Genomic DNA, 104,798 nt, shown 5'->3' with positions numbered 1-104,798 from the left:
CTGGAGTCTCTTTCCATGAACTCCTCGTGCATCCCAGCAGGTGCAGCTGGACCATGGGATGTGCAGAGCTGCCTCTGTCCCAGCGCCACCGAGTTCTTGTGTGTTTACTCAGCTCAAGCACTGGATGGTGCTCGTGGCACTTCCATGCTGCAAAAGCGCTTTCCAAACCCTCCCACTTCTCACGAGAGCTGTAAAAATCCCCCGGGGTCACATACAGTTGCAGGTCTAAGCCTCTAAATCCCAAGAAGAGCATGTTTTGACTACACAGACTGTGGCTGAGGTTGCAGTGGAAGAGGCTCAGCTAGGTAAGGACAAATGCCAAATGAAATGTCACTGCCTATCACACACAAATCCACCGAGTAGTGGCTTGCACATTCGGCCTCAAATATTTTATTTGCTAATTGGTTCCTTATCAGTGTTCCCCATAGCAACAAGGAGATGTAAGTGGCATCAAGTGGGCTGAGTGACATTATGTCTGCATGTAAATGTGACTGGGATTGTGCATGGAGGGGATGATCTGAGGGAGGTTAACAACATAATGTGAAAGCTCCTGTGGTCTCAGAGGAGAAAGGAGCTTCTTAATGCTGCCTGTGTGAGGTAGGGAAGCTTTCTCAGCAGCAAGCCTTTTTGAGAGAATCAGACAGATTCTACAGAAAATGAGTTTGTTTGATCTTTTTGCCTACTAAGAAGTATTGATTTTACACCAGATGTTTGGCTTCAGTTATTTTTTATAAGAAGGTCAGAAGATTTTTGGTATTCTTAAAGGTGTCATGAATAAGCAAAGGAAATAAAATTTATAGGAAAAAAAAAAAGCTAAAGGGAGACAGGAGATAAATGTTCAAGTTTTTTTCCTTTCTTTTGCTGATTTTTGTGCATCCCCAGGCAAATCAGGCTGTCTCTTTGAAGTTGCTCAGCCTTGTATATTGGTGATAATTCCTTCTCTTCCAGCTCTTCTAAAAGGCTCTTTCTTCAATGGAAGGTGCCATAAAAGTACAAAATATTTTGTGTGTCTGCATCTAAGGAACATAGATCTACAAAAGGCACTTTAGCAAAATAAAGCAAATAGAGAGAATGCTGTAACATTTAGGAGAAGTCAAGGAAAAAGGGAATAAAAGGACTCATAAGGATGGGGTGGCATTGATAAGAAACATCTGGGCTAGCTGGATGTATCCACTGACCTAAGATGTGGGATTCAAACCTGTATTGATAAATATTTGGATTGGACCACCTCTGGCTATACAGACATCAGCACAGCCCAGAAAAGGCTCAGGAATCACTGAAGAATCCCACCTGGAGGAAGGCCTTGAATTACTTTCCAACAATCCTACCTGGATTAAGCATTTCAGAGGGGGGTTTGTTCATCTGAAGGACTTGCACAGATTCAATGATGCCCTGAAAGCCTGTGGCAATTCTTCAGCTGCCTAGTCCACTCTTCACACAAAATGCTCCATCTTCTTGGGTAATCTCCTTTTAAATATCTCCAAAGACAGTCCTGAAAGGGACACACTGAGGGTTAACAGCACTTGGATGAATAAAACACTCCAAACTGAGCACTGCTGTTGAAGCCTTAACATAGAAATCTTTTGGCTACACCATTTAATACGACACACACGGGACAATGAATTTTACAGTACTTGCAACACTCCCTCCTTCTCTTGGCAAGTGGGCATTGCAAACCATTAGAATTTATGGGATAACTGAGCTGCTTGTGCCTCAGAGGAAGAAAATGGGATAAATGGCCCAGTGCTGCAGATCTGCCATGACTCATCCCATCGAGTTAACAAACTAGCCACCTCAAGATTTGGAAATTGAGTGCAGGAGATGCTACTGCTCAGAGAACTGCTACTACAGGCAATACTTGAGTGTAAAACAGCCTCAAGAACCAGGAAACCTGTTGTTATTTTAGCTGTTATTTTGTTGTTATTTTCCTTTTTTTAAAAAGGAAAGTGTAATCTCATGCACAGAGTGAAAAACAAGAGAGTTCTCTCTGGGATGCCACTGCCCTCACTGTCTCCAGGTGCAGGACCACGTTGGGTGTGCTCATGAAGGTCTGAGAGATGTGTGGTGACTTCTTGGAACCCTGGCCACTGAGAATTTCAGACTTTCTGTGCTGACAGGCACTGACCCTCAAGAGAACACTGTGTTTGACCTGAGGCCAAAATTGAATGATAAAACTGGGATTATAGGTGTGTAGTTCAAATAGAAGTGTGCAATATCACATGGTAGAAAACTTAAAGTTTAAGGTTTTAAAATATAGTAATATATATAAACAAGATAGACATTTTAAAACAGAAGCTAGTCCTTCTTCTTCACCTTCTTCTTCATAAGTTTAAATAGTATTATATCATTAGATTTTAAAATCCACATTAAAAACCACAAGTAATTAGCTATTAAGTTAAAAATAAAAATAATTTAAGTATAGTTTCTTAATTAAACTGTTTATCCTTAAAAAACATTGTAAAAAAAGAAATAAGACTCCATTTTTAGTTTATTAAAATAAAATACTATGAAACTCCCAATTTATAAAACTATAATATAAATAAAATAATCAACATCTAAATCCAAAAAAAAAATACCATCTCACACATTTAATCCCAACTCTAACAAAAAAAAATAGAACTCCACAGTGACTGACATGGTGCCTTTCTCCTCTCTTGTGGCATCCTACTGCAATAACAGAGCTGCCAGGAGGGAGCCTTTGTCCAAGTGTGCCCACAGCAGAGATGCAAGCAGAGATGCTGGTGTTGCAGTGTGTGCAGGTAACTCTGTAATGCAGATTTGGTGAGTCTGAATGGGCTATGGCATATTTTTAGATCCTCCCAGGAAGGAGTGTGTAAGCACAAAGCAGAGCTGTGCCTCCCTGCAATGGCAATTCTCTTGTACTGCTGAGCAAGGGTACCCAAAAGGCTGTGCTCATAATGTGCCCTTTGTTACTCACACAGACTGAATTTCTGATTTCTTGGTTAATTTGCAGTAAGAAAAATTGTTTAGTTTCATGGTATATCACAACATTCAATGAGCTTGTCCCTTGGGAACACCAAGAGCTTTCAGATCTTAATATAGACATCTTTCAAATGAGATCATTAACGAGTATATATCTGGATTGAGAGCCAATGCAAGCACTTCGATTTTTTGCCTGCCAAATTTTCATTTTTGGCTCCATTTTCTTCCCATATATTCAAAGAACTGCACCACATGGAATCCTTTAAACAATAGATGGGATAACATAATTTTTCAATTGCTCTTGCAAAGGTTTTTAACCACATAAACTATTCCTGGGTTCGCTAAGAAGTTACCATTGCAAATAATGTAATTGTTCCAGACTAAATTCCTTGCATTCCAGAAGAACTTTTGAAGCAAAGAGCATGACTGATTTGGGATTTTTAACCAGCCTCTTTATGGTAATACTTAGATGAATGTAAATTTTCTCCAAAAGCTTTGCTTTAAAAATAAAGGACCAAAGCCCAGAAACACTCCTAGCTGCAGAACCAATACTTAATGCTAATGACCCATTGATCTCAATAGAGAGAAAATAAACATTTAAAAATTAGGAAACTGCACACTTTATTTTAAACAATAAAAAAAGGTGAGAAGAACAGTAGACAAAATCTGGTGAAACTAGTGCAAGCTATAAATTCTGGTTTTTCTCTCCTCTTTTGCAAGCAGAACAAGCCTGATACTTGCCTTTGGAATGAAGTCAAGGCTCACTGTCCTGCTCCACCAAATTTCTCCTTAAAGATGTGACTTCTGCTTCCTGGGCTTCACCTGGAATTTAAAACACACTTTTTTTTTCTGGTAACATGTTTACTCTTATCACTTGAAACATTCTTGTTGCATTCCTCCAAAGGTGATGTCATTGCATGGTTTGGCCAGTGGAGAGTGTTACCCAACTCTCCTCCAGGTAGAGTAGGTGGGGGAGATGAAATCTTCTCCTTGCTGAAGCAGAGGGCCCCAGTTCTGCAATTCTCATCCCCTGTGGGTGCACTGGAGTTCAGCCTTAGCAACACACAAAGCCCCTTCCCAAATCCACCTCGTTACTGAGCTTTCTTGGATTGATTGAATCAAGCAGTGGGTGGTTTAGGAGGTGAACTGCTCTGGGAGCAGGGCCTGTGATTCACTGCAGACCCCCACCACACAGGGCACTATGGAATCCAACTACTCTGTGGCCAGTAAAGCAGCAGACATGGGGAGCAGCACTTCAGAGAGCCTTTTGGATCTCCATTCTGATTCTGTGCTACAGGCCAGCTTCCCACACACCAGCCTGTTTCCACTGGATTCACACCAGATGCAGACTTGGCCTTGCAACTCCAGAAATTCAGTTATCTTTTTAAAGACTCTGGGCTTTGTAGAATTGGCTTAGCTGTTGTATGAAACAATAGTATCTTGTATCAGTCAAAACAAAATGAATTAGCCCTGTATTTATTAGCCAAACTTCCTGTGAATACAAAGCTTCTGGGATCATACTCTTCCCCAGTGTGATCCCAGCCCTGCCCCTTTACCCATCCCCAAGGAGGGGCTGGCTGGAGCTGCAGGGACTCCCCCAGAGCTGTGCCCTTTGTACAAGTACAATGTATGTAACTGGGTCTTGTCCTGACATGGAGCACAGCTAGGGTAACTCAACCAGCCTCAGGAGCTGGGACTAGTGTCACAGATAAGGACAGTGATAATTACCTTCTCCAAAGCCTCGTGAAAATAGATGCCTCAGTTGAGGTTAAAGTGCCCCAAGTAAAGGAAAAAGAATAAAGGCAAAGACACAGAAAGAGAAAAATCTTTCCACATGATCAAAAAATAAGCAGGGAAAGTTTCATTTGGAACTTGAGTACCCATAAGCACAGAAGTCAATCAACCATAAGACCTACTAGAAAAACAGATGTAATCAGATTTAATAAGATTCAATCTTTATCCACTTATTTGTTTTATTTTCCTCAAGGAAAATGAAGACATTTCTTGTCTCCTGGATATGTTATGTGAATTACTTCACTGTTCTCTTTGCAACCAAACAACCCCAGCCCCCCTCAGCTTCCTCCTGCTCTCCAGCAACCACTGTGTGTTCACACTCACTGCTTACCCCTGGATGTTACTGTTCAAACAAAACCTGCAAACTTCTTTTTTTTTCAGTGAGCCTGCAGGATTACATTTCAGGCAGAGTGCAAAGTGACAGCTACTCCTCCACCTGTACTGACACAGCATACACTCTCCAGGAAGATGCATCTTCCATTCGTATGTGTCTGCTGCATGTGGTGCTGATGCTCAAAATGCCCATGTTAGGCTTTTAGGCCAAATAAATTTGATAAAAAATCATGGGATTTTAGGAGCATTATTTCTGGAGAAGCTAATTCCAGAAACAGTCTCTGCTCACCTGTGTCACTGATGCCTTAGCACTGCACTTATCTAATATTCACACCACCAGGACTGGAATTCAGGACTTCTGGTCTCTGCTGGTTCTCTGCTGCAAGACCTTTTCCTCTGACTGAAAACTGCTGCTAAACCTCCTTTAGTTCTTTTAAGATTTAGCTGAGTCATGCTGGGAAATCCTTTGAGATCAAGGCTATAAGAACTACAAGTGAGTAGAATTAAATGGGACATTTTGGGAGGCACAGAGGAAGTTACTCAATTGTTTCAGGTTAGAATACATTCTATTAGATACTACATAAACCTTCACCTCTGTCAAGCCCAATTACTATCCAGAAAAGAAAGATTAAGTAAGAACCACACCTATAAAGCTAGTACAGCTCTAAATTGAAGAACAAGAAAGGAAAATAAAAGTACAAACCCCTTGAGAGTTCTTATATATTTCAAACTACATATAAAACCCATTCAGAATGTAAGCTCAGGAGTTCAGACAGAGACTTGGAAATGTTGCAATTCCAATAGTCAATATCCTGTCATCCAGTCTATGGAAGTGATGAAAGTGAAGTTATACTAATCCCTTAATAAACACTTGTAGGTACAGCAGATATCAAGCTTGTTATTATCTTACTTGCTTTTTGCAGCAGGAGTGGTGCTGCACTGAGTTTGATCCCTGAACGACCAGAATGTGTCAGAGTTTTGCCTCAACATGAACAAGATGAAATTATTTGCTAATGTGGGTGCTCTGAGGTGCCCATATGAACACACACCAGGCTGGTTTCAAGAGCTCAGTTCCTACACTCAAGACTAGATTTTCAGGGAGGTTCATGCACTGAATTCTTGTAACATCCAGCTACTTATAAAAAAGCCTAAGAAAGAGCTAAGAAATTTGTAAATGTACCTCAAGTGATAGAAACTTCATCCTTTGATCACTTGCCACTAAGTCAGCAGTTCTGTGAGCAGCTGACATTTCTGGGTTCTCCACATTTCTATGAAGAAAGCCCTAGATGTCTCAATCTGGGAACAATGAAAAGTTAAGTCTTTAGTTTAAGCCTGCTTTATACAATAGCAAAGACTGAGAAAATTTACCTCAACTGATCAAAAAGGGCAAAATGGAATAATTTTCAAAGACTGCCTATCTCAGGTTTGCATTTTGCTTAAATGAGCAAAAATTTAAAGGGAAATGCAGAATCTTATGCCTTGCCATACCATGTATTATGGCAGCAAGGCTTGAAAGACAGTGGCAACAAGTGAGATTCAGCTTAAAAGTGACTTATTTTAGGGTATGCAAGCCATAAGAAAAGTGAGTTATAACAGATCCTGCCCTTGAAAGGAACTGTTGGTGTAATTTCTATTCCAACTCTGCATTCTACATGTGATTTTACATGTGCTCAAATGATGTACATCTACAATTTTATTGCTGCAACCTGGAGTTTGGACATGTTCTCCTAGTTAGATGGAAGGACTAAAACCCACCAAAGGACTAAACCTCCATCAACAAAGCCCAACCATGGGTGCTGAGAAAGGGACCCCTTGGCAGGACAGGTTCCTTCCACTGCCCAGCCAGGTCACAGCTGCATTACTGGTGTGACAACAAATGTGACAACTAAAAATAGGCCAGGGACTAATACACTGATTTCCATGCCAAGTGTGTAATTTACTAATAAAACTTCCTGATTGTTTGCAGACAAATCATGACATTTGAGGGTCATTTGTCCATGAGGGTTTATGAATCTTGGGTGCTTCCATCCCCTTCAGGGTGAGTCATCACCTCAGAGATGTGGCACTCAGTGCCAGGCCGGGGTGACAGGCTGGGGATCAGTCTCAGGTTGGACTCGATGACCTCAAAGGTCTTTTCCAACCTCAGTGATTCTGTGATTAAAGGGCAGGATTTGTTGGTGTTGTTTCCTCAATAATAAACATTAGTTATGCTTCCGGGCTGTAGGCCCGGCGATTTCTCCCTTGCCCGGGGCTGAGGGGCCAGGCCGGGCAGGGACCCGGGAGAAGCCACTGCCCCCCTCACCCTGACCCCAGTCCCTGCTCCAAGCTCTTTTCCCCGGTCCCCATTATCTGTCTCTGTCCCTTTACTCCATTCCTGGTCCCTGGTCCTGGTATTTGGCCTCTGTTCCCCATTCCGGTGCCTGCTCCTTGTCCCTGTGTCCCGTCTCTGGTTCCCGGTCTTCGTCTCAGTCCCTGTCCCTGGTTCGGGTTCCTTCTCCCTATCTCTACCCCCAGTCCCTGTCTCCGTTCCCAGTACTGGTCTCCATTTTCAGTCCCATTCCCAGTCCCGGTCCTCGGTCCTGATCCCATCCCCGATCCCGATCCCGATCCCGGTCCCATCCCTATCCCCCGGTCCCCGTCCCTCGGTTCCCGTCCCTCGGTCCCTCCCCGCTCGGCGGCCACAGCCGGTCCCGTGTCTCCCCGTGGGCGCCTGCGCGGGGCTCCTCCTCCTGCTGCTTCTCCTCCTCCTGCCCGTCCTCCCCTCCCGCCGCCGCCGGCCGCTGTCAGGATGAGGCGGAGGAGGCGGCGGCCCGGCCCGGCCGCTCCCGTCTCTCTGCCCGTGGCGTAGCGGTCTCCGCCCGGAGGAGGCCGCGGCGGTGCCGCCCGCCGAGCCATGGCCCAGCCGGGCCCCAGCGCCCAGACCGAAGGTACCGCGGGGGCGGCGGCGCGGCCTGCGCAGCACCGGGCTCGCCTGGGAGCCGCGCCGGCCGCGGGGCGAGGGCGGCGGCCTGGGCGCGATCGGCCGGGCAGGGTCCGGGGGCCCGCACGGAGCAGGGACCCACCGGGAGGGAGCGGGGAGCGGCCCGCGGAGCTCGGCTGGGAAGGCCTCGGGAGGGGGCGGGAGGCAGCGCAAGTGGATTTTTAGGCTGGAAATGTGGAGCAAGGGCGGCTCCCGGCGCGGGGATAACGCTGGGAGGACGCGCTGCTGCTGGGGAAGGGGAGCCCAGCCGGGATGGGACGAGGCCTCCACACCCTGGCAGGGGAAGGGTGGCGGTGTATCCAGGTAGACATTGATCCTCCGGGTGGGACGCCGTCATTGCTTTGGCCACGGCGGGGGTGAGACAGAGTAGAAATTCTGGGGATGTTTGGCTGTGTTCGAAAAGGCACTCGGAAGGTGCAGGTCGGGATGTGCGGTGTGTTTCTTTCCTGGAAAAGACAAAGAAAATAACAGATCTTCTCTCAAGGTGGTATGTACCTGTGCAGAAGGAAGCTGAGCTTTCCCTGAAGGTTCCTGCTGTGGAAAGGTTATTTCTTTCTGGTTTGAGAGGAATTGTGAAGGTTTTTTACCTTGGAAGAGGTTGCAGATCTGCGTGCATATAAAAAAAGTTGTAGGTAATGCTAAGCTTGGAGGGTGAGGTTGAGGGGACAGTGTTTACTGTATGGGATGTATGGAAGGGGTGAGAAAGCCAGGAATTTAAGTAGAGGCTGGTCATAATGTTGTTATAGAACTGGAGAGATGTGCAGAATCCTGCAGGATTGGTGCTCACCCAGCCATTGGACTAGGCCAGGGCTCTCCTCTTCTAGAGAACACTTGAGTTTCCTTGGGGAAGCACTCTGTTAGAAAAGGGCAATGATGTATTCTTAATTATGCATGTCTAGGGAATTGCGTGGGCCTTTTTTTTTTTTTCTTTTTTGTGGAGTTACACCAGAAAGTGCTTATCCTTAGGGATTTCAGCCTGCCTTTTGAGAATTTTAGTGATGAAGGTGCTTAGATTGTGGGGTTTTCCCTGCATTAAGATCAGTCATTGCTGATCCTTTGAGGGCACTGAGGGCAAGGTGAGTTTCCCTGCTGTCATGTTTATAAGGTCAGCATAGGTAGGGGTTGTTCTCCTGTACTTTGTGGTGAATAACCATTGTTTATTGTTCTTCTAAGGCCTGCAGAACAACTTCCAGCAGATTTTCTTCTTGGCTTTCGCAGACTGGCTCACTGCAGGTGTGCAGGGGAGCTGTTCAGTGTACAAAAGTTTGATGCCTCTTGACCAGAAAGGTAGTTGTAGGTTTGTAATGTATTAGAAGATCCACGTTGGATGTATTTGTGTTGTTGCTATTAAAAAGGTGCAGGTAAATTGAGTGGTTTGGTAGGTGAAGCCTGTCTTACAGGAGGTATGGATTGCTGTCCCTTTCCTGCTCCCTAGCTGTGGGGAGATGAGGATGCTGTAGAGAAGGGGAATGGCTGGAAAGTTGAGTGGGTTCTGAAAGTGTTTGCTGTGTCCTACACTAAAGAACTGGAGCTCCTAAAATGGCTCCTCTCCCCATCCTCCTCTGGCAGCCAAAAGACCAGTTTGGGTTTTTTATCCACTTTGTTGTTCTCATCTGTGTTGGTTTTGTTTGTAAGTAATTTACCAAAAGTGTGCCTTGAAAGTGTTCTATTTTAACGTGGAAAAAAATGAAGAAATTCATTATTTCATGTCTTTAGTTGTGTGCACTGGATTTATTGCTTACAGGAGTAGCATAACCTCCAATTTAAGATTTCATATGACAAAATAGAACTGGATTAGTATGTTCCCCTGAGGAAAAATAATGGCTTTTTATAATTACTTGTATTGATTATAAATAACTTATGCATTCTTTACTCATGCAAGACACATCAGCTATGATTTGTTTTGTGGAAAGCAAGTATAAAACTACTACTTTTTCTGCTGTGGTAGAAATAGCATACAGAACAACATGAGAGGAATTAATGTAGAAATTGTCTTCTATTCTAAGGCCTGAACTGAAATGAAAATGGGCCCAAGAATAGGGGCAGGAATAGTGCAGAGAAATAGGAAAAGAATGGGTGTTGTGTCCTACCCTGGTTTGTACTTTGGATTAGTGGAGACATTAATAACCCTCTAATCCACTGTGTGGGGTAACAGAGTTTCTATATGATAAGAATCACAGGGAGGCTGAGGACAGCCCTTGGCTGCTGCTGGAGCTTTGTGCTCTGTGCTGGGAGCTCATGGTCTTGGTGTGTGCTGCCTGCTGATCCTGGTCTAGGGGCTTCTTTTGGAGAGATTTTAATTTATGTGTGTTGTCTAGATTGCTTTACCACAGCTGTAATGTCTTATTTTTCAAAATATTTTTACTTTGAATATAATATTCAAAATTCAAACCTCCCAGGCTCCCTGGGTTTAGTTTGGATCTGGGTGCTTGCCATCTCTGAATGTAAGGTTGCCAAACAAAATGTGTTGGCATAGCTTTTCCCTATCAGAATTCTCAGGATTTAATTCTCCTTCTCATTTCTGGAAAACACTTCAATGAAGGAACTGCAGTAACATAAAACATTATTTCTTCAATACTAAAGTTAATTAGAATGATAGGCCAATTATTAAACTCTTCTTACTGCTCTAAGCTGAAACCATTAGTGCAGTCAGACTGATAATTAGCATATCCATTGATATTGTTCAGTGATAAACTGTTAATGGCACAGTCTATCAAATATTTTAATAAGAACTTGCTGGCAGAAGGAATTGATCCAGTATTGGAGTAACTTGGGCCAGTGAAAAGTGTCAGTCTGTCAGTGGTGGGAGGCAGTGCCAGCTCTCAGTGGAGGGAGCTGCTCAGCTGTAGATGGAAGATGGGAGGATGTTGCCATATTGATTTTGGTGCCACCAGCAGTCTGTGATCCCCTTTGTGTCCCTGTGTCAATAATCCAGGATCCCAACAAGAGCTGGGACTTGCTGTACACACCCCAGGGCCAAACATTGCTGGTGGAGAGGACAGGGATGTCACACAGAAAATTAACTAACAAAACCTCAGGTGCTTTTATTATATTTCCAGTTATTTTCCTTGTAAGTATATGACTTTTCAACAAAATTGAAGGATCTAAAAATGCTATTACTCATCTCCAAGCTAGGTGTGGTTCATAGGGGACTGGCCATGAGTGCTGATGTTCAGCTCTGCCTTGTTGATGCAACTGTCAAATGTCAAACTCTTGTCTCTTGGGGAGTAACTTCAAAATTGTTGGTACTTTCCAAGAGGCAGAAAATTTCTTCCCTCACTTTCATTTTGCTTGGTCCTTGCTTTATTATTATTCAATAATTACTGATATTATTACTATCTTTTTAGTATATTATTACTAATATACTAAAAATGCATTTTAATTAAAACACATTCACGGGAGTTTTTTTTAGGCTGTGTGTTTTTCTGTCATTTCAGTGGACAAATCTGGAATTTGGTTTCAGAAACAAAACAGACACCTTGAATGTACATGTTACTGAGGAAGTTTTGATCTGTTCAGCAGGTCAGTTTGCTATGAAATGGGAATATCCACATTCAGGGTGTCTGTTTTCCTGTCAAAGTCAAATTGCAAATCTCCTAATTTTGCAAAATACCCTGATGATGTTCTTTATCATTACCTGTTGATCTGCCAGAAGGCTCAATGAATATGCTTTAACCTATGGACTGACTCTCTCTTGCATTTTGGACACTGGCAGATGTAATTTCTTTGCCCGTTTTTATTACATCTTGGCCACTTCACCATTGTCATGGAGAAGATGGAATCAGTAATGTGTTTTCTTCCCTTCCTGGCCTGGTGCCTCTGGATGCTTAACTGCTTTCCCATAGCCCTTGGTGGGTGGAGTGGAGTCCCACTGTGAAACTAGTTTGTATGCACTCCCTTGAAAGTGATTGAAGAAGGAATTTTGTTTTAAAACTTTCAAGAAGCTAAACCAAACAATTTCTGTCAGTGTGGGAGTGGACCAAATCCCATAGGCTTCATTATGGGTGATGGTTGACTGGCAGACTTGCTGGGCTTTCACTCCAGGCATTTTATTAAAAAGTGCTTCTCAGATGTGAAGTTTTCTATCCTAAATTTAGGTACTTTAACTACACTCTTTTCTTTAAAAATACCAAATATGCAGTTAAAAAAAAAAAAAGAAAAAGCCTGAATTTGAGATTATGGTTTTACTCTGAAGTCTTTCAAGGTAAGAACTGGTAACATTGATAAGCAGCACTTACTAACAGGGCTGCTCTGAAAGCCACTGTGTGTGTGTATTTCAGAGGAACATCTTCTACATCAAAGGTCTGGTACTTCTCAGTGGTTCAGCCTTTACTTACAGAGTTGATTTTAGTGTCTGATTTAGTAGTGGCTGCATTAATGGCACTACCCTCCACATGTTATTCTATAAATAGGGTAAGCATTGTGTCATTTTAGTCATAGTATAGTCAGTTAGGCATGATGATGAATTATCTCTGGAAAAATTTAAATCATTTGATATTTTGGTGTAAACTGGCATAGGAAGAACAAGTGAGCAGTATCCCTTGGTTAATATTTCTGTGCTATTCAGAAGGAGGAGGGGATTTTTTACCTGGAAAGTACCTGAGAAAACTTCTGAGTTGTCTTGTCACTCTATAAGCAGTGCCTGTAGTACCCTGAGAGTGCAGAACTGCAGCATGGCCACTGATATAATGAGGAATTATGTGCATTTATTTTTTTCCCCATTCATGTCTCCTTCTGTCAGCCACAACTCCCTTTGGCGTTCAGCTGACTTGTGGTGGTGCTTCCCTCCTTCCTGTTCCTACCCTACACTTCTCTTCCCAGGCCTGGCTCCCTCAGTGCCATGAAGAATAAAAGCTCTTGAATCACCTTTAATGTCTGTTTCCATCTCCTCTGGCAGTTCCTGCTCCACACAGCCAGGCAGCAGAAACGTGGCCTTGCTTGCTCTTTGCTCTCAGGTTTTTGCTCCCTCCCTGCTCAAACAGCCAGTCAGTATTTGGCAGTGTCCTGGGCAGCTGCTGCTCTTCAGCAGCTCCTCTGGTTTCCTCCTTCCCAGACACCACCTCAGCTTCTTTAATATTGCTCTCCTTGCCTTTTGCAACCTCTGGTTTGGGGCTTTCCCCTGGTCCTTGCCCTGTTTTGGCTGCTCCAGGCCTTGCTCTGCTCTGTGGGATCACACCCATCCCTCTAATCTTCCTCTTCTGGAGAAACTCATATGACTCTACAAACTTCCTCAGTGAAAAATGGCTTTTCCAAGCAATATGGCTCCCTAGCTGTGCTGAATCTTAGCTTTTTTACTCTTTTTAAAAGATATTTTTCTTTATTTAACAGCTCTTCAGGTTCTGTCACTCATTGTGCTTTATTCTTGTTATACAGAGCTACTTATCTGCTTTTCAGCCCTGACTTATACATGTTCGGGTTCTGAGTGGTTTTTCAGAACAGATTATACAATTTTGAGGCAGTGAACTTCAGTTACCTAATCACAAGGTTGGCTGACATCTAATTCTTTAATACCTTGGTGTCTATAAACTGCAGTAAGTGCCTCACAGATTGCAAAAAATTCATTGTTGGAAGTTAACTTATGCCTCTTGGAAACAGAAGCAGAAAATAGAAGTGTTCCATCTTTTGGCTATCAGAGCAGTTCTGAAAGTTGGTATCAGTTGAGAGGAGGACAGGAAACAGCAGAGCTGTGATCTGCTCCTTTGGTTCTGTGTGCAGTTAAGGGCCCTGTCATGTGTGTCTGGCTGGGTTAGGGACTGAAAAATAACCAGAATCCTGGAGTAAAAACAAATAAAAATAAAAGGCAGTCTGATTTTTAGTTACTTAATAAGCCAGAAGCACTTAATAAGCCTTACTGTGGTGAGTCACACTGAGAAGAAATTTAAATTTGGGTGGGATTTTATTAATATTTATCTTGTTGTATTTTGTGGTTTTTGAAAGTGTTTTTTTTGGTAAAGCTGTGGAGCAAAAATGCAATAGCAGAAGTTATACATGGCAAAGTGAATTGGAATCAATAACTGGAAGGCAGTGGTAGCATTAACTGTGTATTCCAGAGGGAATAGCCTGGAGGTGAGAGGGAAGGATTACCTGGGGATCAAACCAAACCAGCATTGTCGATTATAATGGTGTTCCCATGCCTTTAAGCCATTGACCTGAATAGACTGTGTGGTTTGTATTGTATCTTCTGCCAATACACGTTTTTAGCTTACAGATAATTGCAACAAGATTTGCAACGCTGTTTAAATGGCAACAAAGGAGAGGAATATGCACAACAAAAGGAGAAACACCTCTTTCACCGTTTTTGTTGGGTGTTTCCTGTGTAACTGTTTATCCCCCACACCCTGCCTTGGTAGGGTAACTTTGTATGTGCATGGCTGGTCACCACTAAAATACTGCACAACAGAAATGGTTTATTTTCATCTATCCTGCATCAGTGCTATGCAAAACAAGGAGGCAGCACCATGGTTGGTTGCTTTAAAAAATAACAAAGCAGTAACTTGCAAACAGTAAGGCAGATAAAACCACAGGGTATAATACAATCCTTACATCTGGGTGTTCAGTGCCGTTGCCTTAATCTACACAGGAAGAAACACAGAGGAGTGCTAGAAGTTATTGCTCAAGCAGTAAGTATTTTAACCATCTACAATAAATTTTCAGGTCAGTATCCTTTAACAAAATTGTCTTTCCTAAGGCTTACAGGAGTTCATATTAACCTCCCATTGACTTCAGATGCAAGAATTGGAACATTCATCTTACATTAACAGTAACCTGTGCCAAAATCCCTCTGATACATTTTATTTGTGGTGTTACTTGGTTTATTTTGGTGAAATACAAAGCATAAATTTGGCTGTGTTAATTCAGATCATCTGACAGGCTGGCATCTTTATGTCATATACTGCATCTTTTAAATTTTCTTTTAAAGATTAGTTTCAAGTAAGGTTTTCTTAATTGCCAGCCTGCAATGTCTGTTTGTATCTTCTCCCATGTGAAATTAATGGGAAAGCAATTAGGCAAACTCTGGGTTCTGTGCTTGAGTGACATTTCTAGCTGTGAAGATATTAGAGCTGTCTGTCTGGTCTTCACAGCTTCTGTTGGAGTCTTAGATGAAACTGGAGATAAAGATGTTAAATCTCCAACTGGTGCTTTAACTCCTGATGTTACAGAGTTAAATTTGTTGCAGGCACTGAGGATTACATTTAGCTGAGGATCCCTCAGGAGGGGCTGTAATGGCCTGTTACAATGTCTAATCTAACTTTTATTTGCTTTCAAGTAAGAGTAAATGTGAGCCTATCTAATTGTGGGATAGGAATGTTTTCTGATGTATTTTTATCTTCAGCTCTAGGTTTTGTACCAGTCTAAGCACTTCTGTACTGGAAACTGCAGTGCAGTGCAACTCTTTCAGCTGCATTTGTTCAAAACCTGAGTGTGTACAAACACTGGTGGGAAACCTGAGCTTTGGAATTTGCTTTCTAATACCAATTAAGTTTGTCAGCTTCCCCTGGAGAGTCTGAATAGAAATCAGGGTTTGAAAAAGGTCATTTATCACTTACAAATATCAGTCATCAAGTCTTTAAAAAGTAAGTTCTGCTGCATGACTACACCAATCTCAGTAGCCACAAGGGAGAGTGGAGGACAGAAGGAAGGCCAGACTATTTCTTTTGGCAGACAGCAGGCACTTAGGTTAAACTGATAATCAGGCTGTACCCATGGGCTGTGGTTTCATGTTGCAGCTAAGCCAGTCTAGAAGGTTGCTGCTGCTGAAAGAAGTGTTCCTGCTCTTTTCTTCCTGCTCCCACAGTGGTGTTTCCCTCATTTCCTTTGTGCCAGCTCTGCACATTGGACCCATCCCTGAGCCCAGTTCAGCTCAGTCACCCAGCTGAGAACTACTCACTGCTGCATTAATTAGTTTAATTTAGTGAAAGACCTGATAAGCCTTAGAGCTGGCATAAAGGAAGGGTGTAGACCACACAGGAATAATATGAGAGTCCAAGGGTATCGTTCTGACGTTTTTTTTCACGCTTTACTCTGATCTGTGTGTTCATTGCCACGTGTGTGTCAGGTCTGCTGTGTGCTCAGCTGAGTGCTAGGCGTGGTCTGGTTTGAGACTCCCTCCCCTCCCACCCTCCAGCCTTTTCCTGGATCCCTTCTGATGCTGTCACTGCTGTCAAAAGCTCCCATAGCATGGTAGGGGTAAAAGGCACATGTGCTCCCAGTGAGGTGGGAGTGCTGAGTTACCCTGTCAGATGACCACCAGTACAGAAATTGATTTGAAATCATTGCAACTGCAGGCTTAGTCAAGCCTTCCCCATTCTGTATTGCTTAGGCCCCTGGAATATTTTAAATTATTTTAAAATTTCACGCTGGAGGAGGATTTTCTTCCTTTTTACTGTTCAGGAATTAATGTAGTTGACAAGTGGTAGCAAAAAATATGAATATATAGAATCTCAGCAGTATTTTCTGTCAAGAAATGAATTCTAGAGGCTTGGGGGAGTACTAGTCTGTTGTTCTCAGGGAACCTATTAAATTGCTGTAGAAACCTTGCTCCAAATAATAGGATCTGTATCCTGTTCCTTATCAAATAAAGATGTTAATTGTCTTTTCTTCTTATTATTTGTTATACTATATTTATCATCACAATGTCTCCATACATATATCTAGCAACAGTATTTTCCAGGCCATTTATTAAGATTTATATCCTTTAAGTGGCTACTCTACAGCACTGTTTTTTCATGCCTAGAACCTGCTGTTCTGGCAACTAAAATTTTAAGATTACTATTCCTTGAAAATAAGTTTTTACCCATTCTCTTTCCCAGTTTATCCTCTGTATACCAATTTGAGTGGCCAGATCATGTATCAAGGGATAGGGAACCACAGTGGGAAAGAAATCAGGTGTTAACTCCCTTTTGTGCTGCTTGTTCACATCCATAACTCTTGAGTTGTGTGTATGAGTTGCTGCTATCTCTGAAGTTTTTCTGGTACCTGTGGTAGCTCTGCATGTGGAAGTGAGTTTCCATGCTCTTGTGATTATTTCAGCTTTTGAAAATGTCCATAAAGATGCCAATTTCCTTTAAATGGCAGTGTCCTCATACCTGTAGCAATGGTAAATTACAAAATTACATTGCCTATATAAATTTCACAAGCATTGGCTTCTTTCTGGTTTCTTCCACATCATCTTCTTTCCTGAGCTATATTTCACTTTTCTTACCTTTCATTTGAATTTTTAAGTGTGTTAGGTGATCATTAATTTGTTCTTTCTGCTCAGAAGCTGGGCAGCAGAGTACCTGGGGTGGTCTGCAGCCTGAATGCTCTCAAAGCTGCACCTCAGTCTTGGCCCCATGACAAACAGCAAGACAGCACAAGATCTCAGTCTAGTGGTGTCTGGGGGAATTTTGGAATTAATGTAATGGTTTTCTTTTAATATATTAACTTACTTCATCAAAGAGAACAATGCAGTAGGGTTGTTTTGTGTTGTTTTGTTGGTTGTTTTTTTCCTGAGAGTTGAGTCATACTTTATTCCCATTTTTCTGCCTGAAGAGGACAGCCTTTAATAAATCTGAAGGCGAAGTGATAAACATATAATAAGGTGTCACAGGGATTTTTTTCCTCCCACTGCAAATGAGTCAGCAATTAAATTATCTTGAAAGAAAATCAGTCTGTTGTCTGGGTTTAGCAAATGTTTACATTTTAAGAGAACAGTTATATTAGTGGTGCTCAGAGTGCAAATTGTGTAGGGGGTCTCCTAAAAAATGAAATACATATCAGAATCTCCCCCTAAATGGCTCTCAATCTGAAATATTTTTATTTCACCAGGTTTAGTAAAGCAGACAATATCCTCAACTTAAATTTTCTTTTACTGGGAAGACACACTGCAAACCTCACTGTCAAGTGGAATTGCCACGTGTAATCCAGTTCAGGATATTCTGGTTATATCATACAAATGATGAGACGTGGTAGTGTGGAAAAACTTGGCAGAAATATTCCTGTGTAAATACGAAGGCTCATTCATATTTTCAGTCTTGCTTTGGTCAGGAAGATTTATGTGACTTGACATTTTTGGGGACTTGTTTTCAAATGCTGTGGAAGGGAATGGGTGGCTGTGCTGGAGGTCTGGTCCAGGCTGGAGGAGAACACCCTCTGTTGGTGTTTATTTTGCAGGTAATGAGGAGGGACAGGCTGGTGAAATGAAAGGGGCAGGGACACGTGTGAAGCGTTTGACAGCTGCATTGTCTGAGCTCAGATGTGTGAAATTCTCACAGAGCTTTGCTGTGCCTGCAGGGTGTGGAGATCTGCCTAGGCTGGCCCAGGGTGGCAGCGGTGGCAGCCAGCTGGGAACCCTCTTGGAGAAATGTGCCCAATTCTTGGGGACTTCACCTTGCCCAGTCCTGTGCTGCCATCACCCTGCTCTTGTTTGCTCAAAGCAGTGACTGGTCTGAGTAAATGCCCACAGCCTGTAGAGTAAATAACCCTCTTTGTAAATCCAAGGAGACACTGAGCAGTTTTCGTTTGGGTTTTTTGTTTGTTTTGTTCTGTTTTTCCAAATTGATCCTCCTGAAAAGAGCAGATATAAAAAAGAAAAATTGTTAAAGCAAGGGGAACAAGATGCAAGCACTTAGGGAACAGGGAAAATGCTGGTGATTGTGATGGGATTGGTAACTCTGTTCTCTCCATTTTGTGTCGCTGTAGATGAATTCAAAGTTCACCAGACTGTAGATTGCTGTTGACTTTTGAAATACTCTGATATGCATTCAAGCTTAGCAACACTGTGTTTCTGAGGAGATTCACTGGTGGTAGCAGCAGGATAGAGCCAAAATCCTTTCCATAGGATTCCATTAATGGTGTTGTCTGGTTGACTTTTCCAACTCTGTGATTCATCCACTGCTGCCCTATTTAAATTATTCAAAGAATTGATAAAGCACAGAGTGTGGTTGATTTTCTTGGGGAAAAAATGCTAACCAATAGTGTTTTCCTGAAATTTCTTGAGAAATTGTTCTCCTCACCAAAACATCAGTGGCAGAGATGAAAGAGAGTGAAAACTAATGATGGTAAAACTTCTTGTGCATTAAGTTGGGACTACTGTGGAGAAGACTGTGCACAGAACTGAGAGTTCTGATGGCAGCCTAGTTAAAAGGAGAGAAGCAGCTACTATGGTGAGCAGGGATGTACAAAAAGCCAGCCTATAATGATGGAGGTAGGGGACTGTCCTTGGAAAGAAATAATGCTTTTGGCAAATGAAAACAAACTGTTGGAAAAAAATTCAAGCTCACTTTTGTCAGCATGGACATCCATGTTTAAGTGCATTCCCATGATACTTGATGTGGGTGAGCAGTGTTCCATTGCAGTCCAATGTAAATAATGGTTAACTAAGCATAAATTTAAAACTGGACTTAAGTTAACCCGGGGTCAGAATGACTAAGTGTATAGAAGAGCATTACTTGTCACATGAAGTGGGTTTGCCAAACTGGAAGTCAGTTGTGATTTTCCTTTACTGGGTGGAATGGAGTGTTATGAGATGGAGATCTGCACCCCAGGAAGCAGCTGCCTGCTTTTGTGTCCAGGAAAGAAGATGAAGGAGGCAGTAACAAAGCAAGGAAGTAGTTAACACATTGTGAGTGCTGTGAAAAGGGAGAAAAAATGGGAAGTGGAAGTGGAAAAAAAATGGGGAAGGAGAAACTGTGTGTTGGCCTTCTTTTCCTTGTAGTTGTGCATAAAGATGTTTACTGTGCTGTTACACAGTAGGGGAAAATCACTTAGTTGTTACTGCATATGGCTGTTTATCCCTGCTGGTTTAGTTAAGCCATTTAAAGGACCTTTGTTTTCTCTCCCTTTTGCTTGTTCTCTTCTTGTGGCTGCCTCGTCCCTGGAAGTGTCCAAGGCCAGGTTGGACAGGGCTTGGAGCAACCTCATCTAATGGAAGGTGACCCTGCACACACAAGGGGTTTGTGTTGAGATGATCTTTAAGGTCTCTTTCAGCCCAAACCATTCTGTGATTCTTGACTGTATTATAAAACAGTCTTCACATTTATTCAAACATCTAAATTTCTTCAGATTTTAATACTTTAATTTAGTTATGGCTTTTCATTTTCTTTCTAAAATCCTTAATGTAGGATGTCACACAGTGTTTAGCATAAAAAAGAATAGGCATTACTGAGATTACAGGCTATAGTGGAAAGATGTTTGTCATCAGCTTCAATTAAAAATAACATTACTTTCAAACTTTAATAATATATTGCAAACTTCTACTTGATGTTAATACAGTATTTATTATATGTTTAGATGTTGGTAACGTGCAGTGGTTGGCTGAATATTTTTCATCCTGCACTTGCTGATTTACTGTAATAAATACAAAGCTTCTGTAACAGATATAATGCAGCAAGGCTCTGATCTGCATGGTGATACCTCCATTTGTCAGCAACACCAAGTTTTTATGGATTTGGCCTTAAATTGGTACTGGATTGTTTGCCTGTGAATGTTTAGTCAATAGAGAACAAATTGTGGATGTCAAATAACCTTCAGCTGCACAATCAGCCAGAAATGGCTGGATGAATGCAGCAGTGTCTGAAAGCTGCACTGCCCGAAATGGGGAACTGCCTGAGCTCCTTCTGCAGAGCAGCTCAGTGCTGGGGGCAGGTGCTGTGCCAGGGCAGAACCCCCTGCTTTTCCTTTTGCTGGGGCTGAATTCTGGGTCCTGTGCCAGGGCACGGCTGTGGGGCAGAACCCCCTGCTTTTCCTTTCTGGGGTTGAGTTCCAGGTCTTGTGCAAGGACACAGCTGTGGGGCAGAACCCCCAGCTTTTCTTTTTCTGGGGCTGAATTCCAGGTGCAGTGCCAGGGCAGGGCTGTAGGGCAGAACCCCATGCTTTTCCTCTTTCTGGGGTTGAGTTCCAGGTCCTGTTGCAGGGCAGAACCCTCCCTGCTCTTCGTCTTTCTGAGGCTGAGTTCCAGGTGCTGTTCCAGGGCACAGCTGTGGGGCAGAACCCCCTGCTTTTCCCTTTCTGGGGTTGAGTTCCAGGCCCTGTGCCAGGGCAGAGCTGTGGGGCAGAATTCTCTGCTTTTCCTCTTTTTAGGGTTGAATTCCAGGTGCTGTGCCAGGGCACAGCTGTGGGGCAGAACCCTCCCTGCTCTTCCTTTTTCTGAGGCTGAGTTCCAGGTGCTGTGCCAGGGCAGGGCTGTGGGGCAGAACCCCCTGCTTTTCCCTTTCTGGGGTTGAGTTCCAGGTCCTGTGCAAGGACACAGCTGTGGGGCAGAACCCCCTGCTTTTCTTTTTCTGGGGCTGAATTCCAGGTGCTGTTCCAGGGCAGGGCTTGGGCAGAACTCCAGCTTTTCCCTTTGAGGCTGAGTTCCAGGTGTGGGCAGAACTCCCTGCTTTTCCCTTTCTGGCGTGGAGTTCCAGATCCTGTGCCAGGGCGGGGCTGGGGGGGCAGAATTCTCTGCTTTTCCTCTTTTTACAGTTGAGTTCCAGGTGCTGTTCCAGGGCACAGCTGTGGGGCAGAACCCTCCCTGCTCTTCCTTTTTCTGATGCTGAATTCCAGGTGCAGGGCAGTGGGGCAGAACCCCCTGCTTTTCCCCTTTCTGGGGCTGAGTTCTCCTCACCACACACAGTTTAACACTCTGACAGGGGAGCTGTGACTGTCGGAGGCGTTTGGTGCCACTCTGAAAAAGAAGGTGGCAAGTGAGAAGTCAGGGGTCATTCTCTGCCCTCAAATAAAACAAGGAAAGTGTGTGACCAGTGAGCTTGAGCCATTTGGCCTGGTAAATAAAATGCTTGATGCTTGCAAATGCAAGTTTGAGAAAAGCAAGTAATTATTTTCTTCCTGGTTATTTTTTCCCCTCCAGTTTGATCTGCTGCTGTTGGATATCTGTGTGTAAGGGCAAATATTTCTTGGAAAAAAAGCAACCCCATTTCATAAGTCAGGAATTGCTTCTGTTTAACATGCTTATTCAAAAACCATAATCTGTTCCTTTGCTTCTGAGTGCCTCATGCAAACAGCTGGGGTTTATTGGGGGTTTATGTGGTTTAAATTGGGGTTTATTGTAAGAGTGGGGGGGTTGGTTTTCTTTTTTCATCAAATCCTGTTTGAGTAAAATAAAGAAAAGCTTTTAGCAGTCTGTGTGAACAGTCTGGTGGCAGGCTTAGATTATAAGTTTATGAAGTAGCATAATTGTGGCTCCAGAATGATGTCATGATAGATGAAAATTGGTGCTTATAGAAAATAGTAGAAAGTTATAGTAGAAACTCATACTCATAGAAATAAGTATTTTTCATACTTCTGTCTCAAGCAATGATAACAGCAAAAGAATGGTAGAAAATGACAGAAAATATGTATTTTTTTTGTATCCAAAAAGTTGATTGTACATATAGGTTTTTTTCTGCTCTGTTTTCATATATCAGCTCTGTTGGACTGAACTCTTGATGTCATATTTGACTCTTTAAATATCAAGCAGAAAGCTTTATGGCATTAATTTTATAAATAGACCTAGTACTCAAAAATAGTCTTATTGATAATCAGCTTTGTCTGTCTTAGTGCTGGAATGATCGCTACATGTTTGTGTAACTGGAAACTGTCATATATAAAATTCAACTCTTTTTGGAGCAATCTGTGGAACAGCATATAAATAACTAGTCAATAAGAAATGTGTGTTTTTCCTGTGTTTTCCTAGAATTGAAATTTTGCTGTGCAGTGGGTTAAGAGAAAGCTGTAGCTTTTTTCACTGGAGTTTCTCTTCCTGTATTGCAGCAGTTTGATGGTTCTCCTGTAAATTGATGAGTCTGCTCTGAAATGGATTTTGCTGCCCTTCTTTTGAGTTCTTCTCCCTGGTTAAGGCACCTGATGACGTTCACTGTGCTTTGCTGTAATGTCAGTGCTCCACAGGAGATGGGGATCCCTGTGTCTGACCTGGAGTGTCTCTGCAAAATCTGTGTTGCCAGCTAGGAATAAAGCTACTGATTTAATTGGCATCTATAACTCTGTCATCTGTAGTCTGTGAAAAACCACTAATAATCTGGGAAAAAACCACTATTTAAAATTGTTGGCCAGAAGAATTTCTTGTTAATATTTTAATTTAAAATTTTCCCAGTGCTATTCCCAAAGTTAAGAAATCGATAGGATTTTGGGGGGTTTCTTTAGACTTTTTGTTTATTTCTTGATGACTTAGGGCCCTAAATAGGGAATTGTGTCTTGTGTGAGGAGATGCAGAGCATTCTGTGCCTGCCGTGTGTCCCCGCTCCGGGTGCAGCGGGCGGGGCTCCAGCAGCACTGCCCAGCTCGGCCGTGTTTGCTCTGCCCCATCCCTGGTTAAACATTGATCCCTGCCCTGCCTGCAAATGGATGCCTTGCTTTGGGGCTGCCTTTAAGTTGATAGCAACTTACAATTTTCTTTTTCAGCTCTGTTATAAGCCTGGGGTGAGTTGGACCTAAATTCAAAGTGAAAATGAAGTGATAAATGACAAATTGGAAATGTATGGATGAGCCCATTTGCTGCCATTGACTCCAGTGCGTGTCCAGGTGGACTCTGATCTGTGCCATGGAGCCCGAGGGTACCTGTGCCTGGCAGACTGGGCTTGGGATCACACTTGTGTTTTGGGAAGTGTCTGTATGGCTTTTGTACAAATTGTACCTCTGAAGAAGAAAATAATTTCTTTGTAAACCTAATCACTTAAAAGAAAGGTGGTAGTTTATAGGGTGTCTCAGAAAATAAACTTTATTTCACTTCTAATGCAGGTGCATTTGAGGTGGTTGATGCTGACCTATAAAGCCTATTGTCCTCAAGTTTGTGCCTTGTCTCCCTGTAGTGGGGATGTGCTGAGGTCTGTCCTGAGCTGTATATGTAGCACAGGTGGTAAAACCACTTTAAACTTAGTAGAGAATCAAAAGAACAATGTTACTGCACAGTTGCAGTGATGGATGACCTGCAGTTGGGATCTTAAACTGCTTGTTATTTTGAATGCCTGCAGCTGGCCCTGACAGCTGCCAGAGCTCACTTGTGGAGGGGGTTGATTATTTAGTTATTTATTTATTACATTTTAGACATAACTGCCAGGCTGCAGAGAGGGGGGAATACTGTAAAAATGTAAATATTTAAATTTCATTTCCTTCTTGGTGACTCTACCCTCCCTCTTTCTGTTTGGGCAGGAAGATTTCAAAAGGATGAGTCTGTTCCCCAGCTGAAAGCACTTGAACATTCTGCTCTTGGGGTGTCCTCTTGCCCTTCCAACCTCAGCAGAAGCAACTCACACCTTCAGAAGAAGTACAGCTTGGTTGCTTTGCACTTTCTGATGGGAGCAGCAGCACAGCTGCTGCTGTCTCTCTGCTGAAGGAAGATGGAAAGGGAATTAAGTAAACAAGGAATGCTCGAGTCATCTTTGAGGGCAGGAGAGTTGAGTCTACAGTAGATTTAACTTTCAGGATTACTAACTGTAGAATGAAACAGTTTATTTGTGTGGTCTTCAAAAGAGTGTGTGCGTGGATGATGTCCAGCTTCCTCCTTGTTCAGTTGGATGTGTGTGAGGCTGCAGGGTGGTACCTGTGGGTGCAGGGCTGCCTGCTGGCCCTGGCACACAGCTCCCTGAGGCTCTGGTGCCTGCAGGAGTTTCCCTTGAGGAGCTGAAGCTGAGCTCAAGCCCAGCTCCTTGGGGCCAGCCCAGCTCGTGGTGGGTGTGGAGCAGGAGGTGCCCCAGTGGCTGCAGGCTCTGCACTGGACTGTGGGGAGTGGAAGCACAAGCAAACCCTTTCCCTTTGCAAGACTTCAGCAAGAGATCAAAGGCAACCCTTTAACCTTGGGAAGCGTTTTTCCTACCCAGACCTGGTTCCATGTGTGCTGTTTCATCCCTGGTTTTGATCCAGACACTCTCTGAACTCACTTAAAGCTTTGCTCTCAGTGTCTTTGCTGCTGAAAGATTCCTTTCATTTTCTGGAGAACACTCCTGTGCAGTTGGCTTTGAACTATCCACATAAGGATCTATCACATAAGGAACTAACCCTCCTCTCTGCTGGCCAGAAAAAACTATGTGTTTGTATTTAAAGTGATAAAAAAACCTCAAAATTAGGATTTTTTTAAAAAAGCTACATTTAAATTTTGTCAGTTCTACATCTGCATTTCTCTTCTATTCAGTACAGAGCTGAAGAGATTAGGTGCTGTATTTTGTAACACCATAAGCTCTTATAACCAGCAATCAGTAAAACATACCTGTGCTCTCAGAAGCTCCTTTTGTTTGTGTCTGCTCTTACTCTACGTCATCTGGTACCAAAAATAACTGACCCCATCTCAGTGGCATTGCCCAGCCAGTGTTTTACCACTGCAAGCTGTGGAGCTGACTCCAGCTGTTTGGGAGCATAAATGTTTGATGCTGAAGTTGTGTAGCCTTTGGAATGTTTTCACTACTTGAACGTGGTGGGAAGTGTTGGATGGGATACACAAACACCTCTGCTGGATCAATATTTTGTGTATCTAGTCTGTGCTATATAGAGGCTGTAACTGAAGTGATTCACTTTGCACAGCAGAGTTGGAACATGCCCACAAAATGCTTTTGCAGAACACACAGAGACTCATAGAGAAGAACATTTTTTTTCCCCAGTGCATTGCAGCAGGGAGATGTATTTTGTTCTGATTCATCAGTCTTTTCTTTCTATTTCATATTTGAATTCTGAGGTGTGCAAGTTGAAACTGCCACCTAGAGCAGAACTTGAGTTTGATATTGCACATGTACATAGGTTGGTGGTTGTAGGGGGTCTTTATAGCATCATAAAATGGTATAATACGGGGTTTTTTTCAATAATAAGCATGTTATAACAATGTTTGTAGGCTTCCTACTCTTCCTTCTTTTGTTGTACCACCAGATGAAAGGCTGATGTGGTAAATTATGGAAAACAAAGTGATGTATGTGCCCCCTTGAGGATTTTTACCTGCTGGAAATGAGGAGAGTTTGATCTTATAATCAATTTATTCTCTGTAGGTTGTGGTCATTTTCTGGAAAACTTCTCCAGATGTAATCTGGTTCATCTTTTGGTTAACATGCAGAACTGGATTGATGATGGCACCTAATTTTTAGCTCACAGGGTTTCTTTCCTGTGCTTTGCCCTTTCATAGCTGTTAGCTGAGCTGCTGTCTCTTTGCTTTCTTGGACCTCAGCCTGAGCACTTGGTGCTTTATTGCTCAGCCCTCACACACTTCCCAGGGGAAAAAAACCATCACCAGAATTATTTCTATTTCTTCCTTCATTGTATATACCAAATTGTGGCTTTCTTTGGAAGATTGTTTTCTGCAGAACTCCCTGCCACATTCCCTCTACTTCCCTAGAGATGTTTAATTAGAATTTGGTGTTACAGTTTAAAGAAAACCTACCTTCCTTTGTTCCTTACAGGACTGGCTAGTTTTCCTCATTATCATGGAGCAGAGCTAATGAATAAAGATATTTTAAAAAGTTAGCCCCAAACTTCAGCCTTGCAGAATGGGATGTCTGGGTAACTGTTAGTGACGTACCTTATCTTCTGCTTTATTTTTAGATGCTCTTCTACAACGGGTAGCAGAATTGGAAAAGGTCAATGCAGAATTTCTGCGCACAAAGCAGCAACTTGAGCAAGAATTTAATCAAAAGAGAGCAAAATTTAAGGAGTTATACCTGGCTAAGGAAGGTAAGTTCTTAGTTCTCTGAATTATTCTAAAATTTATTGAACTTCATCTTCAAATAATCCCTGTATGAAGCATAGTCTTTTAGACAGTTATAATAAGAATGTAAGAGATTCAATAGATGACTACTGAGCATTCTAGAATGAACTTTGGAATTAAATTTAAAGATTTGCCTCATGGAAAGGAGCAAAAGCAACTTGATGTCCATGCAGAAATACCACTAGTGAGTTTTAATACTGATTTCCTGAATTCAGGGTGTGCTCTCTGAGCAGGAGCTGATCTGCTAAATGGGAAGACATAGCCTGGATGCTGTGCTGTTTCTATTCTGTGGCCTTTTTTTTATGTAGCATTTATTTGTCTTAAATTTCCATCTGAGGTAGGCTGTAAGCAGGCAAACACTATAAAAGTTTTAATAACAGCCAAAGGCATCTATTTCAATAACAAAATTGATAGGAAAATTTAAATCATATGAGCTCAAATATCTGATGAAGGATCAGAGAGTAGAGATAGCTGTTCTGAGAGCCAGATTGATTTATCTAATTCTGATGATTTTCCTGTCTTTAACATATGAAAGCAGAGCCAAAACATAATGCATTAGGACTGCAGCTGCTGTATAAGCTTATGAGAGCAGAAATACAACAGGCATAATGAAGATTGGATCATACAGCAAGCCTATTTACTTGTGTTTCTAAGGCTGGATGAAAGGAAGTTTAAGATACAAGACACTACTGATGAGATCAGCAATAATTCTCCCATTTTGGTACAGTCAAAAAATACAAAATAAATTGTGATAGGGGAAGAAAAAACACCCCAACTTTCACAGCTACTGAAGTGAAAGGACACCAGAGGAGAATATACAAGCAATTACTTTTCTTTTTTTACCTCCCACCCCAAAGTTCTCCCCCTCCCTGTCTCTAAGACCCTCTCCTAAATGTTCATTGGGGCTGTTGGGACCCATCTTTAATACTGTCATTTGAAAACTAAGAATATTAATGCCACAAAGTCTTGGTTTTTTTACACAAGGATTAATGTCCTTTTAAGTATTTGATTAGCTCTGGGTTCTATATTCTCTGTCAGGATGAGAGCACCAGGATTGATTCAGCTTTTTGGCCCTGAGGGAATTACATGGATATAGCTTGGTGTTGGTTGTGTGCTGGCCAGATGTTTCTGCTAAAAGGGATTGCCATTGAAGCAGGCTATGTGGGCATAAAATACATATTTTATGTTAGTGCTTTTGGAATTAATTATGTAATATATGTCTTCCAGAGCTATTTCAGATTAGCTGAGAACTCAGGAGAATAATATGAAGTTAGTTTAATTTCTGTTTATATTTGCAACAATTAGAGAAATAGTGGCTGTACCATTGAATGTATCCCTTTTTTTTGTAGAAGCTCAGTTTTACCAAAGTCTTTGGTAAAGAGCAAATTAGGCAGTGTATTTTTCTTTTCTCCAAAATGGTCACAGAGCGTTTCTGTTCAAGAAATAGGAAGTGTTCCATCCAAACTGAGAACCAAGTTGTTCCCAGAAATGGGGGGAAAACTGTTTTCCAGTCTGTTCATGCCTTTTCCAGATTCATTACCAGAGTGAGTTAAATAGTAAGAACTGATGAAAAGCACAGTATATTGATCCTAGTTATATCCAGTGTCTGCTTTGTGTCTGCATCCATAAGATGCTTTAATAAAAGGCAAGGGCAAGCAAAGTCAAGAAAAAGCATTCCCTGAAGAGACCTGCCAACATTTGTTCAGTCATTACAGGTAGATGTTTTAATACCAGCGCTCCCTTCGCTCCCTTCTGCTCTTTGCCATAGCAACAGGGGCTACCCTTCAGGTTGAACTCATGAATGCAGCTAAATGTGTGCAATGCTCCTTTCAGAGGACCTGAAAAGGCAGAATGCAGTGCTGCAGGCAGCCCAGGATGACCTGGGCCAGCTGCGCACGCAGCTGATGGAGGCCCACGCTGAGATGGAGAACATCAAGGCCATCGCCACCGTGTCAGAGACCACCAAGCAGGAGGCCATCGATGAGGTCAAGAGGCAGTGGCAAGAAGAAGTGGCTTCCCTCCAGGCCATCATGAAAGGTAACAGCCAGGCAAGCTGTGCTGAGATCAGCCACCCTGATTTTATAAGGATTTGTGCCTGCTCTTCCTCAGAGTATGGGTAATTGGTATGGCTTGGGAAAGCTGCAGAAGGGCTGGATGAAGTGCAGTTCTCAGGGTTGTGAAAAGGAGCTTGATGGGTTTTTTATTGTCAGCTTGAGGACAGAATTTAGAATTCATGGCCATGGGAACCTCATGTATATGCAAAGCTTTTTTGTGGGACTATGAATGTGATACTTCATCCTTCCACAAAGATAAGTATGATGCCTGTAATTTGACAAGTCTGCAAACAGCTTTAAGCTGCCAGCATGATTCTCTTTTTTCCTTCTGTGTGAACACAGTTCTGCTCTCACACAGTCAAGTGTCCCTCCAGTACTCACATGGGCCTTCCCCCAGGGTGTTGACTGCACATGCTGCTCTCTCAGTCCTGGGTGGTTTTTTTTTAATAGTTCTCATCTATTCCTTGTTATATTTGCACATTGCACAGCTGTTGACATTTCTGAGACAAAGGAAATGAACACAAGGATATGAACTGGGAACAGACTATTGCCACAAATGTGTTTTCTTAAAGGTTCACAGACAGGATCACACTACCCTGAGCCTAGAGCCTGTCAGCTGTGGGCAGTTTTTCCATCACCTCATTGTGCTTTTCACCCAGAACAGACAAACCTTCATGTATATTGAGTACACAAATGTCTGTTTATTTATGATCTACACAGATATATGAGCCTAGATGAGGGCTCAGCTGTGCCAGCTGCTGTCCCTGTGTAAACAGGCAGCTCCTGAGCTGAGATGGGTGGTGTGAATCCTGGGGAAATGGAAACTATGAGAAGTTTGAGTTTCTTTGCATTTTGGAGTACCTTTTTAAGGCTCTAGTAATTTGTTTCAATGATGTACTTGTGTGCTGCTAAACAGGATATTAGTCATGTACATTACCTTGAAATTAGGAATTGCACAGTTTTGGGGGATTGTTTCTCTCTGCTCTGTTGATAGTACTAATTGAAATTTAGTTTCAGTTCTTTTACTTATGTATTTGGGTTTTGGGGCAGGAGTCTGAGGGAAGGCAGAGTTGTCCTAGTTTTGATTAATTATAGTAAATCATTGAGTGGTTGGAGATGGACTTCCTAAAGCCCTGTTCTTTAACTTACATTGAAAAGAAGTTTTGAAAATGCTGTTTTCTAGAGACTGTCCGTGACTATGAGCTGCAGTATCACCACAGGATGGAGCAGGAGCGAGCTCAGTGGAGCCAGTACCGCGAGAACATGGAGCGGGAAATTGCAGAGCTCAGGAGGAGACTGTCAGAGGGCCAGGAGGAGGAAAACCTGGAAAATGAAATGAAAAAGGTACATTGGAAAGGAGCTCCTCAGTTTCTGTTTGAGGATAGGCCCCTGGGGTCAGGCAGGGGTTCATTGCTGTGGCTGCTGTAATTCCTCAGCAGTTCACAGAGCCTGGTGCTGCCAGCCTTTGTTCATGGAAGTCATCATGACCTAATCCATTTAAAGCCTTAAAAGCTTTGTTCCTAATTATGTGCATTCAGTGAGAGAATTGCACCTGAGAAGATGGTAAAGTTTAGCCTTCAGCTTGTAAAAACAGGCAGCCTTGTCAAGGCACTTGTCATGATGTCAAATGAGCTCAAGTAAAACCACCTTTAGATTTTTCTGGGTTGGCTGCAGTTTTATAAAGTTTTCTTTACTCTTCTTTACTTTTGCTTCTTTTTCCAGCTCTTAAAAACTTAAAGTGCCCATTAAAATCTCAGAATTTCTAAGCTGTCTTTCCTCTTTCTCTAAAGTAAGCCATGTTTGTGCATCACAGTTCTGCTGCCTCCCTATGAAGTACAGAACCTTGCTGTCACAAAACAACAGGCTCTAGGTGGTGAAAAATAATTGCTCTGGAGTATGGACAGATATTGTTGTAGTTATTCAAAGATCTGACACTAAGAAAAGTTCATAGATGAAGTAGATTGAAGTGCCTTGTCTTGAGTTTGAATTTTCTTTTTATTTTTTGTTGAGGTTGAAAATTTAATGTGTTTCAGACAGGAAGGAAATTGAACCTGTCATGATAGATCAGTGCTTTATAAAAATCTTTGTGTATCTTATTATAATAACTTGAATTTTCATGAATTTCTCATCTCAGCAGGCTTACCTTAGTCTTCAAGGTGTTCTAACACAAATTTAAAGTAGTGACTGAAATTCAATAAAGTAGGTTAACACCTGGTAATCTGCCACATCACTGCCTGTCCCTGTTCCTGCTTGCTGTCTGCAGAAGAAATGCAGTATGGAATACCACAAACATTCCACCTGAGAAACATTTTAGCGATTTTTACAGTGTTGTAGCAAGCAATCAGTGTTAGTGTTGCAAAAAGGAATTCTTTTTCTGAGACTTAGGAAGAGGTTGCTGACTATTGCTAGTTGTAGTTGCATTATTGCTGTGGGACTTTTCTTCATGGAGCCCTGATTTCAAAGGTAAAAGTCAGGATAAAGCCTGTTCTAATCCCACTGCCATTGTAAGACATTTACTGTTTTTAAGAAAAGGTTTTAGTCTTAAGGACAAAAAGACTTTGGTTGAAACTGAATGGAGGTTCAAAACTGGATCAGTGAGTCTTGTAGAAACAACCCAGAAGATGCAGAGTTCACAATGTAAACGTTCTGGCACTGCACTCCCAACTACCTGCCAATAAGCACTTCCAGAGAACAATCTCTTTCAACTGATTCATATTTTTAATCTGAAATTACTGATTGTGTAAGTTGAAATTGCAAGCTGCTGACATGACAGCACAGCTCACCTAAACTCAGTGGCTTCAGCAGAGAAGTTCAGCTTAGCAGATAAATAGCATTTTCAACTATAGTTCTTTAAAAGGGAATTAAATATCCCTAAAGGAAAAGGTGATCAGTTCATTAATCTAGGTGATCAGTTTATTAATCTCTGGTAATAGGAGTTTGGAAAGCTTTCTAGCCTGTAAATCAGAGGAACATGTACCTTATGTAATAGGAGGGGGAGGGGGAAATCTGGTTTTCAGAGTGCAGCTTGAAATAATTGCTTAAACTGCTTTGCATGAGGTTTTAATCTTCTTTGTTATTATTAAACCTGTGAGGTTTTTCCTCAAGGAGACTAAGAATTAGATCAAAATTAGGAAGAGGACATTCAATTTTACCTAAAAACAAACAAGCAAATCCCAAGCCCATAAAAAGGTTTGCTTGGGCAGCAAAATAATGAATATTCATGTGTCAGCAGCCAGTGTGAAAAGAGGAACTTTCTTGATCATTTGGGATGTGTTATTTGAAGACTTGTGATCAATTCCTCATGCAAAATGGCATTTGCAGCCAGCAATGCTTATACTCCATCTTTATGTGTTCTTTTGTCAGAAAGAGCTTGTCTGGTGGAACACATGCTCTTGTTTGCTTCTCCATGTAAATACATTTCAGGCTGCAAATTGCTAATTTCTGTGGAGAATTTGTCTGTTCTGTGATTTTGTATCATAAACCAATGATTTCTAAGAAATCATTTTCTAAGAAAACCTTGCAACTTTGTCTTCCTAATCTCCTTTTCCAACTCAAAAAAGGTGGATACCTTGACCTAATGATTAATCACCTAGTGATTAATCTTTCAGAAAACTTGGCAGTGATTTATAAAAATCTGTTTTCCTGTTGAGTTGTAGTACCAGATAGGTCTGGGTTTTTTTGTTTTCATAGCAGCTAAAAGCAATCTAGCACAGCAGCTTGTACTTCCCTGCTGGGGAATGACTGAGCTGCCTCTGGACATGGGGATGAGTTGTGCCCAAACTTTGGCCACTGGCAAAATATGACTTGGGTTTTTTTTGTTTTGTTTTTAAGTCAGACCTCATTTTCTGTTCAGGAAAGGATCTGTTTTGCTCTTGGAGCTGTGATGAATATAAATATTCTTCTTAGCACAGTTGTGTCAAACTCTGAGTAGCAGAAGTCTGCAGAGCAGGTATTTTGTGTACAGAGAGAGCAGCAAAGTACAAAGCTCCTGTTAGGAATTGTGCTTATTAGTCAGGAGAGGGGAAATTGGAAGGGAAGAGTAATCAGATTTCTGTGACAGAGTTGGCCATAAAATCTGATATACAGTAAGCTATTTTTGTTGGTAATGGTGAAGAACAGTGGGATAAATTTAGAGAAGTTTTAAATGGTTTAGTCTCGCTTTAAAAAAAAATTCTTCAAATTGTGTCTGTGTGTTTTCCACTTGTCTCATTTTTAAGGAACAAGCTCAGGTATGATGTTACCTGGGATTTCTCCAGTCAGATGTTTGTTCCTCTGAAAATGCCTTGGACTCATTTTTAGCATTATCTCTCCATGGAGTCATTTTCCTGCTGTGGTCTGCAGGTCCCTCAGTGTGTTCTGCAGCCCCTGTGCTGGGGGAAGCAGGTTTGGCTGGGGCAGAAGTGGTTTGGGTGCTTGGTTTTTGGTTAAGGAATGAGTAAAGATGAGCTGATCACATGTAAAACTGTGGCAGTTGACAGCCAAGTTAAGTTTAATAAAAAGTCAAAAGGAAATAAATATTTTAAGGATCACACCTCTGTAAGAGTCTGAATAACACCTCTTAGCACAGGAAATTTGGTGCTGTGGCACCTCTTGCCACACGTGACAGTATCTTTAAGTGGCATTTTTCAACACAACAGATATTCTCCTTTTAATAAAAGGTTGAGTGGAGCTTTAACCTCGATTTTGGAGTCTCAGTAATTCTGCTTTATGTCCAGAGCAGACCCAGGGCCCAGCACTGCTTTTGATAGCAGAGAGAGGCTGTTGGAGTGTTTAGCTCAAGATCACACTGACCTTTAATAGGGATCCTTACAATATGTTGCAACCACAGTGTCAAACTGCAGCTCTGTTTACCAAGCAGTTAAAGCTGGAGTAATTTTTCTGTATGTGAAATGTGATACAGTTTTGTCTTTCCAGTTGTTCACAGTCTGGTTTTGCTTTCAGAGAACTTTGACTGTTTCTCTGAACTGCTTGGTTCCTACACAGGCACATTTGTTGCTCTGTATTCTGTGGTGAGCCATGTGAAACCAGGCTGGCAGTGAAATATTGCTGCAGTTATCCTGAATAATTAGAAAAGAATGTTCAATTCATTCTATGAAATGAATAGAACTGATATGATAAATGAAATATAAAGCAATGCCTGAAGTGGAACTCCTGCTCCCATTTGTTTGAAAAATGTGACTGTTGAGTTGCTGGCTGCAAGCACCAGGGTCTGGGTGTGTATGACAGTCACATGTCCCTGGTATTGAATTCACTGCCAAGTGACATCCCTTGCTTTCCTCACAGCTTTTATTGGTACTTCAGCAGTGACAAATGTAGCAGAAATAAATTAAATGTAAAGACATTTAATTTAGTGTTGTCTTCACAATTTTCTGTAAAGCTTAAAAATTGCAGTGCTTATATAATTGACAGGTATTGCAATAACATTTTATTTTGTCTATTAATTTTTAGTTAGAAAGCTTCAGTAATTAAAAATATTTTCTATTTCTCTTCCTGAAAGTTTTTCTCAGAGTACAGTTGTCAATAAGCTCACCAGAAATTGAAAGTCAAATGAGTAACCTCTAAAATCTGCATTCTGGTCTAGTTTCAAAACCAGACATGAGTGTTATCATCTACTATTATCATTTACTGTCTGTCTTTGCTGATGAGGTTATGAAAGGTGCCATCTTTTGAAACTCCAGCTTTGGGGCACAGTTCCCTGCCCTCCCTCCCCTGCTGAGTTCTTCCAGTAGAAGACAGAGAACAGCTGAGCTTTCTGAGCCTCTTGCACAAAGCCAGCCCAAATTAGAATGCTGGAATTCTCTGTGCCTTGGAGAGTTTCACTGCAGCGAGTATTTGAGTGTTCTGCTGGCTCCTGGGGAGGCTGTGGGAGCTGCTCCTTTCACTTGGAAAGTCTGCAGTGCATCCCTGAAGGAAAGGCAGAGCATTTAAGAAATGGGGATGTCAGGGCCACACATTAATGTGCAGTTCTGGTTTTGAACCCTGAATGCTATGTCTCATCTTAATTCTTGCTATTTTTACCTGGTTTTCCCTTTTTTCCCCCTTTCCTTGAAATAATCCTCTAATTCTGCTGCTCTTTGATCTTCTCAGAGCTGCTTTTTGAAAGAAATCATGGGATAAATTGTCTATATATAGTTTGAAATATTCAGTACAGTAACACCAAAACCTGATGCTCCATCAGTAGTAATGTAAAGTCAAACTAAAAGAGAACTGAGCTACACTGGGCATTACTGTGCAGTTCCATTTACTTTTAGCTTTTTGAGTAAGCAACTGCATGATCAGTACCTCATCATGCACTTCTTTTGGGTTTTTTCATATGTGCTATGTGGCAGCAGGTTGTGGGACAGTTTGGCCTTCAATAAAGGAAAAGTGCACATTGTTTTAAATGTGTGATCCATACATTTTCTCCCAGGCATCAAGAGTGATAGATTTGCTAACATTCTCTTTTAAAACAGATACTTGTGGCTTAACCCATACATAGATTTAAAATTTAGTTGCCTTCTATGAATGGAGTAATATCACACTTATTGTCACAGAGATGGCTGCTGAACTAAATAAATAGCAGTAAGATGAGCACTGAAAGTGGAAGTTTAGTCAGCTTTTTTTGTTGATGTAGAGATTTTCTCCAAATGTCTCCAGTAATGGGAACTGTTGTGAAATTCTGATGATGCATTATAATTTATTGTCTGAACTTCAGGCTCAGGAAGATGCCGAGAAGCTGCGCTCAGTTGTGATGCCCATGGAGAAGGAGATTGCAGCCCTAAAGGAGAAACTGGCAGAAGCTGAAGAAAAAATAAAAGCAGCATCAGAGGTGAGGTGGAGCTCTAACTGGATCCTGATTTATATCTTGCAGCATGCTAGCTTGATGCAGACAAGTCAAATTTTATAAGAGAGGAAAAGGTGTATTGGGAAACTCTTCATGCCCTTCTTGTCTCTTGGAGCTCAAATATCATATTTGGCCTAAATATATTTTTGCATCTTTTTGTTTTGAGAGTTGCACTATGTGTGTGTGATCTGGGTTTAGAAAAAATTGCACAGCTCCAGGTCTACTAATAATAGAAAAAGCTCTAGAAAAATATCTGCTTTGCTCTTCTCCCAGCCACCTGGCCTCTGGGTTATTGGCACACTTGGAGCCACGGAGTCAGACTTTGCCATTTGAAAGGCTTAAAGGGCAGCAGATGGAAGGTTTGGTGTCCTAGGGCAGGAAAGCTGTCCCCACCATCCGTGGCAGGCACAGCCCAAGGCTGTCCTGAGCCCTGCCTTGGCGTCAGTGTGTCCCATATGAACAGCAGCTCTCTGCAGCCACTTAGGAATTGCCTGAGGGCTTTGGTTTTCTCTGAGATAAAACCTCCTGTGATTTCTGACTCAGCAAACTGTAAAACTGAATAGTGCCATAAAGAAATCTTTCAATTTGTTCCTTGTTCCAAGATGGAATCCATTTCTCCAGGCATCAAGTCTGACAGATATTTATGTAGCTCTGTCTTAGAAGGTTCTGACTGGAGATTCTGCAGGACATTTTGTTAGCTCTCATATTAAAAAAAAAAAACAAAAAAAACAAAACACCAAAACAAAAAACACACAAGAAGAAAAAAGTCCAAATATATTTCTTCAGTATTTCTTGATATAGTTGCTTTTTGTTGATAGATTTTCCTTCCTTTTTGCATCAGTCGTTCATGAGTTGGAAAGTTTCTTTTCTTGTCTGTCCCCAAGTTTCTCTCCTCTTAAGCTTACTTCAAGCTTGCCTCTTTAATTTTTTTCTGATATCATGACTGCTCTGTTTTGAATTAATGAGTTCTTAGCTTATCAGCATTTATCAGTTATTTAGATCCTGGCTATCACCACTGATTACTTCACTGTCTGCTTTCCTGAGATATTTCCCTTTTCACCATCTGTGCTCAGTGCTGCTGTTGTGATCCAGCTGCTATAACTGTGATACACTGATAGGTTTGACTTAGAATTTTAATGAGTAACTCATTCACAAGTAAATAAATACAAGCCCTGCTTACAGACTGGTAGTTGAATATTTGGGATTTCTGCAAATAAACTGGTCCTTCAGCACCTGTACATTACCTGATCAGGCAGCACTATGACTTCTAACAAGAAGGAAATGTCTGAGAGTGTTCCCCCAATGAGCTGGTTATTTTTTATTCAGGTTAAAGAACTGAACCATTATTTAGAAGCTGAGAAGTCGTGTAGGACAGACTTGGAGATGTATGTGGCTGTTCTCAACACACAAAAATCAGTCCTGCAAGAAGATGCAGAGAAGCTGAGGAAGGAGCTGCATGAAGGTACCCACCTAACAACAGTCCTTTGACTCCCTCCACTGAGGATGCAAAACCCAGTGGAGCTGGGAATTCTTTTATCATTTCTTACTTGAACTTGATGAAAAGAAATTGGGAGATGGAAGCAGGACTTTTAAATGTGAAAGGCCATAAAATGTTTGTAGAAGAATCGAATGTGGAATTCCCTTATGTCAGAAAAACAGCAGTCGTTCATTCCCTCAAGGCTTTTTGTTGAATATCTGTTAAGATTTTAAAGCATTGCAAGCTTCATTCTTGCTGAAGTGATTTTAGGTGTGTATTGTATTTGTGCATAATTATGAGCATTATTTCCATAATGTATAGACCTGGCTCCCTGAGGTGTGGCAGTGCTGAGTGTGGAAATGTCCCTGTAGGTCACCACAGCCCAGGGTCTGCAGAGGAGTGGAAACCAGGACCTGCTGCTGAAGTAAATAGGGATGTAGAAGACAATTTTCTGAACCTAGCACTAAAAAACCCCAAAACTGTTAGAATTCATGAATGAAGTTGAGGCTTTAGTCTTCTCACTGGGAAATCTTGAACTGTCAGTAATATATCCCTAATCACAAGCAAAGTTTGGAAATTAAGAAAATGGTGTTTGAAATAAGACATTATTAACCTAAATAGTTGTTGAACAAAGCCTGACTGTTCTTAATTAGACCAATAATTACTTTTATTCCTGAAAATGCTTCTCTTTGGAAAAGATATTTAAACACTTGTGGTTCAGAAGAATTTTTTCTCTGCTTGCATAGTTTGCCATCTGCTAGAGCAAGAGAGGCAGCAGCACAACCAGCTGAAACACACGTGGCAGAAAGCCAATGACCAGTTCCTGGAGTCCCAGAGGCTGCTGATGAGGGACATGCAGAGGATGGAAATTGTGCTCACCTCAGAGCAGCTCCGGCAGGTGGAGGAGCTGAAAAAAAAGGATCAGGTTACCTGCTGCTTTCCTCTTCTTGCTTTTATTTTTGTTTTTTAATACTGTGGGTTTGCTGTGGTGTAACAGGCATGGAAATCACATGTTGGGTGTAAGTGTGGTAATAGCTCAAAAAATGAGAACTGGCAGTTTGAACTGAAATCTCCCCTTGAGTGACAGCTGACAGTTAGAACAGACCCCATTTGGACAAGTATTTTAATAGTGGTGTATATAGGAACTCTAATGTTGGCAATAGTTAAATGAAAATGTAAAAATATCCAGAAATTACTCTTGGAGGAAGAAATAGTCATCTGTGATGCAAAATGTCTGGGTTAAGGATGTCAGCAAGTTTCACTTCTTTCTAGGTTTTTTCAGCCTTCCAGTACATATTCTAAGCATAAATTAGGACTTTCATTTTAAATTAACTTACACAAGTGATTGTACATATTTATGACTTAGTGATTTATTAGGGTTTTTCTTGATTCCTTATATTCCATCATTTAGTGATCAAGGCACTTCCTGTTTCACTTTTTTTTTAATGTTCATGCTTGTGTAATGGCTGCTAATGGGTCTTTTGGGGGTGTAGATATGTTATGTATTTATAGTCTATACAATAGCCAGTGTAACAGCTAGTTTTGTTAATTGCTAATCTTTATAATTAGAATTTTAAACTAAGTAATATGCTTTTTGAATAAAATCATTCTAGGACATGAATCAGCCACCAAACGTGCAAAGTTCTCACTTCAGTCAGTTTGGATGCCTTGTGAAATGAACACTGTATTTATTAACTAAATGAATATTTATGTGAAAACCACTGGGTTTTAACCAAAATAATCCTTTTCAGTGTCTTCTTTGTAGCTTAGTTTATCATGAAAGCTGATGTCATGACTATTATGGTGAAATTGAATCCCATTTTCTGTGTATGCTCTGTTGACCACTGATTTTTAGGAAGAAGATGATCAGCAAAGGCTTAGCAAGAGAAAGGAAGAGAAGCAAAAAGATTCAGATGATGAAACAAAGGCTTCATGTTCTCTGGCCCCTGAAGAAACCCTTACCCAGCTCTCTAATGAAGAGGTAAAACAATTGAATCTTTTACTTGTGCTTGGGCATTCCTCAGGGTGTTCACTGCAAATACAAATGCAAAGTTACAGCCCTCTATTCTCTGTAGCTTCTAATCATATTAAGCAGTAAAAATCCACAGAGTTGCAGTTGAATGTATAAATCCTAATTAAGATTGGAAGACAATAGTGCACCATCCTGAGAGGTGCCATTAAAAATGGTAATTTACATTTTGCATTCTGGAGGTTAACTGCTGGTAGGTCCTCCTGGGATTTCTAAGCACGTTCTAACACACCTAAATGTTCAGGATTAAGCCAATTATATTTGAACATTCAACAAGAGTGTTGTAGCTACTTTGCTAATCAAATTGTTGAATTCTGTACTTAGCCTTTCTTAGGGTCCATTTTGGTTTTGTGAGTCAAATGAAGGAAAAATTAATAAAAGCCCACAAATATTTTGTGCAATAGGAGCTTATTTAACCTTCAAGAGACTTGAGTGAGCCAGTGTGTTGCCTGGTTTTTTACCACTTTTGAAGGGAAAAAGGTATATACTTTAATATATGTATTCTGAAGTATTTTTTTTATTTTTATCAAGGATTTATAACAGTTCAGAATGCAGAAAGACATTCAGAATCATGAGATCTAAATGTAGCTGAGATCTAGTTCTACCCTTTAGCCTATATTCACTTTCTGTTTCAAATACCCTTTGTATCTTCCATGTCCAGACATGCAAATGAGGCACACTGGTGAGGAACAAAAAATGTATATGCTGATGTTTTCTTTAATCTCAGTTCATAGCATATTCTTTAGTCCATCGTTCCCAACACTTATTTGCTTCTAAGATTTATACATCCTGGAAAATTTATATTTTGAGGAGCATAATTTTCAGAGTGATTTGGGTTTGTATATGTGTTTGGTTTTGTTATTTATGACCTTTTTAGCTGTTCAGAATGTGTTTTATATGTTGTAATCAGTCATTCATCAGTTCTTACAACTTGTTGTAATTTGTTATAGCTTCTAAGCTCCTCTCTCTTGGGCAGTTTGCAATACAAACAGATGATTTGTTAATATTGTTTTGGTTATCACAGAACAGCTGTAGCCTGAAAATGCATTTTTATGTAAGTCTGTATTCCCTTGACTTTTTTATTATGAACTTGTATATATACATGCAAATAGAACTATTCTACCTAAAAATGATTAAAACAAGGTATTTACAACAGTAATAAAACAGTAGTACATTATATATACATTCTATATTATATATATATATTATAGGTTACAAGCACTTATATGAAGTGCCAGCAGCCTGCTGGTCTCTGGACCTATTTCAGAAATGATAATTTTTCTCAAGAGCCTGGTTCCAGTGTTACTTCCTTATGTGTCTAATGGCAAAGCAGAAGTGCATAATATTTTGGAAGGTATTTTGAAAGCAGTCATGTGCTTTTTAAATAAAGCATTACTGCTCTCTTTTCAGTGCTACAAAAAACAAAAATAGATTGAGAGGCTCCATGTGCCTGATACACATCACAGGACAATTTGTGTGGCTTTTGGTGCTGGCATTCCCCAGGATACCTTTGGGTCTAAGCCCAGCCTTTTCCCTTTTCTTTTTTTTAATGTACAAATAACATTGTGAAGAAAATATTTTGGTATTTTGTTAGACACACAAAGCAAAAGAGAAAAATAGAAGACCAACATATACTTGTCGGTATAGAGTAGATTTTAAGTATATTTTTCTCTGTTTATTTTTCTGTTAATCCAAACTGTTTTGTTTTATGAAAAACTTCTGAATTTCCTTTTGGAAGTGGAGTATTTGCCTTCTGTTGTGTAGACTATGGTTATAGAGGAAATGTTGCAAGTACATCTTGTCTCAAATATTGGAAGATGGAAGGTGACTGTGTCCTTGCTTGTCTGGCAGGAAGGTAGTCTTACAGAAGCACTCTGTTAAAAGAAGACTTTTTAAACTTGTTTTATTTGTTTTTGAATTTTAACTGGTTCATTTCAGTTCTCTGTCCCTTCTTCTGTGACCTTAAACTTAAAAAGCAAATGTTCTTGCCAAAGAAATTTAATCTTGCCTTTGCCATGCCTTGTTATTGGTGTCCAGCATTGCTCCTGTACCACTAAAATGGAGTAAATATTTGTTTTATTCCTTGATTTTCAATTCCAGGTGCATGTGAACAGCACCCATGGCTCAGTCCATTCCCTGGATGCAGACTTGCTTCTTTCCTCTGGCGAATCCTTCAATAAACCAGACACTGATATGTTTAAAGATGGACTTAGGAGAGCACAGTCAACAGACAGTCTGGGCACATCTGGATCCTTACAGTCCAAAGCTTTAGGGTACAACAACAAAGCAAAATCTGCTGGGAACCTGGATGAGTCAGATTTTGGACCACTTGTTGGAGCAGATTCAGTGTCTGAGAACTTTGATACGGCTTCCCTCGGATCCCTGCAAATGCCCAGCGGGTTCATGTTGACCAAAGATCAGGAAAAAGCAATCAAAGCAATGACACCAGAGCAAGAAGAGACTGCTTCCCTGCTCTCCAGTGTCACCCAGGGCGTGGAGAGTGCTTATGTGTCCCCCAGCGGGTACCGCCTGGTCAGCGAGACAGAGTGGAACCTGCTGCAGAAGGAGGTGAGTCCCCCTGCCCTGCTCCTCCTCCTCCTCCTCCTGGGCTCTGCCAGAGCCAGCTGGGGAAGGAACAGCTCACATCCAGGGCAGATGTTCACTCTCCCCTCTTGGAATGCTTCTGTGGGTGAAACACATCCAGTATAAGGTGGATGAGCTGCCCCTGGGACAGACAGCTTTACTAAACACAAGGTGCTTTGGATTTTGAGGAGGTGACTGTGGAACTCAGTATTGCCTGAGAGGGGGGAAAAAGGTGGGAGAACTTCAGGAGAAAATGTGAAGTTGAGGAAAGGGCATTATAGTGGGGCTGGGGCTGAGTAGAAGGCAGACAGGAGCAGAAGCAGCAGAGCTGGGGGTGCTGCTCTGTGTGCTGGGGGGTTTGCTGAGGGCTGTGCACTTTGGAAATGAGCAGCCAAACTATACCCAAGTGGAGTATGTATAGTTTGGCTGCTCATATATGTATATATATACTATATATATATGTACACTATAGTATATAGTGTATGTATATATACATATATGCATATACATATATATATATATATACATACATACATACGCATACACTATACACAGAGTACCCCAGAGAGGCTCCAGGAAATTGTTGGGGACTTGCATCATCACAAACCCATTTCTGAGAGCAGCAAGCAGCAGATTAGACTGACCCCTGGCCCAGTTGCTCTGTGGATGACCAAGGAAATTGTTGCTTCTGGGTGTTCTGCCTGTCAGTTTTTCAGCAGCTTTATATGATGCCAGTTCAAAGCTTGTATTTGGTTTTTTGCTGAAAAGTGGAGTATTTGGGGTTTCGTGTGGTTTTTTTTTCAGAGGAAGAGAGGCCAAAGAGCAACACTTTATGGAGGTGAAAAGGTGGGGGGAGATAATAATCCATACTGGGTCAAAAGGGAGACAAGATGGGAATAAAAAAAAAAATGTAGTGAAGGAGAAAAGGCCAGATGAAGGACAGATGAAATGAAGAACTACTGATTTTTTTTTTCTCAATTTGTTGAAATTTAACTTAGGAGGTCTCTCCAAAACTGTTGTAAAGTTGCTTTGTTTTTGTTGTTGTTTTCCTACTGATTTGCCATATCTGGAGAAATTACAGCATCCTGAGCTCAGAGCTGAGTTAGATCCTTACTCTTGAGTGTTCCCTTGGCCTGTTGACATTTTGGTGACACTTCAGCCCTGTCTCAGCATCCAGAACAGAAATGCAGCTTCCCACATGTTCTGGAGGCAGGAGCACACACTGGGGTGTAAATGCCTCTTGCTGTGGGTTGGACATGGAGCAGCAAACACAAACACAGATTCAGCTCCAACTTGACCTGCAGTGGAACTTTGATAAAACTTCCATTTATCCCTTTGTCCAAAACCACTGCAGTTCCAGCAGGACAGCAGGTTTACTCTTGCTTTCCCTGCTGCCCTCCCCAACAACTATTTTCTCCTCTCCTGTTTGGTTTCTGTCAGAAGAGCACAGCAGTGACTTGATGAACTCTTTGTGTTTTGGCTTTTTGTGCTAATGGTGGGACCCATGGCAGGAAAAGCTGAAATCTCCCAGCTGATTTGAGTTATCCTTCACTTGTAGAGCAACTCAATCCTGCCTTTACATGATTCTGCCACTCTTTTGTCTGCAATGCTTTGTGGCCACACCACACCTGAGTGTGTGGAGCATCCCTGCACTCCCTGGGGACTCCCCTGGCTCAGGGCAGGTGCTGACTCTGTGTCCTGCAGGTGCAGAATGCAGGGAACAAGCTGGGCAGGCGCTGTGACATGTGCTCCAATTATGAGAAGCAGTTGCAAGGGATCCAGATCCAGGAGGCTGAGACCAGAGACCAGGTGGGAATTCTCTCATTGCTTTAGCCAGGCTTTTGCAGCTTTTTGAACTACTAAGGGTTCTGTTTTATTCATTGGTTTTAATTGACCAATATCAACATACTGGATAACCTGACATAACTTGATTTGTTATTTATGTGTGGTCAAGTACATGAATTTCTTAGGGATTCACCTTGAAGAACCCTTTATTTGATGCTGTAAGGCCATGCACTAGTGTTCTATAAAAAGTATTATGCCCATGCTGAAGTCAGTATCTTTAATAATTTATATTTTAAAATGCTTGTCATGCATTAAATTCTATTATCTTTGATACTGTAAGATCTGTTAACAGAAAAGGACCTCATCCTAGCAGCATAAAATGACTTTCAAGTCTTGGAGGATATTTGTTTCCTGCCATATACCAAAGAACAATTTTCAGATGGGTGTGGAGGGCATGAGTCACATTGTGCTTTGAAATAAGTGATTGAAGTCATTACATGGCCATGGTCCAGGGCAGTTTGATGTCCCATGTTTCCTTAAGGAGATAATCTCTGCTGGAGCAAAAAAAATCCTGAGTTTCATAGGATTTTTTGATTTTTGAGGGATTTTATGTTGTTGGTTTGAGGAGTGAAAGGGTTCAGGAAATAAATTCTCCCCAAGAGAATAAAAAATGAATTAATTTTGTTGTGACAACACAGGTGAAAAAGCTGCAGGTGATGCTGAGGCAAGCTAATGACCAGCTGGAAAAGACAATGAAAGATAAACAGGAACTGGAGGATTACATGAAACAAAGTGCTGAAGACTCCTCTAATCAGGTACAAGGATTTGTAATTGAGGTCCAGGAATGATGAAATGTTCTTCAAAAGTGTGTAACAAGAACTTGTGGTTTTTTATATATGGATGGGCTATTGGCTGTACAGGCAACGTAAATGAGAATTTCTAGGGTTAGTTACGCTCCACCTGAGTCTGCCACAGTTTCTAGAGAAATCTATTGTGTCTCTAATATTGTGTTACCCAATTTTGGCTTAAAAATATAATCTCTAATCATGAACTCCATTACTGAGTGGCAGTAGGAGTTTGAGTAATGTTTGAGTTTTGGAGTGACCTGTGTCTGAAATGACCCAAACATGCAAACAGAGCCCTGTGCCCTGGGCACAGCTTTGTGGCTGGAGGAGTTTTTCTGTTCCACCAGCTGCTCTTATCAACATTTGACACCAGTTAATGGGCTTGTGCTGAAGAATGCAGTAATGAGGAGCTGAGCAGGCACTGAACTCCTTTAAAATAATAGCCCACTGGAAGGATTTTTCAGTCTGAGATGTGTATCTAATTCTTCTGGAACAACGAGGCCAAATATAATGGGTGGTAGTCATAGTTAAAAATAAAAAGGAAAAAAATAAATCATCTTTGGCCTATTAAAGCTTCCAATAGTAGATACATACTGTGTACCAGACACTGAATTTACTTCACTTGGGCTGGAACTTTGTCTCTTCCATCCTACCCAGTATTTTTTCTTACTGAAGAAACAAACATTAGACAAAGTCCAGCTTAGACAGCAGAAATATGTTTATATGTTCTTCTGGCTGTACCAGGGTGATGTTAATTAAGTAATGATTAATCTTACATGTGTTGTGGAATGACTTGTAAAGTTTCTGAAAGTGCTTACAGAGAAAGGTACAAAAATTCAAAAAATGCTGAAAACTTAGAAAAAAGCTCTTCGGTTTCCCTTCAGTGTCTCTGATGGCTTACATGTAAATTTTATTAGAATTAACTGTTGATTCAGAGTTTGGTAAGTAGAATATAATATTTGTTGGTGCAGAAACACAGCATCTGTCCTTGCTGCCTGGAGCTGCTTTCCTGCTTGACTGAGTGAAGAATTAACATAAACTTCAGTGGCTTAGTTTGAAATTTCAAAGTACCTATTAGTAATGATAACAGGCAAGAGAAATTATTTCTTTTTCAGAATCTGTTCCATGCTTTGTATCTTACATGTCTGTCTGTGTTTTCTTTCTTTAAGATCTCCTTGCTCATGGCCAAGTGTCAGAAGTCAGAGAATTTCCTCAGTGAGCTGCAGCAGGCATTTCTGCAAGCCAAGAGAAGTGTCCAGGAGCAAATGGTAAGACAGGTTAACTCCAGAGATGATGAGCAGCCCTGTTTGTCTGACCCTGGGAGCTCAGTGTGTCTGGAGAAGGCTTTGTGTGCCCAGCCAGGCTTGAGCATCTGCACTTGCAGAGGGCCAGGCCCTGCGAGCTGTGATGGCAGTGCTGGGGCTGGATCAGTTTGTGTCACTCTGTGCTGCTGTTCCTGTGTTGTCAGGAACACGACTCTGTCTGTGTTCCTGCACATTCAGGAGCAGGCAGATCACTGCCCAGTTCTTTCCCAATTCATGGTCCAATTCCATGTCTCTGCTATCTCAACTTCACCTCAAATCTGAAGACAGAAGATTTTCTCAAGGCTCTTTTTTAGGATTCATCACAAGTACCATCATTAGTGAATATTTTCTCAGGTTTAAAGATGAATGATCAGTGTTGTTGCAGGTCAGACTTAAAATAGCAGCCCTAACACCCAGGGAGAGATATGTATGGAAGCTTAATTTTTTAAAACTATTTTTGGGCATCTTGTTGGAATTAAGCCAGAGAATTGGAAGAGGACCTCATGGTTTAGAACTAAGTTTGACTTCCTTAGAGCAATTAATTCCTTTCTATAACAGAATCAAGTTTCTTCTTTTTTCCTCCCTGGCATAGCATTTGTGGGGGACTGAGAGAATTCATCCTCATGAACCCCAGTATTGCATTTTTGGGGTCAGTGATTGTGTGCAGCACATCAGGGCATTGCTGCCAGAGATGCTCTGCATGAGAACACATCTGGTGGATGTGCAGGAAATTCAGAAAATGTGTTGATCTGAGTCTGCTTCTCCTGCTATTGCTCAAGTCCCTGGTTCCCCACTTCCATTCCTCTTGAAAAACTCCCCTGGATTTTTTTTTCCTTTGTAATGCCAGCAAAGCCATGTCCTCTTCATCCCTTTCCTTTCCATGGGATCAGCTGTTCTGGTGCTCTCCTGGGAGGACAGTGGGAGGCAGACACCCACCATGGAAAGTTCCAGGGTGAATATTTCAGGTTTTTGGATAACTTGCTCCTGAAAGCACCTGTGGTTCCCCACCTTCCTTCCCCTCCATGAGCACAGCCAGCAAATGGATAAACCCAGGAGGAAAGTGGGACACTGAACACAGCTGGATTTTATTTATCACTGCCTTCCTCCTCTCTGCCTGGACCCCTAAAGTTGGCCTTGCCAGGCAAGAGGGAGCTGCTGGTGTTGATCCACAGCATCATTTTGTTTCTCTTCTTTACAAAAAATATCAATTCACCAGACTGCTGAAAATAGGGATAGTAAATGGTGCAGAAGAGATCTAAGCATGACCCTGAGTGTGAATTTCTGCTTTTCTTTGCATTGTAGGCTGTCCTGACACAGTCAAGGGAGCAGGTTTCAGAAGAGTTGGTGAGACTGCAAAAAGATAATGAAAGTCTTCAAGGAAAACACAGCTTGCATGTGTCCTTACAGCAGGCTGAAGATTTCATTCTACCAGAAGCAACAGAGGTAAAATATTTTTAAATCATTAACACCAACAATGCTTGTGACTTGACCTCACTGGAGTATTATTCTTTATCAAAAAGCTGTCTCAAACAGCACAAAGAACAGGAATTAGGGTTTTAACCCTGGAAGCCTGTGATGGACAAAGCCACCCAGTGGTCCCCCTGTGCCATGGCTGCTTCAGGGTGTGGATGGATTGTAAAACCAGTTTACTGGTGGTCAGGAGGGGTGTGGGTTTGGCCCAGTTCAGCCAGTTCAAGCTGCATTTTCCAACTGGGCACACAGGTGTTCAGTCAGCAGAGCCCCACTGTATTGATTCAGTAACTCAGGTGAAGTCAGTCACTTCTGTCCAACTAAAACCAGTGATAATCCAAAGCCTTGAATAATGATAAGCCTTATCATCCCTTCCATGGCCACTCCTTTATTTTAAATCTAAAATATTTGGTGGTGCTGAAGGACAGGGGGAGCATCATAAACCCATGGGGATGTTTGCCATGTTTCCATTGGCTGTGGCCATGCTGACTGTGGCTGTAATTCCTTGCTGGGAGCAGGGAGGGATGTCAGGACAGACCCTGGGGCAGCAGAGCTTTGTTGGGGTGTCAGGACAGACCCTGGGGCAGCAGAGCTTTGTCCTTGTGCTGACAGCCCAGAGCTGGGTGATGCCAAATGCCATCTCTGCTAATCCTGATGCAGGAGCTCCGGGAGCTGATCCTCAAGTACAGGCAGGACATCATCAGTGTGAGGACAGCAGCAGATCACCTCGAGGAGAAGCTGAAGGCAGAGATCCTCTTCTTGAAGGAACAGATCCAAGCTGAACAATATTTGAAAGAAAATATAGAAGAAACTCTACAGCTGGAAATAGAGAATTGCAAAGAGGAAATAGGTGAGCAGAGGTGAAATGGTCTCAGAATGGGAATATAGGGAATTATTAACATGCACAAAGACTTGATTTTGTAGTAAAATTATCTGAATTCTGTGTGTAGACTTACCTGAATTCTAAATACTGTGCACTTTTGAAAGCAGAGACACCAAAGCTGTGCAGCTGAAAAGTACAATTATTTGTTTGCTTTTGAGGTACCTTTGATGTAACATGAGCTTAATTCTGCTTTAAATATTAACAGAAGTAAACAGGGTATGAACAATTTCCTGTGTTCTTGCATTTAAGATTTAATATTCTTGTTTTTCAGCTTCCATTTCCAGTTTAAAAGCTGAATTGGAAAGAATAAAAGCAGAAAAGGAACAGGTAAGAAGCTCTTTCACTGTGGAATTTTTGAGTTTGATACTGTGGGGTTTTTTAGTAAAGGGATTTTTTCCTCTCTTCTGTATTGATGCCAGTGTAGGAATAGGACACACTCACAGTTCTGTTCCTTAAAAGGTGTTTTATTAATCTGTAACATAAATACTGGATTAACTAATTCCTAATTACTACTAGACTACCTAACACTGACCTACATGTCAAGTTTGGGTATTTCTCTCCAGCTCCAAAAGTAAATAAATGGAGAGAAAGTGGTGTTATTCAGGTGTTTTCTCTGCCCCTAGAAGAGATTATTTAGGTGTGTTTCTGAGTCCCCTAAGTACTGAAAGATACTTAGACTTCCTTATGGAGGGACTGTGGGAGATGGAAATGTTATGAAGTTTAGTTAATTTTTTTATATTATTATTATGCAGTTGGAAAGTTCTTCACAGGAAAACCTGCAGCAGCTGGAGAGTCTGCAGGAGGCAAAGAATGCTCTAGAAGAACAGCTGAAGAAGGAGACTGCAGCAAAGGTAGCTATGATGTCTGGATGTGAAGTGTATCTGCATCTTTTGTGATGAGCAGCTGTGTCAGAGAATGTGGCACTACCTAAGAATGAAAAAAAGAAGCTTTTGAATGTTGGTAAGAAACTGGCAGGGCAATAATGTCCTCTGGATGTGGTTAAATCCTCACCCCTGTTTTCAGTGGGATTTGTAAAGTGGTGGCTCTGAATTGCTGCTGACCTGACCATCCCAAGGGAAGGCTCAGGAACATTCCAGCCTGTGCAGTGTCCTGATAACCAAACCTTGGCTTGGATGCTTTGATGCTTTTGAAGAAATGTTTGGGAGTTTTTTTGTAGTTGCTGTAAGAAGGGTCTCTACTTCAGCACTCAGATGGAATAAATGTGATCTGAGCACTCTCTCTCTGCCCTCTCTTGTTGTGGTTTTGGTTTTTTATGCCCTTTCCCCCAACACTTCTCTGACTACAGCTCAGGACAGCAAGACAGTTACATTGCCAGCAGCAATTACTGCCCTTACCATGAACTTATGCACTAAAACTCAGAACTCTGCCTTTGTATTTTGAGATCCCTGCTCATGGTGCTGTTAAGGGACTTGGGGATTTTTCATGCCTTGACCAGTCTATTAGCACCTGTTAATGGGTATCAGCCCCTGATTTTGCACTTTGGAAAACTGAGGTGGGGAAAGACTGGTTTGGTTTGTTGCCCTGTGAATGCTGTGCTGCTTTCCTCTGGTATCACACTTTAATCAGTTTATACAAGCTGCTGATTTTTATTCAGTTCAAGCATAAGAATCTTTTCCTCCTCAGGCCAACCTTGAGCAGCTGGTGTTTGAAGAGAAGAACAAAGCCCAGAGGTTGCAGACTGAATTGGATGTCAGTGAGCAAGTGCAGAGAGACTTTGTAAAGCTTTCCCAGACACTTCAGGTAAGAGTCCAATCAATGTGGAAGGGCTAATTTAGTTTCATTATTTCTCCAGAGCTGAGCAAAATAAGAAATAGCAGTTGTAAATTTTCTTATGTTGGTATTTATGATCTATTTTAGAATTTGTTAGTGTAATAAACTGCTCAGGTATTCCCACTATGATATTATTATTAAAACTATTGGGATTCCATCCTGATTACATGGTTCTAGCTAATTTTCAGTTATTGTACTAAAAGAAACTGTGCAGGGCCAGAGATGATGGCTCTTCCAGACCTGTGTTTTTCCTTGTCCATCTCCTGATGCTTCCAATGTGATATTTTCATAGCAAATCATTCAGATGCAAATATTTAAGGACAAAGTAAGGAGCTGGTACTGCTTGGTCTGAATATATGAAATGGTTCTTAGTGTCACAGTTATTGCTTTCTATTTATACATTCTAAAAGTCTGGTTCTTGCAATTGCCTCTGTTGTTATCCTTGTATTTCCTCCACCAAGTGAACCTGTGGTTGATGTGAGGGGAGGAGTTTGGTCAGGGGTGTCCCTGAGGCTGACCCAGGTTTGCCAGGCTGTTCTGCTGCAGTTTGTGTGCAGGGGGACTCTCAGTGTCCTGGGGAAGCCAGGCTGGACTGGGCTCACCCTCAGAGTCTGTGTTCCCAGAGCTTGTGCCCCCTTTATGTTCCAGCTTTGCTCACAGAGGAGCTGCTGAATTTCAGCCCCGTCTCCTTGCAGTCCTTGGCCAGGCCCTCAGTGACATCCAGCAGAATTCAAACTGCACATTTTCTGAGCCAGGCATTCAGGTTTACTTGGAAAATTAACACCAGAATGTGGGAGATTTGTTTACTAGACACAGTTTAGCTGGATGGACAATGGAGATCTGTCCTCTCTGGCTCTGTGTCTGGAGGAGTTGGGAGGACAAAGGAGACTATTGAGTTGTCCTGCTTAGGGAAATTGCTTCTTGTTTGTCTTCATCCTCAGTTTTTGGGTTTTAAAGTCCTGCAGGCACTGTTTTATGCAGTTCTTAGAGCAAACAACCACTACTTTGAAGATGTGTGGTGGGCTCTTCCACAGCTTGCAGGTAGTTCAGTAAACCTTGAGCTCAGTTAGAACTGTAGCTCTGTGTTTTGTGTTTTCTTTCTGCCCTAAACAGAAAGTTTGTGGCTTGTGCCATGTGCACTGTACAGTGTGAGATCACCATCAGAGGAGGATTGTGGTTTCTTGGCAGGGTTATTCCCTTCTCTGGCCTTGTCAGTGAGAGCCTGGGCAGGTACCCCTTGTGTGAGGGGTCCACTGGCCAAATTAGTTATCAGCAATTCAAAGGAAGGGTTAAAAAGCAATTAAATGCTAGTTGGGGATTTATAACTGAAACCCAGATCCTACTGCAAGGATGGTGGAAGTCTGAGTGTGAGAAAGAAATCAGTTGTGCTCTTTGCATTGGTTCCAGCACAGTTCTGCTGGGCCCTTTTTCAGCAGACAGGACACAGCTTAAACTGGATTATCAGCAGAGCAAGGGGTGAGCCTGGAAATGGGATCTTTGCTCCAAGAGCATTTTGGCTGTGACCTTGAGAGCCTCTGAGGCACGTGTGGGGCTGCTCCTGGGAAGGTTCACTTTGCACATCTCCAGTTTTCCAGTACAGTGTCAGTGACTGCACATGAGACAAAACACAGAGTGCTGACGATGCCTGGAACCCCCAGAAAGTGGGGGATTATTGTAAAATCACAACTGCCTTATGTCTTCTTCCTATTCTTAGGCCCAAATTAAGCTTGTGCTCCTTCAGCCCCTGGTGATGTTGGGTCCCTTGGGGGCTCCATTTGGGCCTGGGTGTGAGCTCTTCCACTGGGCCAGACTCTGACCTCTTCCCCCTTTGGGCCTGGGTGTCAGCTCTTCCTTTGGGCCTGGTTCTGAGCTCTTCCCCTTGCTCTGGGCTCTTCCCCCCTTGGGCCTGGGTGTGAGCTCTTCCCCCTTCTAGGCCTGGCCCTGAGTTTTGCCCCCTTTGGACCTGGTTCTGGGCTCTTTCCCTTTGGGCCTGAGTGTGAGCTCTTCCCCCCTTTAGGCTTGGGTTGTGAGCTCTTCCTTTAGGCCTGGGTCTGGGTTCTCCCCCTTTAGGCCTGGCTCTGAGTCCCTTTAGCCTGGCTCTGGGCTCTTCCCCTTGCTCTGAGCTCTTCCCCATTTGGGTCTGGGTGTGAGCTCTTCCCTCCTTTGGCCCTGGGTGTGAGCTTTGGGCTCTTCCCCCTTTGAGCCTGGCTCTGCTTTCTTCCCCCCTTTGGGCCTGGCTCTGAGCTCTTCTCCCTTTGGGCCTGGGTGTGAGCTCTCCCCCTTTAGGCCTGGCTCTGGGCTCTCCCCCCGCTTTGGGCCTGGATGTGAGCTTTGGGCTCTTCTCCACTTTGAACCTGGCTCTGCTTTCTTCTCCACTTTGTGCCTGGTTCTGAGCCCCTTTGTGCCTGGTTCTGAGCCCCTTTAGTCCTGGCTCTGGGCTCTCCCCCTTTAGGCCTGGCCCTGAGCTCTTCCCCCGCTTTGGGCCTGGGTGTGAGCTTTGGGCTCTTCCCCCTTTGAACCTGGCTCTGCTTTCTTCTCCACTTTGTGCCTGGCTCTGAGCCCCTTTGTGCCTGGCTCTGAGCCCCTTTAGGCCTGGCCCTGGACCCCTTTAGGCCTGGCTCTGCCCCTTAGTGCCTGGCTCTGGCTGTGCCCCTGCTGACTGCATTCCCGTGTTGTTCCTGCAGGTGCAGCTGGAGAGGATCCGGCAGGCAGATTCCCTGGAGAGGATCCGTGCAATCCTGAACGACACAAAACTGACGGACATTAATCAGCTCCCTGAAACATGACAGACACCCTGCTGGGCTCCAAGGCTGTGGCTGAGGTTTTTAACTCATCTTTATAGCAACATTAATTATTATTTAACTCTAACCGAGAGAGCAGAAGACAACAGAGGGGAGCAATGACTTAAGTTTTGTTTCTAGAGGGGAGAAAGGTTTCGTACTGGGCAGGAAGAGAGCACAAGGGTGACTTGTAGTGTAGGAAGGAGAATTTCTAATGGAAACACTAATGAGTGCAGTGTTTCGTGTTCCACTGAGTGGGATCAGTCCTTACATTCTGAAAAACTTCCCTCTTTCAGCCGACTTCGTAACCTAATCTAGAGTTTTGGAACATAAACCCCTGTCTTTCCCTCTGTTCTTTCCCCCACTACTGTGATCAAAGTAGCTGCTGGAAACTATTGTCCCTCCAAAACGTTGAAGAGCAAAGTGGTTGAAGTTTTTCTGTTTGAATAGTCAGTAACAGTATTCAGCTAGCAGAGAGAATGAGGTGTAGAGTATGCTGTATGAATATTTTATATTAAAATATGACTTTATTAGCAGGACACTGGATATTGATCTTATTTCATAACTCAGTACTTTTTTTTTAAAAAACCATTGGCTCTGTGAAGAATTTGAATGCTGCTGAAATGTGGATATGAGTGAGCTGTGTATCTCCTGAACAGATAAATGCTAATCCAAAAGAAAAAGAACACTGTACTGAGAATTTAACTCCTTGCCATTTTTCTGTTGAATTCAGATACAGAAAGAAAAGCACAAGAAATGCACTGTTTTGTAATCTCTTTTCACAAATGTAATTTAGAATATGGAGCTACAACCGGTTGTTTCTCATCTCCTAAAGCTGAGCAGTGCCTGGAATCCCTTCTCTGTGGAAAAAAAAAAAAAAAAAAAAAAACCAAAAACCAAGCAAACAAAAAACCCAAACAGAAAAAAGCTGGTAAGAGTCATGTGCATGTCTGAGCATTGGCCTGAGGTGGGGCAGGTGTGCTCTGCTCTGGGCTGGCACAAGGTGTGAAGGCAGGAGCTCTCTGGGATGGTGCCCAGGGCAGTGCCAGCACCCAGGGCAGCACTGCCAGGCCCTCCTGGGCAGGGCACAGAGCTGCAGGAGCTGCAGGATTGTGCTGCTGGAGGGGCAGTGCAGCTCTGTGCTGTCCTGCGCTGCTGTCCCCTGCTTCTGCTCCCAGACTGTTCAATTACACTCAGTAATGTGGCAGCAGAGGCAGGAAATTCTTGTGATCACTCACTTGCCAGGTTTGGGTTTCTTGTTCTATAAATGTCCAGAGGTAACATGAGCATTCCTCCTCCTCCTCCTCCTCTCCTCCTGCACTGCTGGAGTTCCATGCATGCAGCTGGACACATTCCTGAGCTGTTGCAGGTGTTGGTGATCCTGGTGGTACAAACCCAATTCTTGAACTTTGCAACTCAGTTAAAAGGAGGCTGAAGGAGCAGATCCTGCTGTCCAAAACTTCTTAGTTTTTCCTCCATTCCTTGATGTTTTTTCTTCATATACTTGGCCAGAGATCTGCTTTTCTTCATCACCTTCAAAAGTGACAGAAAATGCTCCAAACTGCAATGCACATGACTATGTACTTTAAGTGCTTAAATCCTATTTTTAGCAGTGCAAATCCTGCTACTGACATCAAGTCAGAACCAGTGGTTTTGAAGAGGAATGCCTTAAAAACAGCCAAAAAAGCATCATACAAGCTCAATTCCTTGCCACTCATTACAAAAATTAAAGCATTTTATTCACCCTAGCAATTAATTCCCTTCATAATCCTGACACCCAAAAGCAAATTTTCCCACCTTAGTAATGACTAACAGATGGCAGAGCTGTCATGTTTAGAGATGACACTTGCTGTCACATAAAGGTGACGTTGAAGTGTGGCTTGAGTCTTATTTGGCAGTTACCAGATTAGGGGTTTTTTACTCTTCCTCACTATTTGCTGAGCTGTGGGTGACAGCAGCCAGGTCCTGATGCAGAAATCCAGGACCAGATATTTTTATTCAGTTTCCAATGGCTGGGTAGACTTTAGAGACAAAACTACAGGCCTTTAGTAGGAGCTGCAGAACAGAAAGGAAAGCTTTTTTCTCTGTTCCCATCCTCCTTTGCCAAAATGTGTAACAGGTTACAAGGTTAGTTACTGTAACTGGGGCCTCATCTGTGCAGGAGGTGTAAGGAAGCCTCTTGTATGGCAAAACTACGCCATATCCTGCACCTTCTTCAGCAAGCTGAGCTCTTTAGGAACTGCACCTTGAAGTCTTTCACAGTAAAATATTTTTGGTTGTGTTTCTGGATGGTCCCAGTGTGAGAGAGCAGGGGAAGGAGCTGTTCTGGCCTTCCAGCATCCCTTGCTGGTCCCATGTCTGACCTGTTCTGAGCAGCCCTGGCTGTGCTGGCTCAGAGCCTTTCAGGTGCTGCAGGGCTGGGGGCTTTTCCTTGCTGTGTTTTTGTGGCTCGTGGGCACAGCTTTCCCCAGGTGTGGTGGTGTCAGGGCGAGCTCAGGGCTGCAGCCTGGCAGGAAGGAGGTGAGTGGGACACGTGCTTTGGGCTCCTTGGCAGCCCCAGGGCTGTGGGGCTGCTCCTAAAGGCAGCTCTGGGTGTGCACTGAGTGCTTTGGGCTCCTTGGCAGCCCCAGGGCTGTGGGGCTGCTCCCCAAGGCAGACCTGCAGCCCTGGGGCTGTGCATGCACTGTGTGCTTTTCCTTGTTGGTGAGCCAGGCACTGCACAAGTCCCTGGAGGAACTTCCTTTGGTGTGGAGAGGAGGGCAGGCAGCTCTTGCATGGTTTTTCCTTTTCACCTCCCTGTTCCATCACACAGCCCAACACCTGTGCTCCTGTCCCAGTACCAGCTGTGACCATTTTAGTGTTGGAACACGAGTCACCCTTTTCACCAACTGCTGTAATGTCAGACTTTTAAACAATTCAGTTGGAAATTGGAACCCTGGCTGTTCACAGAAGTGGTGGGAGATGTGCTCCCTGCAAACTGCTGTCCCTCCTGGGGGAAGGACAGCAAAGCTTCAGCAGCAGCAATTGAGCTTCTGCTGAACTCAGACTCAAAGGGGCCTTTAAAAGCAAAACAAGACAGTGTGTGCCAAATTTGCAGAGCAAATTTAAAAGACTGTAAATGTAGGAAAAGCTCTTGGTGTAGATACTCACTGGATGATGGATTCTGGTGTTGCTGCTCGTGAACATGAGAAAACAAATGCTCTTCCTTCCAGTTCTGGGTGTTGTGGAGCGTGGCTGGGGCTGGGTGGGTTCTCCTGGCTCAGGCAGTGTCACTGCTCAGCTGTGCCAGGGGCTGAGCTGTTGGTGGAGGCTGTAGCAGGGCCCAGGTGGAGTTCTGGAGTTCTGTCTGCATTCCTGTACCTGTATAGTCTTAACCTGTACAAAGTGTTCTTGCAGCATGTCTGGTACCCCCAGCAGTGCCCCCCTGTTTTAGCAGTGCAGTAACTCCTGTCCCCCCTGAGCTTCACCGTGGCACCTTTTCCAAGGGCAGGGGGGAGGGACAACAATTCCTTATTGTCCACTAGAGTCTGTCTACAGCAGAGACTGAATTGGCCTTGTAATGGCAAGAAGGACTGCAGAGCCATCTTTGCAAAAGGCAAACAGTGTTTGGAAGTCAATACTGCATTCCAGTGAGCCAAGCCATTGGTGTCCTGTGCAATCGTGGGTGTAGAATTCTGCTGTCTCCAGGATTCCAGTGTAACCATTTGTTAACTGTACTGAAGGTGTGTCCTTTATGGAGAAAGTGTTCCAAATTAAAAAAAAGCTGCTGAAGTGTGTGTGCACGGCTCTGGTCTTTCTCCTCTGCCTCCTGCCACAGCCTCCCCCCAGGGAACCCCTGATGGAGGAAGGGTGGGAGACAATCCCAGGATAACCCCAGGGAGCAGCAACCCCCACACCTGAGGCAGCTACAGGAGTTACCCTCTAACACCCCAAATATAAAACACCTGCAGCATGTCCCCTTCCCATGACAAAAACAGGAACCACAGCATGTAAGGAGTCATATCAAAAGTATTTTATTTCACAGTTCTTTACAAAATAATATGTAAAAGGTGTATTGTTCAACATACAAATGGTAAATATACAAGGGAATACCAGGGCCAGGTAAAGCTCATCCAGCCCCTGGCTGCAGGGTCCTCTCCAGGACACGTCAGAAGTTCACGTGGCTCCTGATGTCGTTGATCTGTTTCACCATCTCCCTGATGTGTTCTCCCCTTCAAGAAAAAATAAGCCAAGTCAAAAGGCTGCACAGAGCTAGGGAGGAAGGGAAACACTGGAGCTGGTAGAAACAGGGAATGGGAGCAGTGCCTGTCATCCCAGGCTGGGTTACAGACTGCCCTGGGATCCCGGGGCTAAAGCACTTCCACACAGCTGCTCCAAGTGCTGCTCTCAGGAGCTGCACATCCTGTGGTCCTGTGCTTCAGCCCCTCTGGCCCAGCACGGCTTAAGTGACACCTGAGACACCTGCACTGAAGGTGACCAGGGCTCAGGTTCCTCAGGAGGAGCCCAGCTTGCACTTACTCCTCTCTCAGGACAGCCTGGATGCACTTGCTCTGGTAGGCACTGAGGCTGATGCTGGGCTTGCGGGGGCTGCACCCCTTCTCCATCTGTTTCTGTTGGTATTCCTTCTTCATTTTCACCTGGGAGGAGAGGAGAGAAGGCCCCAGTCAGTGCTGGTGCTGCCTGCCACAGTGGAAGCTTGTTAATTACAGACTGCTGTGTTGTACTGCAATTAATTGGGTTTTTTGGGTTTAAATCTGTCTGCTTTTGCACTTCCCACTAAGAGAAGAACTGTCCCTGCCAGGGTGAGGACTGAGGAGCTCTCTGAGGGCTTACAGTGTGTGCAAAGGTTCTGTCTGTATTACACCAAGGGCCCAAAGCCCCTTTAGTTCATTGCTGCTAATTAACACAAGGACAGCATCACTTTGAAGGCAGGACTTGTCTGTCAGCACTGAGGGAGGAGCTCAGGAACCTCCCAGCCTGGCCATTCCTCCTCTCACCTGTCTGATAGCATTGCTCAGGTGCTGCAGCTGGTCATGGATTGTCTGCAGTTCCTTCTTCATATCTTTTTCAGTGTCAGATAGAACAGGAAGCTGAGAGTGGAAACTCCGAAGGACTTTCTTCATCCTTTAAAGCAAGAAATGTCTCTGAGTTAACATCCCTGGTACCCAGCTCTGCTCAAACACCTGGGCCAGGCTGCCCAAGTCTCAGGGGCTTCACCTTCCCCTTCCAGCTGGTCTCAGGGGCATTTCTGAGCATGGGGGGCCTGCAGACAGATCACACCAAGCCCCAGCACAGGGAACTGCAGAAGCCCAGTTTTGTAAGTAACCAGCAGCTCCTGCCCACTCTGTTCTACCACACCTGCAAACTCTGTGTAACATCAGGGGCTGTGAGGGGGAATAGAGCCCTGTGTGCCCTCACCTGTTCATGATGTCTTCTTGCTTCTCTTTGGCTTCCTCATACTTGTCAGCCAAGCGCTCGGCCATCTCCCGCAAGCTTTTCCTTAAGGGGAGGGAGAAACAATTCCTCACTTCAGATCCACACACGGGACAAGGCAGGGGGTGGGGAAAGGACAAGGAGGCAGCTGGAGGAGGGAGCAAACCTGCAGGCTGGGAACGCCTTCACTTGGCACCTGTTCCACACAGGGCCTTGTCCAAGCCACCACAGGTGCATCATTCCTGAGGTTTGGCTGGACACAGGGACAGGCTCTACTCACCTCTCCTCTCGACAGTAACTCAGATCCTCCAGTTGTTTCTTCTTCTGACCCCACAGCAGCTTCACTCTGAAATAAACACATATGAAAAGAAAATAAAATCAGACCACTTGCAACCAGTTGAATCAGGATTTACACCACAGAGAAAATGCTCGGAGTGGGAAGAACTAAAGACACTGAAAGGGGGGCAGTGAGAAAAAACTCCCATTTTGTCCTAACTGTATAGTGTAAATAACTGACTATGATTTGAAGCAGCAATTTTCCTTTGTCAGGATTAGTGCTGAGATTAGATTTCCTATCACCCACAGGCCCAGGCAGGCAAACACCATGAGAAAAGTATGTTATCTGTGTATGTTTACCATTTTTTAGTTCCCCTATAAACCACTACAGAGATCAGCTATTAAACTCACCCCTGCTTTTCCTGATAACTCAGTTTTAAGTTCTGGTATTAATTGTTAGTTTTACACTTAGTACATTTACTCAATCACCAGATCAGACCCACAGTGCTGCTGTGTGCCAGCACATTTTATGAGAGTTTTGCATTACCTTTGCTGAATCTCCTCTTTTGCCAGATCCTGTTTCAGTATATATTCCTCTCTGAACACCTGGGTGGCTCTGCTAAGGAGCTGAAGGCATTCTTCAGGGGGAGGAGCAGCATCTTTATCTGCAGATCTTAAGATTGACATTTTTGCCATCTTACTAATATGTTCCTTTGGAAGCCTAAAACACTTCCAGTGTTTATGGTAAAGCTCGTGGGAGGGGAGGGTCTGTTATGAAAGTGAGGGATTACAATGAAATCCCTTTGACATGAGGAAATCCCAAGGTAGCTTAAGATACCCCAAACCCAATGGGCCAAGCAATGAGAACCTCACCAGCTGAAGGCAGCCCTGCTCTGAGCAGGAGCCTGGAGCCAGGGATCCCCTCCCAGCCCGTGCCATCCCTGGGCTGGATGCCATCCCCCCAGGAGCACAAGCACCAGTCATGGCAGCACTGCCATGCCAAGGCCATGTGCTGTTCAACAGGAGCTGCCCAACACCCAGTGCTCCCAAGTGTTGCCCCTGCAGGTGCCCCAGGCTGTGCTCACTTGAGGTGCAGGGGGTTGGCAGAGCTGCGCTGCAGGATGCCCTGGATGTGCTTCTCGAAGGAATGCTCAGCCTCGGCCACGATGCGCAGCGGGGACACGGCCAGCTCCTTGTCCTCCCTGGTGCACAGCAGGGGAGGGGACGCAGGGTGCACAGTGCTCCTGCACACAGCACAGGGGAACAGTCACACACCCTGAAACAGCCAGAGCTCCCTGACACAGTCACACACACTGAAACAGCCAGAGCTCCCTGACACAGTCACACACACTGAAACAGCCAGAGCTCCCTCACTGACACAGTCACACACTCACAGTGAAACAGCCAGAGCTCCCTCCCTGACACAGTCACACACCCTGAAACAGCCAGAGCTCCCTCACTGACACAGTCACACACTCACACTGAAACAGCCAGAGCTCCCTCACTGACACAGTCACACACACTGAAACAGTCAGAGCTCCCTGACACAGTCACACACACTGAAACAACCAGAGCTCCCTCATTGACACAGTCACACACACTGAAACAGTCAGAGCTCCCTGACACAGTCACACACACTGAAACAACCAGAGCTCCCTCATTGACACAGTCACACACACTGAAACAGTCAGAGCTCCCTGACACAGTCACACACACTGAAACAGTCAGAGCTCCCTGACACAGTCACACACACTGAAACAGTCAGAGCTCCCTGACACAGTCACACACACTGAAACAGCCAGAGCTCCCTGACACAGTCACACACACTGAAACAGCCAGAGCTCCCTCATTGACACAGTCACACACCCTGAAACAGCCAGAGCTCCCTCACTGACACAGTCACACACACTGAAACAGCCAGAGCTCCCTGACACAGTCACACACCCTGAAACAGCCAGAGCTCCCTCACTGACACAGTCACACACTCTGAAACAGCCAGAGCTCCCTCACTGACACACTCACACACCCTGAAACAGCCAGAGCTCCCTCACTGACACAGTCACACACTCACACTGAAACAAAGCTCCCTCACTGGAACCCCTCCACTGTGGAGTTCCTGTCACTGCAGCTGTTTCAGGGATGTGGTAAATCCAGCCCTAGCAGGGCAGGCAAAGCTCACATCCCCACACCTGCTTGGTCACAGCTCAAACTAGCAAGAATCATAAATATCCCTTGGCTTAAGGAGAAGGAAGTTCCAGAACAAGGCAGGCAGGCACTGGAACAGCAGCATGACCTTCTCCACAAAGCACCCTGCCTGGTCACTGCCCACCTGTGTGGAAACAGTGAAATAAATTCAAGAGAACCTCATGTTAACACTGGCTCTGCTCTCTGTCCTACCTTAAACAGTGTCCTGCAAAAAAAAGCTGAAAATAGTGTCACCCCCTCAAGGTGTTCATTTCACTGTGCAAATGCACATTTACACCACTCTGTATCTTTGCCACCACCTCCAAAGAAAGTAACTGGAAGCACAAACAAAAATCCTACTTCTGTTTTTCCCCTTTCAGGCACACATAACCTCAGCAGCCCATTAAGAATATCAACACTACTGAAAAACCCCAACAATACCATCAAGAACATTTTTTTGTCCTAATACTCACTAAAAGTGACCTGATTAATTATATCCCCTACAAACACCTCATCAGCAGTAGGTAACAGCTCAGTAACTCCCAGTGCTCAACCAAGGAGTGTTCAGAAAGCAAAACTTCATGGAGTGTCCTAAGAGCTGCAGAAGCCTGGGGTGAAACAACCAAAGAGTAACTGAAAAACAGGAATATCCTTTTTTGGTCCTTTCCATGCAGTCATGGACTTCAACTGAGAACCACATACAAGAGAGGCCTTGTAATGCACTCATAGCTGTTGGTGATGCAAATCATGGTGGGCCCCAGGACATCAGAAACAATCCAAAATCCTCTAATTGGAGAAGGCTGCCTGAAGAGAAGAACACAAAAATTACCCAGTCAGGAGAGTTCTTAATTCCTGAAATTGTGCATGTTCACTCTTTTGGAAATGCTCCAAGGTCAGGTAAATGGAAGTGAAAATTTCTGCTGGTCTGACAGGTGATTTTCAGACAGAAACACACGAATTTAAGCTACTACCCTAACTGTGCAGTAAGAATCCTGATACACAGATTGCTCAGTTGTATTGTTTGAAAACTTCTGAGCTTACTTTACTTTAATGGCAAGAATGCAGCAAAAGATGACAAATCATAAATATTTTCCATAGCAAGTCCACAACTTGAAAGCAATTGAGAAAGGGTTTGGTTTTTTACCTGCATGGCAGTGGTTTTGTACAAAGAATATGTTCAACAAAGCACTTCTGTTCTGCTCCCAGCTCCTGTAAACTGTCTTTGTCTTCCTCATCTACAAGGAGACAAGTCAGGATGCATCAGATCCACTTTGCAGGGTGAGGGATTCAGCAGTACCTGCATCCACCAGCCTGTTACTGGAAGATGTTCATCTGTTCCCCCACTTCCCTCACTCACCTGAACCAAGGAATTTGTGCAGTTTGTTGATCCATGTCAAGCCCACACTGTGGACACCAGCTTCGTGTGTGCAGTGGTACCTAGAGGGACATTTGGGATCTGAAATTGAAGCAGAAAATGTAAGAGATGGCACTGAGGTGAGAAAAACTCACCCTTCACACCTGCACTGCTGATCCTGTGTATCAACCTAGTGTCCAATCAGCTTTAACACCTTAGTGCAAGCATGAGAAACAGAGATACAGGTTAGAGTCTAACACACGGATGATGTTTTGAACCCTTCCTATCACACCACATCTGCATCACTCAGACAGGTTTCCAATGGCAGATTATTAAAACTAGCAGACCACATTCTGTCAAGCTGCTTGTTCCCAAAGACCCAAAGATTTTGTCCTGCCCCAATTCCATGGGATAAGCAGGTCCTTCCCTCAGGATCACCCTCCCCACAGCGCTCCCTCACACTCACAGGTCAGCACAGATGCAGAAACTTCTGCTTCATAACCCTCAGATGACAGAATTTAGTATTGACCATGTGTAATCTACACTGGAGCCCCTCCCAGGCTTGCTCCTTCCACAGCTGTATTGAGGGCATCAGGCAAATCCTTACTCTGACCCCGTTTGTCTGACACTGATGAGAATGTGCAGATAACTGGATCCTAAATGTGTGGAATAAAAAGCCACGAGCTGAACAACAGCCCTACCTCGGTGCAGCTTGATTGGGCAAGAGAAATCAGACTCCAAAGGATCTTCCTCATCTCCTGTTGCCAGTTTCAGTGCAAGTTCCAGCTCAACACATTCAAACACGTACAGGGAAGGAATAAGATCGGATCTTGGGTCCCAGGACTTCTCTGACTGTAAAGAGCATTGAATTCTTCTGTCAGACACCATTTAAATAGGAATGCCAACATAAACAGCATCAAGAAAGAGTTACAAGATTTAATTGTCAAGGAATGTAGTTCAACTTTACTTACAAAAAAAATTAACTCGAACCCAGGGTTTCTCAGAAAATCCTCCTTAAATTAGATCCTAGTAAATTTGATCAAAAACTCATCTACTGTCAGGGTACCCAGAACTGAGATGTGTCAGGGAGTCACAGGGACTGGCTGAAACAGGAGAAAGATTCACTACCTCATTCCAAAAGAATGCAGCTTTGGCACTTGGCACACCCTTCGAGGCATCCCGCCACCTTGCAGCAAGAACTTAGATTAAAGACACAAAAATACCTCCAGAAAAAAACCAAACCAAGAGAAGGTACCTGCTCATCATCCTCCTCTCCATCCAGCACCACGCAGTGGTAGAGCATGCCCGACTCGGTGGCAATGACCAGGATGTTGGGCACGCAGGGCAGGCACAGCACGGCGCAGGCGTCGTAGCCGTAGTTGTCCTCGGCCGCCGGGTGCATGGGCAGCGGCCCCAGCAGCTTCCCCGGGCTGCCCGTGCTGCAGGGAACGGGCAAGGAACGGGTAAGGAGCGGGTAAGGAGCGGGCAAGGAACGGGTCTGGTCTCAGCCCACGGCTGTCAGACCATGGCTGGGAGCTCTCAGTCCCACTGCACTGCTGCAGAGTGCAAGTCTGACCTGCAGCTCCTTGCTGGAGAGCTCAGAGGGGAAATCAGAGCTCATTTCATTACACTTTATGCTTTGAAAGCAACCAAAGCTGCACTGCAAAAATTCATGAGGAAACATTCTCATGCAAGAACACAAAATACTCATGGAAAGCTCAAGTTAATGATTACTCAACTGGTTCTTGCACTTCACATGCAGCATTTTGTGCTGTGGCATTTCTTTGGGCAGAACTTTAGATGGACTAAAGCCACCTCACTGCCTGCAGACAGATCTCCTCACAGTGCTGTTTCTAACCCAAGTACCACAGACTTTAATATTCAGCTACACAAGATCTAACTTTTAAGTCTTGCACCATCTTCTCTGTTTTCTAAAGTAATTCCTTCTTGTATCATGTTTATATTTTTGATTAATTATTTCCATTGCAGAACAGCCTGTGAACTCCCTATGCTCTTCAATTTCTTTTCCTAGGATGCCCCTGGCTCAATGAGCCTCATCCAAAGCTAAGGATGTCTATGCCACAAAATACACTGAACAGCCTTAGACCCACTGATCTTTTTACAGCCCGGTGTGTTCATATCAGATTGCTGGTGGTAAATAATGCACAGTGCATTCTGAGCAGTGGAAGCTGCACCCATAATGTTTGGATGAGAAAGGATGACAGGCTGGATTTGGATTCCAGTCTATCAGCACTGCCACAGAGACAGAACAGGCTGCAATACAAGAAAACTCAGCCCAGCATCCCTCACAGAGTCCCAGCCAAGCTGAGAGGTGACACCCGAGCACCCCACGAGCCCTGGGGCTCAGAGCTTACCTCTGGAGCAGGCTGACGTAGGTGAGGAAGGTCTCTCCATTCTCATAGAGGATGTACAGGGGGTAGCCCAGCACCTCCTCGCTGCCGCGCTGGCCCAGGGCGTGCTTGGGCACCGGCACCTGCGGCCCGAAGTCGAAGGCCACGGCTGTCTCACCCAGGGACGCTGTGTACGCTCTCCTGGCACAGGGCACAACCAGCTGGGTCAGCAAGCACTGAGAGCACAGAGTGCAACCTGCTCCTGAGGGCTGTGCTGCCAAATCCCTGCCCAACCCCGTCCCATCCAGCAGTGCCAGCCACAAAAGGGTGTAAGGGACACCCCTGATGTGGCACATGGGTCCTGCAGTGCCCCCACAGCTCCAGAGACACAGGCGGGGCTCTGGTACTTCTGTGAGGGACACCACTCTGTGCTGCAAGAGTTCTGTTTCCAACCAGGCCAAGAGGGAAATAAAAAGATAATCTATTCTCTACATTCCTCACTCAAAATCCCCTTCTTAACCCCATCCTAAAGTCAATGCACAGTTTTCAAGTTACTACTCTGACAAACACTTCACTGTACAGTTTGTCACCACTTTGCTTTAGAAGGGTGGAGAGAGAGGAAGGAGAGGGAGGAAGGAAGGGAGGGAGGGAGGGAGGGAGGAAGGAAGGAAGGAAGGAAGGAAGGAAGGAAGGAAGGAAGGAAGGAAGGAAGGAAGGAAGGAAGGAAGGAAGGAAGGAAGGAAGGAAGGAAGGAAGGAAGGAAGGAAGGAAGGAAGGAAGGAAGGAAGGAAGGAAGGAAGGAAGGAAGGAAGGAAGGAAGGAAGAAGGAAGGAAGGAAGGAAGGAAGGAAGGAAGGAAGGAAGGAAGGAAGGAAGGAAGGAAGGAAGGAAGGAAGGAAGGAAGGAAGGAAGGAAGGAAGGAAGGAGAAGGGAAAGTGTAGGTACTCTGCCATGAAGAAGTGCTAGCACTACAGAATTCATGAGAGATTTTCAGGCACATTTATCACTTATCCATTAAAAACACAACTGAGAATACTGAGCTTATTCTGCAAAAGCATTTCAAAATACAAGAAGCCACACCAACCCTGTTTTGATGGTCAGAGTCTCCTCCTCAGTGTCTGAAAGCACAATCACCTTGATGGGTGTGTGAGGCACCTTCAGACTGTAAAACCTGGGGGAAAGAAAGAAACAGCAGCCATGGTCACTCTGCTGGCAGTGCTGCACATTCCCTGCTGACACAGGAACATCAGCCACTCTCACTCTGAAATTCCCCCCATCCTACTTTTTTATTGCTAACTCTGGTAAAAATGGCAGCATGCAAATACCCAGTGACAAATTAAGGCTAGACATGACAAAAAAACTACACTTCAGATAATCAGCCACAAATGGGGCTTACCTGATGGTGTTATCTGATGTCAGGAGCACGATGTGGGGCTCCATGGTGTCACAGGGGTACCAGGCTGCATGCTTTAGGGTCAGGGAGGTTGAGCTGGTGAAGAAGCGCTCCGCAATAGGAATGGTACTGGAACACAGAGCAGAGATTGCACTAGGACCAGAAACACACAAGCTGCTTCCAAAGGGAGGTGGGGGCAAGAAGAGCTAGAGACACAGCAAAAAGGTTTCAGAGTCTTTATCTGTACTACTCTGGAAGTTGGAAGGCAGCTTTCAATTGAAGCCGTCTGTTATTTCCCCCCAAATATCTGCTTTCAGGCTGCCACAGCTGAAATACTCCAAAGAAGCTGCCCCATCTCTGGACATGTCCAAGACCAGGCTGGGCAGGGCTCAGAGCAACCTGGTCTAGTGGAAGGTGTCCCTATCCATAGCAGGAGTTGGAACTTGCTGGCCTTTAAGGTGTCTTCCAACTGAAAACAATTCTATGTTTCTTTGGAAAGCTCCACAATACTAGAGGAGCATCTTGCTCCTCAGCAATTGCAACAAGTTTAGAAGGTCATTTATTTGGTTTACTTGATAAGCAGCAAGTATTTGAGCCAAAAAAATTTCATTTGTGAAACCCCAATACAACCTGTACCTTCCACCAGTGCCTTCTGTATCTGCCTAACCCCAAGAAAGGGAGGCTGAGGAGTAAGAGTGGCAGGACAAGGGTGTCATTATTCACCTGAGGCCTCACCCACCTGCAGTTCACCGTGGATTTCCCACCTTCAAACTCGGAATTCTTGCCCCAGCGTTTGGGCAGCTCAAGCACCATGAGCCCCTTGGTACCGATGAGCGCCACATGGTGCTGGGCAGGGCTCAGCAGCGTCTGGTGCACGTCGAAAAGGGGCGGGTTGATGCACAGAAGAGTCTGAAAACAGAAATGTTACAGGGAAGCACAAGCCCTTCAAAGCACCCACGGGAGTACAGCTCATCTTTATTTTGGATGGTTATTTACACGGCACGGAATCAGGCACAAAGCAGTGGGTTCCTTGGGGAAGGACACCCCAGGGCGGGCTGAGGGATGATGATGTTCCTTCAAGGAACAGACCCTGTTAGCCCCGTGCCCACCATGGCCCTCCTCCCCTCCAACATCACAGTTCACATCCCCCCACATCCTGTCGGTCCCGTTTTTAACATTCTCCACACATCCCCACATCCCCTCACGGTCCGCCCAGACCCTCACACCCAGCCCCTCCTACACGGCCCCTCACACCCAGCCCCTCCTACACGGCCCCTCATCCCCTCACGCCCCAAACGCCCCCACCCTGTCCCACTCCTCCTCATACCCTCACAGCCTCCCCATTCCTTCGCACCGCCCGCCCCAGCCCCCGCTCCCCTCAATCCGCCCCTCAGCCCTCCATCCCCTCAGCCCCTCCCGCACCTGGTAGCGGCCGAGCGCGGCGGGGTCGGTGCCGGTGCCGAGGCGGCGCAGGCCGATGGCGAGCAGGGCGGCGGCGGGCCCGTCCCAGAGCAGCAGGTCGGAGCCCAGCCCGCACAGGAGGTCGCGGAGCCGCGGCGGGCGGGGGGCGGCGGGCGCGCGCTCGCGGAGGCGGCTGAACAGCGCGTGCTGCGGCAGCGCCGCGCGCCACTGCTCCGCCGGGCCGCACTCGGCCGCCATCGCCCCGCGCGCCGCGCAGCCCTGACGTCACCGCCCGCGCGGCCAATGGGCGCCGCGGCCCGCGGACTACATTTCCCGGCGTGCCCCGCGGGCCAGGCGCGCTGCGGGCTCGGCGCGATGGCGGCGCCGGTGCAGGGGCACCGAGCGCGGTACAAGAGCCCGGGCGGGCCGCCCTGGAGGGAGACGTACCGCAGGGTGAGCGGGGAGCGGGCTGCCGGGGGGGGGGAGGGGGAACGTGGGTTCCCTCCTCATTTAGACCCAGTTCGGTCCTCCCGGGGCTGGCCGCAGTGGTCCTGCTGGGGCGGGTGAACCTCACCCCGTCCGAAACTCTCCCCTGACCGCGTCCCGAGTGACGCCCGGCGCTGCCCCCGCTGCGAGCTGTCATCCAGCTCCCCTGCAGCCCCTCCGGAACATGGCCAGCCTCGGTACCCGCCTTGCCCCTCAGGGATTCCCGGTCTCTCACCCCTACGGGACGCACCCCCCAGCCCCGGTGCCTCCCCCGTGTCCCCTCAGGGATTCCCCGTGTCTGGGCTCTCTGGGACGCGCCCCCTCCGCCGTGTCTCACCCCCAGCCCCGGTATCCCCCGTGTCCCCTCAGGGATTCCCGGTCCCTCAGCCCAGTGGGTCGCATCCCCTCCGCCGTGTCCCAGCCCCGGCACCCCCCGTGTCCCCCCGAGCCGGCGCTGACGGCCCCGGGCGCTCTCCTGTCCCCGCAGCGCTGCATGGAGCGGCTGAGGAGCAGCCGGGCCAAGCTGCTGGATCGCTACCGCCAGGCCGGGGATGGGGCGAGCAGAGCGGCCCCGGGAGCGCTGCTGGTGCAGGAGGTGATGGAGCAGGAGTGGCAGGAGCTGCGGGACAGGCTGCCCGGCCTCGGCGGAGAGCAGCCCATGGAGCAGGTCAGTGCTGTGTCCCCAGCATCAGCACCACGGGTGTGATACAGGAGTATCAAATACAGCTCCCTGCGGGTCTGACTTCAGCTTCTCACTGGAGCCGACAAAACTCAAGAGCTTCAGGGTTTCCTGTTCTGCAGCTCAGGCAGGGTGTTGAGCTGTGAAAGTGCCTCTGGGCATGAGTGGGGAAATTCCTTATTTCTTTCACAAACAGCCTGTGTATCACAGCAGAGGGTTGGTTTCCTCATCTGTGCTTTTTATATCTGGTTGTCACTTCCCTCTTCTGAGAATGGAAATGAAACCTGAATGTCTTAAAAAGCGAGTTCTTGGACAGGCTGTACTTGGGTCTCTTCTGGCTGGCTCTGCACTTGTGTTTACAGTACAGGTTGCTTCCCACAGTGCATGGGTGTGCAAATAGAGGGATTTGCAAACAGGAGACAGGAGAATTAGAGTGGATTTGTGTTGCTCAGTCAGGTGCTAGAAGTGATAAAGTGGCTGGAATGGGAGGATCACTGACTGATTCACCTTTCAGGTGCTGGAGGACCCTGATGAGCTGGCAGTGCTGGAAGAGATCCAACAAGAACTGATCTTGCAAGGTAAGATCTTTACACATCTTCTGACTCCTGTTTGATGTGTAACTTCCTGGTAGTGCAGAAGACCTGAGGCTGCACTCCTTGGTTCTTGCAAACCACGTGATACAGGGCAAGAGCCTCCTTAGAAATCTTGTTGAGGTATTGAGAGCTCTTCTCAGAGTTTTAAGAGTTTAAGTGGCATTTTAAGGTCTGTGAGAGAGGCCAGAGAAACAGGACTGAGATCTGTTAGCTCTAGGAACCTTTATAAATCAATTCAGGATGTTTCTAAAGTGCTGATCAGAAAGTAGAAAGACCCATATGAGACAAGCTGAGCCACAGAGAAAAACAGATTATCAGGAATGATTTCACCAAGCATAGAAATCTGACTCAAAGGAGTAAAAGCTCTTAGAAACTTGTATCCAGCCCAGCCTGCATCAGCCCCAGCAGGCCCTGAGGGTGCTGTGCTGTGCTGTGTTGTTGCAGAGCAGTTGGTGATTGAGGAGTACGAGCGGAGCCTGCGCTTCGATGAGGAATGTCTCAACGCCATGCTGGACGGCCTGGATGCCTCTGACAGGGTCATCTGCCCTGTATGTAGGAAGTAAGAAAGCCTTTGGCATTGGAATCAGATTCCTCACTCTCCTGCAGCAGTCTGGGCTTAGAAATGTGCAGAGAGAGGCTGCTGCTCATTTCAACAAAATAAAAATGCTTGAGCAATTATCTAACTCTAATGGGGGGGATGTTGGGTTGGTTTTGGGGTTTTTCTTGCTAAAATCTTCTCTTGTTCTGGGTGTCATGATGCTGATTGTTTGCTCTTCCCAGGAATAACCTGACTGTGAAGGCTCACTTGGTTTGTTGCCAGTGTGGATTGTACATCAGCACACAGGTAAGCTGCACTGTGACACCTGTGTGGCATCCCTGCTGCTGCAGAGGCAGCTTTAAGCTACAGACAGGAACCCCAGCTGACTTTTAATGAATTATTCTCAGGATATGACAGAGGGAAAGCTTCGGTCCCTGCTGGAAAGCACCTTGACAGAGCACAGTCAGAGGTGCCTGCACAGCCCCGAGTTCACAGTCACCAGTGGCATGGAGGAGGAAGCCAGTCTGCTGATGAGCTGCCCTGTGAGTGCAAATGTCAGGTTCCTGGAAGGGATCCCTGCTTGGATCCATGGCTCAATTACATAGTCAGAAACCACAAGTCTGTTGATCCCTGGGTTTGTGTGGCTTTTTTCACAAAACTCCTTGGAAATGGCTTTACCTTTGACCACCAGTAACCATAAAAGAGAAGTACACACCTTTAACTGCTGGATTAGGGAATCTTTCAAGGATCTGTCAAATTTAGTGCCCTAACTTTAGCCAACAACTTCTAAGTCTTGTGTGCACCATCTGATCAGATAAGGGGTTCATGAAGAAAAGTTTTAAAAATTACTTGTTTAAACCTCCTGAAAAACTTCCTCCAGGTGTCTCAGAGAATACACAGCAGCCCTTTGGCTCCAGCTAGAGCTGGTGCTTGCTTTGCTATGTAAAACCAGTGAGGACAGTGGTAGGGGCAGAGCATTTCAAATAGAGCCATGTTGGAAAAGACCTCTAAGATCAAGTCCTACCGTTCCCTCAGCACTGGCAAGGCCACAACTGACCCATGTCCCCAAGTGCCACATCTAGATGTCTTTTAAATCTCTCCAGGGATGGTGACTCCTCCACTTCCCAGGGCAGCCTCTGCCAGTGCTCAACAACTCTTTTGTGATTTTTTCCCCCCCAATCAATAATTTTTCCTGTTCAAATAGTTTTGAACTTTATACATTAACACAGTTCTCTGTTCAATTTTTTTTGTGAAGGTCTGTGACTCCTGGATGATTCTCCTCTAACATGATTGAGCTGCTGCTTTACTTCTGGAAGACTTCAATACTAAACTTCACCCAGAGCTGCTAGGACTCTTTTGTACATATTTCTAACTGCTGTGTCAAAAAGACACTCCAAAAGGCACAGTATTGCCTTGACCTGCACTTTTAACCACACAGGACATGTTTTGAAATAAATATATTTAGTTTATTTTGGCTTTGGGGTTGTCTTTAATACTACATCAGTGATCTCATAGCTCGTGTTGGACTTCAGCTTTGAGTTTCAATGAACCTTAAATAAATTAACTAACTTAAATAAACTTAAAACCTTCAAGCAGCAATTGGAGGCACTGGTTTAAGTATAAGTACTCAACCATCACTGCCACAACTACTGTGAGCAGCTCTGGCACAGAGAAACTCTGCCATCACTCTCATGGCAGCTCTGGTACAGCAAGAAGAAGAGAAACCACCCTTTTCAGTGATATGTTGAACAGTTTTTATTCTTCACATTCACTCTTAATTGTACAAAAAGCCCCATGCAGGGCGAGGCAACTCCGGCCTGTAGCACTGGAGAACTTGATTGGGGCTGCACCATCACTACAACTCCCCAACTCCAAGTGAGAATCCTCCTTCTCCACCTTCCTTACTTACTCTCTGTATCCACTGTGAAGATTTATTTGGGTATTGCTGGATGAAGCAGCACTGTGGAATACCCACGCTTGAGGCTGAGTTTCCCAGCCTGACCTACTGACATTTGACAAAGCTTTTAAGGTCTTCAAGGAATTTGATGTACTCCTGGTGCTCCAGGGCAGTGCTGAGCTCTATTAACTCATCAGCAAAGGTGTTGTCCACTCCTCTGTCAGCCAGGAAATCCATCAGGTGATCGTAGAGAGCCTGGAGCAGGAACAGAAAACCTTCTTAGTGGAACACACCTGGGCAGGGGTGCATTAAAATGTCCCCTGACAACTGGCACTTCTCCCAGGAAAATCAGGCCCAGCTCCCACTGATGCTTTGATTTTTAGCATTTATATTTCCCAGATTCTGCACTGCATTGGTGTTAAACTCTGAATTTCATATAAATTGTCAGTAAGTTCTCCTCACAGCTCAGTCACACAAAACAATCCTTTTCCAGCCCAGAACCAAGGACACCCCTGCAGCTTCAGGCCTAAAAAGTGCAAACAGGGAATTGAGGAGTGCAAACTGGGAGGGTGGGACTGCATAACCTAGAGTGGAACTGGGACAATGAACCCTAATATGGAAATGGACTAAAACTTATAAAAGTGTGAAAACTCAAGACTCTTCAATCATCTTGGGTGTAGCCCTGGCTGGGCTCTTGTACTGGCAAAGGTGTATCCTTTAAGGCATTTTATTCAATCCCTATTTTATTCCTATAACACTGCCTAGCCTCTGTTCCAGGCAGCCTCTCAAGGCACCACCCCAGGAGGGCAGGCCTGACTTTGGATGGAATATTTGGACAGAAAGGGCCATGGAACACTTAATAAAAACCCAAACCCAACACTACAAATGAGCTGCACCCTGGAGATGATTCCCAGACTGTGGAGTCATCAGGGGAAGGGTCAAGGATGACACAGGCCAAGCTCTGCCTGTCCCTCTACCCAGGGGTGAGCTAACACTTTGGAAAAGGATCTGATGTACAGGTTTCTTTGAAAGGCTTAAATGTTACAGTCATGAACTTGGCTTTTTCCTTTTCATATCTATTTTAAGTTAATTTAATGTCATAGGGGAAAAATAGAATAATCAGTGTGGGATGGTCTACAGCACACTGAGCAATTTTAACATGAATGCTCCTCAAGGGGATACACTCTAGCACTTCTACTTTCACTTTTAAACATGACAGCCTCAAGCTAAAAATTGTAGCTTTTTAAATCCTGGTATTGAGAACATAAGAACACCCAGATTCTAGTGTGTATTTTTAGTGTTACAAGTCTAACAACACACCTGGAAAAGCAGGACACAATGTATTTTTTCAGATACCACACACAGATGCTTTTACCCACGCATGGTGTCTCATAAGCCACATTGTTAAACACACAGATCAAAATATGTTTAACAAGTGTCAAAGCATTTCCAGAATGAGATTCCCTGCTGAGAAATCCACCTATAAAATCTGGAAAGGAAGAAGTTCCTCCTGTCTGTCCTGATTCCTGGTAATGCCACCAGCAGTGCACAACCCTGGGATCATGAGACACCCTCAGCCTGCAGCAGAAGCACCAGCTCAGGGGCAGAGCAAGGCCAGCCCCTGTCTCAGATACCCTGACAGGTTTAATTCCCAGCCCAGGAGCAGAGGGACAGCCAGTGAGGTGAGCTGAGAGCTCTCTGTGGCCTTTAGCAGCACCTACCCAGTCCAGGGAATCCGTGTTGAGGGTGTAGTTGGTGTCCTTCCAGTCAGCTTCTCCAGTGGGCTGGAAGCTGACCTCCCGAATTGTGAAAATGTCACTTTCTTCCTCTCCTTCATGTCCAATCTGAGGCAGGAAAACAAATGCAAGGCATGCAATTAGCTGCAATTAGTGGGCACACTCAGCCTGCTCATCCCCAGGCTGGGAATAGCTCAGGAAAAGCCCCAAGGCCAGAGAAGCTGTCCCTCTCCCCTCTGAGGACAAGCACAGACATGCACAGAACTCAGGAAATCCTCTAAGCTTGTGCTGCCATGTAAATCAGCAGCCTGAATTTTACAAATACAAAAAAAACAACTTCTGTGTGGTTCTGAATGTCTTCCCATGTCTGTCTCATCTCTGTCAGCCAAGACTGGCTGTTAAACATCTCCTAACATTTACAAAATAAACCACAAATACCAGTGTGAGTAAAAGCTCTCAATTTTATTTTCTCCCCTCCTTTTTTAATCCCCACTTCTCTACTGTGATTCAATAAAGAGCCCAGTAAGCAGCTGATCAGAAACACCAGGGCAGGATGTGAGGAATGCCATAAACATTTCCTCTTCACTGTTCCTGCCAACATAATGCCCTTTTTTTTTTTGTGATTAAGAAAAATAAAGAAATAAGAGGAGATTGGATATTGTGCTGATTCAGAAAAGCAAGAGATTGCAAAGAGCAGTTAAATCCAAGAGGGGCACAGTGATACTCACCTCATCTTCAGGGAAATGGCAGTCTAGCACAAGGGTCTGTTTTGTATCATCTTTTATTACTTCCACTACAAAGTTTGGAGTTGATGTAAGTTCAGGCTAAATAAGAGAACAGTTGCATCAGCACTGGAATCTGAACAGGAGCCAAAGCAACCACAGCACAGCCCAGCCAGCACTGGGTATTCCCTGACACCTTCCACTATCCCAGGATGATCCAAGCCCCATCCAGCCTAACCTTGGACACTTCCAGAGCCTTCCCACCCTCACAATACCTAATTTAGCCCCACTCCCTGTCAGTTAAAAGCCATCCCCCCCTTAATCTGTCACTCCATTCCTCTGTACAAAGCTTCCCTCTCCCATTCTCCTGTAGACCCTTTTGGAAGGTGCTAGAAAGTCTCAGAACTCCTCTAATTTCTCCTTATCTCCGCCTTTCTGCAGGGGACATGAAGGTTACAGCCAGGGGACAGGCAGCCCTGGAAAATCTGCATTTTGTGACTTAATGCTCCCAAATATCACATAAGGGGGAGAAATGCCAAAGCCTCAATACTTGAGGACAAGGCTCCATTTTTCATCTGTGTCCCCAGCATTAAATGCACATCAAGGCTAAGTCACCTCCTGCTCATCAGGTTTCTGCTGCTCCTGTGTGTCGTCTTCAGCCGAGGGTGGGATGCTGTTATTGATGTTGAATGTAACCGTTATCCTGCACAAGAAACAGAAACAATTCTTTTGAACACACCCCCAAAATGCCCATCAGAACGGGCCTTTTAAGCCCTGTTCAGGATTCACAGTGTGTGAACAAAAGCAGGCACTGCAGTTAAAAGCCACACCTCGGAGAAGCTGCTCCCTCCAAGTGCTCTCACCTTTTAAAGTTTTACCGAACTGTTATTTTTCAAACAACAAGACCACGTGAAACTTTGTAACACAAAACACAGTAACAAAAAGGCGTGAAAAAAGTGCCTTTGGCCCAAAGCGGCCACACAAAGGCGCAGTCTGGGCTGTGAGCACATGGAGGAGCCCGGTCACTGTGACCCAACCACCCACCCTCGGGGGCTGGGGACCCTTCCCACGCCCCACTCACTTTTCCCCCGCGATCTTCCGCACCAGCTTGGCCTCCGTGCCGTGCACCTCGAGCTCCCACCCCCCGGAGACCTTGGGCAGAGATTTGTGCTTCTGGATCTTCTTCTCCTCCTGGATCTCGTCCGTCAGGAACTGCGCAAAGGCTTTGTCTCCTGGGGGGAAAGAAAACGGGGTTAGGGAAAGGGGGGGATGAAGGAAAGGGGTGGGGGGAGAGTTCAGGGAAAGGGGTGTTGGGAAAAGGAGTTAGGGAATGGATAGTTAGGGAAAGGGGAGGTGTAGGGAAAGGGAGGGTAAGGAAAGAGGGGAGTAAGAAAAGGGAGGGTTAAGGAAAAGGGGAGTGGGGGTTAAGGGAAGGGCGGGTAGGAAAGGGGGGTTTGGGAAAATGGGGGTTTGAACATAAAAAAAGGGGTTAGGGAAAGGGGGATTGGGGAAAAGGGAGTTGTGAAAAAGGAGGTTAGGGAAGGGGGAGTAGGGGAAAAAGAGGTAGCGAAGGGGGTGTAGAGGAAAAGGAGGCATAGAGGAAAAGGGGGCTTAGGCGATGACAGAATTTAGGGAAAGCACAGAATTTAGGGAAATAGGTGGTTTAGGGAAAAGGGGGCTTAAGGAAAGAGGGGGGGATTAGGGAAAGAGAGGGCAGTAGGAAAGCCCTCCCCGCCCCACGTGCTTCCCAGCACGGAGCGGGTGCAGCGCACGTGTCCTCCCCGCGCCCTCCCAAGGGCGGCCCCGCTCCGTGCCCGCTCACCCTCGGTGTGCAGCCCGCCGCAGCCGCAGGACACGCGGCCGGCCGAGCCCCGCCGCGGCCGCAGCAGCGCCGTCCGCCCCGCGCCGCCGCCCAGCTGCCACAGCGAGCGCGCCAGGGCCGGCGCGGCGGCGGCGGGCGGCGGCAGCAGGGCGCGGCGGGCCGCGGAGCTGAGCGGGCGGCGCGGCGCGGGCAGCGGCGGGCGCAGCGCGGCGGCCGCGGCGGCGCGCAGGGAGCGGGCGAGGAGCATCGTGCGGGACCGAGCGGCGGCGAGGACGGCCCGCCCCGGAACCGCGCTCCGCTTCCGGCCCCGGCGCGCCCCGCGCGGTCCCCGTGATCACGGGTTCGAGTCCCGCCCCCGGTAAGATCCCCGGTTCGAGTCCCGACCCAGGTGAGATCCCGGTTCGAGCCCCGGCCCCCAAGAGGCCGCGGGTTCGAGTCCCGGCCCCGGCAGCACGGAGTGTGCTAACAGGGTGCCTGGTTCCTGGGATCCCTGACAATGGAATGGACAGGGATGGCACGGACACAGCACCCGTGCAGGTCCCTTCTCGGGTGAACTCACAGACAGAGCTTTAGGAATGTGGGGGCCGTGCACAAGTTTTATCCCAGACATCATCCCACTCATAATTAGGACTGGCACTGTTCAGGTCAGAGCATGAGAATCTCCTCAGGGAAAAAAAAAAAATGGTTGGGGTTTTTTTGGTGTATTTTAGAGGAAAGAGTGACTAAGGCAGCATTTCCTGGCACCAAGCCTGCCCTTTGTCCAAAAGCTGACACTAGTGCCACTATGGAGAACCACAGAAGGCTCATTTGCTGCTCACTGCAAGGCAGGAGAGCATTTGCCCCACCCCATTAAATAGACACCACCCCATCTGCCCCACCCCATTAAATAGACACCACCCCATCAAAGGACCAGAATTTTAACTCTTAATTCTGACAGGAATCTGAGTACTGCACATGTAAATGGCAGAGTCCATTCTGCACAATAGGCACAGATTCACTGTGCTACCTTCTCATCTTTAAGCCCAGACTGCTGACAATGAACACACTCCCACAAGACCCACAAACACCAGGACTGATCCTACAATCATTTGTTCTGTGCCTCACAAACCAACACACACAAAACAGATTTCCAATATCACTTCTTTATTCTGGAAAAAACATATAAATCCAATCTAAATAAATACCCATCCCGTTCCTTAAGTTTATAGAAAACATAGTTTTTTTTTTTAATTTAATGAATATACAAGTTGTGAAAAACACCAATCACTTGTTTTTTAAATTTTAAAAGTTTAATAGTAATAAAATGGTTATAAAAACAATAATATAAGTAGACTAATAATAATTTGGACAATTTAGATTAGACAATATGAGACAACAGAAACAAAGAGTTATGGACCTCTGAGTACCTTTTTCTGAGCAGCATAAACCCAAAAGAGGACCCACGTTAACAGAGGAATAACCCTTAAAAGCAACAGCCTCTTGAATATTCATACATCTCATACATGATGCAGAAATTCCATTCAAACAAAGGATTCAGTCTGGTCAGTGTCAACATCTTCCTCTTAATCCTAAATGGTGTCTTCAGGGCTGAGCAAGGCAGGAAGAAGTTTGTGTCTTCTGATAATGGAGCAATAAATTCTCTGAAAGATTCAGGTGTCCTGTGGCTGCTATCTTGGTGTGAGTACCTCATTCCTCTCTTAAAAAAAACATCCCACATACATAGTTCCTACTTTAACTACAAAAGTTACCTTTCAACTACAAAACTACATTTACCATACTATTAAAACGTTAATACAGCACTACTAATCAACACAACAAAACACATATAGTAAATATCTGCATAGAGCCATACAATATGCACTTTTCTGTTGTGTTGTGATTTCAGGGTTTACCTCAGAACCTCGGGTCCCTCCCCTGATAATTCCCTCCCAGGTGTATCAATCACCTCTCCTTTTCACACCTTGACCCCTCCCAGCACTGTCTGTCAGTCCTGGCATTCCAGAAGGGCACTGAGTGATTGGCAGATCCAAAGGATGCCCTCTACCCCTGGGGGACATTGGGCCATCCAGGTGTCCTTTGTCCCTTTGTCCCTCCCCTCCTGTCCCTGCTTGGTGGCTCCCTGCCCCTTCCCTGCCCCTCTCCCCGGGGTTAAAGGAGCAGCAACCACGGGCTCAGGGAGTTCTGTTGGAGCTGGTGCTGCATTCAGAGGCCTGTGGGCCAGAATAAAGCTCTGCATCCAAACCCTCCATCAGAACCGACTCCTTTCCTTCACCATCACCTTAAAGCTTCTCTGCAGAGGGAAACCTGAGGAGCAGCCCCTGTTATGGGGGGAAGCTCCATCCTGCAGCCACCAGAGCTCCTGCAGGCCTGGACTTGTCCCACACGGGCACCAGCGCAAGCACCCAACCCAGGCAAAAGTGTCTGTGGGGTGAAACACCACACACCCACAGCCAAAAGTGTCTGTGGGGTGAAACACCACAATGCCGCTATTTGATTCACCAGTGAGGGCCGGACAAGCTCAGCCACATCCCATCCAGCTATATTGGTAATTATCCCAATACTTTTCACAAAGTCTTTCGAGGAGAAGCTGAGCCAGCTGGTGCCAGGTCAGCTCTTGGCTGTCCGGAGCTTCCTGTGGAAGAATTCGGGCGCAGCCTCCAGCAGCCACTCGGCGTCCACGGGGCACAGGTCGCGCATGTAGCAGCGGCTGGTGCGCAGCAGCCCCGTGAACACCACGCAGGCGGGCTTGCACTGGAACAGCACCGAGGAGGGGTGGATGGCCACGGCCTGCTGGGAGCCCACGGTGCTGTAGGAGCCGTCCGGGAGCAGCTGGGCCGCGTTCATGAACAGGCTGTGGGCCAGGCAGCGCCGCACGGCCGCCGTGTCCCCGCGGCACGACTCCAGCGGCAGCGACAGCTGCGGGCACAAAGTGAGCATGAACAACCTGCACCCTCAGGGGATACTGACACAGAGGAGAAACTCTGCAGAGTAGAAATCCATTTTGATTTAGGTGAAATGTACATCTTTGAGTCTGTGGTCAGAAAACATAGCTATTTAGCTCTGTGTGTGTGCTGGGACCTGAGCATCTCACTGTGTGGCTGAGTAAAACATCTCTGTGGATATTATGCAAAGGTCCTTTTTGCTTCCTTGCCCTGGACTATGCTAGTAACAATTCAGACTGCTACAGTCCACTTGTATTCAAGTGTATAAAAGAAGCATTTCCAGTGAAGTTGAGGTTCTAGCCCATTAGCTTTCTGACCCAGAGTCTGTGTCCCTTCTTACCCAGTCCTGACTCTTACAGTGACACTGGTTCACTTCAGAAATCCTGGGGGATTTTCCTGTGTCAGGACACTGGGGGATCACTGGGAATTCAGCTGAGTGGATGCTAGGCTAAGCCAGACAGAGCCAACACAATGGATCATCACTCTCCTTCTAAAAGGGAGTTTAAGGCTGACCAGGATTCACAAATGAGACCCCAGAGGTGGCTCCCATGTCACTGCAGACTGCCATGGGTTCAGTGGCAGCTCCCACGCTGTGCCCAGCAGGAGCAGCACTGAGGGGAAGCTGCTGCCACACTGAATGCCTGACTGCATGGAGAAACCAGCCAGCACAGGCTGCCAGCACTCTGTGGCACACACAGCACAGTCCCAGCTGCATTAGAGCAGGAAAAACCCTCAGCCAAACCTGTCCTTTTCCTGACAAGTCTTCTTAGAGGTTCCCATTTCTCCTTGACTCTCTAAGCAATGCAGCTTTAAGATTCTGGGATGCAACTGCACAGTCAGGAATTTTAGCCTACTTACAGGAGGCTGAAAACAATCCCCCATTTTCTCACTTGGGACTTCATGCACAGTAACATCAGTTTGGGGACAAACCAGGGAAATACCAACAGGTGAAACAGAAATAAAATATGGAAGTAAATTACCTTTACACAGATGTCCCTGAGCTGAGCTCTGACTTCTGCCATCAGCTTCATGTTCCTGCCATTGATAAAGTTCTCTCTGCACCATCCCTGCAGCAGAGACACCAGCAGTTAGAAGGGGATATTTCTTCACCCCAGGAGCATGACAGCCTTTGGATACCATGGAGAGCAGAATGCCCCCTACAATCTGCCTCAGAGAAAACGTGCTGACCCTTTTCCTGGTCATATTTCTACCCCACTTTACTCCACTATGTCTAGATTCCCTCAGAAACAGAAGGTGGTGTTTCTTTTCCCACTCAGAGCTGCCCTGCAAGGCCACCAAGAGCTGCAGAACAGAGGATAACACTTGTTATCCTGTGTGAGGTGAAAACAAATCAGGTAAGAATGACAGGTGCTGCAAGGAATGGGGTGCATGAGTCCACACACCCAAAAATTACTATGAGGGGTTGATAGAGTAGGATAAATCCAAATCTACTTTTCAATATGCTCAATGTTTTTCCAATGAATCCTGTCCCAGATATTTATCATGTCCAGGTATTTATCATCACATCTCAGCACTCTCCCACTCCCTCCTGTTTCCAGCTGGAACCAGGGAAGGAAGAGCCCTGGCTGTGATTACAGAACTGACCCCACAAAGCTTTGCCAGAGCTGTCTCTAGGAACCTTTGTTACAGAACTTCCTCCCATTCCCCAGATGTAAAGGATGAGCCCTTTTTCTCTCTGTGGCACCAGCCATGGAGGACGCAGGGGTCACTCTGCTCTCTGCTCAAAGCTCCTCACCCCACAGCTCACACAGCACTGGCAGCTCAGACCATCCCACCTTGTGCCCGTTGACGCTCTTGTAGGCCCTGTACACGTTGAGCAGGGTGAGATGATCCCCCTCACTGGAGATGAACTTCTTCCTGACAGCCTGCACCTCATCCCTCTGGGCAGGGGGGTTGTGGAGGACACTGTCCACTGACAACAGTGACACAATGGTCAGGATCTCCTCTGCACAGTGGAACTGGGGGGACACGAGGATGGCCTACACAGACACAACAAAACTCATCTTTAGTTGACCAAATCCACTTCAGCTGGGCAGATCTCTCTGCTTCCTGGCAGCCCAGGAACTCAACCAAACATTGCTTAGGACAATCTCGGACATCTGGGCCTAGAAACAGCTGTAAATCCTCTGATGGGCTCACCAAGCAGCTGTAACAGCACCTGCCAGGCTCCTCTCTGAGACTGCCCAGCGCACAACCAGCACAAACACAGTGACTGAAACCAACTACAGCAACAGAGATTTCATGGACCTGCTAAACAATCCTGCAAATTACAAGCAAATCTGCCTTATGCACCTTCAGAGGTGTCAAAGAAATTATCTTTTAAAAAATTTCCTTAAATTTAACAACAAATGATAAGCAGTCCAGCAAAAGGGCTGTAAATGATGTACATTAATGTACAGCAAATACACCAATACAGCTGCAAACATCCCAAATTTCACACCTTGTTTAAGAAGTTTGAAAGAGAAATATCAATGGTACAGAGATGAGTACAGGAGATTCAAAATGTTAATTTTTCCGCAGCTTTTACCTTAGAGAACTTTGGATCCAGTGGAAAGGCTGCCATTTTCTTTCCCAGGGGGGTCAGGACAAGCTGACCTTCCTTTTGGGTCACAGCTCCCAGAAGGTCCAGCTGATCAATTGCTGCTTGAATGGCATCTGCCAAAACAGGGACATTGGGCTGTGAGGTTTCCTGCCTCCAGTGAGGAATGTGAAGATCAGCTGGTTCCATCACTGCCTCCTTCCCCTGGCAATTTCTCTTTCCATTTAGAGAAATCAGGGTCCAAAATGTGGTTTATCCTCCTCTATCCAGCAGAACAAGCACCTTTCCCCCTTTACTCTTCCCTTGGCAGTCAGGGCACACCTTCACATTAGGCTGTTATACACCTTATGGCCCAAGATCTTCCTGCTCTTTTTCCCCAAGGCTGCCTTTGTAGCCACTTACCAGGAGATGGTTTGGACATGAAGTCAAAGGTGAGCACATTGGGAATTTTCAGGGCCAGGAGCTGAAGCACCACACTGGCCAGGTTACACCTGCATAGGCAGAAAAAAAACTGAGATAGTTCTTTTATTTTTTACATAAAAGCTGAGATAGAGTCTCAGGCCTGTGCTGCAGCTTGACAGACACAAGTCTGATGCTGCTGGTGAAGCCTTACTTCCTAAACCAGGAAGAGGCAAGTCCAAAATCTGGAGGACAGTCAGAACTATTGCTTTATGTGTTTGGAGACTCAGTGCTCAACTGTCCACCCTGAGCAAACATTTCCCAGTTTTTCTGTTTAATCCCCACACTTCCATTTTTCTCAAGTCACCCCGCCAGCCCCTAGATCAGTTTTGCTGCTCAGTTCTTCCCAGAGCTGTAAAAGAGGTGTGGCAAGGAGTGTAATGGCTCTGTCCTCACCTCTGTATCTCAGGTGTTGTCATCTCCTCAAACTTCTCAAAGTCCTCCTCTGTGTAGAGCCGGTAGCAGACCCCGCTCTGCTGCCTGCCTGCTCTGCCCGTGCGCTGCCAAGCCTGGGCCTTGGACACCTGCTGCACTGCCAGCACCTCCAGGCCAGTGTCTGGGCATGGAAAAGCATCACCTCAGTCAGTGCCTGAGGAAGGCACAGCTTTGGAAAACACAGAGGATGAGCAGTAAGAATTCCCAGGGTTTGGCACTCAAATCCGCTCAGAACTCACTTGGTTCAGCACAGTGAATTTCAGCACTGTGTTTCACTTGGTTCAGCGCTGTGAACTATCCCATGCTGTGTCCATGAAGAGAAGATTCACATTTGACAGATTTTTTTACCCTCTCATGGCTGATACTCAAAAAATCCCACAAAAACACCACCAAACCCCAAACCTGGGACATTAATTTAAACAGCATGGAGGGTGTCTGAAATCCTCTTTCAGTGAGGCTTGTGGCCTCCAGTAACTTCTACAAACCCAAACCCAATTTTGCCCCTGTTCCTCCTCAGAATTCCTCACCAGGGCTGTACTTCTTGGCTTTGACCATGCCTGTGTCCACAACAAATTTTATGCCAGCAATGGTGATGGAGGTCTCTGCGATGTTGGTGGACAGGATCACTTTGCGACAGCCCTGGGAGGAAGGAAAAAATCAATCCCAGGCCAAGGCCACCTCAGAGCAGCTGCAACACAGAAATTCTGCTGCTTTTGGCCTGTGTGGGCCAAGCCCTGCCCTACATTGTGAGCACAAACTGTGCTTGCTGTGCCAGCTCTCAGAAACCAAGGTAATCCTCAGTTTCTAATCAGTTTCTAAAACATTCTTCTGCATTTGCAAGAAAGCACACCACCAGAACAGCTGTTCTCAACACATCTTCCAACAATTTTGGTTTCACTTCTGGCACAACATTTGTGTTCTTATTTATCTGTTGAGTAGGTAAAAAAGAGCCTGAGGCAGCATGAATTCCTTTCTTATGGTCCTAAAAAACATTCTCAGTTTTCAGCTTACTCAGTATTTCCCCCATTAGCTGTTGTAGCTTTTTTGTGATATGGACAAAAAATTCCTATGAAATGGAGGAAAGTTAAATTCCTGTGCCTTCTAATCCTTCCTTCTTTTTATGATCCCACATGACTTACTGAATGCATCTGGTAAAACCATCACAGTTACAGTGTTTTATACCTCTGGAACCACCCAGCCTAAAGCCAACAGAGACTATTGTCACTGTTATATTTTCTGGAAAAATCCCTTTGCCCAGGATTCTTCTCCTGGGAAGCTGAGAAGGCTCAGAGAAAAAGGAAAACAATATTATCTCATTTGCTTCTCCTGTGTTTTGCTGCTTTGGATTGTGTTTAGACATTGTTTACCAAGAGGTGGTTGTTTCATGGGTTTCATGTGAATTGTTTTGACTTAATGATCAATCACTGTCAGGCTGTGTTGAGACTCTGGAAGGAGTCACAAATTTTCATTATTATCTTTGCAGCCTTCTGTAACTATCCTTTCTGTATTCTTTAGTATAGTTTAGTATAATATTCTTTAATATAATATAGTATCTTAAAATAATAAATTAACCTTCTAAGAACACAGAGTCAGATGCATCATTCCTCCCTTCATCTGGGAACCCCACAAACACAAGAAACTCATGATTGCTATCAGTCCAGACTGCTTTAGCCTCTTAAAGCCCACATGTTTCATCCAAAGACCCATTGAAGCCAAACCCCTCCTATTCCCTCACCTCAGGGGTGGGTTTGAAGGCACGGAGCTGTTGGGAGTGGGGCAGAGAAGCATAAAGGGGCAGCACTGTCATCCGTGGGCAGCCCTCGGGGAGGTGCTGGGCAACGTCTCGGCAGGTTTTGGTCATTGCTTCAATTTCTTCCTGCCCAGTCAGGAACACCAGGATGTCCTGGCATGCAGGGGCTTCCTAAAGCCAGAGGACAAAGGAAGTTAGGAGGGTTTGGGTAGAAAAGGAGAACTGAGATTGGTAATGAGATGTGGATCTGGCAGTCACTGAAGCAGGCTAAGAAGAAAAAGAAGATACACATGTGGTGCAAGGATGCAACAGCCAGAATTCCCAATGGATTCACCAGAGACAAAGAGTAAACCACATTTTCAGAGATCAGGAGTTAAAAGGATGGAGGAATTGCTGTGTCCTCAAATAACTGTCCATGCCAGGCAGAGAGGGTCAGCAAGCACTCAGGTACAGAGAACTCAGGTGAGGGGAACATTCAGGTTTTAGGCATGAGCTGACATTATAGAGCTTTGCTTGGCAGCCTCCCTTCAGCTCCAGCCTGGACATATAGGTCCCAAATCCCAACAGCAGCAGCAACTTCAAAGCACGAAATGCAGTTTAATGAAACAACACAACAACCCAGGTGTTTGGCAGTCAAACATCCCAGCACAAAACACCAACCCCTGGCCCCAGAGGGACACAAACATGCAGAGACCCTCATACCTGGTGGATTTGGAAGATGGACACCAGTGCTGCCTGCAGGTAGTCACTCTGCCTCTCCTTGGTGTAGAAGATGTCAATGGGATGCTGCCGGCCCTCCAGATAGATGACAGGAGCTCCACTGAAGTACTGGGAGAACAGGTCAACATCCATGGTGGCTGACATGACAATCACCTTCAGGGAGAGCACAGCATGGGTCAGCACTGCAGCTCCCCTCCAGCTGGACACCAACGAGTCAGGACCAGCCAAAAGTCAGCTTCTGGATCCTGAGAACCATGCTCAGAACAGACTTTGGGACAGAGGAGAGTGATCTCCCCTCATTAAAGCCATCAGCTTTTTAACACAAGCAGAAAATGGTGTGACAGAATAGGCTGGTGTGTGGAACAAGGCCATACAAAGCCCCCTGGCAGACCAATGTGCTTTCACAGAAATTCCTGACATGTCCACCTATCCCACGTGCAGTGCCCTACCTGGGAATGAGCATGTCCCATCAGGCAGAGCTCCTGCAGCTGGAGTGATCTCAGCAGCAGTGCCAAAAACTCCCTAGCACTCTGTCTGGGGCTTTTGTGGAATAAAGGTATCATGAGATACCTTGTTCAGAGGTGTCATAACAGGCCCAGACACCATAAGTCAGACACCCTTAATTACTGGGATTTAAAGTGACTTTTTAGGAACAGAAAAATGGTCAAAGCTGAAATTCCAAACCCTTTGGAATGAACTGACATTACAGCTTTCATGCTAGTCCTTTCATGCTGGCTCCTCCCCCTCATAATCACAGCGAGCCAAAACCACCTAGAACAAGAACCCATCAACCACAAACAAATCTTTGCCACAACAGTAATCCTTGGAAGGCCCCAGGAGATGCTCAGAGCACCCAGAGCCCAGCCCCACCCCGCCCTTCACCGCCATCCTGAATGAACACACTTTCAGTGGCCGCAGCCCTCGCTCCTTTCGCTTCTTCTGAGCGGCTTTGACCACCCCAAAGAGCACATCCGTGTGGATGGTCCTCTCGTGGGCCTCGTCCAGGATGGCCACGCTGTACTTGTGCAGCAGGGGGTCCCCGATGGCCTCGCGCAGCAGCATCCCGTCCGTCAGGAACCGCAGCCGCGTCTGCGCGCACGAGCAGTCGTCGAAGCGCACCGTGTAGCCAACCTGGGTGAGGGAGCATGGGCAGCATGGGCACACAGACTGGCATTGCACACTGCCATCGTGCCACAGGGAAGGGCCACACACCCCCTGGTCACTGCACTGGACTGAGCCAACCAGAAGTGCATGGAAAGCAGAGCAGTTTATCTGCTGTGAGCAGTTCCTCTTCCAAATGTAGCAGGCCACGCAAATTATACTCCCAACATCTGTGGTTGGCTTCTTCCTAGCTAGAAGTTCATGGTAAATGCCCCCCAAGTTCAGTTTGGTTTTTCTTTCCTTTTCCCCTTCCTTTCCCCTTTCCTTCCCTTTTCCTTTTCCCTTTGCTTTCCTCCTCAAAATGATTCCAGGCTCTCCAAGGATTTTATACAGGAGAAGACCTTCTCCCCTGCCTTTCTCCCCCAGACCTGCACTAATTCAGCACTCTGCTCTCCCTGACACTGATTCCTGACACAGGGAGTAATGGAAGAGAGCACAATATTTTTTTTTGTTTTATTCATTAATCAATATTTTTGCAAATGGAACAAGCCAGATCAAGAAGTACAATGCCACAGAGACAGACCATGCCCACCCTGTCATGGGACAGGTAAAGAGCCATTTCCGTCCACTCATTTAATTACAGAATCACAGAATATCCTGAGCTGGAAGGGACCCTCAGGGATCATCCAGCCCAGCTCCTGGCCCTGCACAGACACCCAACAATCCCACCCTGGGCATCCCTGGAGCTCTGTCCTAACTCTCCTGGAGCTCTGGCAGCCTTGGGGCTGTGCCCATTCCCTGGGGAGCCTGGGCAGTGCCCAGCACCCCCAGGGGAAACACTTCTCCCTCATATCTAACCAAGACTTCCCCTGACACAGCTCCAGCTGCTCCCTCAGGTCCTGTCTGTGGCCACAGAGAAAAGAAATTGGAGCTGCCCCTCGGGAGGAAGCTGCAGACCAAATTGTCCACTTCTCCAGCTGAGCAGACCAAGTGCTCTCAGCCATTCCTATTATGTGGCCCCTCCTGACCCTTCACCTTCTTTGTGTCACTCCTTTGAGCACTCCCTGACAGCTTTTACACTCTCATTCCATTGTGGCACCCAAAAAAATTATGAAATTAAGACTATCATCCCTGTGCCTGGTTATTACTGTACCCACTGCAACCTGACAGGGCGCCATCCCCAGAGCAGCACCAAACCAAAATGTATCTGCAGAATTAATCTGCAGATAACCTACCAGCTTGCCCAGCTCTGTCCTCTTCTCCTCAGCAACCCTGGCAGCCAGGGTGACAGCTGCCACCCTGCGGGGCTGGGTCACAGCGATGACACCGGGCTGGCCAATCCCCGCCTCGTACAGGAACTGAGGCAGCTGGGTGGTCTTCCCCGAGCCTGTTTCTCCTAGGGAGTACCAAAGGAATAGAGTTTGTCCCCCACACTTTTATAGCATTGTCAAACTGGGGTTTTTATGGTAACTTTTAGCCCTATTTGAGGATGGAGAAGCTGAAGACAGAGAGGGAAAGTCCCACCACAAAGAGTGGCAGGTCAGAGATGGCACCCAACGCCCTCCTCGCCCACTCCTCTGCAGAGCTCCAGCCACACTCTGGTTCACAAACCCACTCCAGCCTCTCTGCAGGTGAAGTGTCTGTGCTGTGACAATAACAGGACCGACACACAAAGCATTTTTCACTTAATTACAATAAATGCTGTGTCTTTACCAGGTGGGAAGTTGTACATCTTCAGCTCCTGAAAAGTCTAACAAAAAGCTTTTTCGTTTGCAGAGCAGAAAAATATAATCAAATCAGTGAAAGCATAATAAAATCATTGAAAATGTAAATGAGGAGAGTCTTCAGAAGGGGAAGAAGGGGAGAGCTTGGCCATCTGGCTTTGACTGAATTCCAGGCAGACAGCGAAAGGAGAGGGAAATACTTTTGCCTTCTCCACAAAATAATAAAATCAGTGAAAATGTAAATGAGGAGAGTTTTCAGAAGAGGAGAGCTTGGCCACTTAGCTTTGACTGAACTTCACACAGACAGCGAAAGGAGAGGGAAACACTTTCACGTGCTCCACAGAAACCCCGGCTGCCAAAGCACAGAAGCCATTCCCTGCTCACCACGCTCCAGATTTACACCCAGCCCGTTTCTGGGCAGCTTTCCCAGCTGGGGGCCCTGTTCCCGGCACTCACCGATGAGCACGGCAGTGTCGAGGCGGCGCAGCCGGGCCAGCAGCGGCCCGCGGGCCCCGGAGATGGGCAGGGAGCGCCGCTGCACGTGTGCGGGCGGCGCGGCGCTCTGGGGCTGCGTGCCGGGAGGCGCCGCCTTGAACCGCTTGGCCGGAGGCTCCTGCCTGTCCTGAGCCATCGCCCCTCCCGGTCCCGTCCCGCCGGGGCTGTTCCGGGGCTCCAGCCGCTCCCTCCGGTACCGCGCCGCACGGGCTCCCTGGCGCAGCGATGACGTCACCGCGCGACGCTGCGCAGAGCATCCTGGGAGTTGTAGTCCCGCACTCACCGCCGCCATTTGCAGCGCTCCCGGCTCCGGGCGCCCCTCAGAAACATCGCGGACCCCAAAGGGCAGCAAAACGCAGCCAAGGAGGGCAGAGAGCCAGCTGTGAGCAGCGGAGGGACATGTTGCCATTCAGTCCCAGTAGCAAATCCTGTTCTCAAACACTGAACTAAAAAGAACACGCAAAAATAAAGCTTTTATCTCATACCTGCCTCATACCCTACGCTGAAGCAGCATTGTCCAAGACACTTTCATTCTTGCTCTCTAGGAGCACTAGAAGTCTGTTCTAGAAACAATCAAAACTGCCCCAAAACCAGACCAAAACACCTGTAAAATCTCCCAAAGCTTCCATAAGTTTTATAACCTTTAACAGATGCAGACACAAATTACCTCACACATTTTATCAATCTAACACACTGCTTGTGGACTAAGCATTTCCCCTGAGATCGCCACACATTTCTCTCCTGGACTATAAATTAAAAAAACTAAAACTTGTAGCCAGTTTTGAAAAGCAAAATGTGAGACTAAATGAGATAATCACATGTCATGGGTAAGCCCATCCTTTAAAATGCAGAATGAAGATGCAGCTTTAACTTTAATCCATTATGATATAATCAATAAAACCCCACCTGATACTTTCTATGGTGATTTAAGAACAACTGACCATGATGAGCTGAACTGAGCTCCAAATTCCTATGTGGCTGCTCAGAGATATTTATAATCAATGCAGCTTTAAGCTAAATGCCACTCAGCCTCACTGGCCTGTGCTGGACACAACAAACTCCATCCACAGACCACAGATTTCACAACCTGAGCAGACAACGCTGTGTCCTGCACTTCTAAGACACTTGTGGGAAAAGCTGCAGGTATCTCTGTCTCTTCAAGGATTTGCTTTTTCCAGCCCCTGCTGCCTCAACACTAGAGGATGATATAGAGGATTAAACAAAAAGGATCCACAAGACATTTTATTCAACTCATCATCATTTTTTGAGTCCAGACAAATTTCCTTCTCTAGAGCTGCAGGTCATCCAGTATCAGTAGAGGGCACATGGGGATGGATTTTGCAGGCACAGCTGTTTAACCACCACTGTGGGCACCTGAACACACAGTCTTTGGGGGAAAAAACCACCAAAATGTAGCCTCAGCCTGCAGAACATCCCAAAAATCCAACTGGCAGAGTGAAAAGTTGCATGTTGTGTTCCCTGCAGTTCAAAGATGACTGGAGACAGCAGCACCTCAGATTAAACAACCTTTTGCCATTGAAATAGTGACTTAGCCTTTCAATCATCTTGCAGTTGTTTTATCCAAGAATAAAAAAATGAATTAAATCCCAAAAAGTTGGGTTTGTCCTCTATAAAGTTTCCCATAGAGTTTCATGTATCAAATAACTTGAAAAAATGCTTTAGAAATCACTTTAAACAAGTACTTGTGTGGCCTTGTTAACTGAAGTTAACAGGAAACAGTTTCCAGTTTTACATTTTTGGCTCCACTGGATTCAGATGATGTCCAGCACAATGAATTCCCTGATTGGGAAGGGTGCTGGGAGTGCCTCAGGTGAGACTGCATTTCATAAAGTGCTTGTGTTCCAAACCATAGGGCTGTCAGAGTCCTCTGTGTGCTGGGGAGGAGCCCCCACGGCCCTGGTTAACCCCCGAGGCGCTGCCCCTCTCCCCAGGCAAAGCCCCCCGGCCGCTCCTCGGGCAAGGGGTTGTAGTTGGGGTCATCCTCTGGGGTGTCAAATATTGCTTTCCTGCAAAACACAAAGCATGGTGAGCCTTTAAAACACAGCTTTCACTGTAACATCAACACAGCTCACATGCTGCAGTGGCATCCTTCACAAACAGCTTGCCCAGGCAGTGGGGTTTATGCTCTGCAATTTGGAACCACCAGGAAGGAGATCCCAAATCAACACTGATGAGGTTCATCCTCTACCATTTATGTAAAAATATTCTATGACAGATATCTTGAGGACAGTCTTATGATTCTGTGAAAAACAACATCAAGACAGCTCACATGCTGTCAGCTCACAGTGTCCTCCCTCAAGAACAGCTTGCCCAGGCAGTGAAGCTTATGTCCCCACTTTGTAGCCACCAGGAAGGAGATCTCAAATCAAGACTGATGAGGTACATTCTCTGCTATTTATGTATAAATATTCTATGCCAGACATCTTCAGGATAGTCTTAGGACTCTGTGAAAAACAACATCAAGACAGCTCACATGCTGCACAGTGTCCTCCCTCAAGAACAGCTTGCCCAGGCAGTGGGATTTACGCTGTCCAATTTGGAACCACTAGGAAGGAGATGCCAAATCAAGAGTGATGAGACTCATCCTCTAATATTTATGTATAAATCCTCTGATATTTATGTATAAATATTCTAGGTCAGACATCTTCAGGATAGTCTTATGATTCTTTGAAAAACAACATCAAGACAGCACACATGCTGTCAGCTCACAGCATTTGGTTTGACCAAATTCTCCACTTCTCCAGCTGAGCAGACCAAGTGCTCTCAGCCATTCCTATCATGTGGCCCCTCCTGAACCCTCACCATCTTTGTGTCACTCCTCTGAGTACTCTCTGACAGCTTTTACATCCTCATTACATTGTGGCACAAAACCAATTATGAAATTAAGACCATCATCCCTGTGGTAGTCTCCTCCCTCAAGAACAGCTTGCCCAGGCAGTGGGATTTATGCTGTCCAATTTGGAACCACCAGGAAGGAGATCCCAAATCAAGATTGATGAGGTTATTCTGCTATTTATGTATAAATATTCTATGCCAAACATCTTGAGGATAGTCTTATGATCCTGTGGAAAACAACCATCAGAAGTGTTCTGGGAGAGCACCATAATGGATTAGAGCATCCACACAAGAGGGAACTGAGTGGGAGTGTTAAACACTACAAACACTGAAGGATTTTTTTCCCCAAAATTGTGATGTGAAGATGACTTACAGAAGAAAAAAACCATTACATATCTTATATGTACTACCTCAGCCACTCAGCAGGGGACACAGCTTTGGTGCTGTCAGCAAAGTGTTATCAGAGAAACCAAAGGTAAAATCCTTTAGCTCTTCTCCAGTTAAGTTGGCTCCCACTTAAACAAATTCCAGCTCCTTGTTTGGCAACAGGAGTTCAATAAAAATCAAGAAGAGACACCCCCCAATTCTGTCTCTGCCCAAATGTTGTGACTGAATTGCAAACAGTTTTCCAAACAAGCACTTTTGCCCTGTCTCTTCCAAAGCAGACACCAATACTCACAGGACAGACGGCGTTCTCAGGAGCCTCCCACCACCAGGCTGATTGGGAAAGACATCCTCTAAGAAAAAATATATATGCCCAACAGCAATACCTGGTATAGAAACAAAAGCCAAAAGATGATTTTTCAGTAGTTCTCCTTTACAATTCTCAAATGCTTTACACTAGAGTTTTCAGAAAAACAACATACATTGGTTCTTTCACAGAAAATTTGATGATACAGAAATACAAAACCTAAGGAAGAAAGCTAACAGCATGTAAAAAGCTTAACTTATACTACAGGACATTAATATTGGGAAAACATCTTGTCATTATTAAAAATACTGATGTTTTGGCTCTATTAGAGTTGATAAAATAGTAATATAAACTATTTTATTTCGGTAGACTGATACTATGGTCAGATATGCATCAGGGCTGATTCCAAGCAATAAAAAGCCAAAACATCAAAAGTTCTTCCTATCCTTATCACAGCACAAAACATGCTACAATGGCTAGAAATAAGAAAAGCCTAAAAATATAAATATAAAATAATAAATATAAAAGAAGAACTAACACCAAGCATTAATTAGCCCTTGGATTTGATGATACAGAAATACAAAACCTAAGGAAGAAAGCTAACAGCATGTAAAAAGCTTAGCTTATAGTATAGGACATTAATATTGGGAAAACATCTTGTCATTATTAAAAATGACTGATATTTTGGCTCTATTAGAGTTGATAAAATAGCAATATAAACTATTTTATTTCAATAGACTGATGCTATGGTCAGATGATGCATCAGGGCTGATTCCAAGCAATAAAAAGCCAGATTTAAAAACATCAGAAAAAAAACATCAGAAGTTCTTGCCGTCCTTATCACAGTACAAAACATGCTACAATGGCTAGAAATAAGAAAAGCCTAAAAATATAAATATAAAATAAGAAATATATCAGAAGAACTAAAACCAAGCATAAAAATGGGACAAATCCCCATTTTCTGTTTCACGTAAAGCACGAGGAGGAACAGATCCTCGTGAGATTGCTGCCATTGCTCACCCAGGAGATCCACAATGATGGAGTTCCCCAAGAGCAGAGAAAAGCCCATCAGTACCCAGGGCAGGAAAGGGGCTTGGAAGATGAGGAGCCCAAAGAAGTTCATGCGGACGTAGGGGTTCCTGCGGCTCCACACGTACACCAGCATGATGGTGAACGCCTGCCCCAGGAACACCAGGTTCACAAACAGCCCAAAAAGCTGCCATGGCTGGTTAAGGAAACTCTTGTGAGGTCAGGAATTTCACAGCTTAATTTGTAACCTTGTGTTTTCCACACAGCTGGTAAATCCACTTTCTCAGGTGTAAGGATGTCAAATTACTGTCCATCAAATCTAACAGGTGCAGCAGGATTTGGGTACCTGCAGCATGAATATTCTCATTAAAGCAGAATTTAATTCTTCACAGACAACACGAGCATGATCCCACATCTGAACAGCCCCCTGATAACCTCATTTCCATGATCAAGCAGAAAAAAAACCCCAAAAAACCAGCAACAATCCCAAAATATTCAAAACCACCCTAACAACTATCAGTACTCCTCGTGCAACAAACTGTATTAAGGTAACAGTAACAACATGGTTTCAGCTCTCCTTCAAAAACTTCTGTACGTTCACTTGGAATGAAAACAGAAAGGATACAGTCATTAAAAGTCCTCCAAAAAGGAACATAAATACAAAATCTGCCGTGCGACCCCGGAAAGAGCCTTCCTCGAGCATGCGGCAGTAGCGGTATCTGAGGCCAAGGTCAGGAAAACTCCAGTGCAAGTTCAGAGAGACACATCCAAACAGGAAATTACCCACTTCTACATCAGCTTAAAAGGGTTTTGTCAATTTACTGCATCACTTGGCTCTTTCTGGATACTTCAGCACAGAGGGGGAGCCGGGGGACAAAGAAGTTACCTGGAATTTTCTCCTGCAGCACCAACCTGAAGGATCAGGCTGGCACAAATTCTTAACACCAAAAAAGTACCTGGGAAATTCTTGACAATTTAAAAAGGAGTCCCCCTTGAAGCCCTTGAAGTTGGCATTGCTGAATTCCCAGGAACTCAACCTCTCCTCTGTGCAGGTACAGCAACGTTCCTGCACTCTGCTTGCCAAGGGAACCAACACAACTTGGTGAAGGATACAAAAAGATCATGTTAAATAAAAAATTAAAGCCAACTGGTCCAAAGAACAAGTAGTTTGTGATTAACCTCCATATCTGAAAATAAGACAAATACAAGGACTTTAAACATGACAGCTTATTTTTATTGTCTAAGTAGAGAAATGAGTAACAACGAAACTGAAATCTCCTTTACAGAAAATGAAACTCAGACCTATTTTAAGGCATAGGGGTCTTCACTCTGGCTACAGTAGCTTTTAAAAAGTGTATTTTTAATACAAAAAGTACACTGTTTTGAGAAGACAAACACTTAAAAGACTCTACAGCACATTTTAAAATCTACAGTGCTTCAGAAAACACTTACTTGAAAGTGCTTAAATATTAACTCAGGGTTGAAATACAGCTGGAAGGGCGTGATAAGTTCTAATTGCTGAAAAAGAAGAAAACATTTTGAAAGGATCAATACAAGAAATAATAAAAAAAAAAGAAGTAGAAGAAGAAAAAATACACACTCAAAACAGCAACCTATTCCTGCGAGCCAAAACAAGCCCAGCAAGTCACATCAGCATTTTCTGGAGCCTCAATACAACAACCCTTTAGTATTGTTGTTATTAATTCGCGCTTTTCACCTCTCCCGGGCCCATCCCGGGAATCCCGAATCGCTCAGGGGGTCTGGGGGCTCCAGACCCAGCTCGGAGCGCGGGCGGTGCCTGAGGGCGCCCCTTCCACGGCTACCCCGCCCCGCTCCCAGCTCCCGTCACGGCCTCCCTCCCTCCCTTCCTCGCGCGGCCGCCACTGACCACGGCGGCGGTGGTGAGGACGCAGGCGGTGGTGTAGGCCCGGGTCACGGGCGGCACCTGCAGGTACTCCTGCCGGAACGTCTGGTACGCCATCTTGGCAGCCCCGCCCCGCCCCGGTCCGCCCGCCTCCGCGCCCGCCCGACGCTCCGCGCTCCCATTGGCTGAACCGCAGAGCCCTCCCTTCTCTCTGCGCTCTCATTGGCCGACTGCCCAGCTGGCGGCCGTCGCTCCTCGCTTCTATTGGTCGTCTTGCAATGCCCGCCCATACCCTTCGCTATCATTGGCCGCGCTTGGCTCGCCTGCCGAGGGACGGAGCGCTCAGTGATTGGGCGGGAGCGTGCCCTGGCGGGCGCTGATTGGCTGCGGGCGGGGTGCTCTGAGGCGGTGTTTGAGCGAGGCGGGAAAGCAGCAGCGGCACCGGCGGGTTTGGGAACCGTCTTTGGGCAGAGCGGCCCCGGGCACCGCGAACGCCAGCGGCAGGACCGGCCCCGTGCTCAGCCCGCGAACACCAGCGACAGGAGAAGCCCCGAGCCCCGCGAACACCAGCGGCAGGAGCGGCCCCGCTGGCTCGGGTAACGCCCTGTGAGTCCCACCTTCCCCTCACGGCCCGGCCCCGCCGCCATGTCGGTGGATCCCATGACCTACGAGGCGCAGTTCTTCGGCTTCACGCCGCAGACCTGCATGCTGCGCGTCTACACCGCCTTCCAGGACTACCTGTTCGAAATGATGCTGGTGGTGGAGGGCGTGATGCTGAAGAAGCTGGACGGCATTCCCGACTGCAAAATCAGCCCTTCCAAGATCCGCAAATGCACCGAGAAATTCCTGCTCTTCATGAAGGAGCACTTCGATAAGCTGTTCTCTAAAATGGAAGAAGTGCTGCTGCAGCTGGTGCTGAACATCCCCAAGAACGTGCTGCTGCCCGAGGACAAGGTGCAGGAACAGTATCCCTACAGCGAGGAGGAATTCCAGGCGCTGCAGGATGAGCTGCAGCAGCTGCAGCAGCAGTGCAGGGCAGAGGCAGTGCTGGAGCAGGAGCTGCTAGCAGAGCTGGAGGAGCAGAAGGTTGTCAAGGCCGAGCTGGAGAAGATTTTGCAGTGCTTTGATGGGCTTGAGAACATCTGCAGGGAGCACGGCGCCGGCAACTTCAAGGAAAGCTTTGCCCTCCTGGCACAGAGCTCTAAGAAATTGCAGGATGTGCTGAAAGAAGTGGAGGAGAAGAGCAAAAAAATGAACCAGCATGGTCAGTTAATGTAATGGAAATTCTGAGAAGGCAACAGATGCCATGTAGAGAGCTTGCTTAAAATGACAGGGGTTTATGTTCCACTCACTCCACTCGTGCTGCCAGGATTTGGTCTAAAAGCTGTTGAACTGTCCCAGTTTGCTCCTCCCTAAGGCAGGAAGGGGAGAAAGCCTGTAAAATGTAATTCAGATTGTTAACTTCCTAAGTTTTGGGTCGCATAACCAGCGTTTGAAAACACTGAATGTTACCTTTGAACACAATGTAGCATTCCCCGTTGTAAGGTTATAGAAACAAAGCCTCGATAAGACTTGTAGGAATGTGTAGGTGTTTCCAGCCTGAAGTCAGTGAGGCCACAGGGACTCTGCCCCTGGCCAAGGAGCTGCCTGGCCGTGGCTATGGTGCCTTTCTCTGTGTTTGGGAAACCAGCAAGGAGGAAATGCAGGGAGGAGGATGACACTGATGCTGACAAGGTTCTGATGAGAACCTTGTCATCAAAACTTCAGCCCAGTTTCTGGAATTTCAGAGTTCTTCACCACTCCACCTGCGCTTGTGTTTCAGCACAGAGCAGAAGACACTGAAGGAAATCAGTAACTCCATCACTTTGTCCTACTTCACCTTATGTTGCTTTATATATATATTTGTTTGGGGTTTTTTTTGTTGCTCAGTGTCCCTTTTCTATTAAACAAACTTTCTCTTATTAACATTTAATCAGATTTTCCTGTGAAAATGTTATGAATGTTGATAAGCTCTTGTGTCTTAATTAAATTTATTCTCTCTGTACTTAATTCAAAATCCCTGACATTCTGTGCATCTTTCCACGGCAGTTTTTTAATCTCCAGTTTAGTCCTATCATTAAATATCAATATTAATTTCTACTTTAATAGCATAGAGGTTTAAAAGTGAATCACTTAGAGGTTATTGCAATAAAAAAGTGTATTGAAAACATAAAATTCAGTTTGGAATTCTTTCTTCCCTGGATTGAGAGGAGTAAGATGTGGGAAGTGTCACTTGGCAGCAGAGGGCAGCAGCAGCCCGGCCCAGGGATCTGCTCCACAGGAGGTTGGTCTGGTTTTGCAGCTCAGTGTGACTTTCCTGGACATGAAGAATTATTAAGTTTCCTCATGTGAATCATTTGTTTTATCCTCAGTAAATAGGAGACATTTTTCCTGGGTGTTCTGTGCCCAAAATAACCACACAAGGATTGGCAGGAAGCTGGACCCTACTGAGTTTGTACACCCCAACACTGCATTTTCCTTCAGAAAGGAATTATTCCCATTTTCAGAGGTTTCTCCTCTCCCAGCCAGAGAGAGACAATTTCACTGCCAGGCCAGGTTCCACCCAGCTGCAGTGCTGGGCACGGTGGTTGTACTGAGCTGTGCCTGGCCCATTCCCTGACCCCTGGGTTTGATGTCCTGCTGTGTCACCAACCAGGGAAATGTGTCCCCAGCTAAATCTGGGATTGACCATCCCACCCTCCTGGTGTGGATTTAACCCTCAGGCCCTCCTGTAATCGTCCCTTCCCACCTGCTCTCAGAAATGCCATCTTCCCACACACACTCCTGGCACTGCAGTCATCATAATCAAATATTTTACAATAAATTACACCCTGCTGCTCCAGAGAGCGGTGCAGGAGCAGTGCCCTCGGGCAGGGAGCTCATGGAATCACAGAATTCTTTGGGCTGGAAAAGTCCAGCAGCTCCCCAGCTCTGCCATGGCCACACTCACCTGTCCCCAGTGCCACATCCACAGAGGCTGGGTCCAATGGCACTGGTGAGGCATTCCCAACTCCATGTCCATGTGTTTGTGGGAGATTCAGAGTCTCATGAGCAGCCTGACAAACCCTGACTCCATCCCCAATGGCCTCTCCATCTGTCCTTGTCCCCTCTGCCCAGGCTCCCATTGCTCTCAGAGGCAGATCCAGAGTGTCCATGGTCCCACTGGTGACAAGGCAGACACAGACAGGGTAGCACCAGGAGCAGGACCTGGGACTGGCTTGGAAAGGAGGGCCAGAACTTCCAGGTGCATGATTTCAATGCTCATTTTCTCCCAATACTGGCATAGATCCAGAATATTCAGAGCCTCAGGCTGGAAGTGAGACACTTCATAATGCCCAATGTAAAAACTGCAACCAGCTGCTGGTAGAACATTTCCAAGAGCTTTTTTCAGGAGAAAGAGCATCATATCAAGCACTTGGTGCAACGAACACCCCAGCAGCAAAGCTGAGGTCTGAGAGGAATAAAGCCACTGGTTCTCCCACCAGCATAATGCCCTCCTGCTCTGGGACATGCAGCATCCATGGGGCTGAGGATGTCCTGGCAGCTGGATGCTCCATCAGATTGAGAATGGCTTCAAGCCCCTCAGCAGTTCCTGGGAATATCAAACTTCAGCAAAACTCACCCATGGGAATAAAAGCATGTCCTGGCTGTGAGGAGGAGGAGTGCAGCTGGAATTGCAGGTCCTGTGCATGGAGAGGGGTCAGGGAAAGCAGGGAATGTGCTGGCTCTGTGTCCCAGGGACGCTGATTTGCCCTGCAAACCCCCAGGGGTTCAGCTCCCTGTATAAGGAGAAAGCAGAAAATTTAAACTAAGAAAATTTTGGCAGCATTCACAGGCAGTTGGAGCAGTGTAGCTCTCCTTGACTTATACACTGAATAATGGTGTAATTAGCAGCTGTTAATGAACCCACACCTGGCAAAATGCCAGGGAGGAGGGGGTTACCATATGCCTCCTCATTAAAAGCATTAATTACAGGCAGGAACTGCTGGTGGCAGCTACAAGCTTTAATCACTTCACCTCAAGCTGGTGGTGGCTCAGCTCCTGCTATTGCCATCCCATGGTGGCTCAGGGCTCCCATCCCTGTCCACATCCCACAGCAAGGCTGAAGAGACCAGCAGGACAGGAAAAAAGATACTTATTCACTCTAATAATGAAAAAAAAATCCTGCTGTGACAAAACATTTTCTTCCACAGGGATTTTTGCTGGCACAAACTAAGCAAGAGCACCTCAACCCTGTGGAAATTCCAAATAAAAACTAATGGAGATGGACAGAGAGAGAGCCGGGCACTGTGAGTTATTCCAGCAGCTCTTCCCTAATGTGTTTGCCCATCACACACCATAAAATGGGATGGGAGTGAACATTCCAAGTGCACACTGGGGTTTCCAGAGAGCTGCCCCAGTGCTGCCTCCCATGCACCCAAACCCTGGCAATAAAATAAATGGGGCAGGGAAAATGGGCATTCAGCTCCCATTAGTGGCTAAACATTGATTTGCTCGAGCAAAGAAACTCAGTCAGGGCTTGGCTGCTGGCCATGTCTGTGGGACATCCCTGGAAACTGTTAGAAAAGAACATGGTAAATGATATTTTCCTACTCAAGGAGAAGAAAATGGAAAACCTGGAAATGTCTGGCAACAAAGGAATCACTTCCACATATGAGAGGTTTTCTCCCCCCTAATTAAACCACAGGAAAGAGGGAATGTGATTAAAAAGAAAAAACCATGTCCTTCACACAGCTCTGCATGGCTTTGGCTGCTTCCCTGGCTGTTCATCCTGCTCTGCATCCATCTCAGTCATCCTTGCTGCAGTTGGGTTTGGGTTGGAAGGGACCTTAAAGATCATCTGTTCCCTGCCATGAGCAGAGATACCTTTTACTAGACTAGGCTGTGACAAAATCATTGTAGGAATTTAATTTCAGTTTGAAGAGGAATAAAAAAAATGAACAAACCAAGCAAACAAACTAGAAAAACAACATTGAGGCAAGATGGAGCCTTTGGAGTCCAATCCACTGGGTGGATCCTGCCAGGTGCTGATGCCCCAAAACTGAACACTTTGAACCCAGTGTTCCCAGCTATGACCCCTCTGCTTGGGGTCTGTCTCTGTAACTCTGATTAATCCTGTCCCCTTTCCTGGGCAGTGCTGTGCTGCTGGGGATTCCATTACCCCTGATTCCCCCACAGGAGGGAAATCCTCCTGCTGCTGTGTCTGCTTATCCCTACTAGGCTCTTATTACTCCCACTTACACAATTCAGAATATGAATCCCTCCTGTCACCTTAATTTCTAATAATTAGTATTTGGTGTAACACTGCAGCAGACAGCAGCTCTTAATGAATATTATAATAGGCACTAAATTATAATTTACTGCTCTAGAAATCCATTTTGATACATAGCCCACTTACAAGAAAATTAGGGGAGGCAGATTTCAAGCCATTTACCTGGCTGGATCCAACCCCAAACTGAGTCCCCAGCAAGATCCTAAAGGACCATGAGCTCCAGGGACATTTAGTGGCCTGGGACATGTCAGGGCTGGATGTGCCGTGGTGGCACCAACATGACCTCACCAGGACTCTGCATTCCCAGGGAAGCAGCAATTCTGATTTCAGTGTTTTATTTATTCCCTGACAAAATGCTGGGGTATGAATCCATCTGGACTGGACGGACAGCATTAATCCAGGAAGAGAGCTTGTGCAGTAAGGAACCCTCAACGTCCCCACCTCCAACCTCAGCCTCTGCCAGTCCCTCCTATGGAGCTGTTTCCCTTCCTTTTGTGGTGGTGGTTGCCAGGAATTTATTTATCCATCAATTATCAGGTAGGTTTGGCATTGGCAGCTATTGGGGCCCGTTGTGGGTTTGAGCAGAGTCCCAGAGTGGTTTGGCTTGGGAGGGATTTTAAGCTCATCTCACTTCACCCTGCCATGGGCAAGGACACCTTCCACAATCCCAGGTTGCTCCAAGGCCCATCCAGCCTGGCCTTGGACAGGGATGGGGCAGCCACAGCTGCTCTGGGACACCAGTGCCAGGGCCTCCCCACCCTCACAGGGAAAACATCAGATCCTAAGCATTGTATAATATAGAAGCAATAAAGGAGAATTTCTCTGGGGTCTTTATTGAGAAATATGAGAAAAGTCTGGTAAAGACTCATGGGGGTCAGAGTGATTTTCGCTGCACATACTAGGCATGTGTGGATTAAATAATTCTATTGCATATCCTGCCCAGAATGAAGGGATTGCTGCTTCTCTGACAATGAGAAGATGTTGTTGGAGAGTTTGTTTTTCCTGCAGTTTTGGTGACACACAGAGTCCAATGCTGTGTTCATGGGCTGCACCCAAAGGCTGCCCTCTTGGGAACAGAGCCAGAGACCTCCACCTTGATTTACCTCTACAGAATCATAAAGCAAATAAAAGAAAATAAAAAAGGAAAAGGAAAAATAATTAAAAAGGAAATATATAAGGTCTCCATTCTCCTAGGGGGCATCTGGGTGGTCTCCATCCTCAACTGCCCTATGGGAGACCAGGGAACCTTTGTGCACTCTCCCTTTCAGATGGTTTGGGGATCTCTATCACCTGCTTTTGTCCTTAATTTTGGCCAGAGCATCCTGGGAGCCATGGATAGGGAATTGGCAGCTCCAGGACACTTGCTGCTGGAACACTTGCCACTGGGAACATCTTGGAGAGGGCTGGGGAGGCATTTCCTGGCCATCTGCATCCTCAAGGATAGCAGCTTTTGCAGACAGCTGTGGCTCTGAGGGGGTAAACAGTCCTGTACAAAGTACTTCCTCCACCTCTGGTCCAGGAGCTCTCAAGAAGGCATTGGGAGTGGTGGAGATTTCTCGCCATGATTAACCCAACTATGCAGTTCTTCCTCTTGTCCTGCTCCTCCCCTGCCTGCTCCAGAACATGGGCTGGACATGGGGACAGCTGCCTTTGCTGCTGCAGGATCTTACCCAGCACCACAACAAGGCTCTTCTCCTATGGCACAGATGCATTTTCCTCAGAGCCATGGAATGGGAATTGGCAGCACCAGGATATTTCCTCCTGGGACACATCCTTCTAGGATTGCTGTAGTGTATTGCGCTGAGTTCACTTCTTTGCTTCCAGTCTTTTCCTGGCCATCTGCCTACTCAGAGATGAGCAGGTCTTGCGGAAACCAGTGCATGTGAGGGAGCACACAGTCCTTTCCTAAGGGATTCCTCTGCACTCTGGAAGACAAATCTACCTACATGGAGAAAAGGCATCAAAAGCATGACAAAGGCAGGAGGGAACACTCTGATTTCCCCTTTTCCCAAGAGGTTTCTTTAGCCGGAGTTGCAAAAAAGGGTTACCTGTCAGACGTGACAGCGCGCAATGGGAGGGCGGCTGGTTTATTTTTTCAGCCCTCGGTCCTGCGTGGGACTCGGTGCCTGGGTGCTGCAGGGGCTCCAGCTTGGGAATCAAAGGCGCCTGCCCCACAGCCAAGGGTGGCGCCAGATGTCCTCCAGCTCGGCCCGCTCCACGGGGTGCTTGCCCAAACACCAGCGGATCAGGTGTTGGCACTCTGGGGAGAGAAGGCAGAAAGCGCCGCTCACTGGCACCAGCCTCCTGCCCGGCCGCTCCCGGCAGTGCCTGCAGGAGCCGGGCCAGGCTGCGAGTGCTCAGAGCTGCCCTCGGCGGGACAGCGGCACGGCAGGACACGGCCACCTCCTCCAGCCCGGCGTGCCACCCGCAGCCCCTCACGGGCCCCCTCCTGGTGCCGGCCCTCGAGGGCACAGCGAGCTCCCGCCCAGCTGCGGCAGGGCCGGGCCGGGCCGGGCCGCGCGCTGCCGTCTGCCAAAGCCGCCTTCTTGAGGCCCACACCAACCTGGAGACACCTGCCGCCAGAAGAAGAGCTGCCCCGAGACGGTGTCATGGTCGTTGCGGAAGGGGAAGCACCCGCAGACCATGACATAGAGCAGCACGCCCAGGGACCAGACGGTGGCCGGCTCCTGGCGGTAGTAGCCCAGGCAGAGCCACTCGGGCGGGCAGTACATGCGTGTTCCTAGGGGAGACAGGCGGCGCTGGCCGGGCGCAGGCTGCTGCCTTCCAGAGCCTGGCGCCGGCCTCCTGCCAGAGGCAGGGCCTGCACCGGCGGCCACAACTTCCCCCAAGGCCACCCCGCACCCCCAGACAATTGCCCAAAGCCAGGAAACCGCTCTGCAAGGCAGGGAAGGCCAGAAGAGCAGCCCAAGCCCAAGCAGGCCTGCCAAGCCCAGGGGCCGAGGCCTGGCTTCTGCAGACCCGCGCTGTCGGCAGGGCCAGCAGCGGCTCCTGGGGCACAGCACCTGCCCCGGGGCACAGGGCAGCCGGCAGCCGGCTGAATGCCGCAGCCACAGCCCAGGGGGGAATGGCTCAGTGCAGGGCCTGGCAGCGGGAGCAGGGCCCGTGACGTGGACTCACCGGAAAATTCCCTGCAGGGGTGATCGTGGAAGAACGTGCCGCATCCGAAGTCGATGAGCTTCAGGCTGCCACTGAGCGGGTCCACGAGGAGGTTCTCGGCCTTGATGTCGCCGTGCCAGACGCCGCAGGCGGTGCAGTGCCACACGGCCTCCAGCACCTGCCGGAAAAGCCAGCGCGCCGCCTCCTCGCTCAGGAGCTGCTGCTCCTGCAGCAGCTCCAGCAGATCCCTCGATCGCTCCGGACGCTCCAGGACCAGAACGAAGCTGTCAGGCAGCTCGAACCAGTCCAGGAGCCGGATGATGCTGTGGCAGCCGGAGCCCACCTTCTCCATCAGCACGATCTCCATCGGAACACGGGTGCCGTCGGGCTGGGAAGACGAGACATTGCCTGCGCCAGGCCTGGTGCTGCCCTGTGCCTCCATTGCCCCCTGCCTGGCATGCCCCGGTGCCCCCTCGGGCAGCCTCCGTGCTGCTCGGGATCCCTCCCGCCCAGGGCACGCTTGGCAACTGCCCCCTGCCTGGAGCCAGCCCCGGCCTTCGGCATGCCCGGCCCCCGCCGTGCTCCGCCTCGCACGCTGAGCCCACGCCCGCTGCCCCCGCCATGCCCCGGGGCCCTCCCCCGGGGCCCTCCCTCGGGGCCCGGCCTTATCCCTGCCCGCCCCGGCCCGCTCCGGCCCGCTGGCCCCGCTCACTCACCCGCTCGTCCCAGCGCAGGACGCTCTCCCGGGCCACGCGCTTGATGGCCACCTGCAAGCCATGGACACACGGGGGCTGAGCTCCAGCCCTGCCCAGCCCCGGCGCCGAGCCTCCGGCCCCGCCCGCCCGTGCCGCCCACTTACCGGGCTGCCGTCCGAGAGGCGGCTCCCCGCGAAAACGGTGCCGAAGCCACCGCTGCCCAGCTGCGGGCCCAGCTGGTACAGCTCCTGCAGCTCCTTCTTTTGCCCTGCAAAAGGCCGAGAGCGAGCCGTCAGCCCTGCGCCCAGGAACCCCCCAGTGCCCGCCAGGCCAGGGCCCGGGCCCCCGCGGGCCGCGCTGCTCTCACCTGCTCCCTGCTGCGCGCCGGGCAGCGGCCACCGCCCTGCAGCCGTCGGGCTGGCGAGCGGCACGGCCGGGCCCGGGCAGCGCGCACAGGCGGCTGCAGGAGCCCCGCTGCAGCGGGACACGGCGGCACCGTCGCTGGCCCCGGCCTCCGGGCCTGCACTCCGCTCTTGTGCACGGCCGGGGCTGCAGCCCGAGCTGTCGCGCAGGGGGGTCCCAGGAGCAGCTGCAAACCACGAAGGGATTTTTTTGAAGCCATCAGAGCCACTGAGAACAGCCAGGGACTAGGCTGCTCTCAGAGGCCCTGACCTGGCCGGGCCAGGGAATGGCCCTCAAGAGCCCCAGGGGAGCCGCAGACTCACCTTCTGTTAGGGCCTCCTTGGGAGTCGGTGGCTGTCTCGGAGCAGCTTCCTCGAGATGGAGGTGCCCAGGTGTCTCGAGGGGCGTCTCCTCCACCAGGCACAGGCCGTTGCCCGCTGCCACAGCGTCCTGGCAGCTGTGGACCGACAACTGCCGGCTGTAGGACGCTTGCTGCTCCTGAGCCACCTGCTCCTGAGATGGCTCCCCTGCATCGGGCTGGGCTCCCACTTGGACTCCCGGGCTTTCCCTGGCCACCACAACGCTCAGGGTTGCGCCCGTGATGTCCATGAGTCCAAGGGAGCCGGGAGACCTGTCCACAGGCTCTGCACCTGCTGCAGGCTGACAGGTCTCACTGAGCCTCTCTGAGAGTTGGAGGCTGTCAGAGATAGCCGAGGCTCCTGGCAGGATGGAGGTTCTCTGACAGCCTGAGCTTCTTGCATGGATGGCCGGTGTCTGCTGCTGTGCCATCCTTGCAAGGCTCGAGGCTCTCCCAGGGATGGTGACTCTTCCTGGGAGCTGCCTCCTCATGGGATGGCGGCGCCTGGGGGAGCGGGACGAGCCACAGCAGGGCAGGTGGCCTCGCCTCACCAGCTCCCGCAGCTCTTTCCTCAGGGCCCGCCACATCCCAGAGTAGAGCGGCTCAGATGTCCCATTGCCAGCCCAGAGCAAGGCCATCAGTTCCTGCAGCTGTCGGGCCACTGCCACGCAGGGGCCGCAGCTGCAGGAGCTGCCCAGGGGGCTGGCGGGAGCACCTGGCCGCTTGCGAGGGGTGGCCCGAGGCCTGCAGGGCCTGGCAGCCGCAGGGGCTCCCCGGTTCCTGCGTGAGCCTCTGGGCCGGACCCCGGGGCGCTCGCGCCTCTCCGCTGTCCTTGGCTGCCGCCTCCATGGCTGCCAGTGGCCAAGGGCCCAGCAGACAGCCACAGTGGCCAG

The 104,798-nt window shown here is 46.2% G+C and overlaps 7 protein-coding genes, 1 long non-coding RNA gene and 1 pseudogene across 9 annotated transcripts; 4 read left to right on the top strand and 5 right to left on the bottom strand.

The window, feature by feature from the left end:
• The first annotated feature begins 233 nt into the window (after window positions 1-233).
• LOC135455905 (uncharacterized) lies at window positions 234-5,463 on the top strand. The gene is made up of 4 exons (XR_010442418.1): window positions 234-305; window positions 2,680-2,759; window positions 3,667-3,795; window positions 5,119-5,463. It is a non-coding gene; the product is annotated as an uncharacterized LOC135455905 (long non-coding RNA).
• A 2,366-nt stretch (window positions 5,464-7,829) lies between these two features.
• RABEP1 (rabaptin, RAB GTPase binding effector protein 1) lies at window positions 7,830-53,293 on the top strand. Its single transcript, XM_064729423.1, has 18 exons — window positions 7,830-7,997; window positions 26,546-26,674; window positions 28,542-28,745; window positions 29,946-30,106; window positions 35,457-35,570; window positions 36,912-37,047; window positions 37,809-37,987; window positions 38,918-39,043; window positions 41,192-41,659; window positions 43,379-43,483; window positions 44,158-44,274; window positions 45,474-45,572; window positions 46,911-47,051; window positions 47,739-47,928; window positions 48,233-48,288; window positions 48,714-48,812; window positions 49,606-49,722; window positions 52,437-53,293. Exons 1-18 carry the CDS (start codon window positions 7,964-7,966, stop codon window positions 52,536-52,538), a joined length of 2,577 nt encoding a protein of 858 aa, XP_064585493.1. The 5' UTR covers window positions 7,830-7,963; the 3' UTR covers window positions 52,539-53,293.
• Window positions 53,294-56,522: 3,229 nt separating this feature from the next.
• NUP88 (nucleoporin 88) lies at window positions 56,523-67,181 on the bottom strand. The gene is made up of 17 exons (XM_064729424.1): window positions 66,945-67,181; window positions 66,262-66,431; window positions 65,526-65,651; window positions 65,214-65,300; window positions 64,155-64,331; window positions 63,035-63,218; window positions 62,481-62,631; window positions 61,783-61,881; window positions 61,570-61,660; window positions 61,128-61,229; window positions 59,327-59,485; window positions 58,789-58,914; window positions 58,246-58,311; window positions 57,951-58,031; window positions 57,530-57,656; window positions 57,051-57,169; window positions 56,523-56,743 (listed from the first exon to the last, which is right to left on the bottom strand). The coding sequence occupies exons 1-17, from the start codon at window positions 67,179-67,181 to the stop codon at window positions 56,680-56,682; spliced, it is 2,166 nt and encodes a 721-aa protein (XP_064585494.1). The 3' UTR covers window positions 56,523-56,679.
• Window positions 67,182-67,250: 69 nt separating this feature from the next.
• RPAIN (RPA interacting protein) lies at window positions 67,251-70,688 on the top strand. The gene is made up of 7 exons (XM_064729426.1): window positions 67,251-67,376; window positions 67,897-68,076; window positions 68,603-68,666; window positions 69,126-69,240; window positions 69,462-69,525; window positions 69,627-69,761; window positions 70,475-70,688. The coding sequence occupies exons 1-7, from the start codon at window positions 67,299-67,301 to the stop codon at window positions 70,502-70,504; spliced, it is 666 nt and encodes a 221-aa protein (XP_064585496.1). The 5' UTR covers window positions 67,251-67,298; the 3' UTR covers window positions 70,505-70,688.
• Window positions 70,689-70,956: 268 nt separating this feature from the next.
• On the bottom strand, window positions 70,957-75,643 carry C1QBP (complement C1q binding protein). Its single transcript, XM_064729425.1, has 6 exons — window positions 75,397-75,643; window positions 74,656-74,806; window positions 74,190-74,277; window positions 73,581-73,676; window positions 72,838-72,960; window positions 70,957-71,371 (listed from the first exon to the last, which is right to left on the bottom strand). Exons 1-6 carry the CDS (start codon window positions 75,641-75,643, stop codon window positions 71,222-71,224), a joined length of 855 nt encoding a protein of 284 aa, XP_064585495.1. The 3' UTR covers window positions 70,957-71,221.
• Window positions 75,644-77,816: 2,173 nt separating this feature from the next.
• On the bottom strand, window positions 77,817-88,165 carry DHX33 (DEAH-box helicase 33). Its single transcript, XM_064729287.1, has 12 exons — window positions 87,544-88,165; window positions 86,599-86,759; window positions 85,166-85,393; window positions 84,245-84,415; window positions 83,528-83,713; window positions 82,320-82,431; window positions 81,754-81,913; window positions 81,301-81,389; window positions 80,887-81,014; window positions 80,135-80,338; window positions 79,319-79,405; window positions 77,817-78,312 (listed from the first exon to the last, which is right to left on the bottom strand). The coding sequence occupies exons 1-12, from the start codon at window positions 87,989-87,991 to the stop codon at window positions 78,004-78,006; spliced, it is 2,283 nt and encodes a 760-aa protein (XP_064585357.1). The 5' UTR covers window positions 87,992-88,165; the 3' UTR covers window positions 77,817-78,003.
• A 259-nt stretch (window positions 88,166-88,424) lies between these two features.
• On the bottom strand, window positions 88,425-94,163 carry DERL2 (derlin 2). Of its 2 annotated transcripts, XM_064729288.1 has the most exons (7): window positions 94,047-94,163; window positions 93,611-93,676; window positions 93,272-93,345; window positions 92,784-92,877; window positions 92,150-92,345; window positions 91,118-91,208; window positions 88,430-89,609 (listed from the first exon to the last, which is right to left on the bottom strand). In XM_064729288.1, the coding sequence occupies exons 1-7, from the start codon at window positions 94,137-94,139 to the stop codon at window positions 89,504-89,506; spliced, it is 720 nt and encodes a 239-aa protein (XP_064585358.1). In that variant the 5' UTR covers window positions 94,140-94,163; the 3' UTR covers window positions 88,430-89,503. The 2 variants fall into 2 exon arrangements, 1 of the variants encoding a protein (XP_064585358.1); XR_010442396.1 differs by lacking the exons at window positions 92,150-92,345; window positions 92,784-92,877; window positions 93,272-93,345 and having other exon boundaries at window positions 88,425-89,609; window positions 94,047-94,148.
• A 210-nt stretch (window positions 94,164-94,373) lies between these two features.
• Window positions 94,374-96,227, top strand: MIS12 (MIS12 kinetochore complex component). Its single transcript, XM_064729268.1, has one exon. It carries the CDS (start codon window positions 94,668-94,670, stop codon window positions 95,298-95,300), a length of 633 nt encoding a protein of 210 aa, XP_064585338.1. The 5' UTR covers window positions 94,374-94,667; the 3' UTR covers window positions 95,301-96,227.
• Window positions 96,228-101,489: 5,262 nt separating this feature from the next.
• Window positions 101,490-104,798, bottom strand: part of LOC135455991 (serine/threonine-protein kinase pim-1-like) — a 9,858-nt pseudogene continuing 6,549 nt past the window's right edge.

This window comes from Zonotrichia leucophrys, chromosome 19 (assembly GCF_028769735.1).
Source record: "Zonotrichia leucophrys gambelii isolate GWCS_2022_RI chromosome 19, RI_Zleu_2.0, whole genome shotgun sequence".
Taxonomy (NCBI): domain Eukaryota; kingdom Metazoa; phylum Chordata; class Aves; order Passeriformes; family Passerellidae; genus Zonotrichia; species Zonotrichia leucophrys.
The sequence above is the reverse complement of the archived record's forward strand: the minus strand, read 5'-3'. Positions and strand labels throughout refer to the sequence as shown.

Coding starts and splice junctions, on each gene's coding strand:
- DERL2 (XM_064729288.1), bottom strand. CDS start 94,139: ATGGCGTACCAGACGTTCCGGCAGGAGTACCTGCAGGTGCCGCCCGTG. Junction 93,346..93,610: donor TAATATTTAAGCACTTTCAA/GTAAGTGTTTTC, acceptor TCTTATTTTCAG/ATATGGAGGTTAATCACAAA. Junction 89,610..91,117: donor CTGAGAACGCCGTCTGTCCT/GTGAGTATTGGT, acceptor TGTGTTTTGCAG/GAAAGCAATATTTGACACCC.
- C1QBP (XM_064729425.1), bottom strand. CDS start 75,643: ATGCTCCTCGCCCGCTCCCTGCGCGCCGCCGCGGCCGCCGCGCTGCGC. Junction 72,961..73,580: donor GCCATTTCCCTGAAGATGAG/GTGAGTATCACT, acceptor TTCCTGCCTCAG/ATTGGACATGAAGGAGAGGA. Junction 71,372..72,837: donor ACACGGATTCCCTGGACTGG/GTAGGTGCTGCT, acceptor TTCCTGCTCCAG/GCTCTCTACGATCACCTGAT.
- NUP88 (XM_064729424.1), bottom strand. CDS start 67,181: ATGGCGGCCGAGTGCGGCCCGGCGGAGCAGTGGCGCGCGGCGCTGCCG. Junction 65,652..66,261: donor AAATCCACGGTGAACTGCAG/GTGGGTGAGGCC, acceptor TCTGTGTTCCAG/TACCATTCCTATTGCGGAGC. Junction 58,032..58,245: donor AGTTACTGTCGAGAGGAGAG/GTGAGTAGAGCC, acceptor CCTCCCCTTAAG/GAAAAGCTTGCGGGAGATGG.
- RPAIN (XM_064729426.1), top strand. CDS start 67,299: ATGGCGGCGCCGGTGCAGGGGCACCGAGCGCGGTACAAGAGCCCGGGC. Junction 68,077..68,602: donor GAGAGCAGCCCATGGAGCAG/GTCAGTGCTGTG, acceptor TTCACCTTTCAG/GTGCTGGAGGACCCTGATGA. Junction 69,762..70,474: donor GTCTGCTGATGAGCTGCCCT/GTGAGTGCAAAT, acceptor TTTTTTGTGAAG/GTCTGTGACTCCTGGATGAT.
- DHX33 (XM_064729287.1), bottom strand. CDS start 87,991: ATGGCAACATGTCCCTCCGCTGCTCACAGCTGGCTCTCTGCCCTCCTT. Junction 84,416..85,165: donor GAGGGCTGCGGCCACTGAAA/GTGTGTTCATTC, acceptor CTCTCCCTGAAG/GTGATTGTCATGTCAGCCAC. Junction 81,914..82,319: donor AGCCAAGAAGTACAGCCCTG/GTGAGGAATTCT, acceptor TTCCATGCCCAG/ACACTGGCCTGGAGGTGCTG.
- RABEP1 (XM_064729423.1), top strand. CDS start 7,964: ATGGCCCAGCCGGGCCCCAGCGCCCAGACCGAAG. Junction 37,988..38,917: donor AGCTGAAAAAAAAGGATCAG/GTTACCTGCTGC, acceptor ACTGATTTTTAG/GAAGAAGATGATCAGCAAAG. Junction 44,275..45,473: donor CTGAAGACTCCTCTAATCAG/GTACAAGGATTT, acceptor TCTTTCTTTAAG/ATCTCCTTGCTCATGGCCAA.
- MIS12 (XM_064729268.1), top strand. CDS start 94,668: ATGTCGGTGGATCCCATGACCTACGAGGCGCAGTTCTTCGGCTTCACG.